This window comes from Lepisosteus oculatus, chromosome 17, assembly GCF_040954835.1.
Source record: "Lepisosteus oculatus isolate fLepOcu1 chromosome 17, fLepOcu1.hap2, whole genome shotgun sequence".
NCBI lineage: Eukaryota > Metazoa > Chordata > Actinopteri > Semionotiformes > Lepisosteidae > Lepisosteus > Lepisosteus oculatus.
In genome coordinates, this window is record NC_090712.1 from 7,000,574 (window position 1) to 7,144,752 (window position 144,179).

The 144,179-nt window shown below is 38.3% G+C and overlaps 4 protein-coding genes and 1 long non-coding RNA gene across 8 annotated transcripts; 2 read left to right on the forward strand and 3 right to left on the reverse strand.

Moving 5' to 3' along the window:
• Positions 1-977: 977 nt before the first annotated feature.
• Positions 978-8,273, forward strand: LOC102683139 (3-oxo-5-alpha-steroid 4-dehydrogenase 2). 2 transcript variants are annotated; one of them, XM_006638576.3, is made up of 5 exons: positions 978-1,542; positions 5,530-5,693; positions 6,072-6,173; positions 6,713-6,863; positions 7,907-8,273. In XM_006638576.3, exons 1-5 carry the CDS (start codon positions 1,268-1,270, stop codon positions 7,971-7,973), a joined length of 759 nt encoding a protein of 252 aa, XP_006638639.2. In that variant the 5' UTR covers positions 978-1,267; the 3' UTR covers positions 7,974-8,273. The 2 variants fall into 2 exon arrangements, with proteins under 2 accessions (XP_006638639.2, XP_015218674.1); XM_015363188.2 differs by lacking the exon at positions 978-1,542 and adding an exon at positions 3,926-4,434.
• Positions 8,274-11,884: 3,611 nt separating this feature from the next.
• Positions 11,885-15,414, reverse strand: mkks (MKKS centrosomal shuttling protein). Its single transcript, XM_006638719.3, has 4 exons — positions 14,207-15,414; positions 13,806-13,987; positions 13,082-13,192; positions 11,885-12,607 (listed from the first exon to the last, which is right to left on the reverse strand). The coding sequence occupies exons 1-4, from the start codon at positions 15,189-15,191 to the stop codon at positions 12,179-12,181; spliced, it is 1,707 nt and encodes a 568-aa protein (XP_006638782.1). The 5' UTR covers positions 15,192-15,414; the 3' UTR covers positions 11,885-12,178.
• Positions 15,415-16,096: 682 nt separating this feature from the next.
• LOC107079389 (uncharacterized) lies at positions 16,097-16,821 on the reverse strand. Its single transcript, XR_001480357.2, has 3 exons — positions 16,733-16,821; positions 16,448-16,519; positions 16,097-16,114 (listed from the first exon to the last, which is right to left on the reverse strand). It is a non-coding gene; the product is annotated as an uncharacterized lncRNA (long non-coding RNA).
• A 3-nt stretch (positions 16,822-16,824) lies between these two features.
• On the forward strand, positions 16,825-57,214 carry slx4ip (SLX4 interacting protein). 3 transcript variants are annotated; one of them, XM_015363187.2, is made up of 9 exons: positions 16,857-16,945; positions 18,395-18,446; positions 29,303-29,392; positions 29,957-30,083; positions 45,459-45,536; positions 46,997-47,085; positions 55,024-55,130; positions 55,216-55,687; positions 55,939-57,214. In XM_015363187.2, coding segments are annotated over exons 1-9 (1,170 nt in total). In that variant the 5' UTR covers positions 16,857-16,943; the 3' UTR covers positions 56,092-57,214. The 3 variants fall into 3 exon arrangements, with proteins under 3 accessions (XP_015218672.1, XP_015218673.2, XP_069036149.1); XM_015363186.2 differs by having other exon boundaries at positions 16,825-16,893; positions 55,216-56,108; XM_069180048.1 differs by having other exon boundaries at positions 16,860-16,945; positions 55,216-56,108.
• A 2,512-nt stretch (positions 57,215-59,726) lies between these two features.
• Positions 59,727-90,201, reverse strand: jag1b (jagged canonical Notch ligand 1b). The gene is made up of 26 exons (XM_015363176.2): positions 89,764-90,201; positions 89,051-89,356; positions 81,140-81,197; positions 78,440-78,697; positions 77,882-77,942; positions 74,820-74,950; positions 74,559-74,678; positions 73,241-73,354; positions 73,021-73,134; positions 72,131-72,244; positions 71,682-71,728; positions 71,145-71,318; positions 70,649-70,799; positions 69,730-69,894; positions 68,738-68,851; positions 68,369-68,482; positions 68,164-68,277; positions 67,715-67,831; positions 67,115-67,142; positions 66,575-66,660; positions 65,608-65,721; positions 65,311-65,420; positions 64,978-65,217; positions 64,260-64,391; positions 63,949-64,093; positions 59,727-63,331 (listed from the first exon to the last, which is right to left on the reverse strand). Exons 1-26 carry the CDS (start codon positions 89,833-89,835, stop codon positions 62,874-62,876), a joined length of 3,657 nt encoding a protein of 1,218 aa, XP_015218662.1. The 5' UTR covers positions 89,836-90,201; the 3' UTR covers positions 59,727-62,873.
• Between the last annotated feature and the right edge of the window lie 53,978 nt (positions 90,202-144,179).

Consider the following 144,179-nt stretch of genomic DNA (forward strand, 5'->3'; position numbering starts at 1 on the left):
CATGTTTAAAACTTGTACAAGTAATTCAGACAACAAACTGACAGAATCATTGTCACCAGACCATTCAATATTATGTGAACGTCTGTTTAGAGGGAGCTAAGTGTTCAACATTATGATGTTTTGTTATGCTTCATTACTATTTTAATAATTATTCTAATTATGCAATTCTGTTAAGTTGTCAGTTGGGTGTTTATTGATGCTTTCTCTGATCTCTTGGTTTTCATTTCCAGAGTGATCTTCTCTTTACTAATATCCGTGCGAAATTAGATTTTCAACACTCTTGCATGGAGTCTAATCATAACATATGAAGTTTGAGTTTTGCAGGTAGGAAGAATTGATTATCTGGCAATGGGTTTTCTGGTGGTCCTGCTGTGTTGATGAGTTTAAGCCTTGATGAGAGCAGTGTCCTGGGGTCTTCCTGTGCTGTGACCTGTCGGTTAAGTCTTCTGTAGTCTGTTGTCATGTACCCCACATTTCTGGCTTTTTTCCAGTATATATTTTTTAGATATTTTCTGAGTGCAGTATGGTGGTGCCAATGTTACAGCTTTGTGGATCAATGCTATGATTCTGACCTTGGGCATTTGAATTTCCAAAATCCATTAAGTACCACATCCAAATCACCGTCGTATCCAAATCACCAACCGTAAATTGTAATCCTTTATCTCTTCCGGCAATCCATTCTTCTTCAATCCGCACAAACAGTAACCTGATTCCTCTATCTTCTCCAAAACGCATTTACCTACCAGCCTCTGCGCTGGTTCACTGTTTCTGGGGCACATATATTTTGTTTCCTGATGAGACTCACCTGTGTCTCATTGTTTTTCAGAATAAGCCCTTTCCAGCTGGTTTCTCTTGGCCACCACTTTGCTCAGGTCTAAGTGGAGTATATTGAGCAGGTCGTTCCTGAAATACCTGTCCTGCATGACCCCTCCCCTCCTCATCTCAATACAATAACATTTGAACAATTACCAACAGATGGCTATGAAATGACACATCTGCATGTTCTCATCATTGCACGCATTTGAAAAACAAGCAAAGTCATCCTAAAAGTTCATCCTGCACAAGTGTATGAGGAAAAAAAACAGCTTAGGAAAGCCTCTGGCTCACTGAGTGACGTCGTCAGAGGAGCCTTCTCAAATTTCAGCCCTGAAAAGGATTTGAAAACCTGACGGCATTCTTTTTTCATAGCAGGGCAGTGGGGGTGTGAACCGCTGTAAATACTCTCTTCACTCCAATTGTATTCTCACTCAGCCATCCCAGTGGGAAGATGTTGTGCCAGGAGAAGTTAGCACAGGGCTACAGCTGGTTTTTGATTTTTTTCGGGATGGGATATATGGTCCGGCAGAGATCTGCACGGACTCCTTATGGGCGCTATGCTGTGCCCTCAAAGGACACCCGGAAAGTTCCTGCTAAAGTAGCCTGGTTCCTCCAAGAGCTGCCATCATTCCTGGTTCCCCTTCTTCTGTACTATGCAGCACATGGGCTATGCACAACAGCCAGGAACCTTCTCCTCTTGATGTTCTGTGGGCACTACTTTCAGAGGTATGGATTCACATTCTTGGCAAGCTGAGTACCTTGGGGCTGAGTGAGGTGTGCTTCATTCAGATGTCTCTCATCTTCAGTGGGGTCTGTTCTGTGAAGAGTTGGTGAATGGGCACTGCTATGGGCTCTAAAGCACATAAAAATACCATTGTAGATTAGGAGTTGTGCAGCCTCATTTTCATAGTTTCCCTAGTTTTAGTAAAGCTGAACCTGAAAGTCCAACAGATACCACTAATCAAGAAATGTGCAGAAAAATATGTTTTTTAAGAATGTTTTTCCAGTTACATTCGTCTAGTTCTACAGGGTAATATTACTGACTTGGAAAGTCAGGTCATTTGCCAAAACCACTTTATGCGATACAGTGACGCGGGGACTTGGAAAGTATGAATTACAAATTGAAAGAATAGCTGCATTTATTTAACATTGTTTGCCCTTCATACTGCACGTGTGAAAACATGATTTCATAAAATACATGGAGGCTGCAAATGGAAGGACGAAGCAGTTTGCTTTTCACATTTTTTTCATTGTAACTTCAAATTAAAATCTTGTACATAGTTCTTAAATAAAAACGTAAATCAGACATTTTGCATTCTGCATTATGTACATGTCCACATTTTATATGTGGTACATGGCAGACTGCAGCTGAATGAAAACTGGAGGAAGCAGTTAGCACTCAATCCTTTTAACCATGGTGCCACATTAAGGAGCTCACAAGAAGAGCACAGCTCTACTGAGAAATTGGCGACACTGTCCCTTACTCCCACCCAACCCCCATTTAGTCTTCTTGATAAAACCAGCGTCACTTTCAGCACAAATGGGTGACCTTTAAAAAAAGCCAAGGTTCTGTGTGAGATTGCTGTTTCTGAAAAGAAGACAAAAACAACACTGTGAGAGAACATAATGGTTGGACATGCTTGAGTGATCCAGCAACATGATTACATTCATGATAAACGCAGAGACCAAAGACTGTCTCACCTCCTTAAAAACAAACAAAGACCATTTCAAACATCCCAGCTGGTTTCCTCGGTGTTTTGTCTGTAAAATAAATGCATTCTGGGGCTTACAGCACTTTTATTACAGAATTGAGTCACTCTATACCCAATTCTTAGCACAAGCATCTTAAATTCTTACTGCAAGGGGATGATTATTATGTTTCACTGGTTCTGATTGTTCTGTTAAACATTTCTTCTTAATGCTAATGCATGCTTCTCAGTTTGTCTGAGTAAAGGTTCTTAACTTTAAAACTGTAAGCTGCACCTGTACCCAGGTTCCACCTGCACCCAGCTTACAGTTTACTTGTGCCAAGACCAGCCTGCCCTTTATCTATCGAAAGATATTTAATCATACTAGCTATTGCCTTTAAGTGTTAACCCTCTTCAAGAGATTTGTGTTTAAGTGTCAGTTTCAGAAAAGAGTTTCTGATACATGTCTGATACTCCCTCCTGTTTTCCCTGGTCCTTTTCAGTCTTACCTCTCTGTGTCTGTGCATTTAATACCATCTTCTCCAGAGGTGCTCTAAGAGGGATAACTTAAGGATTTCATACCAGTTGGTTTAGTCCGTGTTAAAGATTACTAAAACTGTTTGGCCACCTGGATTGTCTGTTGGCCATTGTGAATCCTCAAATGAGACAATTAGATAATAATTAACCCTTAAACTTTCATAGTGCTTTTCTGGAAAGTCCACTCAAGGCACTTTATAGGTAACGGGGACTTTCCTCCACCTGGATAAAGTGACAGCAGCCCAGGTGCACCAGTATGCTCACCACACATCAGCTGTTAGTGGGGAGGAGTGATGAAGCCAATTCATAGATGGGGATTATTAGGAGGCCATGATTGATAAAAGCCAGGGGAAGATTTGGAATAACACCCCAACTCTTTTCAAGAAAAGGCCTGGGATTTTAAATGACCACTGAAATTCAGGACCTTGGTTTTATGTTTCATTCAAAGGACAGCATCTTTTTACAGTATATGTCCCCATCACTATACTGGGGCATTAGGACCCACACAGACCACAGGGTGAGTGCCCCCCTACTGGCTCCTCTATTACCTCTTCCAGCAGCATCCTTAGCTTTCCCAGGAGGTCTCCCATCCAGGTATTGACCAGGCTCACACCTGCTGAGCTTCAGTGGGCTGCCAGTTGTGAGTTACAGGGAGATACAGCTGCTGGCTAAAAATGGTTGTCTTAAGTAAGAGAGTATTGTAATTTTGATGGGAAAACAAAGTCCTTATCTTCCCCCTCATGTAATAATATTTATGATTGATCCCAAACTTGTCTTTGAGTGACTGGCAACACAATACACTTTGTGAGGGTCGATCACTCCAGGATAAGAGCAGTTACTGTATGTGTAAGCAATTGTATTTATGTATTTTATAGAATTGGAAGCTGTACTAATGTACACATGTCACATGTCTCCTTCTGAGAACCTATTTAGCGACAGATAAAAAACCTGGTTTTGAAACAGGGTTCTTGAGAGGGTTACTCAAGATTGGACCCATATCTCTTACATAAAAGGTTGCTCAAGTTTCCTTTTCTGTTACTGGCCCTGTTCTTTAACCACTTCTCCGTAAATTCAGTATCTGAATTGCATGGTTCAGACTAGGAGTAAGAATGTTTTGTTGCCAAACCCTGTTTGTTTCTTATAGCTTAATCTTAATTTTTGGAGGCATTGGATTTAGCTACAAACAAACAGTTTCCCAAGCCCCTGGGCGGTATGGCAGGTATGTAAAGCAATCTGGGGCTCGTAAGTCAGTTTCAGCCAGGGTTGCCTGGCTTTTGCAGGAGTTTCCAGCTTTTTTTGTGCCTTTACTGCTATGGTACACTGCAGGATACGAGACTTCTGCAGTAGGGAAAGCACTGCTGCTCTCTCTCTTCTGCGGACACTATTTTCAAAGGTATGAGCTTCTGGATTTAACTTTTCATCCTGTGTATTAAGAGAAGAAATGACTGTAGCCTTCTGTGTGAGCATGTTTCATGCTCTCCCTATGCCTATGTGGGTTTTTACATCCTGTCAAGGTTCATTGGAATCTCTAAATTTCCCTGTGATGGACTGGCATCTCACCCAAGATGTAGTTCCAACTCAGTTTACAGTTACCACCTAAGTATAAAGTTCTTACTGCAAATGAATGGATAGATGTAAGGAGTAGAGATATTACTAATGTTTTTATTTTTTATTTTACACTACTGTATGAATAAAAATAGCATTTCCTTTTCTTGCTCTTTCCTAACAATGTGTATTCACTGTGCGTGCAGATGAGTGTACCAAACTTAATTTTTTTTCTTAGCTGAAACCATAGTGCATATTTGTGGTGCATAATTCATATTTACACCCTCTATAAATATAGAGTAGTTTACTTATGAGAGACTATTTTAAGCAGGCTTAATGTTTGCTAAGTTGTGTAATCATTCCAGACTGTATTGGTATAACTGAGTGCCGTTTAAGAGCCCCTTTGTTTGCATGTGGGATGTTAACACAGAAACAAAACGCGGAGTGTCACATCATAATGGGGGAAGACAGAATATTGTCCAGATATCCAAGGTAAACGATAAGCAAGCTCAACCATTCTGGAGAAGGCAATTAAAAATAAAGAAGATCCAGTGCCAGTTTCAGTTGGCTGTCCATCATCATGAAGTTCAAGGCTGATGGCATTATTGCTGCTCCTCCAGATGTCAGCAAGCTTTACCAAAATCTGTAGTTGGAGAACAAATTTGGCAATTAAAAGGCAATACTGGGAATCTTAGGAAAGACCTCATGAATCTGGTGTCTGTGGCCAAGGACCATTGCCAAACAGTTACTAGTTGACTTCTAAGACAAAAAGGAACCAAGTTCCAAACATTACCAGTATATTTTAACCAAAAATCTAGTGACTTCTGTCGGGAAGCTTAAGCTTTGGAACCTTTGGTCTTTACTGAGAGATAATACAAAGTTTTATATGGCTCAATGACCAAATGTCTGAGAATATCTTTGTTTCTGTTTTTACTCCTGCTAGGACTTTCATCTACGCTTTGCTCAACAAAGGTCAACCCTTCCCACTCCGCATCATGATATCAGCAGCGATATTCTGCACTGTGAATGGCTTCTTCCAGGGCCACTACATGCTGTACTGTGCACAGTATGATGATGCCTGGCTCACTGACATCAGACTTATCCTTGGTGAGCGTGCATGAAGATTAGACAGTGAAAGCGTTAAAATGAATCTGCCCTTTCAATCTGAGTGGTATAAATTCGAACCAATGTGTAAAATAAATGCTCAGGGTTTTTAAAAACAGGTTTAATTGTCCCAACTATAAATGTAGTAATTTTTGGAATTTCTCTGGGATTAAAAAAGTGCCAACCTACTTTGTTGAAAATATCTGAGAAACCCTTAAAAAAGTGTATTATAACTCTTAGTCATTGTTGTTGAAATGAAATCTTTAGAAATTTAATTGAGTTTTAATCTTCTTCTCCACCAAATCTATCATAATAATGATTAGTAATCAAAAATGTATTTTTAAGAATGTGTTGTTAATTATAGTCTTTTAAATTTTTTAGGTTTAATTTTGTTTGGCCTGGGCATGGCTATAAATATTCACAGTGACCATATTCTGCGCAATTTGAGGAAACCGGGAGAAGACCATTATAAGATTCCAAGAGGTAACAGCTTAGCAGTTTAATCCCTGGGCACCTGCTGCATGAGGACAGATGCGGACTCTGCTATATTTATATCGTTGAAGTTTTGCTGCTCTTGGGCTGCATTTCAGGAAACCTAAGTGTTTTTCTCTTTACCGTGTTTGCTAAAAAATACAAATGTGCAAACACTAGTATATCTGGAGCAGATAATAACTGTGGCAAAACTTTGTACACACACTTAGGACACATAAGATCTAGTGCTAATAAAATGCCAATTCTGATTTAAGCACTGAACATTGCAAAGCATCATTACAAGACAAACCCAGTATAGCCATTGCAGAATCTACATTCAGATGATGCACTGTATGCTCCAAAGTATTCTATTCATCTGAAGTGGAAGGCTGTTTTTTGTCTCTGTAGAGGGGATTTCGGTGATATGCTGTACATTTGCGTTTGCATTTCAACAGTATGGGTTTATTTTATCAGCCTCAGCATCGCAAGTTGTGCAATGTCTCTTCTTGTGCCAAAAACAGATAAGCTCTGTCCTCATTTTTTTTTTTAAGGTGGCTTGTTTGAGTATGTCTCAGGCGCCAACTTCTTTGGTGAGATTTTAGAGTGGTTTGGCTATGCCGTAGCGACCTGGTCTCTGCCAGCCTTTTCTTTTGCCTTCTTCACCACCTGCTCCATTGGGCCCCGTGCCTACCACCACCACAGGTACGTACCCGAGGACAAAGTCATCCATCCAACCTCCGACTAGTTGAGAGGCGAGACGACGCGCTTCGTGTACTGTGATTTAGATGTCATCTGCTGTCAGAATTCCAGTGGAGTAAAACAGTACTTAATACTGCGTGTCCTTTTGGTGGAATTCCTGGCTCGTGCTTCCTGCTCACTATCTGTTCATCCGGCGACATTCTGTGGAACACGCCGAGTTGAGGTTATGCAGCTGAGTTACATTACAAGGCTTTTAAACCTGTTCTTGCTTGTCAGGCAGACAAAAACATTAGGTGCCAACATTGCTTTGAAATAGATAGCTGAGAAAAAGGTTCATACTTGTTTGCTTCGTTTGGAATTCTGCTAGCCCTGTTTTTCTTTGCCTCCTGCACCTTGATTTGAGATATGAATGTATGAGTTCAAACAAGACAGGAGTGTTTGGCCCATCTTATTTGGTATCAAGCATATTGCTTTTATCTGGGAGCTGTAGTGCTGATGTGGAATACATTACCTTTGACGGTGCCTACACTGAAAAAGTCTTGTACTGGGGGCGGGGGGGTGGAATATATTGTAATATCTGTGACATAATAAAGCGTTACCTTAGCTTTTCTTAGAGGGTTGCTGTGTACAAATTCAGTGCAACAGAATAGTCATGCACGAGAACACAAACACATTTATTCTGGAGCTTTAGCTTTCAGCAGCCTGAGTAGAATATAGTATAATGGGCAAAGCAGGCTGGGAAAGCTATTGACCATTCAATGGACATGAATGGGGCAGGCCATAGAAGCGAATGGTGGGAGAATGCATCCAGTTTACAAACCTGCAAACTGGATTAAGAAATTCACTTTTTTTTCTAAACACTGAAATTCAAATTCTGCATGCTCACACTACTCCAGGCCCTGATTCTCATTTTTGTGACTCATGTTGTGTCAAAAACTACCTTTCAGTCATTTCCACCCTAGTATGTCGTGATCTTTCTTTAGTTGTGTGTCACCAGTGAGTCCCTAAGTTTAAGGCCTTCTGGTATTTTCTCCTCTCACCTCCAGGTTCTACTTACAGAAATTCAGAGATTATCCAAAGACAAGGAAAGCTCTGATACCCTTTATTTTCTAAGAAGTTAGATGCTCCTCTGGTCATTTGCAAAGAAGGAGAGTTCCAAGACGAAGCTTCACTGGCAGATGAAGAAGATATGGACACAAAGTTGAACACAATCTGTCTAAACAGTTTGTGTTCTGAGAATAACGAAGACATGAGACGGATCAATATGTTCTGTTACTGTAAAGAATCTTCATGTTTCCCGTTTTCATAAGGAAGGTAAACAGGAGGTTCCTGAGGCTTATATATACAGTGCCTTGCGAAAGTATTCGGCCCCCTTGAACTTTTCAACCTTTTGCCACATTTCAGGCTTCAAACATAAAGATATAAATTTTTTATTTTATGTGAAGAATCACCAACAAGTGGGACACAATTGTGAAGTGGAACGAAATCTATTGGATTTTTGAAACTTTTTTAACTAATAAAAAAATGAAAAGTGGGGCGTGCAAAATTATTCGGCCCCCTTGCTTTAATACTTTGTAGAGCCACCTTTTGCTGCGATTACAGCTGCAAGTCACTTGGGGTATGTCTCTATCAGTTTTGCACATCGAGAGACTGAAATTCTTGCCCATTCTTCCTTGCAAAACAGCTCGAGCTCAGTGAGGTTGGATGGAGAGCGTTTGTGAACAGCAGTTTTCAGCTCTTTCCACAGATTCTCGATTGGATTCAGGTCTGGACTTTGACTTGGCCATTCAAACACCTGGATACGTTTATTTGTGAACCATTCCTTTGTAGATTTTGCTGTATGTTTGGGATCATTGTCTTGTTGGAAGATAAATCTCTGTCCCAGTTTCAGGTCTTTTGCAGACTCCAACAGGTTTTCATCCAGAATGGTCCTGTATTTGGCTGCATCCATCTTCCCCTCAATTTTAACCATCTTCCCTGTCCCTGCTGAAGAAAAGCAGGCCCAAACCATGATGCTGCCACCACCATGTTTGACAGTGGGGATGGTGTGTTGAGGGTGATGAGCTGTGTTGCTTTTACGCCAAACATATCGTTTTGCATTGTGGCCAAAAAGTTCGATTTTGGTTTCATCTGACCAGAGCACCTTCTTCCACATGTTTGGGGTGTCTCCCAGGTGGCTTGTGGCAAACTTTAGACGAGACTTTTTATGGATATCTTTGAGAAATGGCTTTCTTCTTGCCACTCTTCCATAAAGGCCAGATTTGTGCAGTGTAAGACTGATTGTTGTCCTATGGACAGACTCTCCCACCTCAGCTGTAGTTCTCTGCAGTTCATCCAGAGTGATCATGGGCCTCTTGGCTGCATCTCTGATCAGTCTTCTCCTTGTCTGAGCTGAAAGTTTAGAGGGACGGCCAGGTCTTGGTAGATTTGCAGTGGTCTGATACTTCTTCCATTTCAAGATGATCGCTTGCACAGTGCTCCTTGGGATGTTTGAAGCTTGGGAAATCTTTTTGTATCCAAATCCGGCTTTAAACTTCTCCACAACAGTATTACGGACCTGCCTGGTGTGTTCCTTGGTCTTCATGATGCTCTCTGCGCTTTCAACAGAACCTTGAGACTATCACAGAGCAGGTGCATTTATACAGAGACTTGATTACACACAGGTGGATTCTATTTATCACCATCAGTCATTTAGGACAACATTGGATCATTCAGAGATCCTCGCTGAACTTCTAGAGTGAGTTTGCTGCACTGAAAGTAAAGGGGCCGAATAATTTTGCACGCCCCACTTTTCATTTTTTTATTAGTTAAAAAAGTTTCAAAAATCCAATAGATTTCGTTCCACTTCACAATTGTGTCCCACTTGTTGGTGATTCTTCACATAAAATAAAAAATTTATATCTTTATGTTTGAAGCCTGAAATGTGGCAAAAGGTTGAAAAGTTCAAGGGGGCCGAATACTTTCGCAAGGCACTGTATATAAATTTATAATAGATAAATAAGATTCCAATCAAAGAAATTTGTGTGTGGGTTATAGTATGAGCTGTTTACTCGTTTCCTTTGTAAGGGGTTAAAAGCCTAAGCCTCAATTCTCACCTCAAACCTCAAAGGTTTAACTTTACAGGAAATTTACAGGTTCCTGTCAAGGTGACTCCTTGGGTGTACAATACTTATCAGGCGCTTACTGATTCTTTGTTTTGTCAAACTTCAGGAATTCATTCAAAATATTAACAGATCAATTTTCATCTTGCTTAGAATATTTTAAATATTGTAGAACTTTGCTCCCCCTGCCCAATATTGTACTGCATTACTGCAGTCTCAGCCTTGACACCACCTGCCTCTGCTTCCTGTTGGTCACCCTAGAGAAGGGGTACCCCCTGGTGACTAGCACTCTGGCTGTACTAAAAAAACACAATAAAACCCCTTTTATTGGAGATGACTTTCTCTGTCTGCAGCCTCTTCTGTGCGGCTGTCCAGCTGCCAAACTGGAGTGTGTAGTCGTTTACAGCAGTATCTACTAGAACAAAATTTTAGTAGACAGAAATAGATTAAAACAAACACAAACCAGAAAAAAAACTGATTAAGATTACTCGGCACTTACGTTTTAATATAATATTTATTTTCACTGAATATTCTAGTTATTTTCTCTGTATCTTACCACCTGTTGAACTATTTATGAAACATCAGTAGTTCTATCAAACCCAAATTAATATGAAGAAGAGGGGTGATTCAAACAGCAGACTTCACTGGGGTAACCCATCCTGTTGAGAATGATAACCCATCTGAAAGATCTATTCCTGAAAATCTGTTTAAAACTCCATTTTTAATATTCAATAATTGAATTATGCCACATAATCTGTTATTTGTTTGGTGTTTTCACAGAAAACACTATTTTGTTACTAATTACCTTGGTTTTTAGTGGTTTTTCACCAGCCAGAAAAACGTTCTGAAGTAGTCACTTAATAATGCTACTCATTGTCCAATGGCTTGAGTACTTCTCTAACTGCTTTTGTCAAACTGTGACTGTGAAGAGCATCCATAATCAAAAAAAAACAGGAAATAATTAGCTTAAATCATGAAGTGTTAAAAGATTACACGATTTTTAAGGGTGAATTTTGGTTTTAACTAAATGGTATATATTAAAGGGCGATGTATTTTAATTTGCATTTGTCAATCTTCCCAATCTAAAAAATAAACATTACTGATTACTTTTGCATTTTTTATTAACAGATAGCAAAACTATAGTCTGTGGTGGCTGGGTGAATAAATATTACAAACAACACTGACACTGTATAATAAATATTATACACAAAACCAGACTGGATCGGGTAATGTTGACAAGTTAAATAAGTGCACATTTGCTAGCATTTTCACACGCAACTCTTGTGAAGATGTTGGAGGGTAAACCAGACAAAAGACCAAAATATTATTTTTAAAACCCACTCTTTAGTGGAACAATCTTTTTCATGTAATAATACATCATTGTGGTACAAGGGCTAGATGTTCATATTATTTTAATATGATATTTAGGTCTGAATCACTAAGTACATAACGCCAAACCTAGACATATTAGATAACATCAATAGGATTGTTTTCTTAAACCAGTTAGTGCCTTGCTTTCGTTGTCATTTCGTGCAAAGAAAGTTTATCATTAGTATCTGAAAAACACTGAAACCAAGATACCCACATGCGGGTACTAATTCGATGCACTTAACCTTTTAAATAATGTGAATAAATAAGGTTTCCATCTGCCTATTTATGGATCTTAGAACATTTATTCCATCCCAAGTGGGAAACTATACTAGTTGATTTAAAAGGGCAGGCATTAATTTGTGAAACTGGACAATTTATAATTTTTATGTTTTAAAATCTATTTTACATCTTTAAAATGCATTATGTTTGGTTGATATCGTGTTCATCGACACAACAATAAAAGCAAAGTAAACATGTGGGAATGTTTTACAAACAAAATACTTTCAACACTTAAACTCTTTGGTCTCATGAACACAATGAAGCGACGCACGGTAAGCCACAAAAATCTGTCTTTATTTACAAACTGCCACAGTTCACCCAGTCTGCTCCTTTGAAAACGCTCATAAATTCAATTGTACAGTACCATTCTTCCACAGCTTGGGATGATGTTGCCACCTGGTGGGGAAACCTAGTAATTACGAAAAGTAACTTTCCATCCATGCCATTAGAGAAACTTGGCAAGTTTTCACTTCTAGCGGGGGAAAAGTATGATCTATTTTTTAATTTTCCTGCTTTTACACACTTTAAGGATCAGCTTAAATGCTGTGACATACAACCATAAAAATGTTAATTGACGTCTTGTATGACATACTTGAGATCCAGGATGAGGTTGGCTGTCTCAACGGCTACCTGCAAAGCGTTGAGCTTTGCCGGAAAGGAATCCAGCACGAGGTGTTGAGCACAGCTCTCAGCTGGCAGGGTGGGAGAGAACGAGGGGCCCTTGCCACCGAGAATGACCCACTGCAGACCTTCATGTCGGTCCAGCCGTCCACAGCCACACAGGCTGACCACGTCCTTCCACGGAACATCGGGGGCAGCGCCGCCGGGCCCGGACCAGCGATGGCCACAGCGCAGGTCCACGAGGGATTCCCCTCCGTCGTGCTCCAGGGATCGGCCCACTGACTCCAGGGCTCGGCAGAAGCTGTCAGCCGCCATCTGGAACTGGGTGGGTGAGCAGCCAGGCCCCAGTAACGTACCATCGACACCACTGCTGCACTGTAAGAGACATTAGGGAACCTATTTCAAAATGAGCTCTTTTCTCCCTGCGAGTTCTTCACGATGCATGCATTTATCAGACATATCACATTTCCGTCCTGATGGCAAAAATGTAAAGCATCTAGTCCCGGCTTTTTTTAAAATAAGGTTCTCCATAAAAAGCCGAGACTGTGTTTATTTAACCAGTCTCCAAAACACAGCTGGTCTAAAGAGCATTAAAAAACAACCGAGTCCACTGCTTTAAACAAAAAGAAATGGGGGAATCGCATCCAACTCCCCAGCCACACTGCTCACATTTCAGGCTTATTTTGAAGCCTGCTAAATCTTTCCAACATCAACAGAGGTTTCTTGAGCTAGCTGAAATTGAACAAGGCACAACGCAACATCCCATGTGAGAGAACAATCAGACACTCAGATGGACGTACATTCTTAATTATTGAGCATTCCAACAATGTTTTTCCCCCAGATACATACCTTGTTTCTGATGTAGGCAGCCAAATGTGTTTCTGTACACCCTCCACCAAAAAGCGCAAAGGGACTCTTCAGTGATAGCCTCAAGACATGTTCTGCATTTTGGCACGTCAACTGGAATAAAAAGCCATTTAGATATAAGAGCCCAGAATTAAAAATATTAATGAGTTTACAGTAAGGGAACTGCTGTAAAATGCTAGATTTAAAGAAATCTAAAATGTGCTTTTGAGTTTAATATATGTATAATGCATATAATATATGCATTTGGAGAATGTAAGCAAAGCAACAGTTTCTGTTATCAGTAACATGTAACCTTTGCTGCTGTACATCCTGCTGTACTGACTGTACAAGTTACTGTACTCCAATATACAAAAACATGGAGATATCATGTCATGAATGGCAGAATTTATATTATCTTAACAAATATGGCTTTTGATAGTAATATGATGTATGTAGCATGATAAAAGGTAGAATGCCATTGCCATTCCTTTAACTCAAAGTCTTCTCAAAAGCATTACAAGCAGGTAGGGTAAACAACATGTTATACAGAAATGTATATTTTAAAACACCCGAGTTGTGATTTATTGCCATCTGTTGCTCATTCAAACCTACCGTGAATTCTTCATAGTCTTGACAGATACCAAAATGTCTTCTAGTAAAAAAAGAAGTGATTTGGAACAATTACTGTACACATCTTCTGTTCTTAAAATAATCTAATACAGCCTACCTTGAGCTCATTAAGGGTAGTCTCATTTCTGTTGCACAGCCCCAGACTGCAGACTGTTGAATCTCCAGCTGGGATTAAATTAAGCATCTGTCTAGACCCAAAGCTCTTCACAAGGATATTGCTCAGCTGTCCATAGCACTTGGATGGAACAGGAGACTGAAAACTAGCAATAGGTAGGGCACCTATTTCAAAAGAACAAGGATTTAAAATCATTAAGAGCCAGTCATATTCAAATTTTTAAAAGTTAAAAACAATGTCCATCATATTTGAGAAAACAATACTCTGCAAATCAACAAAAAATGCAACTATGATTCAATTCTACAAACTTTAAATTATACTCTACAGAAGTGACTGGGCTATTTCCATGTTCTCCTCTTTATAATCGGAAGTGAATTACACACCTGTCATTTGACTTAGTGGTTCCATGAGTGAAATCCCCAACCTCTCTATGACAATCACATGATGCTCCTTCAGGTACTGCTTCAAGACAGGATGTACCACCTTCTGACATGCAAGCAGCGCTACACCGTCACTGATGATCTGCTTCCCCATCCTCAGCAGCAGCTCCAGGACGGCTGCTTCTGGGCTGAGGCCACAACTAACTTCCAGCGTTCCGTCCCCCGTCTCAGAAAGGTCACCCGAGAGCGAAGTGTTGAACAGCGCCAGAGTGATGGCTCTGTGATCTAGCCACTTCAGGTCAGAAGCAGACAGCATCTCTGGCATTTCTACCAGCAGGCCAGGAAACAGAGCTGAATCCATCGCTCTGTGGCCTTCGACAGAAACGAAGACCACCTTCCCCAAACAAACACTTCCCTCAGCCTCACAGGGAACTGTCTGCAAGAACGCCTGCACCACCAGTGAGCTGACGTGTTGCACTTCTTTGTAAGTCAACATGCAGGCCGGTTTGCTAGCTATGACACTACGTGCCAGGGACAGCAGAGACTGACTGTTGCCAAAATCAATTCTTACTCTACAGCCACACTCCTCTTGATTCAGATAGTCTTTACACAGGCATAGGAGATGCCTGTACACTTTGAGGGTAATGCCCGTTTCAATATTTAATCTTTGTGCATTTTCGATAAGGGCACAGGAGAGGATAGCTGCAAACAAACCACAATCGCTAAAGCAAGAAATATGGTTCAGAACAGATGCAGTAAGTAGCTTGAGGACAGGGTGTGATGTGAAAACTCCTTTCAGAAGCACTGCTGACGTAGATGTGGTCTGGACATGCCCTCCCACATTGTTATGTATTTGCTTGAGTCTGCCGGTAGGACCAAAACATGATGTGAAGATCTGCCTGAACACTGCCAGTTTCTGACACACTTTATCATCTGATAAAGGTTCAGCAGTACAGAGCGAGGTCTTTTTATTTGACAGACGAGACATCTTTGCTTTAGCCTATCAGAGAAACTAAAGACTTTGAATTTCTTTTAAAGTCCAAGCCATTTTATTTCATGTGGATAATTTACAGAAAGGCCATGCAGATTTATTTATGTCTGACCTCATTTATAGACCCATTTCAAAGTACAACCTTTTTAATTTAAACTTAAATAGCAAGGATCAGCACATAATGGTCTAGTTTGGCTCTTCCGATTGTGGCATCATTACTTGACATCCTTCTGTTTCAATGCAAGATCCGAACGAGTCGAGCTTTTCACAGTCTTTTGCAATAGATATGTCCCAAGGTGAATACCAAGAAAAGAAAGTCCTGCCACAAGCAGCCAGTTCTTCTGCAACCAACTTCTATTGCTCATGTTAGCAGCCTTTAACGAGGGATCTTTTTGTCATTAATTGGAGATTAATTTCTGCCTGAAATGAAAGGGAAAATTACACATATTGTTAGACTAAGAAATACAATAGAGAACTTCCATATTTAATAGATTTTTTTTAAAAATAGCTTCTCCAGATAGGTCATTGCCTGAGTCAAAGCAATTCTATTTTGTGCCATTACATCTTCTATAATATTCACTATGAGATTGCAGATGAACATCAATTCTATTTACCTACAGCACGAGAAATGGCTGGCACAGGCCAAACTTTAGAATCTTCATTTGAGCCACAGAGCTAAAAAATGACAGCCCAATACCTGTGATCAGTATTCTACTGCTTTCCTTTTGGGTGACTTTGCTGTTGGGAGACATAGGACACCACGCCGGGCTCTGGCATGTAACTGTCCTCCTTCTTGTGGAAGATAGGATTTGACTTGATGCTGTACCAACCCCAGTGTACCAGTCCAAGACCCGTGCCCATAACTATAAGCACTTTGTAGTTCTTCCACGCACTTCTTAGTCCCATAGTAACGCTGGAACCTACAAATGAAAACACAGTTTAAAGAAACCAAACAAAAATAAAACAAAATATAAAAAACATCTCCATGCAAATGGTGAAGTCAAACCATGACTGTTTTAAAACAAAGAACCATTTAATTTGTGACGTTAGCTTCATGACTCTTTACCCTATGATCACTTGCATAATGACTGATTTCATAGAAAGACTACAGAGTGAACCATAGCTACGGTTGATAACTGGAAAAATCAAGACACAAAACGTCCGTAGTAAACAAGTATTATTAAACCAAAACCTAGTAAAATATTTTAAATATTCGTAAGGACTTACAAATACAAGTGACAAAAAAGACTCACCTTCAGCAGCTTACAGTTAGAAACACGGCGGCCATTTTGGGTCCTTTCATTTGCGAATTTCCACATATATGCCTGTCAAATATATAAGATGTTTCAGCGCCAAGCACTGCACTATAAGAGACGGTACTATAGTGTAACGAATAATAAGATACAAACTATGAACATGTATTAAGTACTCATTGTTTGTCATTGAAATACACATTCAATCAAAAAACTAGTCGCATCTAATGACACTTCACACTCTGTGTAAACGTCTTTTTCTTCCATTTTTGTTCTTTTAGTTACCATAACAAGCAAACGTCTTCAAGTGTTTTCAAATTCTGCAGTTTCAGCGATCGTTTCTATGGCATCAAGGACGCCTATGGGGGTCCTTCTGTCATCGCAACGTGACCCGTATTCAAACCTGATGGCGGAAAGAGAACGTGGAAACATTTGTGCTGCTTTCGGTACGTAGCGGCTTCGATAAAAAAACAACAACAACAACAACGCAGTTTCCATGTAAGGAAAACCAGAAGCTATGCATTATAAAACATTGTTAAAATAAAATTGCATGTCTATTTCTTAAAGAAAAGGTGCTTGTATTGTTACTATAGTGATAGTTCACAGCTGTTTCCACACATTTCTATGCACTGTAATCTTGTTGACATTTTACGATGGAATGGAATCGCTGTAACTATGTGTAGTATCGCAGCTGTACTTGCTCGTTTTACCTAATACAACTAGGTTGTCGGCCCCACACGTCCCGAAGAGCCTTAATATTCATTACTGTTTTAAAATTTAGTTTGGAAACAAATGCTTTTTAAAAATAAATTTCACTTGAACATGGAATATTGTCTGTATAATTACATTTTAACACATAAACGTATTTATCAGGAATACCGAGGATTTATTAGCGTTAGATGTTTTTTTAAAAAGCAAACCCTTCTCATAACATGTATTTATTGTTCGCAATAACTGTTTTCATACGTGCACTCTCAAGTTGCTTTTTGACGGTGCAGAATTTTAAGACACATTGGACAGAAGGATTTATATCGGTAATAGCATTTTTAAATTATTTTGAGACCAGAGTTGTGCACACATCACTATTGTCATTGCAAAAGTTGTGTTATCAAATATTAAACTATAAGACCATAAGCAAAATGCAAATAATCTGAAATGTATCTCTGGATTTACTTAATAGGAAGTGTGTGTGTGTATCCTTTAAGTTGCAGTGTTGACGGTGCAACACTTTTCCACAGTAAGTTTTTATTTGAAAGATAAAAACGTGATCTAAGGAAAGACACGTGTCAGTAGCGTGCGAGAACCCAAAGCTACGTGTGATATGCTCTGGGGTTTTTATTTCCGCTGGCTTTTTGTTTTTAAAGAAAGCTGCATCAGTCACCAAATGATAACTGTGAACTACCTTCATATTTTATTCTTTAGTTTTCTTTATAAGATTTGGGCAACAGTGTGGAGTTCTTGTACCATACATTTTTGTACAATCATCTCTGCCCCTGCTGATTTTGAACAGCTGTTGTGTTTGACAGCTGTGGGACGGATGCAGAATAACATTCTGCAATCTATCATATTTTCCCCATAACCATTAAATACCAGAACCGCAAGGTAATTAAGGTCTGTATTGTTGTGTATCACTTTGAGCGATGACTCAGTGACAGGTTTTGCAATTTAGGCATGTTTCTTTTATGATATCATCCATAAAATATTTTTCAAGAAAGTGCTGGGAGGAATTGCTTAGTGCATGAATATGTTTTATAATTCTGAGATAAATTTTGCTATCGGGCGTCATAGAAGGTGACGACATTACTGAGTGTGGGAAAATGACCTTTGGGCACAATCAGAAAGTCATTTGTCAAAATGTAATTTTTTGCATGCCCTGCTCATAGTAATGTAAAAGTAAAGGTGTTCAATTTATATTTCGATGTCTATGTTTTATTTGCTATTTTTCAGGTTGTCACTGAATGTCATGCAAAAAATGTCCCCAAACAAGTTTGTAGTGAAGGTATGTAAATGAAGGAATTTATAATATTTTTTATGTTTTTAACTTTTTATCTGTTTTTTTTATGCATATGTGATTTAGTCTGGATTTGTCTTGTTAAGAAAATGCCAAAATGAAAAAAAAATTGTTAAAGGTTGGGACATGGAACATTATTGTTATCTTTTTTGTTCTTTTTTGTAATTTATCAGTTTTAACAAATGGCTGCTGTCACAAAACAAATCTTGTCCATTTGTCCTAAGTGAGATAAGTCTTAATTTTCTATTTCTATTGCATCAGTAATGTATCTACCATTATCTTTGATTTTGGCTGAAGTGTAAAAGCAATATAGCAGTACAGCAAAATTGTACAAAAAAGGAAAAAAAGAGTTATGGGATACTTTTGTTTTCCCTAAGGTTCAAAACTTTTCTTCATGTGTGCCAATTTAGGCTCTGCCATTTCAGTTTGTGACGTGAATGCAGTCCAACATAAACAAGTCTGCGAATTGCTGAGGAAATATTATTCTGAGCGTTACCCTTTTCAGTGCTGAAGACTACATAATGGCTTTATGTGATCAAAGAGATTGTGCAGCCTGCTTTTGTTTCGTTGTTTCTGAAAATGTACTGGCTAAGAGACAAAGGTGTCTGTGATGAATGAACCTTTGGTTTTCATGGTTTGGGAAAGTTTTTTAAGTTTATCAATAAAAATAAAAAAAATATACAAGGAAGTCTCCTCTGAAAATGTTTTTTTTTTTACAATCCATAGTTGTTGCCTGTAGGAACTATTGCTGAGATGTTGCCGATATAAAAACAATCAGTTCTGAGGAAATTAGCAGTGGCTTATTAAATGGTAGCTGCTTGTTATTTCTGTTGTGGCTTTGTACTTCGGGTATTTAAAAACTGTATTGCAATATAAGGGAGCATTCTTAGGTGTATTTTATTTTCAATCTCTGTGCTAATATGAAAAAATGCCTATTAGGCATCACTCTACATTATAGTGTGCCAGCAGCTTTTACAGAAATTGTGAAGAAGTGGAGACCAAATGAAATCATGGAGGGTAAAGGCTGCATAGTGCAGTTTCCTCACCGGGCGCCTGGCAGGGGGATTCCCTGAGCAGCAGCGGCTGAGCTCGGGACCGGAAGCTGCTGTCTGTTCCTGAGGGGAGATGAGGGCAGTCAGGGGGAACGGGACTTCACTGGGTAGCCTCCAGCAGGGGGCAGAGGCGTATTCTCTGTGCACTTGACTCCCGTGCACTTGACTTTTACTTCAGTACGTTTGGGCTGGCCATCCCAGGTGAATAATCAGGGGCATAAGTCAGTCAGCTTATATCTTATATTTGTTGTTTTTATCAGTTGAAACTGGCCTATTGTAACTTTTATGTAATAAAACAAGCACACACTTGGTTCTAAGTTCTTCTTATGAATGCATGATGTGTAAACATCTTGTTCCATTATTGTAATAGCCATGTGACCAGCAGAATTTCAGCAACACCAGAGCCACAGTTAATGTGTGCATGTTAATGCACCACCTGTCCAGGTGTTTGAGCTGGCTTTTATTGAGCACTGAGCAATGATGGCCATACTGTAGTTACTGTGGTCTGTATGTTTTACCTTGACTTAGAAGGATACTTTTCTGTATTTCTACCATCTAACAGCAACCTCTTGCAAATTCTGTGTGGGATTAATTTCTGTCCTTTACTTTAAGCAAAATGCTCCATGTGGGTGTTCTCTGTCTCATAAAGTTTAACTGTACATTTCTGTGATATTTTAGGTTGAAGATTGTCTTACATGACCCATTAAATCAGAATCACTGAGAAAGGCCAGACTCCCATTTTGTTCAAAGCCTTCTCATCTTAATTGTTGATTAGAGTCAAGTAAAATTAAACATATCCCTTCAATTTTAAACTGGAATGCAAGCATGAGATTTCTTTGGAGGATGCAGTACAGAACAATTAACAGACTACTTGGCAGATTGCCTTGAATGTGCAAATTAAAAGTGGTTAGAAATGTTTTATATTCACAAAGAATCAGCTGTGGGCCATCTAGACATCTAGAATCTGAGCTCTTCCATCATAAGTTCTTTGCCTGTTTTTGATTAGCCCTGAAGCGCCCTACAGTACTCTTGTTGTTTCACCAGCAGGGGGAAGTGTTGATTGAATTTGATTAAACAGTTGTGTTCTGTAAGTGCAAAAGAAATGTTTTGTGCTTAAAATGCTTTCAATTTATATATAGAATTGCAACAACAGTGTTCCTAGTCTTTTTGAAATTTCTTTCCATTTTAATAAATATGATCACCTGGCCTCACGGGCCTTTCAGTATATGAATACAATTGTTGTAATCTATAATTATATCTGTTGAAACAACCTTTATTTTATATAGCACCTTTCATGGTACATCATCTCATGGCATTGTATAATAAAACCAAAGAGACAGGTATATGCAAATGAAAGCTGTAAATGACACAGATTTAAAAAGACAGCCTTTGAAAGTACAAGTCTCACAGGAGTAGAGAGATCATTCCACAGTCTTGGAGCAACAGACCATAAAGCAGGATCTGCAGTGTGTTCTGAGTCTCGTGTTAGGAACTGAAAGAAGGCTGGAATCCAAAGAGCAGAAACAACAAGCAGGTGTAGGGTGGGTTAGCAGTCCACTGATGCAGTCAGGATCTGAATCATGCTAGCCCTTGAAGGTCAGCAGCAGTATTTCGAGTCTTATCCTAAAGTCCACCGCTAGTCAGTACAAGAAAGCTAAAACAGGTGTTGCCGCTCACATTTTTACCAAAACTAAAATGTATGAACACACTGTATGTATTCTGAATGCACTGCATCTGGTTAAGAATTGTATTAGGATGCACCGGCAAGCGTGACATTACATATAATGAAGCTTGGAAAATGCAAAAGCAGATTGCTATTAATATTTCTCTATTGAAACAGATTTCTGTTGACCTTGTAACAGAGCAGGCGCAGATAAAATCCAAATCTGAATCTCAAACATCCTGCTATCAGGGATCTCCAAGCTCAGCATCTGGACGTGGAATTCCAGTGGGCAGGAGAGAGCCTCAATCCCCCTCCATCTAACGCTGGTCAGGGAGTGGAGGCTTTGATAATTAATGCTTTATCATCAGCACGTGGCGATATTTGTCTCATGTTACTTCAAATTAAATGCTAAAAAATTTACCAAGAAAAGGACTTTTGTCCCTCTGAGGATGAGGGATGTATGCTATTAATGAGGAGCTCGGAGAGATGAGCGGGCAGTAGTGCAATTTAGTTCATGAAATTTTAGAGGCATCCCCAAACTTGTATTATTGCTTCCGCTGAATTACTGCAGTACCTTTTCATTATAGTGTAATTAAAAGTTTGTTTGAGAGGTCATATTCTGGAGGAAGGGAAAGTGGAGTCACGTCTCATAAATCAAGAGCTTATTTGCCGCCAGTTACAGCTTAAGCTGAAAGACATGGCTTGGGATTTCTTCTCAAGCAGATTTTCTCAAGACTAGATGAAATACCACTTTTAAGAGAGAACCCTTGAAATAGAATGCAGAGAACAAGTTCCCATGCAGTATCTCACAATATTCACAAAACATCACTGTTAAGCATGAAATGATCTGTGATCTACATACCTGAGGAACAATGAAATCCAAGTTCAGTGCCCCTTAATACTTATACTTTCATCTATGGCAGTGTATTAAGCTGGATTTTATTTCATACAGTATGACTTATGAAGTTTAGTATTGAGTAGTCACTGTTGCGGTGTATTCTTAAGGAGATATGTTATTGAAATGAAATAGATGAAGTAGTCAATATAAGACCAATTAAACTAAAAATAAAAAATGAGAATACAATTCCTTGTGTTTTTGAAGTGCTTTTTCAATTTGCAGCTTAATACATACTGTGGGGTGGTCAGATGTACAGGGTCTGAAGATTGTTTTATGAGTTTGGATTTTCTTTAGGGGGCTCTAGTGGTTTATTACATTCTGTAATAAAAGCAGGTGTTAGTATCTTGTTGCTTGAGTCATCTGGTTATGCTGAGCAGTACATATTAGATGAACTTCAAACAAGCTGTGAGGATATTTACTCTAGATACTGATGGAAGTTCCGTTCTGTGTTTTCTTAAGTAAATTTGACAGTGACATTCATTTAACTGTCTGGTAAATGAATCTGTTGGTCAGAATCTTTCTGTTGAAGAATTTTAAGTACTAAAAAACGTTTGCATGCTGCTTCTCTTCATTTTCCTTCTTATAGAAACACAATTATGCCAGACCACACACTGGGAATGTTTTTAGGCTGCTTATCCATGTAAACAGCCTTCCTTTCATGTAAAGTGGACATTTTTAATGGGTCTGTTTTCATGCTCGGGATTTGATAACCTTTTTAATCAGCATACAGATGCTTAAGGATCATCATTTCTTGACTATACAGTATCTGTTATTCCAAATAGGCAAATATTTATTTGTCTGTCAAGGTTTTGTTTGTCAGAAGCTGTCACAACTGATTTGATCTTTTGCATTATATGTGTCCACCAAAGAAGCAAAAAACTTTACGAATAAAAACTGTCCGTTAGGATAATAAGTGTCAATCTTCAACTTCTTGTCTTTTTGCTCTTCCGTTGTCCTAGGGCTACATGAATAGTCTTTTCTGGACTTCCATTTGTTTGAGCAATTCAACTACATTGTTATGTCCACTATCCTTTGTAGTAATATTTGATTGCAAGATCAGTGAGCTATTTGTCTGTCAGTTTACAGAAACTGGAATAAAAAGGACTTTATGCTAAAACCTTAAAAAAGTATACATGCAGTTTTAAATGTTTTTATGAAAATGTTTTTGTAAAAATTAAGAGCTGTTAACATTTATCTGTATCAGTTTTTGCTTTTTCAGACAAAAAATACTGTGGGAAATCTTTTAAAACTGAGATCTAAGAACAGTACAGAAATGTAACTATCATCCATTACATTTAGAACAGTGACACCCACAGACATAAACAGATCATCCTGACAGACGTAAATCAAGCACCCAAACCTGGAACCCAGTGGAGAGAAGCAAGACCCTGGTTTTATGGAGTTAGACAGCATCTGCCACTTTTACTTTCCCACTGTAAACATCTGTGGCTGGTTAATGTTAGCCTTGTAGCTAAGTACTCTTGCACTGAACTGGGTCTGGTTCCTATACGACCTCGGCCAAAAACTTAAAACTTCTGATAGCAGTGGCAAAGGGCAGGGAGGTACTGAGCAGCACGCCTCATCTGCAGACTAGCTCTCCTGGCCGTAAAAACACAAGCTGACAGTGGGAAGCTGGGAGAGAGATAAGGGAAGGTAGAGAGTCACTGGGGAACTGAGAGTGATGCAGACCAGAGCCATTGTTGGGCAGAAAGGGAAAAGAGCCCCTGTCTCGAAATTGCTTCAGTATTTATTTACTTACTGATTAGCCAGTAAAAATAGAAAGTGCTGTCTTACACAAACCTGAAAACACTCAGTGGTAGAGAACAGTCGTGATTTTCAGTTTTGGCAGGTCATGCTAACCGGATACTCACTGAGGAAAAATGGAAAAGATCCCGCCAATGTACTTTGTAAACTGAGAGGCTCATTCACAAGGTACCAGGGAACAAAGGCATTACAATAAAAGGACAGGGATTCTGTAGCAGTTATTCTCTCTTATCTGCACACACACCCTTTATAAAGTATTTTCTCTCTAAGGGACTTGGAATAAAACCACATTGGCCCATTTACTGTATGTCTCTGTGAAACACGAACTTCCATTAATATTGCTTTCAAAGTTGGAGGTGTGAAATTGTAGATGGTCTCTCTCAATAACAGGTTTCTTACCTTCAAGCACATAATGAGTTGCGTGTCAGCAAGTTTTTTTTTTCTTTGGAAGGAAGCAACGCACACTGCATCAGAAATCGTACTCTTGTGATCTAGTTCTCTCTGCCAGACACTCCCACTGCTCCACTCCTTCTTACCTTCCAAAGAGTGAGACTGGATTCCAGACTCATGCAAGGAAATAAGTGTGTGGTTAGCTCAGTGGCTTAAATCGGATATTTCTGAAAAGCCAAGAGCTCAGAGAGTTCTGTGAGTCACAGTACTCTTAAGAGGAACATTGGTTTTGTGATCATCAACAGCCGAGTTCAGGGAAGAATCCATTTCCATACTGTGTGCCACAGAATACAAAGACACTGAATTTAGGCATCTGGAGCCTGTGCTAATTGTGATGAGTTGTCTACTAGTAGGCTACACAAACTATCTAGCGTTGGTTCAAAAAATCCTGATATTAAGCATGAAGATGTGTTAAAGTGTCAATCAAGGCAGTGACAATGAAAATGTAGACTAGAAGTAGTTATGTATATATTTTGTTTTTTTTAAGATGCGTTTGCTGTCTCATATTGAGTATTCTTTGGGTCTGAGGTTCTTGGTTTATAGTTGGAAACCAATGTTGTCTGAAAAAATGTTCTGAATGTTCTGAAAAAGCTCCTAACTAGAGACCATTAATCCATTAGTCAATATGTAGATCTTGGTTGATACAAGCATCTTATGGAACTGAATAAAGTCCTTTAGATTTTTTTTATTTTAAACTTTTGAGTCTGAGACTGACTGAATAATGTGATGTGGGCTAGTGTAAATAGTGTAAAATTGTTTTTTCTGTTGTTTTTATCTTGGCAGCGCTTTGTTAACATGGCAATAAAGTATTGAGTCCTTGAATCCCTGAGAATGGCCACCCAAAGTGATGTGGGTATAGCCAAAGGCAAAGCTCTTGAGTAGTGCAGAGAAGAGATCTGCCTGGTGGAGGTCAGTGGTTTGTAATATATGACCTCAGGGACTGAATGATAGACACCTTCTGGCTAGTTTGAAGGCAAACCATGTTTCAGAGCTGCTGAGGGTCAAGACAGAAAACTATATCATTCCTGCCTTATCTGCCAAATGTGTCTCCAAGCACTATATCGCACTAGTTGCCAAGTCAGGATGAAATTCTACAGAATAGATGGTATTATTTATGCAAAGGCAAAAAAGAGGTTCTGTTGACCCCCATATTTTGCATTGTGTATTTTGTTTTCATTGGCTGTTGGGATACTTTCTGAATAGGAAAAAAAATTAATGCCAATAGACACAGTCTATAATATAGTATATGCTTTTACATGCTGTGTTCATTTACATTATCACCAATTCCTAGAATCACACTGCACTGTGTAAACAAACAATTATATGTTTTGTAACATTCATATATAAACTATACTATATACTAAATATATATGTGTATATACAGTATACTAAACTATATCAACTATAAGCATTATAGTTAAAATAAGTTATTTCAAAAGTTATTCATTAGAAAGCCCAACAGTCAGTTTTCAGTAACAGTGAAAACTGTTATAAAAGATGCGAATATTGATTATTAATAATAATGTTAATAGTAAGACCGAATAACTAATGCTATTAATTACATGTAATCAATCACATTGTTAAAGAATGGGTACAAATACTACTTTTGCAGCTGTGTGCTTGGCATGGTGACTCATTCATTGGTCAGCTGCAATTCATTGAGTGTTTCCCTAGACTGACAATACTCATATTTAGTGATGTGTGAGTTCACATAAAATCATTTCCACTTTTTCGGTATTAGGACTGTATCTATCCATACCTTGCTTCAAAATAAAATGCTGATCTTATTGTTCTCATCTAGTCCTAAAAAAAAATAGTTCTGTAATTTCAAAGTTTATTTTGACAAACACATTAGAAAGAACCTCTCCTGAATAGTAAACCAAATCACAGACCGTGTGTGAACAGGCCATCATGTAGTGCTACAGCTTGTGTATAAATTTCAGTCTTCCCCGTCGCTGTGAGGATGTGAGAAAAAGAATCATTTCCAACAGTTGCTGTTTGGATCCTTCCCAAATAATAAATTGAATCAATAGACGTGTTCTAGAGATTTCATCAGCCTACAGGTTAGCTCCTGTAATGAGTTGGATCTGTTCAGTTCAAACAAAGCTAGTGCAATTTCGCTGACACTGTTTGCACCTTTTCAGTCTAGTAGCAACATGCATCATTGCTACTGAAAATCAGACAGTGAGCTATTGTATACCAGGATATTTAAATACCTTTGATCCTATTTTATTTCCACATCCTGACTTCAGAATCCACTAAACAGAACAGCACCAGGCATATCAACCCATTTCTTTAAAACCGCATTCAGTTTAATAGGGTTCCTTTGAGAAAATGGATGTTTGTTGTTACCTTTTGCAGGTTACAGAATCAGGGAACATTTTTACATCTTTAGATTATTAGAATAAAACCTTACTTTAAAAAAAATAACTTAATTATGCTGTAGGCACAAAGCCAGAAGCATCACGGAACCCGATTGTCAGCATTTCACAGATTGACTGACAGGCTCAGTCACTCTCCTTTCTCCTTTCCCACGACATTGTAATTTTCAGACCCACTCAACTGAAACAACTGGTCAGCAGCAGATAGCCATGAGACATCTGACATGACAAAGACAAGGGAGAACAAGCGAGCTGAAAAAATCTCTTCATGGAGAGATTTAACAATACATTGTACTAGTGAAACACACGCGTCTGGAAGGCCTATTTTTCGGATTTTTAGGAAGTTGAAAAATTATAAGAATGATCTAGTTATTGCTTTCAACCAGTCAGTCTTCCATGATTATCACTGAACTGGGGTTTCCTGAATAATGAGCGTTTGAAAAGGATGCAATTCTGCATGACCTGAAGTTGTGGGTCTCGACCACAAGGGGGAGCTGTGCATGTGTGGAATTGTCTGTGCTTTGGAAAGGGAATGGTGAATTCGGAATGGAAGCAAATACAGCCGTTTATAGAGATGTGTTTATAGCTAGAAAAACCAAACATTTTCACACATTTATCTTTCACCGTAATGATCTAATGGATTAATGCGTCCGTGAGCTTGTCCTCTAGAGCACAAAGTTGGCATACACCATCTTATGCTTTAGACCTGAAGACGTGAGAATTTTGGGAAGCTTTCTGCTTGGAGGAATTCCCCCCCTCCCACAGCTGCCTACATAGGATAAAGGTGTTGTTTTTCATGGTTTAGTCATCAGAAATTTAAAGGCCAGCTTCCCAGCCAGTAGAGTATGTTTAATGAGACAGGCTGCACACTACTTTTGCTGGACTTAAGCACCAGTTTTTTTTGGTGGGTTCTGGCAGTTCATGTGTTTTAATGATTGATTTTTTTCCTTTCTTTCATGTTCCATGAAAATATAATAATTCTGAGGGGGAGGGTGGTCATAGTATCGGCTATGTTTTAAACAAATTATTTGTGAACTGAAAGAGGTAATGTAAGGCACAACTGTGATGTATTACTATGGATTTTCTTCCCATTAAAGCCTTTGTAATTGATTGGATTGGATTTCTGCTTCATTGTAATGAAAGAAAAATAATTCTCTTTACTGCATCTTTTGCATGGTATTGAAAACCAGTGGAACTGCAAAAACTAAAGATATCAGAAGGACAAGAACGTAGGTTTTTGGTTGTCCTTCCTTGTTGTCCTGGTATGTTATAAAAGTGTACTGCTTTTTAACTAAAACAAAATGACTTTGTTGACACTCAGTGATCTCACCTGCTCCATGAATACACATTTCTTCATACTGTAAACCTACTGTATAATTCTTGTATTCATGCAAATCATAGATTTTTTCAACAATTGTAATGACAACACACTTGCGATTGAAGATGTAAGTATCACAACATATAAACTGAATGAATAACATTAATGGCTGTGACATTATTGGCATCTGTTCTTCGTGTCACTTAGTGTTGGTGACTCAGTGATCCAGGTCTTCAGAAAGTTTAACTTGTGATAATGTATTCTACCCTGAGGAAATATTTATTAAATAAAATACATACAGTGTTATTTATAAAGTGCTCCTCCATTACAATGCAGCATTTTGTACTGTGTAGCTGTACATACATACATACATATATATATTTGAGGTCATGTCTTTTCAAATACAATTCAAGTCTTGTGTGAGAAAGAGCACTTACTATAGCAGATTTCAGTTGCTATGGAGTGTGATTGTAGGTTTATAGTATGCCGCTGTGATACGTATTGTGTAGAATAGACTTGCTTATCACACACTACCTGAGTATTGTGTGTGAGTATACAATACCACCTGTTAGCTTTTATTTTATCTGGGATACACTCCATCTTATTTTCAAACAGCCTTTGGAAGGGAGGAAGATTAAAATAATCTGACTGTCTTTTTTGAAAGTTTTTTTTTGGAAGCAAGGAGCTGTCTGAATCTGTTATGAAAAGTGACATTTAATTATTTTACACAGTCTTCAGGTTAGACTAAGAAACACATTACTTACTGGTACAGGTTGAAGTGCAGTTCAGTTACTTTGACACCTTGGCAAGATATTTGATCTCATTATGTTACAGTAATGGTATAAAAGTATTCCTGCCTTCCCTCCTTTCCTCCTAACCTCCCCACAAAAAGAAGACAGAAACGTGGTTTTGACTGTGCACTAATCTGGAAAATTTTGCTTTGTGTAAGATTTGTGTGTAGGATTTTGTGTCTACACAAGCATATTCGGTGCTCAGTAACAGAAAGAAAAGGCTGATTTATTCACCACTTAACAGTGGAGTTTGGAGAAGTCTGACTCCAGAATGTTAGTTGTGGTTTATATCCTCCCTTTTGATGACATTTTATTCTGAGTCATGATGAATCTCTTGGTTCACCGTGACATGCCTGTCCTCAGTGCAGCCTGCAGAAAGAGGGGTGAGGAGGACAGGACTGCTGCTCTGGGTTAATGCGATGCTGTGAAGGCCGGGGCCTAGAGTGGCTCACTCATGGTGATTTCCTTTATTGTCTGCAGGCCGTGCGCTTCACAACAACCTGTGGCTGTCCTCTTTTGTTTTGCAGTGTGGGAATTTCGTTGTGCTGGTGGATCTTCATATTCTGCCCCTGGGCTCCAGCGAAGACACCAGCTGGTTTGCTGAGCAGCACAAGGAGGTACAACAAAAAAGTGCTGCCAACTTCAAAAGCGCTTAGCTGCAGGGAGGAATCAAGACTACAATGACGTACTTGGATCTCTGTTTTCATTGTTGCGAAGAGCCTAACTATAATCTCACCCCCTTCACCTCACCCCCAGCTCTTAACAATTCAAATGGGACTTTTATAGGACCCATGATTTGTTCCATTTTTCCCAGGTCACTTTATGTTTGCCTTTTGTATGAGCCTATTTTAAATATTACCAGGGCCTTATGTCACTCTGTGTGTCTTTACTGCCTAATTAGACACAGTTTAGTAAAAGGCTGATATTTGTCTGCTTTGAGATGGGAATTTGAGTTGTGGCATAATTTATACCAGAGGGCTGTGTCTCATCCATGCAAAAGCAGGTTCTAAAATATTTGAAAACTTTCATATCATACTGTGGATCGGTGGATAAAAATAAAATGTGGTTCAACAAGCAGGATAAGCATGATGATTATATCTACTTTAGTGAACTGTAATTTGGAGATCTGAGAGAACCTTTTGCAAATCGTGTGTTCGTTTATTTTTGTAATAATTCTTCAGGAGGTCAGTGTGCTTCTCAAAGACGCAGTTGATCAGAGAGTCAAGCAGTACTTGGAAGCCAGACGTCTGCAGGGGCAGCCCAAGCCAAGAAAGGAATTAACACAAGCCAGACCACTGTGCATTAAAGGTAAGGCAGTTCATTTGTTCTGCCCTTGGGGGCAGGCCTAGTGTAAGTCAGAGCTCCTCTCCAGCTTCAGCAAATAAACCTGTTTTGCGAAGGGTGTGCTAGCGGAGTGGCTGCAGTCATTCACAGCACTTTGTCACACAAATAGACTCCGCTCCACTTTTTCAATTTGCAATCACCCAGAAGTAATCCCTCGCACGCACTTTTACTTTTCTCCTAGAAAAAAAACCCTCATTAAAAACAGAAGCCATATTTCCTCAAAGACATTAAATATATGAAGAATATGAGAAACAGGGGAGATGGGTACACCCTAGTAACTTATTTCTTTTATCTTTTTTAAAACTACACTTTACACCCTCTTTGCATTTAGGCTTCATTGTGTCACTGTGTCAGGTGTTTTAAGCAAATAGAAATTTGATTTTATCAGTCTGTTAGGAAACAGCATAACCGATGACCTCAATTTTTATTGGTATGAAGTGAGAAATGAGATTCCTGTTTTTGCTACTTTTTATTGTGTCTTAAGTTTAAAAAAAAACGTTCTATTTTAAGGATTCATTCAGAGTTTTCCAGCTCTGTTTCTAGAAAGCTTGGTGTCGATCTGGATTATTTTTATATTGGTTTTGCATTATAGCCTTTTTTGGATTTGAGTCAATTTATGTGAATACCTGAGTAGGTGTAATAGCCTTTGCATTGGAATCACTCATCATCACTCATTTCCCACAGGAAACTGATTAACTGCAGTGTCTCATAAAAATTAAGATGTCAGTTTTTTGGTGATTTTGTTTTTTTGTGACAAACTGCTTTTTATGAAGTGTTGCAATAAATTAGTAGTAACCATGAATAATCCTCAGTTCTGATGGTAAAACCTTGGGCCTGACTGTGCAGATGAGTGTTAGTGTTGGTGTCTTGCAGTTGTGTGACTGCTGTTGCCCTGTTTGATCGGCTGTCAGTCATCATTACATGTGTAATTTTCTCCTCAAACTAAGTGGAGAGAAATGTCTGGGGATTGCATTTACTTACTGAATATTAACACCTGTGCTGGAAATTATTTTGTTGGAGATAGATATTAGTTTAGTGCCAAGGGTGGCTAATATTGTCAGTCACCTCCTAAAGGAACCATTACATTAAAGCAGGATTACCTTATTGCAGTCTTACAGAATAATCAGCTAGAGCACAGATAAGTTTAGAGAGAGGAAGCTCTTGACGCAGGTGCTACTTAGCTACAATTAAACATTACACACACTGACAGCTTAAGAACATTATTGCAAGTATAGGATTACAGGGCAAGTAATGATTCCCACCCTGTAGCTTTTTTTTGTACATGTCTAAATAACTGAGCACTCTGCTTTTTTTAAAAAGAATAAAAGCAGCTTGGAGCTTGGACTGTAGCATTCCTTCTTTAGCTCTAATACATTAAAATTAATGTCTTTGAAAGCTGTCATTTAAAACTTGTTTCCAGTTATCAGAAGCAAATCAGCTTAGTGTGATCCTTGTTTTATGGGAACTTTAGCATACACGTTCGGTGTCCTTAAGGTACAAACTGGTGTAATTTTCTCTTCTGCTGTCACCTAAACTCCTGGAAGGAATCCATTACCTTTCAGCAATAGTTACTGTAATCAAAATGCTCAGGGCTATGTAGCAGTCTCGTACAGCGTATTAAGGTTGCGTGCAGATGTGATTGTGCATTTAAGAAGATGTTTACTTTGTAACAGCCTCAGGAACCACAAATGGCTACAGGCAATTGAAAAGTCAGAGAACACTGAAACTGCTTACTCCACTATGCACTATGTACTTTTAACTTGAACTATGATGTATTTTTGTTCACTACGACATATTTATTCTTCTCTACCATGTATTTATTATTCTGGTTGTTTATTGACTGTAAATACTATCACTATTTATTATGTACTGTTTCGTGATGTACTGTCTACATTGTGTGGTGCTGTCTGTCGTACTGTGTCATCTGCTGTACTGTGCAAGTCCTGATAGATGGGTATAAATAAGAATTCCTATGTACATGTACACATGGCAATCAACTCCCACATATCCTCTCTCCTCTCCTGAATGGCAGCCGTTATGAAGCTTGCATTAGAAAAGCTTTCAAGATGTTTTATTTGCCCCCTTATCTGTCTGATGTCTTTCCATCTGTGAGATTAAGTCGGGAAAGACTCTCTTAGGTTACAAAAGCTTTACTGATATTTACTTTGACATCTGTTAAGGATCGACAAGTATGTAGATGGAAAATAAAGATAGTGGCACATTGAAAAGCAGTGAGCAAAACCAAAACCATGGATGGAATCTACTTTCCCAAAAGTGTAGATAGGATTTGTAGGCTAAACTCCTTCTTAATGAAATAAAGTAGTTACTTGGTAGGTTATTCCTATTGTAACAGGGTTTTGCTCTGGCTGTGACAACTCGTATCCAGACTGAGTAAAACTGATGCTTGTGGTCATAATTTTGCACTTGTGAGGCTATTTAAGTTAGTTGCCAAAGCTCCTCTCCCAGAATTAAAAAAATGAGCCCCCTGGTATTCCTGGTAAAATTGTTACTGATGGGAAATCCTGTTATACTCAACCACAGGGTGCTTTATGTTTTTAAGAACTTATCAGCAAATACTGCAGTATTCATACTCATTCATGTATAACAAGTATTTCAGTGCATATGTTGTCTTTGAAACAAATTATTTGTTTTTTGAAAGTTATGCATGTCCTAAAAAATGTGTTTTTGCATTGCATTCTTCACAATGGGGGTACCCGATCGAGAATATATATAAATATTTTAATGTATAGAGGCATATTATTGTGTAGATTAACCTTTCAAATTTCGATTTCTGAATTACATAGTGAACTGCTAGAAGTGAATAAGATCTGAGAGTGTAGAAAACATGTTTCACTCAGTGATATGGACTATCTAAGTATATACATGTACATACAGTATATACATTATATATACAAATCGAAATGGATCAATACAACTGCTGAAATACTTGTTTTATAAATCTGAGATACCAGATGTATTTTGATTCGACACGTCTGTATGAGAAAGTAATTCTCATTGCTATAATTCAATTAGTTGTGTCTTTTTAAATTAAGAAATGTGTTCGTTCCATGTTATTTCTAGTCTTTGTTGGTGAAAATGGTTAGTCCGAACCAAACTGCAAATGACCCAATAAGAAAAAAGTGACTTTCTCACAGATAATTGCAGGAATTGAAGTTAATTGCATCCAGAAGTTTGACCTGGATGTGTAATGTTTTGACCCTTTTTTTCTGGTTTCCTACGTTTGTTTAAACATTCAGCACAAACTGTGGTGGCACCACATTCCACACAAGGAGAAGGGCGAATGTACAGTACATTAACAACTAAATTGCTGACAAGAAAATGATAGCTTTCACCTCCTTCAGCTTAAACACTCTGTGTAGGTTTCTTCTCAGAGGTTACCATGGAAAGAGTTAATATAAGTAAAGCACCTTATCAGACATCTGCAACCAGCTGTATATTTTGAAACTGTTCGTTACAGGACGAAGTGTGTGCTGTCTAATAAATGTTCATGAGCACATGTCCTTTATTTTTGCATGTAATTTAAAGCGATGTGTTATGAGCCTTCATGGGGTTTTTCTTTCTCCTTCTTGGAACGAATATCTTGATTAGACAAACGGTAACTGATCTCTTAAGAATCAATTCTGTAGGCTTACCATTTGTAGCAACCAGAAGATGTGGAAACAATATTTAGGGAGAAGAAACACTCATTTGACAATCTGAAATGAAATCTTATTTTTTTACTAGGATTCCCAGTGGTAAATGAAGGTGCACATGCGCATATTATAAGCAGGTACTGTGTGTGTTTAGATGTGTAGAATTTACACTCACACAGGCAAGACCTATGGCTGGACATCTTCAGCAGAGTTCTGATATAGAGGTGATTTTTTTATTGTTTTTACTTACATGATTACATGTAATCATTCCATGATTTGTCTAAGTTATTTTTTAAATGAGTACAACTTTTGTCAATGAATATAAATTCGATTAAATGTATGCAAATATATGTTGATATAGAGTGTTTTAATAACATTGTATGAGGAGATATTCATTGAGCCAACCCTTTAAGCAGTGTATTCATTACCATTTTTGTCAGATTATAAGTACAGTAATTCTCCTTTTGCAATATCCAACTCAGAGGAAGAAAGTTAAAATGTACTGTCAGATACTTCATATTGAAGCATGTAGGACCCTTTTAAATATTCCAAGTTCTCTTCCTGCTGCCATAAAAAGTCAGTGGAGGCTTAGCTCTTGAGTATTTAGAGTGCAGCTCATGAATTCTGCATTCAGGTCAAAGTGTAGCCTGATCTCTAATCTGTGGACTATAACTGGGTATAGAAGGACTTTAAAATAAAGCTGGATCTCTGATGGATGAGAGAGAACCTGCAGACACTCTGAGACACTCATGTGAATGGGGTGGATAAGGAGACAGTAATTAGTTTGGCTGCTGTTGGTTCAAACGAATAGTCAGCAGCTTTTAACATTCTTTGGCATTTCAGTACATATGTGAATCTGTGCTAAAATTGCAGGTAATAATAAGTACAAAGAAGTTAAAGTAATCTTAAAACGAAACCAAAGTAAACTAGTCTGAGTTGCAGAGTCCTTTATTTCTCCTTTTAAATGCAGAACTATTTGAGAACTATGTGTTTTTGTTATTAGTCATCACTGTGTTTTTATTTATCCAAATGGAACAGAAAAGGCAAATCCTGTCTTCCTGTTAAATGTCATTGAGTAGCTGGAAGTCTATGGGTGTGTATATTCTGGAAAAAACTGGTGTCCCCTTGAAGAACAGATAATTTTAATTACTACAGCAGCGGCTATGCCCTGCATGCCCTGACTTACCATGTTCAGCATATTTATTCCTCCACTGAAAAATGGATCTCATGCTTAAGTGCCACGCTATGACAGTAAACAGAATGAGAGTACGGTGACTGGTGTGGCCTTATTCCAGATGGAATAGAAAGGTAGTGCATTCTACAGGGCAACGGTGAGTAAATAACAGATACAATTTCTGTGCATTCATTAGTAGGTTTACCTGCAGCTTCTGTAGGAAACATTTCAGCAAACAATTGTTTTATAGTCTGCCCGGCTCAGATTGCCTTGGAGGACTGCACTCTGACTTTAAAGCACATTTATCCCTGTAGTTACATACCAGGATGTCTAACTCACAGAAGAGTCAAAATAATGAGATCTTAGTTTTCTTGTCCTGGTCCAAGTAGGATCTAGGCTGGAAAAGAAACATACATGTAAAGTACTTTTTTCTCAAATTTTTTTCTTTCCTTGTAAAAGTACCATTGTGTTATATATATATTGTATTTTTACATCTTTTTTTAAATGTAGTATATAAAAATAAGAAGCGCATTTTGTCTGTTTGGAGAAGGCTTTTGATGTAGCTTGAAAACTTAGATATAAGACTCATGTTTGAACAACTTAATCACGATTGGAAACAGCAAAAAAAGTAGCTTTCGTATTCACACCTCCACAGGATTTAAAAAGAGACCGCACTGTTTGCAAGTTTCAGATTGATTTCTACCTGGTTCCCTGCAAACACTGCCTGCAGCCAGGTGCCCCACACCGCTGTCCTGGCGGGTGGGGTGATTTGACTTGTCCAAAAACGTCTCTGGTTGCGCAGTAGTGTGCAGGTGCCAGAGTTCAGTGGGAAGAGAACACCTGCCAGGCTGTTCCAGATAACTCTGCGACTCGAAGGCATTTTCCCAGGCTCCTAGATGAATGGTCACTAATAGCCGTGGGAGAAGGCTTTCCAGTATTGCACAGTGTACCACAGACTCCACTTGGCAGTCTTCTGAAGACTTAAGTCTGCTTGGCTGTGACTCTAGTGGAAAACAAGTGTTGCTGGATAGCTTTACTGTATAAAATGTGTTTATAAGATTTGTTTCCTTGAAGTATGCTGAGGATGTGCAGCACAAAAATGAGAAATTCTTTCCAACATCCTTAATTAAGTAATTAGTCTCACATCATTGCAGCCTAAACATTTTTAGAATCTTAGCATATTTCCTAATTTGCTAATTAACCATCGGTCCCCATTGGGTCCAATTTCAAAGTTTTTGGAGCCAGAGCAAAGCCTAAAATTATTAGAGAAATACCCTTGGTACTGCTGGTATGCTGCGTTTACATAAAAAAAGAACTGAATCATTTTTAAACACAGCCACAGAATCACTTTTAAGGGGGAAAATACTGTACAGTAGGTGTATGTTCATGTTGCCCCTTTCAATCTGTTTATGTAGTCCCAGCAGAAGGCCAGACTAATGTAAGGATAGAAGCGGCTGTTTGCTGTTCTATCATATTTAGAAACTGGTTCTGAGACAGATCTCCAGTTTTGCTTTTAATCCTGATGCTGCTTACTGCTGGGTTGTAAATGGAGAGCATGCAACGGAATTACCTGCCTCGTAGCTGTAGCAGGGGCACACAGATTAAGAGCAAAGAAATGCTTTTAATGGCAGTAACCCTTGGCAGTAACAAAATCAGAGTCCTGAGCTCCTGTTAAAAATACCCAGGCCCAGCCCCCCACTCTTCAGCCTCCCCATCTCCCAGTGCTGCCGATCCTGGAACCCCTTGCTTTGTTTTGCTGCTCTTTCTTTTGTAAATCCAGCCGTAAGACCCAGTTTCTGGCTCTGCAGCAGGACAGCAGAGCCCCCCCCCCGCTGCCTAACTTCTCCAGCTGCAAGTTCCCAGCTGACCCACAGCTGCTGAACTTGTGTTGATTTTGCAAGGAACACAGAGTCCTTCAGGCTCAACTCATGCTCACTATTTATGGGCACAACTCTGTTTTAAACAATTATTGTTATAATTGTTGTTAACTGCAACTTTATAATTACTCTGAATATTTTGAAACCTGAAAGGGTAACCTTGTTTGCAACTTGTTGATTTTAGCCTTCTGAAAGGACCTTAATAAGTGGCACTGTTCATCTGTTTTAGCAGTTTATTCTTTTTTACCGAGAGTATACTGAATTTAACTATTTCCAGCTCTGTGTTCTGCATAATTCAAACAAAATTACAGATATGGCTAAAATACCTTAGTTACTAGCTATTCTACTGTTTTTCCTCTAGTGCAATGAAGAAGTGAATCCTTCTTTTGCTCCGATTTCTATCAGTTGTCTGTGAAATAGAATAACAAATGTGTAATGCATTGAACTAGGCAATGTGTTTTTTCTCAACTATACATTGGATAGAAAACAAAAATGTTGTATGTGAAAACAGACAAGTAATCTCTTCTTGCTTGAGAACTGTTCCTTTAAAATACACACATTCTCCTGAGGGTCAGAAAACTGGTCCTTAGGACCAAACCATAACATGGACTGCCACTGTCACACCACACAGTTTATATATAATTAAGACAGCAAAAATGGTAACATAAGCACTAACGTATTCATACAACTGTTTCTCTCACCACATTTTGGTTAGGCAAACATCTTATGCTTACTTGAACCCGGGTTAACTATTTAACTTGACCATGCACTTACTGTAGAAGCTGGTAAATTATTTTTAAAGGCCTGAATTGTTTTTATTTCGCTTTTTGGGAAAGGAGCACCTCAAGAGCAAACTCTGCATACTTTTAAGAACTGTTACATTTCCACAACACATTTTATTTGCAGATCTACAGTAACTCTAAAATGAACATTTTTGCTTTATTTTTACAGGGGCATCAAAGAGATGCAGTGTTTGAGATACAAACTTCATAATATAATGGGAAATGTAAAACACTATAGCTTCTATCTATATGTAAACCACTCAGCCCACTTGAAGTCTCCTTAGAGCTGGACAGTCTTTTTGGTCAGGAACATCATTCATCTGTATTATTTTTTATTATTATTATTATTATTATTATTGCAAGTGGTTGTTTGCTTGCTTTAATTTGCATAGCCAGGTAAGGTGTCGGACGTAGAGGTGTGTTCCTTACGTTCTTGCTAAATAAAGCCAGATCTTGTCTTTGCCTATTCCGTGCAGGCTTATTAACATACATCCGAATGGCTTTAAAGGAAAACGTCTGGAGTCAATGAGACCTTGATCCCAGATTTTAAGGACCAATGCATCCAGGCAGCACATTAATCAGTTCCCAAAACTGGTCCTTAGTTCTAATCCTCACATCATTAATCTAACATTTTGAGGAGTGGTTTCCCTCAGAACTTTTTGTACATGGGAAAAATGTAGAATTTTTTTCTTTTTCTTAATGCAATTAGGGGTGAAGAATGCCATACTGGTCCCGATTTTGGACAAAACAACAGAACCAAAATAGTAAAGGGGTGTCACAACAGAATTTCCCAATGCAAATATGTGTTGTAGCTGATGATGAAAATGTATATAATGATCTCTAATATGTAAGTACATATTAGGAAAAATTATATTGATGATTCATTCCCAGGACATTTGGGTGGACTGAGAATTGTATACTATGCACAGAACCTGGAAAAAATAGCATCCTTATTCCCCAAACTAAATAGTGCAGCATTTTTTTTGTAATCAGCAATTTTTTAGAAATAAGTTCTGTAAAGGGGACAGATTGTTTGGTTAGTGCCTTTCAGAAAAGATGATCTCAATTTATCCTAATGAATAGTAGTGGGCCATTTAACAGACAATGACTGATTTGGTGTGTTTTTACGCACCACAGTGCCAAGAATAAGTTTATTTTTATGTTCACTGTATATAGCCAAGCTGACACTTGGCCCGTGACAATAAAATTGTCATTATAACATTACATCACAACAGATGCCTCAGGGTACCAATTTGTCTCTACAGATGTCTCTACAGATGTTATCTTGCTTTTGGTTGCAGGGTTTTGTTAAAATGTAAAAGTCTGATGACTACATGGCTCTTTGGAACAAGTAATAGGTTTATTCCGTGCTGAAAAAAAGAAGAAAGAGAACACAACGTTTCGGCCGTGGAGCCTTCTTCAGGCCTGTTGTGTTCTCTTTCTTCTTTTTTTCAGCATGGAATAAACCTCTTACTTGTTCCTTTGCAGCCTACACATGCTGACGCAGCTACCCACCTGAACTACATGGCTCTTTGTCCAGTCCAGATTACTTCCACTTTTTCTGTCTAGCTATATGTATTCTCCATTAATTTCTTCCTTTTCTTAATCGAGTAGTACGTAAAAAGCACCTTTATCCTAAAGCTAGAAAGTGTATACAGTATATGTCCATTTTTCAAATGGCTACAGGGCTAAAGAACCTGGATTGGTGTTCCTCTTAAAATAATCACTTTTCTGATTTCTAAGAATGTTTATATAAACAATCCAATTGAATACAGATTTCAAACCTTTGTTTGAACCGTGTAAATGAGGTAAGATTACTTTACTAAGACCATTAACGGTTTAGACAGTCGACAGTAGACTTCCGCGTAGACTTTAAAATCCTCATGCTCACCTACAGTATAAGGCTTTACATGGCTTGGCACCTCAATACCTGTCTGAACTTTTATCGCCCTACTCCCCACCTCGCAACCTCCGCTCTTCAAATTCTGCCCTCCTTACTGTCCCCCAAGCCCGTCTACATTGTATGGGCGACAGGGCCTTCTCCTGTTATGCCCCCAAGCTCTGGAACTCTCTGCCCAAGGATATCAGAGAGTCACCTTCTCTAAACTCCTTCAAATCCAGACTCAAAACCTTCGTCTTCAGAAAAGCCTTTACTTAACTGGTTCCATTCTTCACCCCTCTGCTCTTCTTAATACCACCTTCCACGGTCTTCTCTATTGTTATTGTTGTATTGTTGTAATTATAATTGTGTCCTATCTTGTGAAATCTTCTTATTTATTGTTGTAGTCTTCTTATTTATTGTTATTGTCATCCTGTAAAGCGCTTTGAGAAGCCACCTTTAAAGGCGCTATATAAAATAAAGTTTATTATTATTATTATTATTATTATTACAGTCCTTTACTAAAATATAATTCACTTATTTTTTTTAGCACTGTATTGAAGTCCTGGTTTGTGGTAGTGTATGAGGTATTTCTTCCTTTGTTCCCTGACTCATTCTGAGCAAACACCTCACCTGGTGTCAAGTCCAGGTGTGCTGTCTGTGCTAGCTTACTAACTCACTGATTTGCTTGTGTGTGCAGGCTGAGCAGCTTGTTCATCTGTGTCGTAAGCACTTTCTCACCAAAAGCAGATTATGCTGTCACCTTTTTTATTTTCATTGCTGTCCTATTCTCTGATGCCACACTGCTGTAGTTCTTAACAATGTGGCAAGTGACAAGTGGTCATTCAAATAAGAAATCAAATGCACAGGAGCACATATTACTTCAGGTGGACACAGCACAATGATAGTACCCTTAATGATAATTACAGTGTGAAGTAAAAAAAGTGCTATTGTACACCTTAAAGTGCTTCACGCCAGCATGACTCCCAGTCAGTGATGAAGCTAGTCTGCATGTGATTCATCTCTTGCTCATAGGGCCAATAAAGACAGCTGAATACCTAACAATAGGTCGCAGTGTTATCATCTGACAACTCACCTGAGCTCTGATTCATAACAAGTGGGAATAGTTAATTAATATATGGAAGACAAATACGTAATGTTTGTGTAAGTTCCCAAAGATAGCCTTTTTTGTACTATAGGAAAATCAACTTAGATAAGTTACCTACCCTTTTCTCAGTTTATGGACTCTCACATATAAAGGGTTGTTAAAGAATGTAATGGAAAACAAATAGAAATATTAATGTCCCAATTAATGTGAAGTGAAGAATTACAACAATTTATTTTAGAAATGTGCTGTTTTGAGTCTGTGTACCCCTGAGCAAGGTACTGTGCCTAGTAAATGCCTTCTTGTACAAAGAGGTCTACAGGTCATCATTGTGAGGGAGAATTTGTTCTCAGTTGATTCACTGGTAAAATCAAGTAATAAAAATGAGGTGGCACCCAGGATAATCGTACTGATCTACTTCTTTCCTTTTTTAATAAGAGGATGTCTTTCGGCAAAATTATGATCTGATGATACACAATTAGTTTTTATAGTTAAAGACACTCATCATTCCCAGAAAGATCCCCTTCCCAGTGTGGTCCTGTTTATAGAGCTAAATTTGTTCTTGCAAAGTAGTGCTTCATTTACTACCTGCCTGGCCTGTTGTCTAGATTAAATAGAACAGGAATGCTTTGAACATGGAATTGTTCAGAAAGACCACTGTAAGTGTTTGAATGGCTTTTAATCTTTTTTATAATGATGTGACACACAGACATATAACAAAAGGCCCGTTGGCTGCCAAATTGGGGCTAACAAAGTTTGTGGAATAGAAATGTACCGCTTAGTAATGGCCCTAGGATCTGTGCCAAAAGCAACTCTGAACTGCACAGTACTTTTAAGGTTTGAAGAACAGCTGATGTCTTAACTTGTGCTTCAGTAGTTCCCAACTTCATGTCCAGACATCTCATGAAGCCTTATCCTGGGAATTGGCAAGATCAAGTCACTAGGGAAGAAAACACAAATACTTCTACACTTTATGCAGGGCGTTCTTTGGGTCCAATGGGCTAAATTGAAGCTTTAAAAACACACAAACTTGTCTGCAATGAAAGATGCTCATACCACATTCTACTCTGTCGCCAGAAATGGGTAGAAAAAAGAACAGATAGATACAAATCTGGATTCTTTAACGTGAAAGTATTTACTGACGTAAATCAGCAAACAAGTAATTCCATGACTCCTGTCAGTCATTGTATTTATAAAACAGCCTAATATTTTTCTTGCCGAGTTTTTTTTCTTCTTTTTTCCAGCTCTGAATGTTTTAGTTCCCACTGTAACCTTAAACGGTTATGGTTTTAAAGTTTATTGCAGTCTTATAATTAACTGTTTCTTCCTTGAAAAATCAGGCATTCATTGGTGATAAGAACTGATTTTAAAAGCTTCAATAAATTGAATTTGATCCCCCTTAAGTCTGGAGTTGTATTGGAAAATTCACAAGGCATTCACCCCCAAAAACACAAAACAACCACTGTAAATCTTGCTGAGGACTGGCAGCAGTCAGTAATCCCTGTAGTAGTTTTGCAATCCATGCTTTCTTAGGAAAGATTCCATTTTATTATTTGTGGGCTTTTTTTATTACAAAACCTTGCACAATCAGATTTTATTGTATCTTTATGTTAAAAATACAGATATAAATAATTCTGTGGTATTGATACAGAAACCACACTTTGTACTTTGCAGTGGGGAAGTGCCATTTTCTGCAGTATCTTAACTTTTAGCAAATGCACTTTTATTTTTATTTTTTTCCTTCCTTGGTTACCTTAAAGATTTTTCCTTGGGTAGAAAAAATTGCATATGAAAGTAGTGACTTTTTTATCCAGAAATCTATGCATTTTGATCTGTGGCATTCAGGTCTGAAAAATCACTGATATAACTGGCTCGAGAAAGGGCAGTCAGTGTGAAAAACACAAATGTTGCCTACAGTATAGCAAAGATCTGCAATCTGCAAAATGTCCGTTTTTCTATTTGATGATAAGTAGAACATTAAATAATTTGTCAGATTTCCAATTAGAATAAAGGAATCAACCACGATCTCTCATGTAGTTCCAAGTGATTCAAAGCTCCTTGATTCTTTGTGATAATTAGATTGGTTTCTGCAGTAATGAGAAAGAAGGAAAGAGGAATGGGAAGATGGGAGAAGAGCTATCAATCATTTGCCAAAGGCTTAACCCTCTACCTGCAATGAATTTGTGGTTAGCAGAAACCATAATAACATGTCATTAGTTAAGGAATTGTGACATGTTTCTTTTTGAAATAAATTATAATAAGGTGTAATTGGCATTATGCTAAAATAACCCTAGCAAGCATGGGAAATCAACAAAGCCTTCGAATTTGTACATAACATTGGATCAGATGTTGAAATTGTGTGCACATATCCAGACAACCATGACGAAAACACAAATGTATTTGATTTCTAGTTATCTATCTGTCTGCATTATCAAAGCAGTTATACACTAATTATCAGCCTATAGTAAATACTGATGTAGTGGTCCATGTGTTCAGTATATGTTTGTGCTCCATTATGTCCCTCTAAACTTACTGTTGGTCAAGTGTTTTGCTTCAAGTTTATATGTGAAGAAACAGGTAAAGGTTTATTCTATGCTGAAAAGAAGAGACACAACGTTTTGGCTTTAGAGCCTTCTTCGTGTGACACAGCCAAAACGTTGTGTCTGTTTTATTTTTATTCAGCATGGAATAAACCTTTACCTGTTCCTTTGCAGCATATGCATGCTGATGCAGCCACCTGCTTAAGTTTATATGTGAAGCTAATCACTAATATCAGAACCCAATTAACTTACATTTCAGGCCTTCAGTTTACTTACTGCTACATGTTTATATGGTTGTGTATTGAACTAGATATCTCAACAAAATTGTTCTCAACAGATTGGAGATATACTGTATGTACTGTAGTCTACAATAACCACAACTACATTTTTTAAAAATAAGTATGATTAATAGTTCTCAATTGGAAATGAGAGAAGATACAGTGAATTCTAGTTGTCTTTTTGAAGGTAGGTACTTCATTGTAAAATGAACAAAGGGAAAGTAGATCACTATAAATCCGCAATAAATCATTAGCATAATTTCATTGCTACCAGGTATTGGCTCTGTTAAATACAATTTTTATATACTCCAACCCTTAATCTAAAGTGTTAGGAAAATGAGTATATGCAGTATATTAATTGTGAGACTCAGACCCTTTTTGGTTCAAGAGAAAATGGTAGAAAAAATGAAAAACAAATGGAATGAAAATGAAAAAGTAGGATGAAAACTGAGTTTTTTCATCCTAGAAAGAAGATATGAATTGTATGTTTAAACTTGTTTCTTTTAGAAGTATTAACCAGTATTCCTAATACTTATTGCCCAAGAGCTATTTATACTGTATGTTAAAGGTTCTGAGTGAAAATTACAGCTGTGTCAAATGAGCTCAGGGTGGGTTCTGATGAAATGAACAAACAGAGTTTACAATACGATTACGGTTTCAATATCAGCTTGAGGGGAGCTGTCAAACAGATGGAAATTCCAAAAGCCTAAGAAACACAATTAGAGCTGGAGGCTTTTCATGATTTTGTGTAGATATTTAGAAAGTATTACTAAGTATGAACGATAGCATGTTAGAAGGCCCCATCCTATCTCATGTACAAATTCCTAACAGATTGGGAAGTGGTGGTCTGCTCTCACCAAACTGAGTGTGCATTCTTTGGACAATGACAACCAGGCCTTATTGTTTTTTTTCCTCTTGGTTGCTAAATAAAAACAGACAAAACACATACAAATAAAGAACAATCATGGAACAAGAGCAGCCCTAAAAGAAGACAAAATGAGATGCAGGTTCAGATTTTAGCATGGTTATATCATTCATTCTTTCACTGAAAGCTATGTACTTACTACAGTTTATTGCAAACAATGCATTTGCTGTAAAATGTGAAAAAATCAATTATTTCTGCTTTTAGATCACGGAGTTCCGTTTTGCAATTGCCACTTCTGTCAGAAATGTCAGTCTTAACCAAATCCAAGAACTGTCCTAATCATTCTCTAAACAAGTAGTTTTATAGTCTTTTCCCATAGGAATTATGAACATAAATGGTTCATATTTAATAACAGAGATTTGAAAATGCTTCTTAAAAAATTAAAGAAGGGAAGGGCAGAGTATTTAATCTTTTAATAACCCAAACTTCTCACTGGAAAATACTGAAATGATACCACGAATTACCTGGAATTGCAGGTTTTCATCAGGGATGATGATGACTAAAGTATAATAATAATAATGTGCACAGAAGTAATTGTAGACAGTTCTGTTAAATATAGTAAGCAATTAAATACTAGATTCTTCAAACATTTGATATCAATTAGGCTTTTGGGTTTTGAGATGTGCCATGGACAATTGTTTTATTCTGAGACTGTCAGAGTCTGTTCCCCCAGGATCATGACTCTGTGTTTGATTTGTGCTGCTGGGATGTCACAAAATGTGTTAAAACAAAAGTATTCTTGTTAGGCTAATTGGCATGCTTGTTGAATTATATTACTTATTGTGTCTCCCTCTCCTTTTTTTATTCTGCAACAGTGAGGCATGTTTGAAATTTTAAGCATCGTTCGAATGCTATGGGATGTTTTTGTATTAATCTGATATTCTTTGTTTTATTACTGTTTTTGCTGTTAGTACTATCAGTCATCTCTTTGTCATGTCTATGGGAAGATGCTAATATTGGGTGGTTCATTAACCAGTAGCAAGCTCTTAGTAACCTATATTGTAGTATCTTACATCTTTATAATTATGCAGTAATAAGCAGTAATGTTCCTCTTCTTCCAGCTTAGAAAGCTGTCACTCTTTATGTCCCGCAGTCAGTTCTTATCTTATGTTGTTTTGTTTGGCAGGGGAACATTTTTGCCTTGCAGCTTACATTATGAAAAGGCATGTCAATCTGAGGTGCATCGTGAAGCGCCAGTACCGAGGTATGTAATTAAATGGCACTGTATGCACATGCATTGCAAAAAAAGAAGACTTTTATTGCTATGAGCGACATCAGTGAACAAAGATGTCTGCTATTCATAGTAATTATTTTCCTTTTTTTTCTCCATTGTCTTCATAAATCATTATAAGCTCTATGACTGGCATATAGCTGTTTAGTTTTTTTGTAATAAGACTTTATGAATTTGTAGTGATGCGTCTTTTATTTGTTTAAGGGGAGCTTAGTTGAACAAAGTTGTCAGTCAATTGACATGAAGTGTTATTTAAAAATGTGGTTTTCGTCTTTAAATGGATTTGTAATTTATTTTTTGTACCACTTGTTCACACCTTCGCTTCCCTTGTGTCATCACTGGAGTATGTAAGATGATGGATGGTCACTCGTAGGATTTGGTCTGCTTTCCTACCCTTTTCATTTTCTGTACTTCATCAACATGGGGAATACATAAGTAGATGAGCTATAAAGAGCTATATAAATAGAGCTTTTGACATAACTAGATGAGCTATAAATTGTACGTTTTAACTGACATAATGCTTGTAAAACTTTCCCTGATTCTGTGTCTGTTTATGCATGTACTAGTATTACCTAACTTCTGTTATCTTCATTTCAGTAGTTGTATTTGATTTATCTACATTTGTATGCACATTTAAAACTTCTGCACCCAACATCTTTACCTAACAAAGTGGTCATTGAAACGTGTGCATGTTTGGTATTGTGGCAAATCTGCTATGGAGAGAGACACTCCAGCTTCAGTAAAAAGATCTTGACTGAAGAAGTATTCATATACTGTACACATAAGGCTATATACTATTAGATATATACTGTACAATTAGATACACAAATGACATATATGTATCTATGTGTTGAATTTCTTGTCCTTCTTTATCCTCCCAAAACTTATTTTTAAGACCATGACTTCTGTAACTAATGGGCAATGGAAGGTTTTAATTAGCTTTTTGCCACAAGTTCTTTGATTACTCAAGTTTTTTTTTTACAAAAAATGCTGTGTGCCACTCATTTAAATTGGGCTGTTTTAAAATAAAAAATCTTGTTCCAAGAACTGGCCAATTAAGGATGAAGAAAAGCTGACTAACTGTTTGGTTTACATTCACAACATTCAATAATATACTAGAACCCTGTTGTGATAAACATTAGTCTTACATAAAAGTGTGGTTTATTTTGCTCCTATCTGAAGTCATTATGGTGTCGTGTTTAAATGTAATTAAATTTAAATGAGAAACTTCTAATTTGGAAAGCATCTAGAATAAAACAGTATATTTTGGCAACTGAACAGGAATTCTGTTATTGTCCTTAATTATTTTTACCATGCCTAAGAAATTCTATGATTCAATTGGGGGGAAAAAAGAAAGTTTTCAAATGATAAAGAACTAATAATGTACGAGTACTGATTTTGTTATTTTTATTGATCTTATATTTTAAATGAAGAGCTACGTGTCTTTCCTGAGCGCTTTGTCGTGTGTGTGAGTCCTCCGGAAGAGGTACCAGAGCACAGAGGAAATCAGAGCCCTGTGGTGGTAAGAACTGTTTACATTCTGTGTTTCCTTTTCCAGTCTCTTGGCAAAATGTAGTAAGGACTGTGTATTATTACAGCGCAGTACAGCCAAATTGTATTTTGTTTTGTTACTTGGTGGTATTTAGACAAGGTGGCCCTGGAGCCTGGATGGTCATTTCCGGACCCTTCCGCCTGTTTGGGATGGGAAAGGGAAATTTCTATGTGGACAAACGACCAAGGCGCCAGGGGTCATTCCACCCCAATTGGATCTCTGGAACGGGCTTTGGGATTTTTCTAAATTCAGAAATGCACATGGGAGCCTTAAGTTTTGGTCTCTTTTTTATTTGCTTTTTTGCTGTCCTAGCATCTCAAACATCCTCTCTTGCTCTTCTGTGAATGCTGCGTTGGTCTCACCAGACAAGCTTAGAAAAAGTGAAGGCTGGAAAACTCAGGCAGCACGGATCATTATGGTTTATTGCAGACAACATTTGATGATAGAATCGCAGAGTGGCATTTGCTTTTAAGCCAATGTGTGAATGTCATTTTCTGCAATGAACTTACAGCATTTAAATATGTAAGAATATTCTCTTAAATGGATGGGGTTGTTATTTTCAATTATTAGCAGCTGTTTGGACTGTTCACTTACTAATAACACTTTGGAAAATGTTATGACAGCTTTTAATAGTTTTATCTGCTGCAGGTTTTTTTAACAAAACACACAGCGTTTCACTTACTCTTACAAAGGCAGTGTGACTCTTAGTCAGTCTTGGGCTAAACCACTTCTGAATGTTAGAGAAAGTATTAGGTTATTGTAATTGCTTAACAGTGATTTGAGAATCACAAAATTGATCAAACAGTGATTGAGTGTCTTGTAATGAGCTAATACATGGAGCCAAGCTTCCTTGAACAAACCCTTTCTCCTTTGGAGTCCTTGTGCTGAATCTGCTCCTGGTGTGTATGCTCTGTTACATCATAAGAACCACCCTTCGCATGATGACATGATAAGTCACTTCCTGTTTAGGGTATGGTTGGTGAGCTTGGTTGGGTAATCAAATGTTGCTTCCTTTGGTATTGTATTGGGTACAATCCACTGCTCAGAACTAGGGCACGGAGGAGCACGTGTGGAGGAGACCTTTGCATCTTATACCACTTTTGTAAAATGTTACCATGAAGGCAAACAATACAATATTTCTCTGGCAGGCTGCCTTTTCTATAACACCCTTTTTCTCTTGCAAGTCATGAGATACTACTTGTTTTGAAACCAGGCACCTCGACATGCAAAATCCACAGAGCGTGATCTGACTCTGTTTTTTCTAGTTTTATTTGTGTCCTGGTTTTGCCCTTCCAAGTATCCTACTTCATTACATTGGTTTCATCGGCTGTTCAGCTGAACTTACCAGCCCTCCTAAGGGATTGGTGGGAAACACTAAGAAGCCTTTTACCTTGGCATAGACATAAAGTAAGAGACCTCTGAGTATCCCATGATCGTTGCTGGTACTTTTAATGGAAGCTTTTACTATTGTTTTCTTTGAATGATGTTTTTTTTCTACTTTGGCTTTCAATGAAAGCAACAATTGTAATATTTTTAGAGCAATGCAATCGTCAGTGAAAAGTTCAGATTGTGTAACCAATTTTCCAGTTGAGGGAACCATAGCTTTCGTTAACTTTCCCATTTTCAGGATGTGGTTTTCTTGTCTTGTGTGAGCAGGGGGTGGTGGGGCTTGTGGTGTAGTTCTTACTAGCTTATCCTCTCTGGTGATTTGTTGAGGAAAGACACCAGACAAGCAAGCTGTTTTTTTCACATGACAAAACAGTTGTTTATCTCCCTCATTTATTTCATATTTGTCTCATGGTTTTATATTTCTTATTAAATGATATGTAAGTAATATAATATTTTTCTTACACAAAATATTTTTAAAACATCTACTGTTGAATAGACTTTTACCGTTATTGTTTGCAAATTTCATAAGCTTAGCTTGTCACTTCATGCAAATTAAATCCAAAAGCCGTTGAAAATGGCTATCATTTCAGTGTGGGTTTAAAACTGGCCAGTTTCAATGAATAACGCAGTTCTTTACATACTTTTTCATTGCCATATATTAACAGCAGTTCTGTTTCACTTTTCACAGCTGAAGAGGAATAGTGCTGGTTTACAGTACGTATGAATTAAGCCACTCCTTCTTAGAAAGGAGAGCCAACCTGTAGATGGACAAAGTACAACTGATCCTCAAATACGACTGTGCTAATTAAATAAGGTGTACTACTGATTAAAATATTATTTTCTTCACTGTGTAAGTCTGTAATCAGGTAAACAGGGAAGGCCAAAGAACATGAAGTGATGTATTTCTAAAATAACAACTGTAAAACTGAAAATCTGAACATCACTTTCCCATACTTATTTGTTTCTGGTCTCCAATGTAGTGGCCAGAAGCATTACTCATATCCTGAACTGTGGTTTGCAAAAGAGGGACTTTTGAGCAATTTCATTTATGTAGTAATCAAAACGGCGTAAAGTGTCTTTAGGGAGGTAAATTAATTATGAAAATAACAACAACAAAAACAAATACATTAATAAATGAAGGCAAATTAGTTTCCAATGCCAAACCACACACTTTACTTTGTCAAAATCGTGCTAAAACCAACCACATCCAAAAATAAATAAAAATTTCCCACAGAGAACCGGCTTTTTCATGTAGGATCATGTCCTAAGCTTCGGTGAGTCCAGGCCTCAGTGACTGGATTTGTTTGAAATGGCTTTAACTTTGTGCAGCTCAGCATTTCTGTACACACAGTGGTGTGTTAAAGTGTTGACCTCTCATTCCAGAGGGTCACAAGTTGAGCTCACTCCCTTTTGGTCAAGCAGAGGGGAGTAGTTGAGACAGAGGGCATTTTCAGGCCTGACAGTGGGTCCTGGGAGCAAAGTTCACTGAATATTGTTAATCTGCAGTCCCACAGGGGAAAAAAGTCAGGGAAACCAATTTCTTTATAAGTGGGATTGTATTATAGAAAAAAAATCCCACTTTGTTTTTTAGACGAATATTGTTTCCATCTTTTCTAATCAAATAACTCTGCAGAACTTATAACTAAGTCAAAAGAGACAGATCACTGTTTAATCAAAGAGGTTCACTAACAAACTTTGTTCAATGAACCTCCACTCCACCCTTTTATTCTTCTAGTAAAATCTTCCACTAAGCATCAGATAAAATATTACCTTCAAGCACAGATTTCAAGATGGATATGAGCCAGTTAGGAGTCTCTTGTGTATCCCTCCCTAAATAAAAAAAAAGTTCAGATCTTAAGGTCTAAACTTTTAAGTTTTAAGGTTAAGGTCTTAAGGTCTAAACTGATTTTGGAAGGCAATTACATTTATTATGGATTATAAAAGCAAAACAGAATGGCTAAAGGCTGACAAGTTCACTTTTTGATGGGGAAATCTAGTATTACAACTTTTTAAAAGCAAATAAGAAAGTCAAATAGATCTTTCCTTTCTTACTTCTAAAACAAATAAGACAACACAAACATTTACTGTATACAGAGCTGTGTTTAAATACAGGATCTTGTCTTTAATGTCTTCCTTACCTGGTGAAGTCAATTCCACATTGCTTGTGTGAGTCATGCACTGAGGAGTAGATCCTGCTTATGAGATTCTCCCGATCTGGGAATGTTCAGCTGTCTCAGTACGAATTAAGAAACCTCACAAAGTGTGGAAGCTTGATTGCACCCTACATCTGTTTATGAGACATAAAAACAAGTGAAAAATGTAGTGCAAGAGCTGCAGTACATTATCTGGGTTTTTCTAGACTTAGACTAAGACATAGTCAAGAGATGAAGATAAGAATTGGGTAAGAGAGTTAGATTCCACATCTTAAGCATTCAAGTTAAAGACCCGAAACTTGACATACCGACTCTGATACCTGCCTTCAAGCAGGCGTCCAGAGCTAACTTCTGATTGTATGCACCAGTCACCTTTCTACCGGTACAGTTCTTTCTATTGCTATCAATGGCAACAGGACAGGCAGTGATGTCATTCTTTCTTCAGGATTGTTTCCTTTGCCCAGCAGGGGAAAGGCTGCGTGCTGATTGAGCAAAGGCATTGGCAGACTGAGCCGAGGACGCTGGCATCTGCAGCCTCCTCTCTTCTCCCAGTCAGGGCTTGTTTTGCGTTGGAGGCAAATGCTTCAGTTCTAGGCTGGGTGTCTGACATGAAATGATTAAGCGAAATGATAGTGATAATAAAAATGCGCCATGGGGATTGAGCGGTCTCGGTCCCCAAGACTGGCACAAAGAGAACCTGAGGCACAGTAGTTAATATTTAAAGACCTGAGTTTATATGAATCATTTAAAATTGTGGTGTGCCTGCACTTACAAACACAATGGTTGTTCTGGCGGCTTAATGTGTTTGTTATATATCTGTACGCAGAGAAGAAATCAGTGCACTAGAAGGTATAGACTTTGTACATAATGACATCTGAAGGGAAATCAGTTTTCTTCACTTGGTCTTCACAGTGATGTGTATACCTTTACTGAACATAGTGATGTCAGTGAGCATTAAAGCAGGTACCCCGTGGTCTATGGTGGATTGCCCACCATACACCATTCAGTATACATTTTATACTGGAGGCATATGAAACCTTCATCTTTCAGAAATAGCATCTAATAAAGAGATGCTTAAGTTGGAAGTAAGGTTAAGGTTAATTTCAGGTTTATTTTGTATTGCTCTTCCATAAGCTGTTCTACAGTTGTGAAAAATGTGTAAATATCTACAAATTTACAGATAAAATTCCAACAATAATTGATATAAAACTCATGTCTGCATTAAAAGCAAATAAAAGGTGGTCCTGAAATACTTCATGTGAGTGTATTTTCAAGACAAAGTGGGTCTTGTCAGAGAATTGGCGTGGATTTGCGTCGAAAAAAACAAAAATAAATCCAGAAAGATCCTAAAGTATGTGTGGTTCTGGAGCATGTGGTGCTTCATTAATTGTTCCCTTTAGTAACTATCAGAAAAGAACTGACAGGAGCTTAATGTAAGCCTGGGCTATTTGTCTTGGTCTTCCCTTCAGTGATCAGAGCTTTTCTCAGAGGAGGGACACACCCGTGGTGAAGAGTAACTGACTTGATGACTTGCACATCCAGCCTGCACTTCTTCAAATCATAAACTTAACTGGGAGTAAACATAGGATGAAATTGATTGGTTAACCAAGGAAAGAAAGGAAGAAATTGATAAGTTTATAAAAGCACTTTAACAGTGAGAGAGTCATATAATTAGAGGTCATTGAAGTACAGAGAAAGTGTGGCATTTCTGGATGGATTTTGTTCTCAGACTTTGTTCAATAACCTGCGTGATAAACATTTTGGATCACAAGCAGCTACTGAGTGATATTACTTCTAATTTCTAGCCCCTATCTCTCAGAAATAAAAAAGCAAGTTAACGTTTTCAGTTCAAATCTTGCAGTGTCTTTGATGTTCCACCAGATTCCTTGATTTGAAACCGAAGATTCATTTTGTCTGGCATAGACGGAAGGAAGTTTATTGGGCATGACGAGCACAAATTAAAAACAAAATTATATTTTCTCTTTCATTCTTTATTGTAATGCCTTCTAGTCAGACAGCATGACTTTACGTTGTTTTATGGCCTCTGTGTTTTTTGATGTGCGATCAGCTTTCAATAGAAACAATGTGTGTGTATAGAGATGTTTAAAAGGAGTTACACAAGACTTAAATTGTTCACAAAAATGACTAGACAACAAGACAAAGTTGCCTTTAATTTTTAACAACACTTTTGCACAGACTTAGTGGCATTTGCAATGGTTATTGTTTTTTTTTTTATTTATGACCCTTTCAGGCCTCCCATTGTGGACTTTTTCCAGCCTTAGGGAGTTTACATCATTCCTCACAGCTAAGGCTTCTTGGTTCCCACAGAGTTTTCAAAGTCTGAGTCATACTCTTTATGTTAATTGTTCAGTTTTCAAAATACAGTTCTTTTTGCAGGGTGTGGCTCCAAGGAAAGAAACTACTGTACTTTTTAGGATATGTCTCAGAGATTTTCACATTTATTTTTTATCAGGCTTGGTTTTAAAAACTTTAAAGATGTTAGCAATGCAACACTTTTGGTCTTTCTTTTCCTTTATTAAAGAAAACAGTGCCTTAGAAAATGCGCTGCCTTTCTTGGAAAGTTGTGAGACAGGCCCCAACCACCCTCAGACATGAGTAACCCACTTGGGCATGAACACATTAAAAACAAAAGAAAACTTGTAAAAGACTTCCCTTCTGCTGGGTTTTCTAAGAGACGCATACAGTGAATTCCAGTGTTTGTGGGCATGCTTTAGTGTGCTCTGAGGTCAGAAGATGTGTCTCTGTGGAATCTTTTTTTTTTTCATTCATCCCTCCAAACCACAAGGCTGTCGTAAGGTTACAAAAGCCTGTGCTATGTTTTACGGTTACCGCTTAACCAACGGAACTAAAATGTAGCCAGCTCATCCTTTACAATTTTGAAAACGATATATGTCATATTTATATAATTTGTAATAAGATTGTGCATTTCTTATTTTTGCCTTAAAATCCAAAAAGCAATAAAATAGACATTATATTGTATTTTCTAATTTATTTGAATGAAGAACTTGTAACCTTTCTTATGTAAAACCACAGTCTTGTGAAAGCATTTGGTGTTTTTTTATGATGCTAACCACCTGCTATATTGAATGATGCACTGTCGGGAAGAAAAACAGTGAATTAACAGCTAAAAAAAACTATAACAGTGGACAGTGAAAGATTTGCTGTAACACTGTCACAATCAGTACACTCATTTCAATGTGAATAGCAAGAAGCCACCTGACTTCTTGGGAGTATTTCTGCATTAAAGAATAACAAAAGATTGGTGTTATTATGAGTTTTGTTTTCTACAAAACAGAACACAATAAAAGACTATATTTGTAAATTGCACACAGTGTGAGGGTTCAATTTTCCCTTTAAATTTTATGGCTTTGCACCGGAATTATAAGTTTTTCAAGTTTAACTACTTTTCAATTAATCTCCTCACAAATGCACGCTCTGTTATTGCTCAGTGAAAGACTTCACTGTCAACTGAGCTTCACTGTCAGTTGTTGAAGGTTTAGATTATGAGTTCAACAACCTTACCCATTTGTTATGTCTGAAATGTTCTCCACCTGGGTTCATAAATGGAACTTTGGACTTCGTCAGACAGAATTGTTAAGTGGAGCCTTCCGTAATATGTTCATTTACTTGTAGAAGGCCCAGGTAGTTCATTTACTGTTAATGAATGTGCACTAGGGGTTGCGTTCATTTAGCTAGAGGCTACTTATGCTACTTATCCTGGGATCAAGGAATTAAGTAAAAAGTATTACAGTAGTCAAGATGTAAAGTATGACAGCCATGAATCAAAGCTTTTGCAGTCAGCACAGGCCTGTGACCCCAGGTGTTAAAATGGGCTTTATGTACGATAAGTAATAGATTTTGACACTGCAGGGCAGAAACCTATCAGACAGCATCAGTAATTAGATTCGGGCTGATGTTTAACTCTTTTAGAAAGGAAAAAAGCCTTTTCTTTTAGAAAAGGAAAAATAGCTTATCAGAGGTTTTATTATTGCATTTAGTTCCTACATTGTAGATATGTACTGTACCAAAAGAAAATGGACTGAAAATATGGTCCTGGGAAACCCCATTCTGATAATTAAATTCAGCTTCAGAACAAAGAATCTGAGAAGGATAAGCATGATAACATGATATATAAGCCACAATTGTGCCTAAATTGGACCTGTAATACTGATATCTTGACCAATATCAATTTCCATGTATTAGATTAATGAATCTTCTGTTGTTTTTTATTTAGTTGTAGAACTACTTACGCGCATTTCTCATTTCAAGGCTGTTGTGCCTACTGTTTCTCTAAGAAACCAAAGATACCTGCCACTTACACTTAAGTGTTATATGTCTTCTCAAGATGGGCTACGATGATGCAAAAACTTCAGCCTATTTTCCCATCACCTGTGAAACTGAAGATCCATTAAACAGCCCCAAGATATTAAAGAGGGACACCCTGAAGAAAATGTGAGTAATGCTCCTACATGAAACAGCAAGTATAAAAAATGTATATTATTCTTTGCTTCACTGTTTATTGTTTAACGTTTCTCAGGGCAAAACTAGCAAACACCAACGCAGATCCCTCAGCCAAGATGGAGAGAAATGAGGAGCTGGGAGAGGAGCCACCCATGGTCGTCATGGAAACAGGGAAAGGGCTGGGGAAGGATGTGTTCCACAGCTCTTGGAATGCCAGACCCAGAGTTCAGGACATCGGCACAGGAGGACTGGAGAAGTGCAGGAGAACAAACAGAGTTCAAAGCAGCTCCCAGCTTCCTTCTTCTGTGCTGGGAAGCAGCTCTGGTGAAAGGCAGCCAGATGAAGCCGACAGCCAGAAACAACCTCGTCTCATGGAGCAGCTGAGCGCAGGGCCACAGTGCGGGGTCCCAGCTCCGAGCAGTGAGTCAGCATCGCCACAACCTAAACAGAGTCGGGAAAGGAGCAAGAGGCGAAGGCACTGCTCTCGGGAAGAGGGAGAGGGTGCCAAGAAAGTATGCTTTGGAGAGGCTCCAGTATCCCCCAGTGAGGTAATAATGAAAACAGATTCTGCTGAGTCTTTAATACAAACATCTATGAAGAAGTCTCCATTGGTATCCAAGTCATGCTCCGCTCAAGAATCAGCTAAAACCACACTGGATGAGGAGTTGCTTACTTTGGGAAAATCTGCCCTGAAACCTCTCTTCACAAAAAATAACACAGAGCAGACAAACCAAAACAGGCTGACCACAAGCATAAAAGACTTATCTGTCAAGCCTGTATCCTCTCATTCATATATTAGCTCCAGATCCTCAGACAGAAAGGAGGAGGTAGAAAATGTGCCCAGAAAATCAAGATTACGACGGCTGAAGAAGTCCTGAGGGAAGAGACAGTAGGGATAACGCCTCTTGCTGTAATGTTTTGCATGACAAAAAAACCTTTAACATCGTTTTAAATTCAGATCCATCATGTTTTAATAATTATGACCTTGGCCACAGTTCTCCTAAAACCATGAAAAATATTTTCTATGAAGTGTTTTTAAGTAAAATTCCACAGTACAATTTCTATAGTGAGACAGACATTATTTTAAATGGTCTTTTTCCAGTGACAAAAGGGATAGGCCTTTACAACAGCTCACCCGTTCTGATGAATTCTTGTGCAAATATACATGTGTGTCAGAACAGGAAATAATGCCAAAGGTGGGGACTGATGGCTGGGGACGAAGGCTTCATCAGTTTGCTGTAACAACCCTAAAAAAGCTCATTTTATTAAATGCATTCACTCCTAAAAGGGCTGTTTCCAACTGGCGTACCACTTGACTGAAAAGAACACAAGTTCACGTGTGCTTGCTCCACTGTCTCGCTTGTGATAAATGTCTTTTGAGGCAGGAACAATTCTTGAGGTTTTGCTTTGGCGAAGGATGGAGGAAGTGAGGTCGTTCCCATCACTGACAATCTGAGGATTCCTGTGTGAATAATGCATAGTTGATGTCGAACTGAGGTAATCAGGCAGCTTCCAGAGTGCAGTGTGGACCACCCAGAAAGGTCTCGGAAATACAAGATGCCAAAGGCGGGGTTGTTCCTTAAACTCCCAAAGCTGATCCAAATGGAAATGGACTCTGAGGTCTGTGAGATTGTTTGAAAGAGCTGTTTTAAAAAGCTCCATGTGCACACACCCCTTCTGTAGGGTGTATTATGAAAATATCCCATGCTTTTAATAATCACATTTTAGCAAAAGCAACCACTTAAATGTTATGGATGATTACTAATATGATTCTCACACTTTATTAAATAAAATATTGAGACTATTAGAAACTGAAATATTAAATTGAATTTTTAAAATTATTTTATTGCATTGTATTGTATACTAATTAATTTTAATTAAAAATGATTGGTATCATCGAATGGGATCTTTGTATAATGAAAAGAGTAAAAGCCACTTAGGTTAGAATCTCTCATTGCTGCTTGATGTGAAAATAGAAGTGTCTATAGTTAATCCACCAGAGAATTATAGGCCAGGTTAATTAAATGGAACAACAATGTTATGACAAAATGTTGAGAACAAACTTCAATAATCTTTAAATTAATAAGGAATTTCAAAAAGGTTAAATCATATGTAACAAACCTAAGTAATGGCAATATATCTATTTATTTCAGAATTTTTAATTATCAATTTTAAAACTGTGAATCCAAGGTAATGTGCAGATTATTTACTAGTTAATAAACAGAAAATGGTGAGTTATAAGAAGTGGAAAAGTGTATTGGGCTGAGGTAATTTGTGAAGTGCCACAGGAATCTGTTCTAGGTCCTCTGTTCTTTGATTTCTATATATGATCTAGATTCTGCTTTAGTCAGCAAATGTGAGCTGGAAGAAATGTCTGTTTGAAAAGATCTTATGTGTTTTGTGGACTCCTTATAGTCTTTATCCAGACAATATGGTGTCTGGACATTGTCCAGAATGCCAACAAAAATCTAGAATATATTGTGAAAATTATAGAATTCATGTAAAGGGAAATTGTTAAATTTGTAGAATGCTTTGGTAAGACTACTTTAAAATATTGTGAACAATTGTTTTTCTCTCCCCCATAAAACAGGAGTAAGAAAACAGGTTAATTTCTTAAATGGATTTTCATCATACTCTGTCCTTTTTGTCCAATATTTATCTTTTCTTATTGAAACTTTACACTCTTCTCATTACTGGATTGTTCGCATTTTGTGCAAATGAGCTAAATGCTCAGAATTTTAATGACATTGATTTTAAAATTGCAACATGAAAACCAATTGTTATTTTGCCCTGCAATGCATATCAGTTTTTGGAAGAGCTTCATTTTATCACAAAACTTGTCAGATTCTGGTGGTTTGAATCTGTTGCAGACCTTCATAGGTTCTTTTTCTTGAGCTCATCTTCGTTTATTGTTGTGCTTAGAAATATTACGGCAGAAGGGAGAATTAAAGACAACTTAAGAAAGCAAATAACCCAACCCAGTCTTAATCTGTGTATAGTCCCACGCTGACGAAGGTAAGGTTGTGTGTATATTGCAGTTTTATTTACACCTCACATTTAATTAAAGGTGATGTGATCATTTTAAGTATAGCTTAATTGCTGGTAGATTAACCGATCCTGATGACAGAAATGTGGATGGAAAGATCGGAAAATACTGAAAGAGTAAAGGAAATGACAACATCCAAAATTCCAGCAGTTAAGCTTTTAAACAACAGGTACCATATCACTAAAGGTGAGATGATTTCAAACTGGGTGGCACGGAGGTGTGGCAGCTAGCATTGGCGGTTCGTAGCTCCTGGATCCTGGGTTCAAATCTGGCCTTGTGAACCTTCTGTGTGTATAATCGGTGCATTATCCTTAAAGGTTTTCTCCCTCTCCTCCAGTTCCCTTCCACAGAACAAACGTCTAGTCTAAGTTTGAGATTAATTGTGGTCTCTAACTGTGTACCTCATAGTCATGTGTTTGTGTCCTTTCATGGACTGATATCTTGACCAGGGTATTTTGCCTTAAGCTTCCAGGTGATCCTAAACTTAAACAAACTTGCTCAAGGTAACAACAGCGGTGACAGAGTGGAATCTGAACCCACAACCTTCCAGTTAAAAGTCCAGAGTCCTGACTTCCACTCCACCCTGTTGCTACCTGACAGTGAGTAGTTAAGATCCAGTACTGTGGCAGCACTAGACAGACTTGACAATCTCAGTCATCTGTATAGTTAATTCTGTCCTTTGGAATATTTATAATACTTTAGCATAAAGAGCTTTGATGAGACCTGTGCTGTTGTGATATTCAGAAGCCCAACACAATAAAATTAATAGAGGTCATGACAATCTTGTATTCTAAAGAATAATAGAATTCTGTAATACAGGAAAGTTATTTTTGAAGGACATTGATCAAGTGTACAAACAGTAATATCCTAAACAGAACTGAACCCACAAACCTTGAGTCATTAGTCCAGACTACTCCTCCACACTGCTGTGGATTTCAGTAATGGGTGTCTCAGTCCCACCCACTACATCATTTACTGATTCACTTGTGCACTGTATGTAAGGCATCACATGCATGGATATTTAGTGTTGGCTAATGGCACAGTGAAAAAGTCAACCTCTGAACCTCTGGACTAGATCTGAACATGTGTCTCAAGTTGGTGAACCATTCAGGAACCCTTTACTTTCATATTTTTAAGATTCTTCTAAGCAATGGAAAGTTTCTATGATTAACTCATTAATTCACAGCTCATAGATCAGAAAATGTTGCACTAGAGCACTTAAATATAGTTTTGAGCCACTGAGTTAATACCATTGTAAATAGTAGAGGTAATGTCACTAAATATTACAAGATTGTGTACAAGTTTTGAAACACTGACACTGTTTGTCTATAAAGGCAACATAATGTTCCCATGCCAGTTGTGCTATGTGTAGCTCTTTTAAATGTTCTTGCACGTTTGCATAGATTCGAGCTCCAAAAAAGACCACAGATTGAACAAAGTTTCCACTGTTATGCAATTCACGTGGCCTGTCAGCTGTTTGTCTACTGCATATATTAATCGTGACCTTCCCCATAAATAAATCCACTGAAAACAAAGCTTAATTCTCTTTTCGTACAAAATATTTAATAAATATTACTTTCAAAAAAATTCACTGCCAGGAACAACACCTCAAAAAAATCATTCTCAAGTTCTTAACACTAATGTCAATGTACACAAAATATCTCCAGGATCTGAAGGGTTAACGAATGAGATTAACATGACTGAAGAGCCTCTTAAGAAAAGGAAAGAAATGCACAGCAAAAGCACCGATTCCTCAGTTAGGCAAGGCCATTTGTGTGGTTGCAGTTCTAAAATGTTCCCATTGGATGTTCTACTGTTCAAGTATTCACTGTCTAGCTTATTACATTTTGCTAATAAAAGCAGAAAGTAATTACAAAAAATAGATGTACATATGGTTCATTATATAATGAGGAAAAACAGGATTTTACAAGGATGTACTTTTTTCCTTTCCAAACACCTTGCACTTTTGTGTTTTTAACATGCAACAGATCAGCTACACTATTTTGTTCCCTTAAAATGTTTTCTTTATGGCAAATTGTGTCTGTCACTACCTTTTTCTAAAACCCAAAGCAGCAAAACTATATTCATTCTCCTTTTTTTCTCACATGCCTTAGGTACTTTACAAAAAGATGTCCTGGCAAAATTGATACTATATAAATCGTTTCAAACATCTGACGTACAAAACCCTTTTTTTTTCCGGGCAAAAAAATGCCCATCCTATTGTTAAAAAATAAACTATTCTTTCTAGAACACTTCAAATTTTGGCATTTAGGCAACATGAAACAAATTTTCATCAAAAATAAAGAAGCTGTAAGCTTACAAAGCTATCAAAACCTTCAAATCTAAACAATACATATAAATAAAAAGGAATGATATTTTAAGGCTCTTGATTATTAAGTTAATAAATCAAATATACACAGTGATTAATTAAAAAAATATTTACATCTATACAACGTTCTAAATTGACACTTTAAATTCTTCATATTTGCAGCAACTGCTGACATTTCGAACCCCCTCCCACCCCCACCCCCCAACAAAAAATATAATAAAAAATAAATAAACTTTTTTGATGGTTGCTGTGGTATGGAGCTGCAAAGGCACTTTCAAATACAGAACTAGTTGTACACCAACCATAAAAAGCCCATGTTAATATGGAAAATGCTAAATGCTATTTATTTTCTGGTAAAAGCAACAGGACTACGTGTGGACTGTGTTGAATACAGTACCGGAGAAGGACGTTTCTACTGTCGATCAGGGTTTAGACCGTTTCAGTTCTGCATCCGTCCCCATTTCACTTAAGCCACTGCCTTTGCTGGGAATTGTCTCTAGTTGCTTACAGGAGGCATAGTTCCCCAAGTTGATTACCGAGTTTTCCAGTATGCTCCACGGGAGCAATCCAGTCCAAACCAGCAAGAGTTTTACACAAAGCCGACAGGCAGTCTGAAGCTGCGACAGCTTTACTCAAATGACCGTAACTCAGTAAGAAACCAAATGTTTTGTGCTTTTGTTTTCACCTTTTCCTTTTTTTCCTCGCTCAGGTTTAGCTTTCCTAGGAGTTAAGAAGCAGATACGTGTCCTCATGTCTTCTAGGCGTAGTGTGTGCGTGCCTCTGTGCAGAGGAGACAGGAGACTCCGGGCCAGAGAGGGGGAGTTACGCAGGGCAGCTGAGGAGTGTTTAAAACTAGGGAACTAGGCGGGGAGGGGGAACAGGAAACTCACAATAGGCCAATTCTGGTGGGAGCAGGAAAGCCCAGGGCAGCAATAAGAACAAACGTAAAACAAAGAACATCCATTTTTATACCTCCATAGCACAAGCGTAAGAAATGGAATGCAAGGTCTTGAGGCCTATGCATTAAACCATATGTATGGCTGGGGAGGGGGGGTTGATGGGGATTAACACAATATTTCTCCATATTTTTTAAAACAGAAGGCAGAACAGAAGGGCTGGGAGGGGTGAGACTGTACGTCAGAATTATCCTGCGAGGTAGAGAATTGAAGCAAGAGTGTACATGCACTTTAGAATCAATATGTGGGTTAAACAGGAAATGCACATTTTAAGGGTTTATCAACAGGCATGTGCTATAAACCACACAATGCCGACATTTTTAAGCAGCTGTAATGTGACAGAGCCAACAGGAAACTGACCATATTTACTAAATATCATAGTAAATATTGATAATTAAAGCCAGAGCCTTTAATGCCAGTACAGAGCTAGAAGAAGCTAAGCATGAAGGGGGTTGCATGTTTATGTAGATTCTTCTAGTATAATCCTCATCAAAACACAGTAGAGAATCAATATAGAGAACTAACCATGGTCTGGGAAGAGATGCAAGTCCATGGAATTTAAGCTCAAGAATTAGAGAGCACTAGTAAGACCTCATTTGGAGCAGTGTGTTCCTTTTTGGTCACTTTACCACAAAACTGATATTATAACCTCAGACAGAATTCAGAGAACATGAACAATTGCTGGACTCAGAAGACAATCTCCTGTGTGTTTAAAGAAATGGAGCTCTTTTAACTTGCCAGTATATTAAGAGATTTGACCTAAAAGTATAAAATCCTATGGGGCATGGACTGTCCAAAAGTCCACCAAAAGGACTATTTCACTCTCACCAGCAAAACCAGTACATGGGGCTGCCAGTGGAAACCAAAAAGGGAATCCATTTAAGACTGAGAATATTTCTTTCCACAAAGAGTTGTTGGGATCTAAGGGCTTCCCAGTCAGGTGGCTGAGGCCTAGTCTCCGGGCTCTTCTAAGAAAACAGGTAGGTTTTAAACCTAAAACAAATTTAGGTTTACGTAGCTGCAAAACTACCGTATGGAACGTCCTGTCATCTGCGACCCTTCTAATGTTCAATCGCTTTGCAAAACGTTTTTAAGCCAAGGGATGGGCCGATCAGCTCCCGAATGCTCTTGACTGTACCCCCACTCACACACACACCTGCAGCTCGATTTTCGAAAAGGGCACTAGGAACTAGTTTTGCATAGATGTGAAATGCAGCACTTGGGATTCCAGCCAACCACAGCAACTATCATTGCCAGTGTAAGCCAGCTTGTCAAAACTTAAATTAACACAGGGATTCTATGTAAATAATAACCTTAGACTCAAATATGACACAACAGTTTAAGAACTACAAACTGAGCATCACCTACAGTGAGTGTTGATGCATCGGCAGCAGTGCCATCTGCTATACAATGTACTCCATTCGGTTTAAGCTCTGAGCAGTTTCTAAGTCTCTGTTGTCCTGTTTGTTTGTCCAGTTAGGGTTTTTTGTGGGAGTGGTGTGAGGAGATCTGTCTTCTCTGTCGACCAGTGTGTACGCTGGCTGCTTGGCAAACCTGGCCTTCTGCAGGTGTTTGTCAGTATCGTCTTCCTCCATCTCCGAGTTGTGCGTCCTAATTTTGGCAATTATCGAATTCTTGCTTTCGTAATCTTTGATGGGGATGGTGCCGGCGGCGTGCTTCTCTATGGGGTTTTTGATCTGGTTGAGCTGCTCGCGCACGTTGTTGGTGGTGTTGTCCTCCTGGGCAGTGTGAGTGTGGCTGCTCTGCTTCCTCCGGCGTCGCACGCACCACAGGAAGGCCGTGACCAGAGCCAGGATCCACAGGACGATGAAGATGGAGCTCAGCAAGGGCACCAGGTAATCTGGAGCAAGGGAGTGGGGGGAAGCAAACCGCAAACTAAATAAAAATGGCTCCTATCTAACTCATATGGGGATATGTTCACACACATCGTCTGTCTTCGTCTATCTGCTGGATGAAAACCTCATCAAGATTCCTCCAACCTGCCTCGGGATATGTACAGCACAGTAAAAACAGAAATTCAGAGCGCCACAGGCATGAGTGTGTCATCCATGCATGACCCTAATTAATCTCCAACTGCTCTAAGGAGATTTGTGCTTGAATAAAAGAGAAAGCTTACATACATTTACAGCTGTTGCAGACTGCAGCAGAAATAGCGTAATGTACAGATTTTGTTTGCATACCTAACATCAAAAAAGGCCAAGTTTCCGCAGTCAAGGTTTAGCATAATCACTTATTTCCCATACACAACCTGCTACCTTTCAACCAAGTAAATGCTTTTCCATAATGTAGTGTCTGAGTCAACTGCAAGCTCCATCCTGGTGCACAAGGGAGTATTAAATACTAGGGCATCTTTTGAAAGACTTTTAAAAAATTTTATTACATCCAAGCACAATGCTCATTATCTTATATCTTCAAAATCCATTTCAATTAAGCTCTATAAAAAAACACCTTTCTTACCTTGTTTGTTGTCCTTATCTTGTATGCGCACCTCTCCTATCGCATTTATTATGGTGTTGTTCCCCTCACGCTTGCTGTCCAGGTCAGTTATTCTATTAGTTATCTCTTTAATTGGACTCTTGTCTTTTCGTAGGTCATCTGTGGACTGTAAGAAAAAATACATTTGAGCTCATTTGCACGTCTTAAACCTTTGACAGTTTTTTCCAGGTTTTGCAAAGGCAAAGAACTGCAGACATCTGCAATGTAAAGGGTTTACTTTTGTATGAATTCCAAGCAGGTAATCACTATAGTAAAAATAAATGTACACTTACTACGCTGACATGTATCTCATTATTGGCAGAAAGTGAAGGTTCGCAGGTCATGTAGACGGAGAACTCAGATGAAAGATTCTTCATAACGTACAATTTCCTCAGCTCAACACAGATGCGTTCTGTAGTCAGTCCCTAAAACAGGAAGAATGTGAGATTAACCAGAACAATCCCAATGATAAAAGATGTTCCCGTCTAGTTAAGCAGGTTTTGCTCAAATGTATTTTAACCATCTTTGATCCACGTCACAAACTCAGTTAAACTTTTACATTTACCTTACAGAATCACAGTTCTGCAGTTTTAAAATTACAGCTTCAGTTAAAAGTTTTTTCAGGTATCATTGAGCATCAGATATTTACATTATTTACCTAGAAAACAACCTTTATTCCTATTACACAAACATTTTTAATATTTGTTGAGTAAAGCTAGAGTCCTTATAATCATCTGCCTTTTCTATGTGAACAAAATTCATCAAAGATGCTCCGCAGTGAGAGTAAGCAAACCATATTTAATGATCGAATAAATTACATCTCCTAACCGCACACAACTATTTTGATTGAGCTCCTCAGTGTCAAAAAATTAACCGGGAAAAATAATTTGAAAACAATCATTTGACATATTCTGACATCCAGTCATGTGTTAGCAGTCCTGGCTCTGAAATCCCTATAAACCCTACTGGGTCAGGAGCCCACAAAATCCCATCTTTGCCCACATGACTTACTGGTTCCATTTTCTCCTTGTTAAAGGTGAAAATTATGTTGATGCAGCTGTTATCCAGGAACTGTGAGCTGGAATGACATTTGGGTTTAGCTGGTTCTTGTCCAGAAGGCCAGCATTGCCCCTGTTCAGCACAAGGTGGCACAAAGCAGTGATCAGCTTTTACGGGGACACAGGTCTGACCAGCGGAGCACTCAGTGCGGCCTTTAGCATGAACTCTGCAGGGCTTGGGGCCACACCACATCTGCAAAAATAGATCAGCGAGCATTAAACACCCGCCGGATTATCTCATCATTTCAGAAGAGTTTTATGTTCATCCAGGAAAACAAAATGGTACCTTTGTGCAGGAGACTCTTCCATTTTGACACCGGCAAGTGTTGCAGTCTTCAACCCACTTGGTCCCATCATACATAACCCGACCACTGGCAATACAGGGCCTTCTGATTACTGTAAGGTAAAAAGGTTGTTTCTGAATCCTTGGTGTGTAGCAAGCAAAGTGTCTTTTTAGGGTGGAATAACTATTTGCTAGCAAATCTGTTTCTATTTAAGCAAATCTCCAAGTTTACCTAGTCGAGAACTCTAATAAACACTATGACTTTTAAGAAGTAAGATGGATGATACAATGACAGCTTACCTTCTTGACATCTGGGTCCAGAGCGATCAGGCGGACAGAGGCACTGATAACCATTGATCTCATCCACACATGTGGCTCCAAAAGCACATGGGGAAGATTGGCATTCATTGATATCTGTCGACACACAATGTACAGAAACAGATTGATTTCCAGTGACAAGGCTTCTTGTACACAGAAAGGCAGAAGCTCTTCCTTGCAATGTTGTTCTGAGCTATTAGCCCAAAACAAGTCCAACTTGTATTGTTTCCCACTGAAATAAGATACAGGATACAGTGGACCCTCCAGTAACAATCTGATTAAAAATGCTGACGGCACTTAGCGTTTCACATTACTTCTTACCAGGGGCGAATTCTAACCAAATATTCAACACCATGCAAAATATTTTCTTTTACAAAAATGTAATTGAAAGGCAAAGCTGTACAGATAATCTTCCCCCATCTAGGGCTGTCATAGCTCAGGGTGAATTGGAAACTTTTACCACTCAAACAGCGTATTTTTATCTAGAATGTTTAAGAGGTTGAAATTTGACCTATTTTAGAGCGTGTTGGAAAATGCAGGGCAATTAACAGCTATGCGGAAAGAAAAAAATAAATTTGATGTTTTCCAATCTCGTGGGAATTTCAGAATAGTTTGTCAGATTCCACGAGCAATGTTACAACAGTTCAAGGAGCATACTGTCCATACAACTTCATGGAAATAATGTAATATACTACTGGGGATCAGGGGTGTAGATCAGGGGCATTTATAAGAGCTTACATGAGATTGCTGTTATGTAAGTGCTTTGTTCTCAGGATCACTCATCAGGTAAAAAAAACAAATTTCAATTTATAAGTACATTTATAATGTAAATTAAACTTTCAAGACACCTGCACCCTACAGTGATGCTAGTTTAGGTCACTGCAAACGCGCTGGTATTTTAAATGGGCAATAAAAAGGATGGGACTGTGGTCTAAACTTTGATACTTACTGATCCTACAGTCTGGACCTGCAAAACCCGGGGCACATTCACATCGGTACCAATTGTCACCGTCCACACATGTTCCGCTGTTGTAACTGAAAGAGACATCGGAAGAGAGAGGTGAATCTCGAAAGGTCAGGCACAGTTCAGGCTCAGGCAGTTTATATGCAAGACAACTATTTGCACTGTATTCAAAGTCCAAGCTCTCTTACAGCAGTGTCTTGAACAGACAAGCTTAGATGATGATGGAGTCCTCATACAAGGTGAGCTATCTTTTAAGAATTCAAAGCTATGACAACAACTTGCACATCATAATACAAATGCTGAATTTGAATGACTTGTGGTTCTCTCACCACAAGCACTTTTTTTTTACAAATATGAGTCTACCATGCAATACTTTCATATAACCAATGTGTGTGTGCGTGTTTAGTAGCCCTTTAATATTGCTGAAAAACAGATTTTGTGTACTTAATGTTAGCTAAGAACTATTAGCTGAGAGACTTGTTTACCAGAGTTAATTTCTTAAAAGTATGTTTTGGAATTACTTACCAGGGGTGTGGACTGCAGTCATTGGTGTCTGCAAAAGAGAAAGTTATTATTTAACACATGTAAAGCAATCAGAAACAAAGACAAGTTGCGACTTGCATGCACAGGGTGACTCCAATGGGGTGAACCACTGGCACTTTTAATGATGCCAAAGTTGTAGTTCCTGATTATTCCACATTATTAACTGTTTGCAAAATGCGGTGTTTGCCCTCTTAAAAAAATTGGTTCCAGGTTCTCCTTCATAAAATTTTCAGAATACATTTTTAAACACATGTACACAGGAAGAAATCCTTGTAAAGCAAGTAACAGGAAGACATGAGTGGAAGCAGACATGTCGCCGTTAGGCCAAGAATGCGCAGAAAGCAAGATAACATCTGTCTCCACTTATCTAATTTGCAACTTTCTCATGGCCAGGTCCAGACTGTATCACACAGAGTGCCTCGAAGACATGGGCTCACTTGATGGCTAAATCCTCAGGAAAACCAGTTCAAGCTTCTGATTCTAATTTGCTAACTCAGAGGGTGACAGGATGAGCTAGCCTTTCTCTCTCTCTCTAGAAGGAAGGCCAACCAGCTATGAGGCAGCCCCGAAGAACACACTTACTCTGTGTGCATGTACTCCCTTCCCAGCCTTCTTTGCAGACACAGGTGAACGAATCCCCGCTCACCACACAGGTGCCCCCATTCTCGCAGGGGTTGGGCAGGCAGCTACTGTTTTTGGCTGCAATGCGGGAAAAGTCTCATTAGGGGTCAGGATACTAGATTAATACCAGCAGAAGAAGAAAAAAAAAAACACCGCACATTCCTATTTGGCTGAATGACACCAACACTACTTATCTGAACAGACTAGATAAAAGATTAATGATTTTTTCTGCGGAAGCAGCAGCTGGTCATTGCAAGGAGAATCCAATTCATATACTTTTAATAACAGGGTTAGGGTTATATAATGCGATACAACCAATACAAGTTTTAGCCATCAACCCAGCACCTAAAAAACAGTTTTTCCCACCTGCAGGCAGTATGTATATATATGTATGTTGTTATATAGTGTACCTATATTGCAGGTAGCTCCTTCCCATCCCAGTGAGCACATGCATTTGAAGGTGTCTCCTTCGTCGTAACACGTTCCTCCGTTGTTGCACGTCGCCTCGTCGCACTGGCTCTCACCTGGAAGAAATGACCTACAGTCAGCCCCGTCTCCTCGCGCCCGCGCCGGCGGACAAGACGACAGAGGCCACGGAGGAGGACGGGCGCTTACGGGAGTGGCAGGTTTTTCCTTTCCACCCATTCTTGCACTCGCAGTAGAAATCGTTCACCAAGTCCCGACAGGTCCCTCCATTGTGGCAAGGGTTTGTCCTGCAGTCGTTAATGTCTACAAGCGAAACGTGGGGGGGGGGGAACAAATATGTGAAGGTGCTTTGAATTATTTCCAGGAAAACACAAAAAAAAAGGTGGAGGTTTGTGGCATGTTGCTAAGGTCATTGCCGACTGCCGTGGAGCGTTTCAATCGAAACGGCGTCCTTTTCAGAAGCAAAGGACACACAGTATCCTCCTAAGGACTTTAAAACCCACGGTGAAAGATTTATGTACATCTGGATTACATATTTCAAATGGGATAAAAACTCACTGGTCTCACAGTGGACGCCTTCCCAGCCATCGCTGCAGATGCACTGATAGATGCTCACTTTATCGATGCATGTCCCTCCATTTCTGCAGGGGTTGCTCTCACAGTCGTTGATATCTGCAAGAGATGGGGATGTGTTTAGATGCCTGCCTTAGATTGACAAGAGAGCCACTGCAGTAGATGAGTGCACTTCTTTGGCCCCAATAGGTATCCGAGTTTAAATTTGTGGCTTGTACGTGATCTAAAAGAAGTAAAGGAAGAAAAAAACACCTCCTCAACTCCGTAAAAGCAGAAGTAAAGCTCACTAGAAAATCTACATCCCATTAATTCATTACACAATCTCAACAATACACTGTAGTATGTGTCATTTTCTGTACAAAACTCTTGTATGGGTTTCATGGATAAGCAAAACTGTAATTCCTGTGTTCAACCTGTCATTTTCAGTACTGCCTTTAACGGTGACTGATAATCAACTCTCACCACCACCTCCTCCTCCTTCAACCCCACAAAAGTCAAATGCACTTCAGATCGTCACCAAAACCACAGAAAAAACTGCAAGTGGAAAGGCAGACTTCTTGGCGCAGTCAGAACCCATTAGCCAACTTTCACACTGACAGGCTTGGGAAGTTATTAATCTCAAGGCTGACACAAGCTCCCCTGCGTGAAAAACAAGCTGCACCGGCTCATCCCAGATTTACCAGCTGCTCACCAGGTCTCTTCAGCGAAGAAATCAAACCCTGCGTGTTGTGTACTAAACTGGGTGGTGTTCCAGTCAGGGACTGAGAGATTAGAAAAAGATTAAATCGAGGCCAAGGCAATACCAAAGTGCCCTACTCAAGGTAAGATATCCATAACCCACAGCACACTTGAAGGTTCTGAAGCTGAAGGGCGCAAGATATCACATTGTGTGAAGCCCAACCTGAACATCCATGCCACTGCCTTGTGGGGTGTGGAAAAAACAGAATCAAGGCAGACAAATGAAGGGCATTTCTTACTCTCATGGCAGTAGGTTCCTGTGAAGCCTTCCTTGCACTCGCAGGTAAATTTGCCTCCAGCTTGACTCTTGCATCTCCCATGGGGCCCACAAACATTGGAGGAGATGTAGCGCACACCTTCAGGGGTGCTGTTTGAGGCGACCGCAACCGTGCAGCTATCAATCACTACCAATCACAATCCGGAAAAGAAAAACACAGCGTTAGGTGGCAAGTCCATGAAGTTTAAAACATACACATCCATATCCGTACTGAGAAAGGTCTTCTCTAGGTTCAGTAAAATATAAAAAAATCAATTTGCTTGGCAAATCTAGATAGAACAAGGGTCCATAAGAAATTATTTAATTTTAGAAATTGCTGTTTAATGCCAAAATGAACTGCAGTTCTCTTTTCATAAATAATAATAATAAATAAGATTTTATTTACGATCGTTTTTCAAGCACTGAAAACTTTTGTAAGTATTAACCATCAACCTCAGCCAAGTTCTGAGCAGTGCAGTCGTTATCTAGCTCTGTGGTTGGTCTGACCTCTAGTCTGTCGCTCACACAACACAGAAAAGGAAGCCCACCATGCCATTATAAGGAAGAACACACACAGAGCTGTTAAGCATTCGCAAGATTTTGAGGATTTTGACGAAACAAAAAAAAAAATCTTTTGGTACTGAAGGTATTGCTCAAGAGGGGGCTGACAGAGACTGGCACTGCAGCTTAAAAAGTGAAATCGTAGATGAACCCTTTCTCTAGTAACAAGCCCCGTGAGGGATGTTATAAATTAGCGTAACAGCGAGACAGTCCATTACTCAGATTCACACAATGGCACGCATTGGAATGGGCAGGACCTCCTGTTCAGATATTATCTTACAGTAAATTTTAAAAAAAGTTAAAGTTTGGGACTTTGCAGAACCACAGAGAAGTATAGATACCTTCACAGGGTGTCGTACGACAGTGGTCTTTTAAATGCGAACAGTTCTTTCCCTCATAGTCTTCAGGGCATTTACAGAAGTAGTCAGTGGCGAGGTTGTAGCACTGCGCTCCATTCTGACACGGGTTTGGTTCACAGTAATCAATATCCAGCTAGGAAAAACAAAAAAGGGTGTTAAAGTTTGCAAACATTATACAGTGCTATTACAAACACAGAACTGGAGCATTATGCTTTTTAGCCAGGAACAATTAGAGAGGAGTAAACAGCCATTCCCCCCAAAAAATACTGTTGTTTTGCAGTCATCATGCAAGGAACAGAGCATAAATTCATTTTTTTTTTCCTGGGCAGCATTTCAGCATAATAACAGAAATGCAAACCTCTCTAGTTTGGAAAATTTGTGGAACAACAGGGGTTTATGATGTGCGATTTTTACGAAAAGGAAAAAAAACAGGGAAGCGTTCAGCGATATCTAGGGCACGAATGCCCCCACTGCCTACCTGACAGAGGTTGCCTGAGTAACCGGCAAGACACAGGCACTGGAATCCATTCACTTCATCCTGGCAGCGGCCGCCATTCAGGCAGGGACTGCTTGCGCATTCATTGATGTCCCTCTCACAGTGCTCGCCTGCATAGCCGGCTGGACAGACACAACGATAACCATTAACCAAATCCTGAAAGAGAAAACAAAAATGGGGTGGGGGGGGGGGGGAGGGGGAGGTTAAGGATTATAAAGAACAAAAATAACAGTTCCAAAATAATTAAGAAAGATTTTCCTGGCAAGGCCGCGGGACACGAATGTTTATGGTAATTTAATCTACCGCAGCAAAGCTACGTTCGCCCCCCACTCACGCGTGCGGGCACCCACATACATATCCCGGCTCTCCTTTCCATACTTTCAGGGAACGCCACTACGACTTCATTATGTTCAGAGTGTTTCCAAAGGTAACAAGAGATGCTGTTTCCATGCCTTAACGGTTTCTATTTTTAGACAGGCAGCAAATGGACCAGGCCAAGAAAACAAAAACAGCACCTACCTTGCAGGTGCCTCCGTTCTGACACTGCCCCTTGCAGTCGTTCACGTCTGCAACCAGAAACAATTCATTTCAGCGGGAAGCAGGCAATACATTTTTCAGCGATGTACACAAGGATTTGAAGGGACTCCCGAGGTCCAGCGAGATAAACTTTTAGACAGATTTCCTGCTTGCTTTCTTTTCAGATAAGCTTATTATAAAGGGTGGGAAACTTGAGCAATTCTTGCGACGCTGGTTACAGAAACTTCACATGATTGTTTCGGCCACGTTATCAGAGCCTAGCTGCACAGCGGACTAATGATTCTGATAAAATTGTATATTTTCATTCTAGACTGACCACTCCCTTTCGGAAAACATCAACTCCTTGGCTCAGCGCTTTAGTTAGACATTAACCTGTGCCACAGCAATAGCAGCGACGGCACCGTGTGTCCCCAAGAGCTGGGAAGACTTACTGATGTCACAGTTTTGTCCAGTCCACCCTGGGATACACTCGCAGAAGTATCCACCAATCAGGTTGCGACAGCTGTTGGCATTTACACAAGGCTGGCCGTCACATTCATTGGCATCTTAAAAAAAAAACAGGAAAATGGGGATGCTTCAGATCGAGAGAAAATGAGAAAAAATGTTTCAATTAAAGCTAAAACTTTAGCCTTATTCTTTTCTACCCAAGGTTCTTTGACGATAACAAGCTGGAAATGCTGAGGGGGAGGAAGAATTAAGCAATAAAAGCCGTGGTTCTGGGATTGAGTGGAAGGTGGGCGGGGGTGCACATCTTAAATTTGAACTCAGCTGGTTTCTCGAGTGAGAAGCAGTTTATGTTAATATTAAAACAAACAAAAACATTTTAGTCCAGAGGGAAAGGGAAGGGAGGGGGGTGGATGGGGATTACCGGATTAAAGTGTGAAAGGAATCAGTCAAGCTTCTCCAACAAGCTCTGTGACTCGGGTGCCCTATCCGCGGTCATTCAGATTAAAAAGGCAACTGCAAGAATGCGGACAACTCATTCCTCATGAGATCGGAGATTTGGGAGTCCAGCTGTACACTCCTTGTTCTGGAGGAGTGAATGCGAAGGGGTCCTATCTTTCCCACAGGATCCCCAAGTGGAATATGTTCCTTAAATTCCACAGCAACACGTGTTTGTTTGTACGGCCTGAGCCGACTGGCTGTGCGTGATGTTTCCGAACAGTTCCGCTGTGGCACTCCATTTGTTAGTAATTACGCTACATCGTAGTAAAAGGTTTAAACAAATGAAATCGTATAGGTATTTATGTCATGGGCAAAACCACAAAGGGTAAACAGAGACCATTTTAAAAATAAACCGGAAAAAAAACGAAGAGCTTACCAATCAAGCATGTTTTTCCTGTCCACTGTGGTGGGCAACTGCACTTAAATCCATTAACCAGGTCTTGGCAGGTACCACCATGATTGCACGGATTAGTGGCACAGTCATCGACATCTGAAGGGGGGAGGGGGAAAGGTTTAAAACTCTGCCAAAGCTTAAAAAAAATACAAGCAGTTGAACATGAAGGCTGCATGTTTTTATTATCAAACAAAAGCCTTACTAGTCATGCAGGATGGTCCACTCCATCCAGGAGCACACTGGCACTCGAACCCGGAGCTCGTCTCAACACAACTTCCTCCGTTGAAGCAGGGATCGGACAGGCAAGCACGCTCCGCTAAAAGAGAGGAAAAAGAAAAGGCTCGCTTTGAGGCCCTGGCCTGTCTTTTTCTCCCCCACTTCCAACGCCACGCTCAGCTCAGAGCACAAGGCTACAGCCGCGGCCTGTTCAGATCAGCCTCCGGCCCCACCTCCCGTTACCAGGGAAGAGCCAAGCGCTTATCCCATCGCCTTCTCATCAGCCGTCCGCAAGTTCACACAGGCAGGAAATTGTCTTTCATGCTAAGATGACCTTGCCAATGCGCCATGACTTACTTTACACTTGCCTGAGGGTTGGGAGGATTCGTCTTTGGGAAGGGGTAAAAAAAAAATCTCATTACTCTCCTCGGCTACAATGGGAGCTCTTAACAAAAAGCAATTCATTTATTAATAATTTAGGTAACTGGAAGTTTTTGTATGAGGGACAGGGATTGCGGGGCAGGTGTCCCTGCTAGTGTGAAAGATATGACCCCTGGAGAAACTTTAAACCCACAAGCAACCCTGCGCAGTGGTTCACTGACAAAGGGCCTTAATACTCCTGAGAGTATTACTCCTCAAAGCTCCCAGTGCAGTAAGGGCAGCTCCACTCTGATTTCAGGCTTGAGTGTCTCTCCAGCAATAAAACCGTCAGCGCCACAGGATTTTTGTTTTCATAAGAATACAATCATTGCAGTCCAAAAAATTGTATGCCTCAATATGGGCAAATTCTAAGTCTTAAGAGCACATTCATTACATGAAATTGGCATGTTGATATAAATGAACAACAATAACAAGAAATGTATCCTAAGAGCAAACAAAATGAATCTGAAACGGAACAGGTGCAAGTCACCATTGGTCTTGGTGTCCATGACTTAGATCTAGTTACAATTCCTGTTCAGATTTTTTTTATGATCATAATGAGGTAACTCTCCTTCCTCAACAAATTCAAATGGATCCCTCCACTCCCTCAGTGCCTGCGACAAATGGGACCTTGGTTGCTGGTCTTAAATGTCCATGGATTCGTTCATGGGGCTCAAAAGAAACTCTGGCCAGACCACTGCTTTTATCCAGCACTGTCTGCTTATGCAACAGGTACTGTATGTCAAGAGCTGCAATCAAGACCCTAGCAAATACTCAGATCAGTGAGATTATAAATATGTGGCCATGTTTAGTTAGACGTTACAAAACATTCCCTCAAAAGTGCTTCTATCTTTAACAGTTTTTGGTGATCTGAAGAGACGTACCCCTTTCACAGTTGACTCCCGAGTACCCCTCAGGACAGGAACACTGGTATTTGTCTGGCCCAGTATTGCTGCACGTTCCTCCGTTCAAACAAGGCTGGTGCGTCCCACAGTAGTTCAGATCTGAGAAATAAATGAAAACAGGTCATTTTTAAAACTTACTTTCACTCTATGTATATGGTAAAAAAAAAAAGATTGCCTACTTTCAAATACGTTTAATAAAAATCCAAATCTGGGCAAAAGAGAATCAACGAGGATTAATACCTTTGTCACAGAGCTGACCACCCCAGTTGGTTTCACAAAGGCACTGCCAAGGTTCGATGCAAGTGCCATGAACGCATCCTGGGTGCGGAATGCACTTATCGCATATATCTCCCTGCCAGCCGTACAGACATCTGCAATGAAAAAAAGTTTGGCATGGCTTTGACACTTGGACATGCACCACACATTTCATGCATCTTCCTGCCTTCCGATCTTTTTTTCAAAATGAAGCTTCATACAGCTCGATTTTCTAAAAGAACATTAAAACACCTTTGTCAAAGGTCCCAGATCGATCTTTTGACAAAAGACTGCCTGTGTTCACAAAAGGGATGGAAGTGCACCAAAAATATACATATTCTTCTGAACTTCAATGAGTACCGGCTCTCCGGTTAGTCACGATAGCTCCCCCCAGAAGACAAAAAAAAGACTGGTCAACCTGATGAAAAGTTTGCAAGGTGGCTCTTGATGAAGCAAAAAAAAAACGATAAATCAATACTGTTGTGAATAAGCAGCGGCAAATACATTCCACAGCTTCTTTTGGAACAAAAGGCCTATTCGCATAAACTGCAGAAGAACTAAGCCTGACAAATAAAAGTTCCATAGAAGTTAACTATTTTGGAGATTTGTCAAATCTAAACAAACTTTTGTATTCTTCATGTACTGTACACAAAATGCTTCAGTTTAAAGTTAAGGCTGAAAAAACAACATTTAGAATTCTTCCAGAAATGGTCTCATCTGTATTTGCATGTGGTCTCGCCGTTTTTAATGTGTCACCATGCAGGCTTAAGAGCAACCTCAATGTGTCCCATAAGACATCCAAAATATGCACAATTTGCAAACATTAAGAAACTATTCAGAACTGCATTTTTATCACGCAAGTTATGGTCAGCCTAATATTATAATATTTATTAATGCTTCTCATATTTCATTAGCTTTAAGTACTCCAAGATATGTGATTTTTTTGTACACATCATCTCCCCCACCACCCTTTATAGTCCAACCACTGATGATATTGATCCCCCAAAAATACCTCATAAGCAAGAACATCTTGATCACTGATCACTCTTTTTTACTGGCCTATAATTCTCATTTCCACACTGAGGTGAAGCGGAAATGAGAAAACCTAACTTAGCCAGGGATTTACTTCTATTACAGAAACCATTTTAAAAGTATAGTAACCCTTGTTAGGAGAATTTTGACTTCAATACTTTCCGGTCAGTACTTAATATAAACCTTCTGCTGAAAACACTGGGCAATAAATGCTCCAATAAAGCCAGGGAGGAATATGAACAGGCTCTTTCAAATCAGCCTCTACTTGTTTTCTATAACATCATAAAACAATCCTCAATGCATGAAACTAGAAGTGTTCTCAGTATTCTAAAATTCCCTGCATTAAAGGTTTTGCTAAAATATTTCCGACAGCTATAAATATTAAATCCTTTGGTATATTTGGATAAGAGCCAAATATAAAAATACAAAAGGTCCAGCACTATCCACGGACCTTAATTATGGTCATTCGTACAATAAAGTCACAACACATCTTCCATAAAAGCTTCCTTCAACCTTATTTTTCTTTTCCTGAATGTCCGACCAAGTTCCCAGTTAAACAAACTGCAAGAAATTACGCACGGTTTCAGAAAGAAAACAACCTTAAAATAAGACATCAATCCAGAACAGCAATCCCGTACAAGCCAGTCCAGTTATTCAATAACATCACAAGTGTGTTTTCTCATGAGAAATTTAACTGCTGCACTTTGGTGATGAATCATATGCAATTCTGGTCTTGTCGGCAGAAACTGGCTTTGAAAGGGGCCAACAAGCTTTTTGGCACTTTGGCCAATGATGAAATGCTGCGTCATGTGAGCCTTGAAAGCATGTTGCTTCTCTCTGCGATAAACACTGTGCAGTTAAGCTCAATACAAAGACGCTCGTGCATGACACAACTGTATAGTTTACTTCATATATGCTCCAAACATTGATGATGGTCACTAAATATGTAGTGGCTATGTGTTGTGGTTCCTGTTACTGTTACTCCTTCTTCAGGAAGCCATGTACGTGCAGTGTGGGAAAGCTGCATCTTAAGTAAATAAACGCACTAGAGCTTGTCTGAACAGCAAGTATTAGGTGTGCACCTAAAAAACTGCTAACAAAGCCAGTTGTTCTGAGCATGAGGTAGCTACACCTACAAGGATTGTTTATACTAACTGCAGAGGTAAAAATTAGTGTTACAGGACTCCAGTGATAATCTCAGCATTGTGCTAATTAACTACTTAAGGAAGCACTTAAGAACACTCTGGTACATTAACACTTAATAAAGTAAAATTTTAAAGTGACTGGTTTAGGGGAAAATATACTCAAATTTCAAACTTCTGACTCTGTTTTGCTCCCCTTTCTGTGGAGCCAGCTCTCGAGAGAAACATACCAGAAACCATTTTCTGAGCAGTAATCCCGAGCTCCACGATGCTAATTGTTAAATTGCTTGGGGTATATGACAGAGCTCTGGTTTCCATTGTTTCATGGCCAGAATGGAAACAACATCAAAGCACGACAGAAAAACTCTGAATTCATCAGTGTCTACTGACAAGATTCCATCCCCACTATTAACCTCTCAGCACTCAAAGCCTGGCTAACAAAAGCAAAGGAACCGAGAGATCTCACTAATCCCGTTTTGAAAAATGTTTGAGTCCTGCCCCTGGACTGAATGTGAAGGGAAAGGTGGTGTGTGATGGGGGCGGGACAGGACGGGGGGGGGTTATAATAATATGGACTTTACATTCAGAGCTCTACATGTCTGGGCATCACAACTGGGTAAGAGAATTACTCCTAGATCAAGGGCAAAGACAGGCTTGGAAAATGACTTGCAATGTTTAATGATTAAAGAAAAGTGCTTGGAGAACGGTCAATTATAACAGACCATTACTCACTTGCTTACTAGGAAATAGCCAGCAGCAGGAAAAAAAACCCCTCTCAATGTTGAAATGAATGAACATGCGTCTATCTCCTGTTAATCCCTGGACACCCCCATTAAAATCTGTTCATTATCCGTCGGGTTAGGAGCTGTTTACCTGCACTGTCCGGGTAACTTACAGGAGCCATGCTCACTGCTGCAGCCCTGACGGCAGATCGCTGGAAACGAAGAGAGACAAACACAGCGAGAGTCAGCATGCTGTCATTTCCCCACATCTCCTAACTCGTGGGAATGTTTTAATCTCTAACCAGCACAGTAATCCTACAAAATCCAAGATTGATCTGAGCTCTGCTATCATTCTGGTGGAAACTAACTGGGGTAGGTGGTGCCTTGCGACAGCAAATCCACCAATTCATCTTCTAACAATAGACCTCCGCACTATAAATAGGCAACGGGCATGAAATATGCTGGTCTAAGACCCAGTGTCAAAAGGGAAGTAGTTAAAATACCCTGGGTGCTTTAAAAACTTTGACATCATTCCTTTTTGTGCCAGGCCTGTTCATTTAATACTGTGCTTTTAATTTATATTTCAAAATCACTGCACCACTTCAGTGCTTCACTTTTTTTCTACCATGCAGAGCGAAACCAAAAAAAACGCTGGTCGCAGCTCCAGGAAACCGGGGCGATGCTTTCAGCAGGCATGACATCGCTGTACCTTTGCTGCAATCGGGTCCTGACCATCCTTCCAGGCAGGTCTTGTTGCCGTTGTGATCGCAAGTGTAGTGCCCAAAGAATTCATCCCTCGGCCGGCAAAACTTATTGCAGCCGAAGCCGTAGTAGTGCTCGTCGCAGGTGACGCGGATCTGGTACTCGAACTGGGCCGCGGCCCCGTTGTGTTTCAGCGTTTGCCACTGACGGTTGGGGTTGATCATGCCAGAGTGCACAGCCTTTTCGATCAGCTCTCCCCCAGGGTCTGGAACAAAAAAAAGAATGAGCCACTGGATGTTCGAAAGAGGAATCTTTCCCGTGTGCACAGCTTGTGTACGAAGACATAAACATTTTGAAAACTGGAATCAGAGTAAGGAAATAGAAGAAAAAAAAACAGATTCTTACTAAAGGCTGTAAGAAGGCTTCAGCTCATTAAACATTCAGGTTGCATCAAAGAATGCTGTTTACAGTTGCTAGTATTACCATTTTCAAAGGCTAAGCTTTTCAACTGCTAAATTCAAGACTGGACCACAATGACCAAAAATTACAGAGCAGCAACACCAGGCCACTCTTTTCACTGCCAGATTACTGCAGGATTCTAGCAGTTTGCAAGTTTTTTTTTACACACCAGTGAGCACCAAGATGTCAATTGCCTGCAGCTTCTGAGGAAAAAATGTCAAAACACTGTTGCTTACTCTTCACCAATAAATACATGTCTGCTGTTCCACACCAAAGAATAACAGATCCACATATAAAAACTCCAAAAACCAGGAGGTGAGCTAAGTGGGGTGAACAGCTCCAAAACAGGTCCTTCTAAAGGCTAATCAATGACTGGGATCTAAGCAAATCTATCAAATGCCATTAGATCCTCACTGTATCTTCCTTAGTTGTTCTTTAAATGGGTTTTTGACAGTTTTCTGCCTGGTCCGCTTTGTATGCAGGACAAAATACAGCAGAAGAGAAGCTATTTATAACTTCCTTAAAAGGAGAAAGTTTAAATTATGAACCAAATTGATATTTCACTTTAGTCTAGAATCCTGTACACATCTGTGGTATTTCACTGAAGGGCTGCAACCTGCGACTGAAGCGAACTAGCGCTTTCTTCTTACCCTCTGCCAGAAGCACTTGACTGTAGGGTGAAGATGTATCATAAAACATCCAAAATATCCCAGCCCCTCTAGTAAAAGAATGAATCTGTGAGCAAACTGTTATACTTTATATTAAACTGCCCTGAAACATTGAGAAATGTTGGACCTTCATTTGATATCTGGCTAGCACTCGGGAGGAATCTTTCAAATAAACTTGTCTATATAATAATATCTAAAACTTTGGTATTTATATGAGGACTTTAATTGAATTTTAATTTTCCCAGAATGTGCCATAACAGACAAAGTTCCTGCTAATCATTTGGTGTTTTTAACATCACCATCTATGCGAACATCCCGCAAGTCAAATCCTAAGACTGCGATTAGAAAGGTTTTCATTAAATTCCAACATTTCAACACACTACCTCATTAAAATAAGAGTCAATATTGTATTGGCTAGTCATTATACAGTATCTGTCAAATATTGACTAGCGAAGTCAATATTTGACAGAGCTACATAAAAGGCATTTATCTGTGCTAATCTTTCAAGACACCTTGTATATTTAAAAAAACACTCTTGCAAGAACTTCAGCCTTATTAAATCTGTTCCTATTCTCGGGCTTTATCTTTGCCTGCATCTAAAGTATAGTGTGATCATAAAGCACTAAACCTCTAAGCCCAAGCTGCAACACTCCTGAACTGTGCTCCTCCCCAGCAACTCAGCTCCTAGCTTTTCACATGTAGGGCTTAATGGCTCTTCAAGAGAGGTAAAATACAAAAAAACACTCTACGCAAACACACACATCAGTTTCACACTAATTCGATAATTTTCCCTTTAAACAATTACCGTTTTTTTTAACCATCGGCTTTTAGAATGGATCAAATCATTATATTACACCATAAAAGGCCCAGGGAACCTGAGAAGGAGATCTTAAACAGGCCACAAACAGCCGCAGAAGGAAAAAAAAAAGCTGCATTTCCCTTTAGCGCCTCTGTTTAAAAAACGGCCTCAGCTTTTGAAACACTTGGTGGAGTCAATAATTTGGGAGCGCATGTAACGCAGCACGCTGGACGTTAAACCGAAAGGCAACAGGGCTCAAGGCCGGACACAGTATACAGCTGTGCCCAGGGGTTGTTGCAGAGGCTGTATAATTGCATGGCCCTGGCCAGCACCTGCCATTATTCATCAACCGTATAAAAACATTTTTTAGAATCATGCGAGACGCACACCCCTCCTCCCCTCTCTCGTGCTCTCTCTCTCTCTCTCCCCCCTTTCGGGCCCATCTGTCAACACGCTCTCTTTAACATAGCCAAGAGGCAGAACTAGGGCAAGACAGGAAAAGGAGGACTTCCATCCTGGCCCGGACCAGAAACTGCTTGGGGGTTAATGTGCGTTCCCAGGCCGCGGCCCATTTCTGCTGGGCTGCAGAAAAATGCAACTGATCCTGGAAAGATTCACTTCAGAGAACCTGTAGGGAGCGTGGTATCGGTGCCCCCCCTCCATCACAACACACTTTCTTTCAGGAAAGAGCTCTTCCCAGGAACCCATTCACCGGTGAAACAAAAAAAATAGAATTCCAAATAACCCAGAAGTTAATTTTCGGCATAAAAAAGGGACTTACTGTTATTAGTAGTGTCATTATTGAAGTCCAAGGCTTCCACTATCAGTGTGTAGGATCTCTGAAGAAAGAGAAAAAGGGGCAGGTCAACAGCTGAGTGACTGGAAGAGATAAAGTCCACCACACTGTATGTACAGTCATTTTCTATGGAAGAACAAGGCAGACATCAGGGTCCAAAATAAATCTCTTCAGATTCCAGCAGAAAGCGGTCTGCTTTTATAACATTTTATTGCGTCAATACTGCACTATTGGAGTCAATCTCCATATAGATTAAACCACAAGGTGCGATACATGTAACACTTCCACCTCTCGGGAAGATAAGGGAGTGAAGGTTCCCACATTCGAAAACGTGAATACTAAGGCATGCCTTGGATTTTAATTTGAAGCTTATTTTGAGGCAACTTAATGTCTTTTTCCCCTGTTGTAAAGACAAATCTGAAAATGGGGTAAGAAAAAAAAATCTTTATTACCTGGACTTTATAAGCAAATAAAGACCTTGGAAACTATTTCCTGTGGAAAAAAAGGCACTGCAGATGTATTCTGAGGGCACAGATTATAGTTTAGCTGCTTGTGATCCTCTTGTCTCTCAAGTCCCCTTATCCAGGCAGACTAAACAGACATCTCACTTATTTCAACTCCCTTAAATGCCTGCTTATACTTCTCAGGTACCTAATCCGGAAATAACACACACCAAAATATAAACACATATCCGTACAGATGCCGAGCTCTATTCTGAGAAGAAGTGGAACTGCGGCTATTTCACTTCACCTAGCGTTCGCTATTTTCTTTTATTGCTGTTCCATTTCAAAACAAAGTACCGCTGCTTGGCTTGGAAACTAATAAAACAGGAGTTTAGTTTCCCCCTCTCACACACATGAATGCAAAGAAATGCCTGAAGAAGGCTGCACAGAAGTGGTCTGTGAGGACACCTTGGAAGGGCCATCTCAGGAGGGTCTCTTTATTTCAGCACCTCTTTGAAACGCTGGGTCTATCTTAAGGCTGTCATTGCTCTCACAAGTATCAGGTAACAGACAAAAGAACTCTGTCAAATCTGCCCTAGAGAAGAGGAGGTCTCTGTAAGACTGGGACTCTTCAGCATGGAGGACCCACTTGCACACCTACTTGTCACATTCACACAACATGCTGGTCTCACAAAGGGCTCAAAGGAATTCCAAAAATAATAAGGAAGACTCCACTGCTCTCTGCTCCCCATTCCAACTTGGAAGGCTGCCAGCTGTTCCTGCAGCCCGTATTTTCCCTCCTTACTAAATCTAAACAAACAGAAGCTACCTATAGCAAGTTTCATCATCTTGCCTCCACATCGGTGTCCCTCTTCATGCGGCATGTAGGCACAGAGGATCTTTTTTTTCCTCCTTCACCGAGCTCGTAGTTCTGCTAAATCAAGACCACGCAGTTACCTAGTCTTGCTGCTGTTTCAGTGAGGGTCACAAACGAGGGTACTAGTGTTCCCATCAAGGGGTGCAGTGCTAAATGTTTGGTTTAAATCCCTTGTCTGTTTTGCACATTTTCGGCAGGAAAGCTTAACTTTTATTTATCGGTAATGCTGCTGAGCTTATTACATACTAAATACCACAAAATATGGTATAAGGTTGACAACATCTACCCTCTTTTGAAACGAAGCCTAAGTACAAGTTTCACATTCTGTTGATTGGATCTATGGTTTCACTTACTGATAGCTGTGGGAAAATACTTCAAAAGATAAAGTAAGCGTGGACAAGCCTGGACACGTTTCTAGTGTCTACTGTCAAGGGGACACCAGTAAGTTAGCTGGAAGATAGATCAGGAACAAGACTATTGGAAAAAGGCCTTTCCCCTGAGTATTGATCTTGAATAAAATAATTAATTATACCTTTAACACACTAGCAAGGAATCTGCTTTCTAAATCGATCACACAGTTCAAATCTAAAACTGCGGTCAGTGGAAAAAAAAAGTAGTTAACACTGCCTGACACGCTACTCTGTTAGTAGAGGAGAGAAACAGACAAGTGTTCAAGTTTCCCCCCCCCAATCAATCTCACTTCATAATTCACTATCTGGTTATCAGCTCTGAATACCTGTGGCCTCCAGGTTCATTTTTTCCCATGCCCAGCACTGACCCTTCTTTCTCCTTTGATTTAAAGGAAAAAAAAATCAATGGTTTTCAGGATTTCAGAAGAACTGAACATCTAACCCCTAAAGAAGGTAAGAAATGGACATTTATATCTGTATTGGAAAGAAAATCTCCAGAATAACCAAAAGGCCCAGGTTAAATGCTACAACTCTTCCAGATTCTCTTGCAAAGAAGCCAAGTAACGTTAACTTTCTATTGCAATAAGTATTTCACTTGCCCAGAAAATGAAAACCCCTACCTCCTATCAAGGTAATCCCTGCACATTCTACTTATAGTAACTCCTGCTTCGACTTCAATGTATATAGCAGACTTAATGGTACTAAGCTGCTCTGACTATACTTTGCACTTTTGACATGACCATACTCTCGGGTATGGGAAGCAACAACTACACGCTTGCAGTAGCTGCTGGCCAGAATACCCAGCCTTTGACAGACTAGCTCTTTCAGCTAATTCAGATGGTGTAATTTCAGATGTTGGTAATGGGAATGAAGGCTTTCCTGGTAGTGATGCCTCTCCTGTATGAAGGCAATTTATTTATATGACCATTTAAGCCAATAAATGTGCAGGTTACTCTGGTGATGGAACTGCCAAGTCTATCTCTCTTTTCTAATTAATATGGCAAGGAGCTGCAGTATCGACTGCAAACTTTTCAGATTTATTTAGGCACACATTTTACCAATGTGTAAATACACATTATGATTACTAGGGCTCAAGGGTAAAACAGGTTCAATTCAAATGCCTTTTTACGTACGGTTGAAAGTTTATCATCTTTAGTCCCTGCAAATGCTATAACAGGCTGATATGATCATTTTGGAAAACTGGCTCAAATTATAGAGTGCTCATGTACCTAGTTATTTAAAAAGGAAAAGCTACCTCATTCATCATGTCTTTAAAATGCTCTTCAGAATAAGAAATATTTTAAATTAAATTAAATCAATTAATTTACCCTGTGGCTTAATAAAAGTATGGAGACTACTACTGCACCTCTGCATATTTTTTTTAATTAAAAGAAAATACCACATTTTTACACTGAGTGCAACAGATTACACTTTATTGCCACATTAAGGATGGCTTGTGAAACCAAAGCTATCATTGCTGCCACAGCTGCCAAAATCCTTTTCTTCAAGGCTTTGTCCCCGACACAGAACCAAGTCTGGTCAGCCCTAAATTTCAGAGGTCTTGCTCTTGTAGAATGGCAAAAACCACAAAAAAATACCACTGCACAAACTCTGAGTGTGTAGCATTCAACACACGGGGCTGAAGTCTGACCAGGCAGGCCTTTTGGAATAATGAGTATTCTGTGAATATGTAATATGCTGAATTTGCCATTATGTGAAGTAAGGTCATGGTTTGTCTGAGAGCCGATCTCTGCTGAGTCTACTGCTGCTTCCTGTTGCTTGTCCTGTAGTAGCATTATTTCTGGATGGGGCCCATTATGTTCTGTAATCCTCACTGCAGTCAGTTTGGGTATGCTATTGTTCTTGGTTAATATCAGCTGTGACTGCTTCTGTCTGGGTGGCCAGACCGTAATGTGCTCCAAACTCCAAATGTACGGGCAATAAATGCACAAAAATCAAAACCTATCAAGCTCTGATTTGATCTGCAACAAAGATGCTGATGTTTATTCTTTGTGTTCAGATGCTATTTTATGGGGTGCCAAAGAATATGTTAACCTGAACAAGAATAATCCTCTGTTGCCAACGGACCTATTTTCTAGGTATCAGGGGTTGCCTGGTTGCTCTATTACTTTTACCTATTCAGAGAACCCATTGATAGCTTCATTTAATACACCAGTTACAATGGGCACTAAGGTTAAAAGATGGCATACCTGGTGTTCAGTCAAGCACAACACCCACAAAGAGCAAGTGTGAACAAGAGGCCATTCTACTGACTAATTCAGGCTGAGCTGGAAAGGATTGTAAAACCTTTGAAACCAACGTGAACCGTTTCTTATTCTTCTTGAATAACATTTTTTCTTAAAGTGTTAAGCATTTATACAGTTCGCTGTTGAAATCAGTTGTGTACAAGACATAGGAAAACATCTTCAAGATATGTGCAAAAAGCTGTCAGCAGGCAAAGCTAACTGTAACTGAGTAATTCATTGAAAATGCAAGTGAGGTGCACAGAGCTAATACAAATGACTGGAATATCAGCAAATATTTTGAACTAGAAAAACTCAGACACAAACTCCTCTGTCATTTTAAATTATCTTCAAGACAGGCTACAAGTAAAAGCTTCTGTACAACAACATTATTTGACATAGTGCCTTTACATAATGATCAATATCTACAAAGTCAGATAGTGACTACTATCTACACTTTATTCAAATTTCATTACCTAATGGCAGTACTGAGACCAAAAGTTTCATACCTAAAAAAATTCAGATAGTTTCCAATACACAAATGAAGAAACTATTAACCAATGATAGCTTACTGATAGAGAAAACTGAGAAACAAGAGCAGCTGTTACCAAATTAGTCCTGAAAGAAGATATGTCTTTTAGTTGTTTTAACCAATGAGAAACCTCACAGTGTGCTGTCTGAACATGGCTGCATTTAAAGGTTAAGCAGTTACAGCTAAATCTTATCATCACTGTTCAACAGACTGTACTGTATTAAACCCTAAAACAAAATGGGTAAGGAGAGGACAGATTGACTGAGTTACCAGCTTTCCCAGGGAAATTTAGACCCACCCACCCAAAGCCACAAAACAGACCTACAATTTTGCTAATTTGCTCGATTGCTCTATAAAAGAAAACATCCTTTAACTCTTTAAACATTGAGATAAAAAAAATCTCGTGTTTTCGTGCAATTAGATTTCCCCAGCATCAACATTATAAGACAAGTCCTATTTTGTAAACAGGTAATCCCACCTGAACCTCATCCGCCACTAATTACATGCAATTTGCAAGGCGCACAATTTCTCGTTCCAGCGGCGCTTTCTACAATTCTGATTAAAATAAACGCGAAATGAATCCAGAGGTGCTCGCGTCTGCAGCTGCACAGAACGCACAAAATTTCACCGACTTGTGAGTTTTGCTCCCCTCATTACAACCCTTTATTTCCAATATCAATTCATAGACTTTTTTTTAAAAAAAAACCCTCCCCCTTCCCCTTTTATTCTCTCTTTCTTTCTTCTTTGAGGAAACAAGCAGCGGAGTTTTGGTTCCTTTTAGAACTCGGTTCCTTGAAATCAATCCAGTCATTGCAGGTGCACTCAGTTGCTTTTCCATGCTCGTCTGTTACCTAGCAACGTATTCAAGCCTTCAATCATTTTAGCCCATTTACTGCCCACCGCCGCCCCATACATCATTCACGACTAGGGCACTCACAATCCCATACGGCAGAATAGGTACCGCAACTTTAAAAAGGCACATGCCAAAACAAGCATTTACAAAATAGCTGTTTTTTTTTACGCCATTCTCAAAAGCGCGATATTTTTTGCTCGGCTCCCCAAATCCACTCTAGTTTCCAATTAGACAATTAAACGGCAATCCCAGTGTTGCCTATTATGACCCAAATTGCTAGGTAAAAGTCCTGTGGAAAAGGAAGTATGCAAGATGACAATGTCTAATTAGTCTCCTCAATAAAGGAATATTGGAGCAGGTCTGAAAAAAATTGGGGTATTAAAAAAAAGGTTGCCAGGGAAACAGGCCTTTTTATAACAATATGATCTCATTGCCAGGAATGCATCTTTTCAACAGCTAATCCTCCTCCAGCCGCAATAGTAAATTAATGTTGGGAATAATTTCCTCATTAAAAAGTTACCCCCTGATAGATTTGATGATAAATACTCTCCCTCCCCCCCCCAAAAAAAAAACGCAGTTTCATCTCCCAGCAGCATTATTGTACCAGCATAAACCTTACAACGGCACACAGCACTTATAATTCTTTTGCAATATGGAAAACCATTCCCTTACTACAGACGCGCTCCTTTTAATGGTGGGCTTTTTTTATTGCTCGTGCTTCTATTACATACCAGCTGAGCGGGGTAGCACGTTGGTGCGACTGACTTGTACAATATAACATTACAAACGCGTTTGGACACAGCGAGGAAGTTATGATCTATGGAAAATTCGATACTCTGTTTAAGTCATGCTTGGGGTGGCAATGAAAAGTATCTTTTCCGCGTTTTTGATTCAGGTGAACGGCACGACTCAGTGAAGAATTCAACGCGCTCCGCGATAATACTCCGATCTGACCAAAGCAATTTGTGTGCGCACTAATTCATGAACTCACACGAAGTCTACAACTGCAATAAGCCGCCCGCAGGTCGGCGAGAAGCTCTCGTTTAGACTCTCAGGGGGACAACACTCTTTCTCTCTATGAAAATCTCAGGTCTTGGAGGTAAATTCTATTTAAACCCAGTTTCCAGCTTCTAATGCTTAAGTGTTGCTTCCTCCTTCTGTATTGTTAGCTCAACTTCAGGCAGATAACCCAGGTGTTTTTATAACCCAGTGCTAAAGGCGTTTCAAAACACCTTACGCCATTGTTTGAGCAGTTAACTTCTTCTGCACGAAAGGCAAACATCCCTGAACACCACTTCCTCAGCGAGTCCACCAGTCCGGGGCCTGAACTGAAAGAAACAACCGCTTCGCAGCACCAGACCCCACATTTCATTAACACTGCAAAACACAGGGGGCGGGTGAAACGTGCGAAAATAAATCCGGCAAACCCTGCTTGTTAAACATTTGCAACAACGTAAAATTATAGGAAAATTTTAGTAACAACAAACGGTCACGCCAAAGTCTAGAATTCCCTTTTATTTATTTTTTTACGATAAGTAAGTAACACGCTGTGTATTTTTCAGACAGAATGATAATGCAGAGCTATTTTCGCGAAATCTAGTCTTGACGTTTCCTTTAGGTTTCCCCCTCCTTCTGTGCGTTCAGCAAAAGCTGAAAGTCACTAACAGGACCGACAAATCGCATTCTAAATAAACCCGGTTCCTTTCAAAAAGTTTTTAAATAATGAATGCCAAGCTAAATGGCACAAATACGTTAACTTTGTAACTGCTTCTAACCGTACTTCATCAGCTCTGTTCTGCTATGTCATTAGTTAGTCAATGACTTGACCCTCCGCAGTTCAGAGCTGACTAATTCACATGTTCTGACCACTCACTGTAAAGAAATTCCTCATTAACCAGCCGGCAGAGGAACCCCGACATGGTTAAAAATACAAATCTAAAATATAAAAGTATGACTAGGTGAGAACCGCAGTACCTTGTTCTGTCTTCTCGCGGCTTTGACTTCAAAATGCTTTGACTTTTCTTTTTCTGTGATATCGTAAAAATATCGCGAACACTTAGTCCTTGAGGCCAGGGTTTGCGGGGGGGGGTGTATAAATAAGCTGCCTAGGTGAGAAAAGTACAAGATCTCACCGTAGTGCACGACCTTACAGCATATGTATTGGATTGCCAACTGGTGATGTTGGGGTCTCCGGCTCACCAGCTACCTGGCGATCGCAAGCAGTCCGACCTCCCTCAACACACACATCAGCCCCACAAAACGTCCTGACAGCGTCACGAATTCACAACTTTGGTTTCACACAGGAAAAGCGTTGACTTTTCAACCAGTCGATTGGTCATAGGTTTAAAAAAAAAAGATCATCCCCGCAACTCGAACGCGGGCTATGTACCAGCTGGAGAGAGAAAAAAAATACGAACCGCAGCGTTTACACCCCCCGATCCCCAATGAACTGGGGAGTTGGTAAAGCGCTTGACACCCATAACCCATTAGCTAAGGCATTATCAGAAATAAGAAATATGGGTATACCAATCCACTCACCGGCCAAGCAAAAGTGAAAGGCAATACTATCCTGGATTTCTCATTCCGCTTGATGTTCTTCAAAGAAAATGTATTTCCCCCGATGACAGACGTAGATCCAGATCCGAAGCTGCATGCCCCCTCAGCAGAAACCCTGGACTGGTATTCCTTCAAGCAGACTTTGAAATAAGTATCACATTCATCTCTCATGCATTTTCGGTCTGCTGCATTCCTAGTGCCATCGCAACACATCCCGTTTTGTAACTCGCCATTCACATTCTGCATCGATAAGATCTGCAGCTCGAACGACCCTGATGCTAGCGACACCTGTTAAAAAAAGAAAAAGATTAAAAAAAGCAGGTTAGACATAAGTTCTTGGTGAGAGAATTGCGTTACGTCTAAATAGGCAACACAGATATAAGCGAAACGTCTTTTTTTTAACAACTGAGCACTGCTTCTTGCCGCAAGATTTAGAAGTTATCCGAATCGGAGCCCCTTAAAAGTCTTCCCTAAAGAAAAATATCCCCAAAAAGAGCCATCCGAGTTCAAATGTCCGCCGACACAAGTTGTTTAGAATAAAATCAGGTGACAGCGCAAAGTGAAATCACGGTCTTCAGTCAAAAAAAAGGACTTTCCGAACCAGACATGAGAAAAAAAATATAAAAGAAAAATGCTAAGCGTGAATCCCGTACACAGAAATGCAACCAGCTTTCACAAGGAAACTTTCCACGTACCTTGGCTCGCAAGCAAAATAAAACGACGTGCAAAGAAAGAGCAGCAAGGAATGAACTCCGTTTTAAAATCATGCCTCTTCTTTCTGGTGTTGCTGCTTGCTTTGAAACTAAAACTCCGGCCGACTCACGGCTCTAATATACTCCTCCGATTTGAACATGCACGAGTGGAGAACAACACTTTTTTTTCAGTAAAGCACAGATTTCAAATGCAAAACAGCCTGCCTCCTTTTATCACTTTATCCTTCTGCAGCCTTTATTATTATTGTTCTTATTCTTTTTTTGCTAATCAGCTGCAACACAATACACACGAGCTAAGAAAACGCCGTCTGCGAGTGACTGTTCCATCTATACAGCACGTTTGGGGAGTGAGGGGGGGTGAGGACGCATGCGTCTCGTGAATATTCAAGAGACGGGGAGGTCGGACGATGCAAACCCCACCCTTTCTTTAAGTCCCCTTGTCTTGCACTGGAGTATAGCTCATAAATTAGATAAGCCGCATCCGAGATAAGGAAAACCCGGAATACTTCCAAGACTGAGTGTCATTGTGCTGCAGCGCGGTGGATATTTCGGCCCCGGGTTCTGCCCCCGTTTCAGGGGAAAAAAAATGATTGCACAATACCAAGAAATACAGTCGAATCTGAGAGGAAAGACCACAATCTCTACTTTCAATTAAACGAGTGAAGGAAATCGTTAAAGACTCCGCGGTACCGTGCACGTCGTATATTAAAATCAAATCGCCTGCTGCAAATAAAGCGCACTTTAACTTAAGCAACACAGGTTTCAGGAGAGCTGAGGGAAAAAAATGGGATAAAAGAATAATCTTATCAAATCATTTCTAACCCTTCCAGAATGCTCTCGCTTTTGAGTTCTCTATAGTCAATTCTCAAACCTGACGTTTTGGTAGTTATATAAAATATGTCTGCGATAAGTGACCATGTTTTATAGCGTGTTCCTCTCGAGGCGGTTTTAGGATCAATTTGGAATAGACGGTAATGCTTTCTCTGTTTATTGGCTTAAATTGCTCAAAATCAGAACCAACCGAGAACAGGACAGTAGAACTCAAGAGCCTCCACACCAGTTCCTATAGTCATCGCCACAGCCTCCTCCACCTTTCCCCTTAAAAGATCGCCAATACCGTGTGATACAGGCACGATTGCAGCATGTATACGGCCGTTTCAGCTGCCGTGGTCCACGCCTAAACCCCAACACCTCCTCCTCCTCCCTGGACCTGAGAAGTTCACAGCTCCTTATAAATAAAATCAAGATAGGACAGCGTCCAGCAATGTCAGGAGACAGAACGCGGGGGTTCCCAAACCAGCGCCGAAGGTTTATTTCCTTTTTTTTTTAGACCGGCCGACTAAACTCGTTTCTGCTCGCTATTTAGAAAGAAACGTCTTCGTGGAGAGAAAGCAATATCTTTGTTTTGAAAAGCGAACACAGAAGAAGAAATCTGTTCGCCAAAGCATAACCACATCAGGATATGACTAACACAGGTGTGAAATGGTGCCCACAGGATGGCAGGATGTACACCAACGGGCTCGGAACAAGCCTCATGAGAGCTTCTATAAGGGGTCAAGTATGGTCGGTGGAAAAAACTCAGATGAATCATTCAATCTTTAGGATCTTTGGATGTTACATTTATTTCACCAAAATGTTGTGCCTGCACCTCACTTCAACTTTATCATGCAAATCCCAGCTCCAATTAACTGCTGATGAAAGTGTCGGTGGACCAGTAGGTGGTGCTTTTCCTTCTGGAGGTGCCATCCTTCACATGAGGTGTTAAAAAGATCCTAACTACTGGGTTATTAGAGATCGCGTGGCACTATTCAGGAAAGTAGAGTTTCCTTACTCCATTCCCCCTGCTTCGCAAAAGTTCCCCTTATCAACTGGTGAAGCAATGTCTCAATTCTGTAGCTGATCTGCAATGTACTGGGGCTCCTGGAGAACCACAATTGTGGATTAAGCAGGTCTCCTCCTACACATAAAGCACTTTGGGATCTTTTGGGATTAAAAGCACTATGTAAATACGGCTAATTGTCCTTATTGCTCCAAATACTGACAGTTACAGTCTACAATGTCTGAGGGGAACAGAAGTTAGCTCTCATCTTAAAAACATAGAGTGAATGATGAGACTACATCCTGGGATAGGACACCTATCCTTCACATGACACACATACACCCAAAGTTCAGAGACTCCAATTAACCCAGCCAGCTTGCCTTTAGAATGCAAAAGGAAAGCAGTGAAAGCAGTAAACCCAAACTAAAAATGCAGAGAACATGCAAACTTCACATAGAAGTTGCCCCATGCTGTACTTAAACCAGGAACCTGAAGATCTGTGAGGTGGCCCTTGATAATTATGAACTTTTTAAATTTCTCATGTTTATGACACTATTATTGGCGTTTAGTTTGCTTCAAGCCTTTTTAAATGTGAATGTCGAAAACATATTCCAGAAATTCAGGAAACACCAGTTTTGAAGTCTTAGATTATGATTTTGTAACAGAGAAAAAAAGGTTATGGCTCTCATCTTCATTTCATGAACTCAAAGTGTCTGAAACAGGACCCAGTAGCTTTATTATTATTTATTTTTCAATTATCAGAATTCTGTATGTCTTATACACCAGATTTTGGGTCAGTGTATGACTTAATATCTTAGGATGTGGTGTAGTTGACTGGAAAATTAGAGAGCTTCTTTTCTATATTCTAGTGTTCTTTACAAAAACTCATTTTGTGTAGAAAAAAAGGCTTTCAAAAAACTTGGTATTTTCACTCCCTAAATGCACAAAACCAATACATTAACATGACATCTTTGGTTGTTAAGCATTCATTGATGAAAGAACTAAAAGGAGCTAAATACATAGACCAGGTGTGTTCAGTTCTAGCATGATTTGAATTGGAGAACATATTGTGAAATATTTATAGTTAACTATAAAAGTATAGAAATAGTTGTACCACAAAGTGACAGTATTTTCATAAGGTTACATAAAAATCTTCCCCTGATCTGATCTGAACTGAACTTCCCCTGAACTGATCTGAAGTAAATGTATCAAAGTAGGCTACTGCTTTTTGCCAACCTCACAAAATCTACAGTACAGTATATATTGCATTTCAGTCATTCAATTTTTGCATCATCCTTCTTCTGTGTGTATTATTGTAATGTCTGGCCGACTCAACTGAGACTACTGTACATTTTTTTATATCAAATCACATACTTGTATGTACTTTCTCTTATTAATTTGGATATTTGCAATAGTCATGCTTGTAAATTCAGCTAATTATAGCAGACTGTTAAAGGCACATTATGGTGACTGTTACATAAAGTACAATATTTCTATATAAATTCTAAACAGTTGTATTTCAAACCACAAAAATTTGCTTTTGCAACACTCGTAAAAGTATACAGCAGTATCCAGTCTTGCAAAGGCATTAATATGTTTACCAACAGCAGTATATTTCGGTCACTACTGATGCAGAAAGTAAATCTTAAGTACTAAGTAATATTTGTAGTTTTGGGTAACAGTGAAACGGCAGTCAAAACTATATAGTATTTCATGTAACCATTTAAGTCAACTAAATCTTCAAACCAATTTAAAAATTCCTGTTTAGGTAGAGTGTTACAGTCAAAAGCACCATTAAACCATACAAAGATACTTGCAAACTGTAGTAGCACGTATTCATCTTAACTTAGGTTGGATGAAAGTTCAATGAATATTTGTTAATGTCTTTGTTATCTAATTCAAATGCAGTATTTGCTTATCTAGATGCCCTATAGCGTTTTCCGAACCCCATTGCTATGTGCAGTGTAATTTGTAGTGATGTGAGGGTGTGAGATTTGCTGGTGTGTTCCTGTAGGAGTCCCATCGAGCTCTATTTTTTTCAGTAAGCCTCATACATGACACCACAAACACTAAATATCCTGTCTCGCTTTGATAACGCTTTGAGGTCACTGGGACAGAGTTTCCATCTACTAAATCAATGAATCACACGCCGATATACCTAATACGGTACGGTGGTGTAGTTATTATATACATCTTCATTAAAATAAAACATACAGCTAAAACTGATTGATATTGGAATGTCTGAAAAAAATGTTGTCTCTTGTAGGTTTTGCTTTAAGGTTATACGATATTTGCTTGTGATAACTGAGTCCACATACATTCATATAGATTTTAGTGATGTTAACCCCGATAACCTCTTGGTTTGTAGGTAAGGAATAGGAAGATTACTAGATGGAGCACTCATCGGCTGTCTCTACAGCTATTTTTATACTTACTCAAAAAAGGATTTCCACAAGAACGAGAAAACAATTTATTAGGTAATATCTAGAACATTTGAAAATTAAAACAATTATTAACTTTTGAGAGGACTTATTGCTAACTTCCAAAACAGAGAAACGCAGAGATCTTTGTAAGGATAGGGCACAGATCCCTTTTAGACCCTTTCCAACGCACCCGTAATCCGATTTAAAATGCCTGGGTTCCTCTTATTGGGAACATGCGTTCAAAACCATTGTTCTCGGTATTATAATAATCACTAAGACCAGGTATTGAGGGCGAGAGGCAGGGCTCCGACAATGCACACGTTTCGCTCAGGTCTTAGACCCAGCTGTTGTACGACCAGCATTTAAATCAATGAAACAAATTGCAATTGAAAAGCGGCAGAAGGGTTCGGAGCTTAAGATCCATCTATCTTGGTGCAACTCTTTCAAGGGTCGATCTTCGTCTCTAATGTGAGTTTCAAAAGAATCGAAAAAAGGGGGGGGTAGTTCTTTATGGAAGGGAGACCCGTAGGAACAAAGACGATGGTCTTTATTCTCAAATTAGAGCAGCTGCTGTCTACCAATCGTGCTCCATTGAAATCCATCAACTTTTGAAAGAAACATGGGCATTTGAAACTGTTGCTACAATAATTGTTCGACATTCAGTTTTAGCCACAGAAGGAGGTTTAATGAGGGAAAAGTAGGGCTCAAGTTCAAACAGATTAAGTCAATAATTTTGAGAGAACAGATTGTCCGGGCTGCTAACTTGAAAGTACTTAGGACTGTTACTCATGCAGTCAGGGCATTTCAATTTAATAGCGGGTGTTTTAAAGAAACTATTTCAAAAGACAATTTTGACCGACTTCATTTCCAAATAGGAAGCTGAATAACACAGTAATATAGATCCAGGCTTTCTTTGCAAATAATGTAGCAAAGCAACAGACAGCTCACAGCATATATATTTTGATTAACTGAGAGCGTTTTTTAGATTGCCATACGCTATACAGTACAAAAAGGTGGTTTCCTAAAATATGTTTTGTTCATATAGATATATCCACATTTTGTACTTCACAGGAATGCAAATTATTTCAAGTGACCAAAGAACAAAGTTAATAGTTAATATTATTATTATTCAAAATATGAAAGGACAATGTTACAGAAATACACGTAAAGCCTGGCATATCATATTTTTGAGTTTTGATCAATTCTGCTCATAATTTATTCACATAACTCACAAGACAAATGAGTGCAGCTACCTTTTCTTCATGTATGGCCAAACTATGAGCTTGCTAAGTTCACACTTCTGTGAACTCTGTAAGGTAGACATTTCCTTTGTCCATGTGAAGACCACCATTCATATGCAAGATGGAAAAAATATTTTGTAAAATCTCTAAATGGAATTTTCAGAAGTTCTGCACAGATGGAATACGACTGTGACATTATTTTGGAAAATATATGTTGCTTTTCCAAACATTACCCTGTTAAAGTGTATGGCTTTACATACTGCTATTCCTAATTAAATTGTAGGAGGCCATCTCTTTTCAGGCTGTCTGCAGACATTCTGGTAAATATTCCCTGCTGTCTTCATTATAAAATTATGCTATACAGTAATTCTCTTTATCAAATATTTTTTATTCTGAACAAAGTAATAATTAATTGAACAACTTGGTCTGTGGAATGACAAAGTAGAATACATTTTACTACTCGGTGAGTGTAATTGATTCAGCCAAGAGGGAGTTTATAAGAGTTTTCCCCTGTCTAACCCTAATGGAAGACAAACAGATTATCTCGTCACCTCCATATGGTTCTCTCACAGTGTATCTGACTGTTGAGGTTTGTTACCACAGTTACTTTAATTAGCTAATTGCAAGGAGGAAGGGTCTCACAATCTCATAAGCAGACAATAGAATTTTAGCAGGGCCCCTGGTGGAAAGGGATTTGATGAACTGTGTTAAATAGCCCCTGCCCTCCATACCTACATTGCCCTCTGGTGGTTGTGGTGCAACAACTTGTTGATCCAGGGATTCTCAAGTCCTGGCATAAAGGTAATTAGCAACCCTTATAATATTTCGCTATCATTTAATGATTCATTTAAATTATACTGCTGCTTGGTCATACAGTGAAATGGTATTAGTGTATTAGTCAGTTACAAAAACAGGGCAAAATTTATCTCAGACTGTTGTGACGTTATTTTCTGTTGTCAGTTGTCGTGAAGTGACGTTATTTCCTTGTTATCACCTTTAAGTTACTGTATAATAGTTCTGCAAATTTCCATTTTGTTAAGTAGCCATTTTTCTATGTTAATCCTGTTTCTGATCTGAGGGGTTGATTTCTGCTGGAGAAGAGGTATAAAAATGACCTTATGCTATGGAACCTGTTGGCTTTTTATCTGAATGGAAAAAAAAAAAACAGGAGACCCTAGTAAATGCTTCTCTTTTACTATAGTAGCTATGGTACTGAGCTAGGTGTGTATTTGTTAGACAATGAGAAGCAAATTTCTTCAGAGAAAATGGATGGCAATTTTGTATACTTTACAAGAATATTGACACTAAATTGGCACTAGTGTTTACTTTTAAGTGCCAAGAGCTTTGGTTATGGACATCTAAACAAACACATTGTGCCATAGTTATTTTGGTTTATTCACTAGATTTTATGAAAGCACTTATAACAGTGTTGTTACAGTATGACCCTATTAGAGTGATGTAGCCCTCTGCCTTTTGGGAGGTGTCTGTCAATGAACCACACACCTCTCATTAAAATGTGTGCATCGTTTAAAGATTTTATTTCTCTTATTGTGCATTTGAACTTATTATGCAAAAAAAAAAAACAAGACAAACTGGATGAACAGTGCAATATCTCTTCAGATACAGACCCTAATGTTGAATGGATAACATCTCATTATATCGGGTGGGTTTAATGGACTGTAAACAGTTACAATTAAAAATTGTAAAAAATTGGGGGAAAAAAATGCATTTTTGGTAGAAAATGCAAGTCTCATCTCACTTTGAATGAAGGATTTAAAAAAAATGGACAAAATGTAATCTAAATGTTGTGTGTATATACAGTATATAAAATTATATAACACATACTGAGTAAACAAGAATACTCAACTAAAAGGTGAAGACATTTGTGAATTAAAATACTTCAGAGCCATGTTTTAACTGTGTACCCTCCTACTACATTATAGATACCATTCAAATAGCACAGAAGAACCCGATCTTTCATGTCTTAGGAGGTTAAAATTAAAAGGCTCACCCCCTATTGTTTTTCTTTTTCTTCCTCCACATGCTTCAAACCATTTTGAACTCAAAGGCATCTCATATTACTTTGTGCGTTCAAATGTCCATTCTCTACAAAATTAGGGTCAATTAGGGTTAAATTTTAAACCTCTTGAGACCCCTTGCGATTGTTCATCGGGTAACTCTTAAATTATATGCTCATTTACATTTCTCAGTAAAAACAGAATTCTTTAGTCCATCAAATCTAATAGAAGACACTTGTACCACAGTCTGCTGCTGCATCTGTTCCTCTAATCATATCTAACAGCCAAACCAGTGCTGTTTGCCAGGCCACCTTCTTCTGAGCAATGCATGAACACACTCATCTACAATTTGTAAGTCTATGGTTGTGATAGCCTCCCATTGACTAATTTTTGTAATTTGCTATTTTCTACTCCGTCAACCTGAAAATCAGGTTTCATGTTGAAAATCGCTGGTTTAAATAAAGAAGACTTTATCTGGTTTATAAAAAAAAACACCACTTCTTTGGTCCTTACAAATATACTAATACCTGAGCTGTATGCTTACAGAAGCAAAGAGCTTTATGTTTTCTAGGCTGGGGGAAATCTCACTGTTTTATTTTTTATTGTGGTCAAAGGAGTTACTGGACAGGTGAATGTAGAGGTTGAATTTGAAGAAGTGGTTATTTACTGTAGTTGTGCTTTGTGCCGGGAATTTAGCAGGGATACAGTGGTTTACATTATGGATGACATTTTTGAAAGGCTGCTTGGGCGTTTATAAGTAGGCAGATCATCTGGGTACAGAAAGAAAATGTTATAGGAATGTTAAGTGATAGCTGGGAATAACCTACATTGATGTGCGATGTATTCTGCCAAATGACGAATATTTGTCTTTATTCCATTGAGGGAATTTTGCTTGGATGCAGGTAGAAAAGTCAAATTGCCAGTTGAGTTAAGCTTGCTACACTTACTACTCAGTTAGCCTAAGGGCTCCCATATATGTATTACTCTCTCTCAAAAATGTTTGAAAATCTCTTGGAATTAAGGATAAATACACCTCTCCTACCCTGAGAAAGGTGGTGTCCTCTTGTCCTCAGCACCTATCTGATTTACTGCTGTCCTACTCCTGGCCTTGCAAGCTTCGTTCGTCTGATTCTGGTCTCCTGTTCATCTCTCAAGCTCATTTACATTCTGTGGGAGACAGGGCCTTCTCTCGCTATGCCTCGGAGCTCTGGAATTCGATCTCCAAAAGATATCAGAGAGTCACCTTCCCTGACAGCATTTCAATCTAGACTCAAAACCTTCTCTTCTTCAGAAAGGTTTTTACATACAGTAATCATTTTGTTTTTGTCCGCTCCTTGCGTCTTCTTCTATATTCTGCACTCCTGCTTTTATTTTTTGGCAATTTTGTTACTTTCTTCTTGTTAACTTTTTTTTCTTACTGTTAAAAACTTTGAGAAGTTATTTTTAAAGGTTTATTATTGAAAGTGATTGAAAACTCCCCAGAGTATTTTATAAGTATTTTATACTTTAACTGTTTACTGTCAAATAGTGCCTATTTCTTTTATTAATAGGCCTCTTTATACAATGTCAAATTTGTTAAAGACTGTGATCAGCTGGTTCGCATTATTCTCTTTGCTGTCTGTGTTGTTTCCCTATTGCTGTTATGTCAATAAAAGTGCATATTTTGGTAGCCCACAAAGCTAAGTGTTTAGGCTTATTTACCTGAAAGGTATTGTTTCTAAAGCTGTGAATTAGCAGCTGGTGAACCATGTTAAACTGTGAAATCTGATATCCTGTTTAGCAAGAGAAACAATCTGGGTTGTTTATCGCTGTGAAATAGTTGTGCTTTATTGACACATTATAAACCTATGAGAACTATTCAAATATGGTTTCTCTGTATTTGCGTAGGGCAGGCAGTAAAAAGTGTTTCCTGTTTTATACACTATGGAGAAAATATAAAAAATAATGACAACATCAAGAACATTATATGTGTTTAATTTATTTCTTCAAAGCTAAGGGAGATTGGCTTGCTCCAATACAAATCTACTCTATGAACAAACCATATTTCCAAATGTTTTAATTGAATGGAAGTTTAATTTAATGAAAATTAAATCTCACTTTTACAGATGGAAAGAATTTTGATCAGACAACTCTGAGATCAGTCTTCTTCTCTATATAGGTGAGACAGCTAGTCCTGTATATGCAACATGTCATACCTTCACTGCATTTAGAACTGTAAGCATAGCTATACTGGACCAGTATATATTATCCTCTTTGTCATTCAAGTGTATAGACAAATTCAGTCATTTCTAATCTATTCCCCATGATGAAGTGATGTGGCATAGCTAGCTTCATCAAACACTGAATAACATTTCTCTGCATTTGATGATCGTTCACGTTTATATCCACTAGTAATGCAACTGGCTTTCTTGTTTCATGTTTCAGTGTGTATTATCCAGGAAACTGGTGCACCTGTGACATGCAATGGGTTTCACCTTTGCATGAAAATATGGATAACTCCTTAGGACTCTGTTGCCCAAACCAGATGATTGTGGGTTCAAATCACAGGTGGACACACTGCTACTATACTCTTTAGCAAGCTACGTGACCCAGATGTCTCAAATATGTCATTAAATTCTTTATAAATTAAAACTTAATTTTGTGTATAAATATAGACCAATTTAACCACTGTAAGTGTCCTTAGATAGGTGTGTCAGAGCCAAATAAAATCATAATATTTAAGAATAATTGTGCCATACAAAGTCGATCTCTAAAGTCCTGTAAGGAGCCATATAAAGCTGACTGGATATTCACCGAATCAATGTGACAGCACTGTTTTGGGATTCGCCTGGTGTAGATGCAGCTCTTCCAGCATTGTCCCTGACTGATGGTCTTGCTGTGAATGGCTGATTTGAAATAACTTGAGCCTGGACAGAAGGGAACAAAAACGCCTAACGTGGACAAAGAACAGTCAGCTTCTGCACTGAGGCCTCACTGCTGCAAAACAGCAGGGCACACAAAAGAGAAAGTAAAAAAAAACAGTATTTACTGCTTCTTACAGGAAAGCTTTATAATAGCCTCATTAAAAAAAAAACTATAATCAATTTTATTACTTATAATATAACTTATATGATAGTGTGATAAGATTGTAATACAGTATATTTAAATCACAATCTATGTCCTGCAATACAATGTATCAAATCTACATGCATCTTGATAAATAACTAATAAGCATAAAGGTCTCAACATTTATAGTATTTTTCTGAAAGATATTCTGGTTTGATGTAATCAAGGAGTAAAACTATTGAACCAAAAGGAGCAAAATAGTTACTCAGTTTTGTATTCAGTGGTAGATTAGTTATTGTTAAAATGCTTTTCTCTTACGTGCAGTTTCTATTGGGATGTTCTAATTATTTAAACTTGTGTGACTCAAGCAATTTTCTTTCTGTCTTGTCTTCACGTTTGATCAACAAACAAATAATATGATGTCTGTGCGTTTGCTCAATTTCTTTTCCAAGACAAACACGATGTTGTGCTTTGAGACAAGGATGCTAGAGGGTTGCTAATTGGAATCTTTCAAGGTCAGGTATAGTCAGAGAGAGAAACTGTTCCTTTTGTTGTGGTTCCAAAACAGATCCTCCTCAGAGGGTTGCTCTGCCTTTTTTTGCATTCTTGTCCAGTCTGAATACATTAAGGAGAGATCTGTCAGATCACTGTTTTTGCATTGGCTTTGTGATGAGATTTGAAATGAAGGCATTGAGCAGAGGGGGCATATGCATAGAAACCCCTATACTGTTTATTCTGACAGCCATATAAAACCATATAAACTGAAAAGCAACTGTCTATTTTTACAGTCTAAAATGAAGCAAATATTGACTCAGCCGCCTCTGTTGATTTTTTTTAATCAACATTTTGTATTACATACTGCATTGCAAGAATAGGATTATGACACCTGCAGAGTTCTGAAGGGTGAAACAGAATCCCTCTTTTAACCTTTTGTTTGATGATTAGCTTTCAATTAATTGAAGACAATTATTTCTGATATCCTGCCTGGTTCTCTATTGTGAAGCTTCTGCAGCCCAGACAACTGCAAGATCTCGGCAACACAGCTAAACCAATAGCGAAGAAAGCTCTGCAACACAACTTCAAGGCAACTCCTAAGGCTTTTAGGCTCTGCTGGTTAAACGTGCTAAATGGCATCCCATTGCATGCCCTCTGAAATTAACTTATTGACAGAACAACATTAAATGTTGTGCAATTGGGAGAGTGCTGTTGTCGTGTATGGAAGGAAGTGTGTGTGTGCATTTCTGCACAAGCAGGGTCTGGAGAGCAGCAGAGTGTCTCATCTTGTGGGAACAGGAGAACAGTGCTGTAATGTGATTATGGTAATGATCAACAAGTCATAGTCGGCTGCTTTTGTTCACTGTAATTAACTTCTTTGAATGGCACAGTCGCTTTCTCTGTGCTCATCAGATGGCCCTGCTTCTGTGTCCCCAGTCTGTCATTCCTCCAGCAGGGACCACAAGCCTTCATGTGCATGACTAAATAAATTCATGCCAGGAACAAAGATTCAATGGCGGAATAGAGATTGATATCTTTTGTTGTCAGACATTCAATACCATATACCAATCCTATTACTTAAGCTGTTTCTATCAGTTTCATTAGCGTTCACTATTGAGGCATGCTCAAATGCTGGATCATTCTCTTTCACAAGAATGTAGTGGAACAGATTAGGTCTTTAATGAGATGGTTCCCCTCAAGGTTGAATCTTTATTCTGTTTTATTTTTTTTAAAAAAAAAAGCTAAATCAGAATCATACCTAGGCAAGCGGCTTGAGCCATTGTTGCAAAGCGTGATCAAAGATACAAAAAGCTCGGATTGTGCACAATCACATGAGGACACTTTTGTGGTTTATAATAAGTGTTTTTTGGCAGGGGCACTATCTAATGTTTCCAATCTGATGAGAAGCCTATGGATGCCTTAGAAGAATTGAGACAGGAAATGGTTTATTGGCATTCACAGTGTGTGGTATGTGCCTGATTTTACTTTTGAACATTTAGTCCAGTCCAAGGCAGGTCACCCTGTGTTATAGCAGTTTGGTTAATAGAGAGCTGAAAAAAACATCAACAAACCAAAGAAACATCTTACACGGATAAACAATTAAATATGTATTATTTATTTTTACATGCTGCCAATCAATTTACTAATGACCTAAAACATTAGACTGTCGGGTTACTTAATGGCAATTCAATATATATCAAGCATGTGATAGAGATTATCTGACAGACTCTCGTCTTAAATATTATTTTTTAAAAACATTTTATGAAGTCACTGAAAAAAGTCACTGAAAAAACAACAGAGAAAGTTTAGTCTGCAAAATTTTTTGTAAGTGCAACAAGCCTGGTTTCTGTTTTTTAATATTATTGGCTTGCCTGTATTCTTCCAGTATCAGCGTAAAAGGATGTTAAACAGGAAACAAATTCACACCTTTAACATCCATAAATTGTAACTGACCATTTTTTCCAGCACTGAACATAATAAGTGGACACTGTTCATTGTCTTATGGGAAATTTGGAGTACTGCACCGTGATAATAAGGTATAGTCATTTCAAGAGAATAAAACGGCATGTTTTTCTGGCATGTTTCACAGCTTACAGTATGTCACATTTCTTTTAAAAGCTTCTTTTTTTAACGTAAATTATAGGGGACTGATAGGCTTTACAAGTTTTGTCATTATTCCTGGCAGAAGCGTCTGCTGACTGGCTTAGTGGCCAACAACAATAAACACTGGGAAATATAAGTTGCTACATCACTTACTTCAAAAACAGTGGCATTAGAAGGAGACAAGAGAAGGATGTAGGATAAGACAGGAATAAGAACTTGTTAGCAGCAGAATGATAAGGGCAAGGCCTGTTAAAAGTGTGGAAAATCTTAAGGAAACTGTACCAAAGCAAACATGGTAAACAGTAGTCCAGATGTGTTACTATGTAGTGTAGCCTAAATTTACAATGTGTTACATTACAAATAGTTCTCCGTGAAGGTCCTAATTAATTCAACAAAAATAAATCTCCCCGAGGGAGGGAACAATAGAGAAGGTCTCGGGGAAGATGAATGAAAATCAATGTCTGGCTCACTCTTGGCCCCATGAGTGATTGGAGAAAGAAAAGAACCTCCCTTAAATATGCCCGCATTTTAAATGGAGAAGGGGGCAAATGTTAATGATGATGGGTTGCACATATATGGGACTAAGCCTAATGTGCCTTATCTACGGTGACTTGGAAGTTTCATTGAGAAAGGTTTTTCTTTTAAACAGTGCTTGACCAGGATGGTATATTATTGTGAGGACACCTTAAACTGAAGGTGGAATTCCCATAAAATAATACAATGGTCTCTTTGAAATTAAAGCAGAAGTGAATGCCACCACTCCCGCTGTCAAGAAGACTTCAGTGTTGTTGTTAGGTTCCCTTTTCTTTTAAAAATGCCTATTTGTTCAAGTGTCCTTGGGAACTTTCCTTTCGGGAATTCGATATACAATTCTCTCTGTTATATGTAGTTATATATTTGTTTATTTTCCCCTTTATACCGGAAACTCTTTGCGGAGAAATCAAGGCAGTTTAAGAGTGTAAAAATAAAAATGGCTAAAACTTGTCAGTCTGGCTGTTGCAGGTTGTGGCTTTTTAAAGATGACAGATTAGAAATGTGATACAGGAAGGGGATTAATATTGAACATTTTTTCCTTTATGTGGAGCTCTTTAATGTACCAAATTGGAATCTGTCATTACTGTTGCTGATTTACTAACATGGGTATGGTTTAGTGCTAGTAATAAACCACAAATATGTGAAAATGGAGCCCAAAGTTTCAAAACAAAAAACAAAAGAATCTTCTTCAGGTGAAGCTGACTGAGCAGCCAAAACATTGAATTTTTGTCTTCCTGTTTGTTACCATGTAATTAATTCTTATTTGTTCTTTATCAGCCTGCATGCCGACACAACTACACAGCTGTGTAAGAATGCATATTGCACTGAAGGAAATGCTCACCATATTGGACACAAATCTAATAAAGACAGTTTAGTTAGCCATCATTCAAATTAAAATACTGTGTGCAGAATGGGCTATAAAAATCATTGTATATCATATTTAATTATAGTCTAAGACCTGTCCTCTGTGACAAGGCAGAAAACACCAAAGTACTTCCAACCGCACATTTTAAAGCTGCGTTTTGGGCAGTTTAACTTCTGTGCCTTTTGGCAAAAGTTTATCTTCTTATGGGAAAGAACAAAGACATTTATGAGGTCATTTGGGGTTAAATGAACATGTCTGCTACAGTCTTTGAGGAGAAAGGACACAGTAGCTTTGTTTGTATCCCAGTCTTCTGCTGTGAGGTCAGGAGATAATGTTATATAAATGGTCTTAAATTTAGACCTAATTTGATGCCTTTTACATTCTGTTAGTCTGGGAGAACAGAGTTACATACCAGGGTGGGTTGCTTTAGTTGTGTGCTTGACTTCATGTTACTGCAGCTCAAATGCTGAGGGTTTCCTTTCCAAAATCTTTGATATCCCAATTCTGTAAACAAGTCCTTGGTGGGAACAGGGTCAGATAGTGTGAAGTGAAGGATATCCTTGGGGTGCCTAAATTTAGAATGTGAGACAAGACTGCAGCTTTAAGGTATTCAAAAAGCAAGGTAAATTGTCACGTTTTGTTGATGCAAATTCCAGCTGAGAACTGTGTTCTGTGAAAGGATGAATACCCAAGCATTATATGGCAAAAACAATATTGCAGGTTATATGTGATGTGCCATTCTCATTAATAGTTTTTTTGTTGTTTAAAAGGAAATGGATATTATACTGATGTACTATCATCTCAATGCAACAAATCTAAGCAATATATACAAACATTTCATATGCAGTATTAAGTACCTTAAAAAAACAAAAACAAAATGGAGAGTATACAGAATAAACATTTCCAAAGTAATCATCATGTCATCAACACTTTTGAGTAGGCCTGGCTTAGTGTCATGTTGTCTCTTTTGATCCTTTTTTGGTGTTAGTTCAGTTTCATACATTGGTTTTCTGACCAATTATCTACAACTGACTGTAAATGCAGTCATGTTCAAAGTTCTTTTCTTTAATGATTCTTTAGGTAGAATATTTCTAAGGAATCTACAGATTGTAGGGATGTGTGATACTGGGAGCTAGCTGAATATATTTGTTATGGAAAATGGGGTGTGCAAGGTTACATTTCTTCCCTAGTAAACTTCAATGACATAAAAAATATTGATAACTTTCTGGTTTTGAAACATTGCTCGAATTCTGTACATTTGTGTCAAGAACAACCCTGTATATATTTTTTGTCATAACTGTGGTATCAGTGCTTGTTTCCTTGCTCATCTTAGAAAGGTTATATTTCTCAGATACTAATTCCAGAGTTGCAGTGTTATTTCTTTTCCCAGGGTTAGTCAGCAAAAGCATCTCCCAGCCGGGGCCAAAGAAATGTTAACTTAATAGAGAAAAAAATCAAATGACACACTGTTTCCCTTGGGATGAGCAGCTATTTCAATGCATATATTCACTTCATCAAGATAAGTGCTATCTTTGTGTGCTCTGGTAAACCGTGAATAATTATATTAATAAAACTGTGTGGGAAACCAGCTTTGCTGTTAATTCATGTTCCTTGCTCTTGCTCATGCTTCAAAAGGCAAAACATCTCAGAAAGACAATTTACGTAAAAAACAACACGATGGCAGAAGTAGTAGAGTTAATAGTTTTTTTAAAATGCGTCTGAGACTGTTCTTATAGCACACAGCCATATAGCTTTGAGCTTTAAGATCTGTAGGACGCAGAAAAACCATTACTGCACTTTATCATAAAACAACAAAGACCTCATTGGCCCTGCTGATGGGAAAGGCAGTAACTCTTTTCTGAATCTCTCTGCTTTGTTTGCAATGTGTGACAGATGCCAGTGAAGTGTAAAAGTGTCCTTCTCTCAGCTGGAAGTAGGCTGCCGCTTAGAAAGCGGTTTGGAGGTTCTTCATTGGCTATAGAACTTTTGGCTTCATTTCCTTTGACTTTTCACTCTAGACCATATTTAATAATGCTTAAAAGCCCTGCAGGGTGGAGTCCTCCAGCCTACGAGGGAGGCCTAGCTGTGTCAATAAAGGAGACATAAAGGGAAGCCACCACACCATCACAGAACTTTGATTTATTATCCATCCAATTCACTGTCATGAGTGTATAAGGGTTCAGAAAGGCAACATGACATGTGATAGGGACCCACATTTCTACTACACTGCTAAAAGACTTTATGGAGTTGTCGATACCCAACATTTGCTTATAAAACTGATCTCACTGGTGTGAAAAGCAAAGATTCATTTTCAAAGGAGGAACAGTGGATTAGCTTTCCGTTGAGCACTGTTGAAATGAAACGTTGAAAATCTTCACGATTGACTAGGAGGTCCATTAAGGACTGTTCATTGGTGGGCTGTCTGTTGCCATGTCCAGTCAACGATTGCCAGGGGAAATGTTCGGTGCTTTTCACCCTCAGGGAAGTGGTTTGTGCCGTCAGGACAGCCTACGTACAGCAGCTGGGGGAAACGTGAGAAACTGGCTGTGAAATGTCAAACAAACGAGTCCCCTCCCCCCTTTTCCTTGCAGCTAAATAGCCCTCGGCGATGGAAGAGTACTTGAAGTCTAAAATTATCCTTTCTGTAAGAAGAGTCTTTGATTTTTCTATTTCATTTTTAGCATTCCTACATTATTTAACTAAGACATACAGGCATGTTATAAAGAAAACATTCAGCATATAGGCTAGATTACATATATGAAGTTCTTTACAGCATGGGTTTAATTCACAGTTACGTTTGTTTCCTGAAGGTTTCAAAAAAGCACATCCAAATATCAACAGAACTGCTGTCTTGTACTAAACGTGTTGTTCTCTTGGCAGTGCTTAAGGTTTTTTTTCATAAAAAGGATAATGCAAAAGTGTGTGTGAATCACCTTTCTTTGTGCTGTGCTAAGGGATGTATCACCGAAAAAATGTCTATAGCCTGCAAGAGAGCTTAAATATGTTGTCAAGTGAAACACATTATGAGCTTTGCATGAAAATATTGATACTGGCAACATATGAATCTCTTGCAGTTCATGACGTAGCGGTTTTTCCATGACACTTCGATGATTGTTTCCAAATGCTCCTGTCAGTTTTAATAATATCATTTGCAGCCCTCCACTTTGTTGTAAAGTAAACAGAATTCTCTTGCTTGATTCAACCTACACTGCATATGTGGATAACATATTTCAAGGAGACTCTTTATCCTGTGGCATTTTGTCTAAATGGCAATAAAAGTGATTACAATCCATGTCCTTTGAAGCAGGAATCAGATTCTGTTTTTTGTTTGTGTTTCTTCAAGGATGTTCATCAAGGGTTCTGCCATAAGGATTTCTCTTTTTTCCTTAACTTTGAAATTTGTTCAAAGTGATTCACAAACACACTAAATATCTAAAAACTACACTTATTTAAAAAGGTGAAATGTCTCCTGGGGAAAAGGTCACAAGGTCACTTGAGTACATCTTTCACTGTTTTGCAGTTTGACTCTTGATTGTTACAACTAACACAAAAAAACCTTAAAGTGTCAGACTTATGACTTATTGCTTTTCTGTATACAGGTATATATTCAATATTTTGACACACACTGACTTTATCCCAAATACTATTTTTCTATGTGATGATCCTCGTACTTGCTTGCTTCCACACTAAAAGCAAATATTAAGTTATTAGAAGTAAAATGTTTGCTTAATTTACCTTGCCTCTCTGTTGAAGCTTAACCATTCGATTCTGGTACACCTTCTCAGTTATGTTCATGCTGAAATTATATTATTCTATTTCTCTGCAAGTAAATCATTAGCGATAGTAAGAGCTTTCTTCTTTCAGATTGAATTGTGTAATTAGAAACATTGCTTCTTTTGTATTTGCAAAAGGATATTTGCTGAATAGTATGTTCAGGAGATTTGCTGTCAAGGGTCACAGGCTTGTGACCACCCTTATGTTATTATTATTGCAAACGTCAGGTTCACAGGGCAAGCTAATCAAGTGCAAACATACCATCTTTGTAGTAGTACATTAAAGTTAAACATTTCCCCAGAACTGAATCCACTCAGATGTGACAAATAAACTGGTTTTTAATGATCAACAAATGAGCCAGTTTTTCTGCTTCAAGTAACACTAATCTTATAAAAACTGTGGGGTTTATAAAACTGCACTACACTTCAGTCTCCATAAATCTCTCTTTATTACATTGAGTTATGCAACAGTTTGATATTACTTCAAAAACAACATAAGAAGATAAGATTACGTTGAGACGTATTCCAATACCTAATGTTAAAGTTTCTATTATCATTGAGGGATAAATAACAAAACTGTAGGTCGCTCTTTGTTTTGGGAGGCTATATTTGGTTAAGTAATAAGGAATGATTTTTGTATTTCATTGTGGAAAAAAGTATCCTTTTATGTATTGTAATTACTGATACTTTAATAATTGTGCATTTATCAAATATATGATGAGGTGCCAAGTAAAAAAACAATAATTTATGCAGGGATGACATTCACTATACTTTCAACAGTGGATTTCTCTTTAAAAACAGCAATGAAAGCAGTGTAATTTGACAGGATAAAAAATGTATGTCCCTAATTACATATAAAACATTTCAGTCAATAGCACGTTGACATAATCGCACATGGACAAACTACAGACTGCCCCTGTCCTATTTTTTGAACCATCTTAAAATAAGTCACCAGTTTAATTAAAAATGAGCAGGGAGGTATGGCCGATTCTCCTGCTTTGTTCCTTTTTTAATCTGGTGTGTAACAGAATTGTCTAAGAACCATGTTTCATTAGACTTACATAAACCTCATTGAAATCTCCAGTAAAACCATGAATCTAAGAAGCAGCTGAATATTTCTGCCCTCAATCTAGTTTTTCTTATGTTTTTCCATGATGATGATGATGACGATGACAATGATGGAGATAAGGATGTTTAATAAATAGTAGACAAAGAGTGACGTTGCAAGCTTAGCTGTTCATAGGTGTCTAGATTTTAATACCGAAGTTAATACCGAAAGTATGGGAAAGTATGGGAAGAAAGGAACAACCTCACAACCACACACAATGACATGTTACCACATAACTATAAATACAACTCAGGCTTACCTACAGTACCCACTGTGATCACTGCTCAGCAGACCTGTACCTTCTTCCCTTTCAGAACCATTACCATGTTTGTTTAGCCAGGTATTACCCCTTTGGCCAAGCAGGTTAAAGTAAAAGACCTTCTATCATCAATTATTCAATCCAGGCTTGTCTAAAGCTACTGCAATGTTGATTTTAAATCTTCTGCTCTTAATGGATAGGACCATCCAGCTGTGAGAATGGTATTTGCTGCTGTTAAAAAAACAACAACTATCACCCCCGATGAAGAAGAATTTTGTATTTTCGAGCCTTCTTCAAAAATATCCATGAAATATTTTTTTTATGACAGAATGTTAAAAAGAGCGGAAAATGTGGAGGTCACACATGATTAGTGCACAGAATTCCATAACAGGGTAGCATTGCAGCTGCTTGCCAGAAACATCTGAACGCTAAGACTGTAACATTACCTGCGTTCTATGGTGTTAGCAGAATAATGAGATCTCATTCTGTTGCTTCTAATCTGTCTCTTTAATGTGCATGTGCTGTATAGAATATCGAAGAATTATGGTTTACCACTGGTAGTGTGTTGTGTTTCTGCCTTGTCCTCCCACTTGAGTTTTGATTGCAGTTAGATTGTGTAGACAAGTAATTACAGACCCAGCAGGATGTAAAAACAGGACTTTCTCAGGGCAACTTAAAAGCACAGCCGTAATGTCAGGCTGTAATTGAGTGTTTAAAACATTTTCGTGGTGCTCCTTTAAAACAAAACAGCACCTCCATAAAAAGTAGGCGTTGTGGTTTCATCAAGCTTTTACCTGCCTCCTGATCCAGACTGTTATTTCACCCCCAGAAACGTCTATGTTGAATCGGGAGTGTTACATGTTATTGTATTTATATGTGTTTTTTTTAATGATAATGTTTTAATTAAACCGATAATTTTAATTTGAGAAAAGTAAAATGGTTACCATTTCATATTAAAATTATGCATGATTTCAAAATAAAAGTATTACTTGGTGTAAAAATACTGTTAATCTTAATGTCACACACCCAGTTTGAAGTTCACTCACAGTTTGAAGTTTAATTAGATAACTATTCAGTGAAAAGTCTACTGGCATCTTGGAACTCTCTCTATCATGGGAAATAACATAATCACCTCTAGTTCTGTGTCGAAACCATGATCTAAAAATACTTTTGTATAAAATTACACACAAACTCTTATTTTATATCTTATACAGTACACACAAAAGCTCTGAAAATAATAATCAGTGCCAATGGCCTTGTTTTCTATAGAGGAAGGAGGAACGCATGTTACATTCACATCACTGTTCTGTCCTGCTGTGTGATTTGACCCATCCTGTTTCATAGTCTTGTTCCTTTGGCAACAGCATGCTCAAATAATCATCCCAGGCAAAGAGCACTACAGGTTGTTTGTGAGAGTCCTAGTAAGCACAGTCATTATCTGAAAAAACTGAAAAATTCTTAATCTCTGGTTATACAGTAGCCTCCCTGAACCTGGGTCGCTAAAAACGGCTGGAATATTCATATACCTGTTTGAATTTTTCTTACGCTAAGAAAAAAAAAACAGTGGAAGATTAGAAAACTTCTAGTTTCAGTCAAGACAGATAAAAAATGTGCGTCACTAAAATTGTATTATAAATAGGCATTAGTATGTTATTATGAACACCATTCACTCTAGGGCCATTAAATCTGAAGTTTTCAGTACCTTTTAAAATAATCATTATGGCTATAAAGCTGGATTATTTATAGATTATTTACACATAAATTATTTAATATTTTAATTGTAACTGTGACTTTTATACAGCAGTACTTTATCCCAAGATAGTTAGAAATACTGTGCCTTGTGTCTGTCATTTGAAGTTAAATGATAGCAAAAAAAAAGTTAGAAACTTAAGACAAATTGTTGCTTGATCTTGCAGTAAGACAGAAAAATGAAGTATGGGATCTAGGAAAGAATTGGGATCAAATCCATGTCAGTGTTATGTTTTGATTGCCTTTCACAAAGTTGGCTATAACTTTTATCAAACTAGCAGTACAAGCTTTGGACTGGTTCACATGTAGTCTTTGGCATGCATTGTGTGTTTTATTTTACAGAAAATATTTTAAAATCCAAACCTTACTTAGTACTGTTGTAAAGACCTTAGGGAAACAGGAATTAGGGTGGTGCTAAGAGTAAGATTTTCCTAAATGGGAATGCATTTAGTCCTGCTGCTTTTATTAAATCTGCTGTATGTTTGTCCTAGTATGGAGATGGATGACCTCATGAGTCACAGGTGGGTTTTGTGGTCTTTTTTCCTGAAACATAACCATACCAGCACTGTTATGAAATGCAAAACACATAGACAGTCCATCTCAGAAGATGATCCCTTTTTCTCATGAGTAATTGTCGTGTGATGTTTTTGCCTTGTAGAACTGTGAAGAGGCAGTCCCAAACACATCCATCAGGATTTCACTGTCTCAGGTTTAGCTAACATTTGAAGGTTCCGATAAGTATAAAGAATTGTTTTGGGCTTTGTCATTTCTAAGAGGAAATGATGTGGAAAAAAACACTTTGGTCTGTGGACTTTGTGTTTTGCCATGAGAAATGAAAAGTAGGAACTAAAATCATCACAATATTCCAGGCTTGATAAGAAGCCAAGAAATTAGTGAGATGAAATATGAAACTAGACTCAGTTTAGCCAAACTTTATTTCTGGGAAAGGAATATTCATTTATGAGATCCTGTGGCATTTTCAAAGTGTTTCTCAAAGACATTAAAGCAAGCCAGTGAGATAAAACAGCTTAAGAGTTTCCTGAAAGACTGTAACAAACAAATGCAGGGTAGCTTCCAACCTCAGTACTAGCTGCAGTGATTTTCCTGGGTGGGACATAAAAAAGAAATACAGAGGATTTGCAAAATGAGATGATTAGCAACTAATTGAGATAAAATAACACATGGGGTTGAAGGGATATGTAGTGTGAAAATCTGAACATGAGCAGCCAAAATTTTCTCTTTAGTTTAAAGAAGGTTAGGTTTACAGCACAACCAGTTTATTTTTTGTCATCTTTTATTCTGGAAAAAAGAAATGATTCACAGTGGGACAGAAAGAAGGTCCCAAATCTTATGCATTTCTAAGGAGGAGGTGAGTATAAAAATGTGAGAGCCTTTTCTAAACTGCCAAAATAACAATGGTATCATACAATCACAACATAAAAAAATCTGGATGCTTTTTGGCTGTTATTCACTTGTATGTTTAATTACAAATCATAGAAAGGCTTTATCTTCATTGTTGTGAGAAGCCTGTCGCCAGATTTCGTTTCCCTTTAGATAAAACTGATTTTCCATTTCAGTTTGTGGGACTTGTTTGTGAATAGTTTAGGAGAGGTCTTGAGGTTGCACAAATGTCTGGGAAGAAACTGTTTTATGTTGCAAAGTTTGAAGGGATACAGTATGCTTCTTAATTTGCTGTTCTCCACCTTAAAAATGTGTCTCAGAACATGCTAGTTCTCCAAACTGAGTCTGAAGCCATGCATTTTGAGAAACGTGTTAGAATTGTACGTTTCAGGTTACATTTCATCACCAGCTGGCTTTAGGCTGTGAGGTACCCTTCCAAATTTTTTAAGTCAGTTGTTAGAATATTTTTATTAAGATTGCTCAACTTTGTTAGCATGGCAAGTCATGATCAAAGTTGAAAGAACAACAATATATTTCAGAAATAACTTAGATATCGCTTGAAACCAAAATAAGTGCAGTTTGTCTAAATTATATACCGGTATATGTATGCCATTTATTGTGTGGTGGGATAGTGTTAATGAGTTTATTATTCTCTTATTGCAGTACAGTACACTGAAAAACAAAACAGAACTCACCTTTCTTTTTTCATTATCGTGCTCATTAGAAGGAACTGTTTCAATTAATTCTAAGTCTGTTTGCATTCAAAACTAATCATTCTGGTCTAACGATCTGAAGTTGATCGTCACAGCTACTTGAAGGATTCTTTTGTGTAACAGGAGAATTGTAAATGACCTTCAGACACAGGGTATATGGCTATGGAGAAGGGTGTGATTCTTTAACCACACAGAGGCTCCAGTAATGATGGATTGTGTTTCAAGTTAAATGTTGGAAGCCGTGCAGAGTGATATGCAGAACCATAAACTCAATAGCTTTGATGATTGAAAGGAGACCCAGAGAATTTAACAAACAATGGCAGTGGTGGTGAAAATAAGTAGGGAATAATCCAAAAGCAATGGCATATTGGATGAGTACTTTGTACTTTAAATGGCCAACTGCGCATGTTTTCAGTATAAGCAAGTGTATTCAATGCTTATCCAGTTTTCTTCTGATACTGTGCAATTGTATCATCAGATACTTGATGAATGTACTGATGATATACAGTATGTACTGATATGATTAGATTGACACATTAGGAACTTACTCTTATAATTGAAAATGTCCACATCCAGCACTTTCCTGTAGTTAAAAGAAATAAAAACGTAAACTATGATAGCTTGCAAACTAAAGTCTTATCCTTTGATGTTTTTTTCAAATATATTTGATGTAAAAGAAGTTCAGTTTACATATGATTTCCATGAGATAAGTTGTTTTCTTTCTTTTAGTATGTTAACATCATACTTATCACTATTTATGTTGGCATGTTTTGATTTAAATAAAACATATAGATACAGGATTAATTAAATGTTTCTGGCATTTATTTGAATGGTTTATAATTAACATGTTACATTTACTGTACTGTACAATTGTGTACATCAACTCATTAGCGAGAGAATTAATTGGGCATAGATGATGAGATGATTTGACCTGCAAATATGAAGCTGGATGAAAATCAAGAAACAAAATGCCCACTTAATAAGAGAAGAAGTTTAGTGCCATCAGTATGTGGGAAGCTGGAACAAGTCAACTCAGGTGGACTCATCAGCAGTGGTGCCAAGTTCCCTATGAATCAAGATTTTGTGTAAATCACTTTGAAAGACAGAGAGTGTGTAGTGTAGTCCAGGCATGATAAATGAAAATTGTTGTGTGCAACATACCCATCTATGGGGAGTTCTAAGTGTAATGTTCTGAACAGGAGTATGTAGTCGGTAGAGAGCTCCACTTGTAGGGACTGATGTCCTGGGACCTTACAAGTTGTCCTTCCTGCTAGCACACCTTGATGTGACAACTTCCCAGTGAGGCAATCCATGTCCTCTTGCTCTTTATGTTACAACAATTTGCCATGCGAAACAAGAATGCATCGGTTATTTTGTGGATCCACTAATTGTCAGATTTGAGACCCATTGATCTTTCCCAGGATGAGCTGGGATGATGTGTGACATACTGTATGTAGGGCTCAGAGACCTTTGGACACGCAGATGTTCATCAGGCTCCTTTTAGAGGGATCAATTCCTGCAGGAGAGCATCTATAACCGGATGCGAAAAATGCATTGCACCTTTACAGCTTGTATTGCTTCCAGGAGTGATAATCCATGCTACCAGCCTGTAAAATTCACAGCACACACCCTGTTGACCAACCTGGTCATGACAAAAGTTAATTAGAATACTGAATACTGAATCTATGTCATGTCAGCTCAATTAAGCAGGGGTCTCCAACCCTGGTCTTGGAAAGGAACATTCCAGTTAGTCCTATAGGGGACCTGTGTGTAAAGATTAGAAATACCTGTGAGATAATGATCGATTACACAAGTCTTTAAAATTAAGAGAAGGTAAAGGTGCTCTGATTTTGATCACAGATGATCTTACAAATATTTAATACAACAAATGACCTGATGGTTTGATCACAATCAAATTGCTCCAATTCTTTAAAGACTGGTAATTTAGGTGTGACCTATAAGACCTGCTACTGTATGCTGGGTCTCTTTAGACCAGTGTTAGAGAACCCTGCAATAAAATGTGCACCTGCTGCAAAAAAATATTTAATAATTTTCCTTTAATATCTTTGTGATTTGGTTGCAGTTACAGTATAAGTGATAAGTTGATGTTTGGTATAATTCATAGAATTCCAAATCTAATTTATTTAGAGAATAAATGGTGACATCCCATAGGTCCCTGCTGTCCAGACTTTTGCATGGTCTGTGCTTTTTTGGACTATCCCACTTGCACTTAGGATGAAAAAGAATCTGCTCTTCATTGTGTTTCTCAGATGTCTGATGCTCACCCTCAGCAAGAATTGCTGTTCAAAGATTTTCTGGTCAGTGTGCTGTGTCAAGTCTTTCAGTCTTGTCCCAGAGGTCTAACAGTGAGGGGCCCATGTGGTCAACCTCATGGCATCCACAGGCATGTGCAGATGGGCCGCTTGTGTAGCCTCAGAGAATGATAATCAGTGGAGGGCAGCTGGCCGTCTGGGTTGAATTCTTTTAGGCTCTTTGTATGAACAACATTTTGTGTTGTGTATCAGAGCCAAGAGACCAATCAGTATGTGTGACACAAATGCCAGGGAAAAGCAGGACACATTGGCATGCATTCTGGGAGACTAGAAAGCATGGAAGTGTGTGCTATGCATGCTTTTTAGGGGAAATCAGATTGACAACTGGTTGGTGTAGGTCTTTGTGACTAGGATAAATTGGGTGGGATTTTTTATATACTTGGATCTCAAGGAACACAATAAAATGACTAGTTCCATTCGTGGACAGTAGGACAAAAATATACTTGGGATGACTTTGGAGCTTCCTAGTTTGAAGAAGGACAGAGTGCAGTGACATCTTTGTTATTACCCCATATAAGATAGATATAGATACTTTGTATAGATGTTAGGATATATATTTTATACAGGAAGATATTGTGGCTGTTTGTGATGGGTAGTAGTCTTGTACATTGCTGAATACATCTTACATCTTTGGTAAACAATACATTTCAACATTAGCAATCTGTCTGGGCTTGTTATACTTAAGATTAAATTATCATCACGTTATGTTTTAGGCTGATAGGAATGTTATTAAAGTTTATTTTTTTTAACTACTACTGTATTTAACATTGCTTTATTGTTATATCTACATACGTGATTTGGAATGTTTGTTAAACTTCTAGTATAAATCTAATGTTTCTTCAATTACTTCCGTCACTTCTATTTTATGATAATTCATGATGATTATAAAAATGTAGGACAATCATTAATGCACTAGAAAATATTAAAGCTTTGAGCATTTTGATAATCAACATGATTGTTATCTGTTACAATCTAATTAATGGCTCACATAACACTGCTGAGAAAGACTGTTAGCTTGAATGCATGCCTTTGCATGTTTAACATAAAGCTTGTCTTGTATATTTCTCATTTCACACATCATCTAAGACAGTAACACACCAAACCAGGCCAGCAATGCTTTTAACTTCCATCCTGTGGTTAATAAGAGGTTCACCATATCTATAAACAATGTCAGATGGTGGCTCACACATTGCACTTAAGAAACTTTACTCCTGATAGCACCTTGACCTTAGTGGCCCTGCAAACTGGTCAGTTTACTATGACACAGAGCAGAGAAACCACCAAGGAAAAAAGCCAGCTCAGATCTGGACTGCTGACAGTGGAAAAGATAGCCCAGGCCGAGTTCTGGTATGGCTAAAGGGATCATTTAAAACCTTTTGATGGGGCATCAAAAAGATATAGGGACGAGAGGAAATGTGGAATGTATGAGTTTGTTTGCAGGGCTTTACTGCTTATTTTTCTATTAAAGTGTCTTCTGAGGTAGAGCTATTTGCACAGCTGATTCCTGTTTTCTGAACAGTAATACTACTATTGTTTGTTTTTAGAGATAGCGCTATTGTTTTGGTTGAGTTTCAGATTTATTTTATTAAGGGAAAAATGTAAGTGCTGAGCCAGGACAATCTTTTTTTTTGGGGGGGGGGGGGGTAGACTTTTAATGCGTCATCCAAGAATACAAAAATCCAAGAAACTAGAAAACTGGATTGGCTGTGACCCGCTCAATCTTTAATGAGAAAACCATTTTTCACAATTGTTAACAATATCCTGTGCTTGGAGAAAAATCCAGTATGTTGTGGGGAAACACTGAAGTGGAGTGAAATTTGTCATTTGATTATCTGAACATTTGCATACAGGCTGACTTTGTGGTGACATGAGAAGGCATGTCTCCTATTAGTTTCATAGCTTTTTGTTCTTATGAAAAGCAGAAAAATGTCTAGATCAACAGAATTCTGAAAATCAGATATCAATTTGGAAGGACACTATTGAGTAATTTCTTCAATTACTGACAGACAAAGAAAATACAGTTTGCTCTGGCCTCACAAAAGAGAGCCTGGAATCATAAAGGAATGTGTAAAACAGCAACATCAAGCAAAACATTTCAGTTCCCATGTGGGTTTTTTTCTTGACCAGTGTTTTGAAGAAGCATGCCTCAAAATGAGCAAAACACCAGACAGTTCTTTTTAAACAACATATCTTTACAATATTTGCAATCCAAACAAAAATGTAAAGATTATTCAGGCATCCCATTGATGTTAACATTATAATTTGAAAGTAAAATCTATATATAAACAGCCCATTGGAGCCTAACAGTGTACTTTCTCAGCCTAGCTTTACAATATATAAATGCAGAGATAGGGATGGAATTCTGGCATACAATTGTGATTAATCATTCTTAGATTAAATGTAAGTAATCTTGTTTAAAACAAATTAAATATATATCTTTTTTTAAAATTCTTATTTTAGGCAAGCAATTTACAGTTGTAGGCCTGCAATTTTTGTTCTATTGATTTTTAGAATTTATTAAATGTTAAAGAAATAAAAGAACAGTTTTAGCCTTATCCAGCATGGACATAAACAATGAAGTAATGTAACTTGGGAATTAGGTGGATTACCAGACTTATACTGTAATTCTGGCTTTCAGGTCTGTGCTGAACACCTTCAGTGAAACTTGGAAGGACTAGACTGGCTGCTGGAATTTAAGTAGATGCTTTAGCACACTGATGTCAAAAGAAATGAAAGACACCTATACCATAAAATAACCTTAAAATAAAGGTCACAGACATTTTCTACAGTGTTTGCAGATTCCAAGACTTCTGTCAGAGCTGTACCAGCTAATAAAACCCCCATACATTGTGAAATGGCATAAATAACCAACTAAACACTAACCTGACACTAATAAAGTTAAATTATTTTAGTCAGGGATAATATTAAAAGCTGCACAGTGCTCAGATTTTCATTTTCAAAAGTATATCCATTTTGGCTAAAAAGGCTGCCTGAGATGAAAAAGAAATGTCAGAAATCAAGCTCTGCTAGTGATTAATTCAGTTGATTTCACTCACTGTCTTATTTCTCAAGCCTGGTGTCAATCACAAACCCGCAGGATCTCAAACGGGCTTGCAAAAGAAAATTTGCAGACAATCTTGTCGCCATCTGTCAGCACTGATCTTCGCTTTCTTTCACATGATGAGTGAATTTAATGAAATGTCACCAAAAAACTAATGAATGCACTTATTATAGTGCATTCGCATTTCCTGATTTTTTTAAAATGAAATAACATTCTGGCTTCACATAATGGATCAATTTGAGAATCAAATGCATGGCAAAAATTGTGAGCACTTCATAGCTGCAGTCGTGAGACTATAAACATATTAACACTTTTCACCAGTCGTGTGAGCTGCTTGTGGAAGTGGTGTTAAAATCTTTGGCAAACACCTCTGATTGACATGCAGAGGCTACAGCACTGAGCTGCTTTAGATTTACAGTGATTGGGACTGTTAGCAAAGAGTTTCTTTTTGAAGAGTGTTTTTTTAGAGGTGGAGAAAATTGTGAAGTTACAGCAGTCATCGTCTGGGAGTTATTATTTGGAGCGTGCAACAAAAGAGGACAACTCAGACGATTTTATAAAAATAACTGCGCCAATACAAACAATACAGTTGTAGGTGATTTTCATTGTAGGGTGTGCATGCACAGTACAGTCTGCACAATTCCTTTACGTTTAGTTTGTGAAATAAACATATGGTGTTGCTGTCTTTGTGCATTTAAGGCTTTTCATTCACCAGACAGTAATATGTTCAAAAACAAACATTGCGTGTTTATTTTCCAAACCTGTAGTCTGGGCATCCATCTCATCGGTTCTTCTGGCATCTCGACTGTGTGTGAAAGAATGGCTTGTGCTGCTTGCATAATAATTTAAGGCACTGAAAGGGTCATCTGGTGTCTTTCTTTCCTCTCCTCTTTCACTGGGCAAAGTGGGGAAAAAGGGGGAAGATGTACTGTGTGCGAAGGGATTGTTTCCGTTAAATGAAGAAGAAAATGTCCAGAGGGACCCAAGATCAGCACAGGCTTGGCCACATGTCACGAGATTCCCTTGCTGTCCCGATGTGCTGTCTGTGTGCTTATGGTGGGGGTGGAAAATCATATCCCGGAGCCAGGTTTTCCTTACTCCCACTGTGTATACACGTATGAAGGGCGCACACTACTACGCCTCTTTTGAAACTCTAAAAAAGGGCCACACGTATCAATGAGCCCCCTTGCCGTTGTCAGCGTGCTCATTATAATTTCATTAGGCTCTGGAACCCCAACGGGCCACCGAGTGTAGATAGACTTTATGCTTGCTTTTCTAATTGAATTACAGGGGTGCAGGCCATGCGACTGAAGCCCCCTCCCTTGTTTCCCAGGCAGTTGTCTGAATAGAAACTGAGAGACAGACTGTTTGCTGGAGCGACACGGCCAACACAGGCCTGTCACAGGACAGCTCAAATGATTTATGCACGTTGCAGACAAAACGAGAAGAAGAAAGAAAAAAGTGTGCCACTCGCTAACTCCTAACAGCTGTTTTCCTTGTCCCTTTCTGTGAGATTTTGCTTGAGGAGAGAGAAAGGGCTCAGCTGAATAGCTTCAGGAGTTGCTCATATGTACAGCATTCACTGTGGAATGGAAGAGTGAAAGCAGTAATTGTCTGGCAAATATTTAGCACATGCACGAAAATTATTTTTCTAGTGTTCGTTCTTTTAAACAAAATAGAAATTGTTAAGATGAGCACTTATGAAACTTCACTGCCATATTAATCTGTTAGTACATCTTTTGTAACACCTCAGTTTTAAGGTTTTGGCTTAGTGTAAAATTGTAATCACAAATTGTAATCGCACATAACGTTACATACTTTGCTGCACAGAATTTTAACCCGCTTTTGCCATTTGCTTGCTAATGAATATTTGTGTCACAGTACTACTGCTATTTGAAAAATCCAGCATAATCTCAGTTATACTGTACAATGGCGTTGTCTGTCACCTTGTTCCAAGTGAAATGTTCTTATGTACACGTGCTTGCATACAGGATATTTTTTGATGTGACAGCTTTAGTAGGTGTCACCAGAACAACATGCTGTATAATGTTTTTGTCAGATAAATTACTGATGGTGCAGAAGAACTTTGTGAAACAGAATTTTTAAAATATGCTACCAAGTGCCTGTGTATTTAATACGTTTTAGTTATGGTGATATCTTAGACTACTCTATTAATCAGGTCTAGAGGCTACAGTAGAAGTTCTTACCTGCTGTAACCATGGCTATAAATCTACCTGCTTTAAGCATACTATCATAGACAAAAGTACTGTAGGTACTTTTCTGTATCACAAATATTTTTTTTCTGCCCCTGGGATGAAACACTAAGTATTTAATTTGGAATTAGTATTAAGCACTAGGATGTTTGAAATTGGTCCTAATCTGTTTACAAACACAACATAAGGGATTTCAGGGACACCAGCAAATATCATGTGACAGATGGGCTTGTTCTCAGGTTTACTCAATCCAAAAGGTTAAACGTGAAACTCAGGCCACCCGACGTGGAGACTCATTTAGTTTTGTCAAGGTTTGTTTGGTAAATTTTCGGCAGGATTGATGTGAAATAGAAGTGATAGCCACACTCGAAGCTAATGACCCTTCTAAAGCTCATGTCTTTCAGTGATTCTTAGCTTAACACCATTAAAGTGTTTGTGTCATTTCCCCTTTTGATCTTCTCATTGATTGATTTGACAACTGAAATGGAAACTTTGGATTTGTCGAAACCTCATCATCAGGTCTTCTATAACCCTCACACATGAAACCATTCACATGACACCTTATGTGAATGTTTTTCCCCATCTTTTTTCCCTTATTTCTTTTTCAACCAAAATGTATGAAAGTCTGCTTCTGGACAGACAACAATTCCACTGCCATTGGGAATGTGAAACTCCATTTTAATAACCTGCTATTAACAGAACCCATAAAATGTTGATAACATAAATTGATTATCTTTGGAACAGAATATTTTGATAACCTGTTATCAAGAGAACCACCTGAAGGACAAAGAAACCAATTTTCACAAATTTTGACAAATTATATACAGAACTCAGCTGTTGTTTTTTTCTTGTGCCCCTCAATACAACAGAATAAAAATGTACACTTCTGTATTGCATGTAGCAAGAAAAGAGCGCAATTAAATAAATTATATTGAGCTGTTTGTTTAAACTTGGTTATTTTGCCTGAGCATCCAAAATATCTAGACCCCTGAGCATGTTATATATAGTTTGATGAGTCATTATGGTTTCTGGTCCACAAAAAATCATTTTTATATCTGGATCATATCCAGACATTGAAAGAAATATCACAATTCTCTTGACATACATTTAAATTAGAACAATGGAAATCTTAGTTCTTTTGGGTTGTATCTGCTTCCTTCGTAACAAAATGTTGGCCTGTTAACAATTGTGCTATTGAAGCAGAAGAGAATAGATGTCAACCTTATGGCTGGCTATAGGGTCACTGCTGAGTGGAAGCTTCCCAAACCACCTACACTACCTCTCATTGCTTGCTGTATTAAAACTCATTTGATTAAATCCTATCACACCAGTTCATCTTAATGTTGAGTGTGTAGGATACACTTGGTGAATGGACAATAGCATTAAATGGCAAAATGGTATTACTACAGTATTTTTCATACATTGTAAACTGCTTTAAGACTTCTACTTATTTCATGAGGCAATTTAGCAAACATCCATGCTATAGCTGTCAATTACAGCCAAAATCTGTGCCTGAATATATAGTCAATACAAAAATGAGCATCCTGAAAAAGATTGTGAAAGGCCAGGAGCAGTTCTGTTCCAAAAATGGGAACATTGCTCCAGGGTTAAGTTTGTGGTCCACAAGATTCCTTAAGTCTGAATACGTGGTCAGCCAGTTGGTAATTTAGGTTGGTCTTGATTTATGGACAGTTTGATTTGTTTAGAAATGTTTAGTAACCCATTTCTTTAAAAAATGAAGATAAAACTTCTGTCAAACAGACTGTATAAGGATGCAAATATGCATAACCTCCAGTGTTCAATGTTTATACATGAAGTTTTGAATGTCTGCATTAGAAACAGGATCTTGGGTGATTTTGGATAGTTTGCCAGAAAACTTTATTTCTACTTTCAAGGCCAAAAACCTGGAGCACGGCTTGTGTGTCTGGAAACCTCATATACTGTATTTATCTGAACTTTAAGCTAGAAAAAGAAAGAGAAAAAAAGGTTAAAAAGTCAATGAATGCTAAACATTTTGATTTTGTTTGTTGATCACGATTCCTGACACTTGCCTACAGTACTTATCAGCTTCCTCATGTTTTGCTCCATATAAAGTCCATCTAACCCTGATGATGCGCTGTGTTTATTCCTTGCTTTCTAGTATGCTTAAGACTGACAGGAAAAAACAATATCTTACTCCAGTCTAGACACAACATTAAAACTATGCAAATTGCTTTTGGTAACAGTGAGCTCTATGGAAAATGGAAACTCATATCATACTGCACATGCACATACTCAACTTAAACTATGCATTTAATTGATCAGACTTAGAAAAGAAGTCATGTACAGTATATTGCACTATGTACAGTATAGAACGTCAGTATTTATGTTTATTTTTCCTGAAGATTTACTGGAAATGCTGCCCATTTTTGCTAAAGCACCACTACACCTTCTCAAAATGCTTTTTAAATAGTTTAGAATAGTACTTAAAAGTATATTTTCAGACAGTCTTACTTGACCATTTACAGCTTATTATTTCCCAAACAGCAGAGCTCTTTTGCAATTGGCGTTTTTGCATCGAAAGACAGAGAGGAGTGTTTCAGCAGACAATGGAGAATTGAATGTGGTGCGGGCAATCGGACCTTCTAGGGTGGACCTTGGATCACAGGATAGAAATGGATACTCCTCTATTTCCCAAACCTATTTAATAGGCTTTCTTTTCCAAAAAAACTATTTGTCCTTCTTCCATTTAATATAGATTATTTACCTCACCCATAGAAACTGATGTTTCCTAAGGATTAACTGTACAGCAGAGCCAAAAATGTTTGTCATTTTTAAAAGGCCCCATGCCTGCTACATTCTGAATTTGCTTAGGTTAGACTTTTCATCTAGGAAAGTGTAATGTTTAAACTGTTTGACATAATCTCCGTGATGGTACTGAAATTGTAGTATGCTGAACAATTTTCTAGCCATTACAATAATAAATTGTTTTCCCCTCCTCAGAAGAAAGCCCAATAATATTTATTTCCTGTTGGTTACGTGGCCAAGAGAGGCAATTTTAAAAAGTGTGTTTGGTATTATTATGTCAACACGTTTCTAAAACAATTAAGGTTGACTTGTATTTCTTGGATTTAATAAAAAATTCAGCCAATGGAAATTCACATCGGGTGTTGCTATTTTTTCTGAAAGTGATCGCTGGATCGTGATCAGGTAATAACTGGCATGTTGTCATACTATGATCTTTGCACTTTATTTTGGGCTTCCCTCTATTTAGTTATGTTTGGTTAAATAGTACATGGGATGTGATTTTATTATAAAATTATTAAGAAAAATGCCATCAGATGAAGAATAAAAGCTTTATTGTAGTTTATTTATTTTAATTTTAAGTGTCTAGTTGTTTTTGACATTCATCTGGTAGGAAAATCTCCCTAAACACTTTGCATGCAGATGTAGTGTGTTACCTTGGTTTGTCTTTTTTTAAGCTTATTATAGGATTAAAGAAAAATTCACAAGGCATCTTAGCTACAGTATATCTGCCATTCAGAAGAGCATGTAGTGACATTCCTGAATTAATCATTTTAGGATTATGGCTGAATTGACCATTTTATCTTTCAAGTTCATTAAAAACGAAGCTCCTTGAGGACCACCACATTTCTATACTGCTCCTAAGTCTGGCTTGCTCATCTAATAGTACAGCATTTGTTGGGGAATGTGCAATTATGGAGCTCAATCCTTTGATCCAGGTTTTCCATCAGAACTAAATTGTCCTCACATTTAGAGCTGCTGTGTATCCTTGGGCACTTTTTACAAGCAGGAGCTCTTTCATGTGTACCCCTTTGGAACTCAAAGCATCTCGACTTGAAAACTGAGCTCACCCGGCCTCTGTAGTTGGAAATAAAAAGGGGATGTCTGGCTCAGGGATTTGTCTGTGTGTGTCTGATTTTTGCCACATGCTCCCCAACTTTAGACTGCATAATAAGCTACTCCATAGGATTACCTAGAGGTTTATGGACTCCTTTTTTTCATGTGGTAAATTTTAAGTGGCAAACATGTTTGTCCATTTGTCCCCACAGCTGCTGCAAGCTTTGCCCGTGAGCTTATCATCTGCTTAAAAGTTGCTCTGTTCTTGTGTTCGTCTGCCTGTGTTGATAACTGGTCACCTACAGTATGAGGATCTGGTCCTTACTCTGCTCTTCCTATGTAAGAGGGCCCCATCACAGCTTCCTCCACAGCATCGCATAATCGTACTGGGATTCATGACACGCAATCTTTCACACAGCTTAGAGTGTGTTCTTTAGTAATATCTGGAAATGAACAGCAGATGTAGCAAGGCTTGATTTGCAAGCAAACAAATAACGCATCTCGATGGGCACAGGCCTGCTAATTCCATTCAGGAAACTTCGTCTTTTCGGGTTCAGCAACTGAAAAAGAAGTGAGGCAGTTTATGATAGACAGCACACACTTTTTCCACTCTAGGTTGGAACCGTAACATTTTCCTGTAGTTAGCTGAAGATATTCGTGAGCAGTGCGTAGTTCAAGTTTCAGATACCTCTTAAATCTCTTTTTGTATGTTGAAATGAAGCCTCCCCACACACACAGTCAAAAAACCTAAGTCTTTATGTAAATAGAATAAATCCACAGAGGAGTTTGTCATTGATTTGAATTAAAAAATAACAGTACAATCAAGCATAGAAATATGTGATACACCTTTGAGTAGTTTCTGTTTAACAAAATTATGGAGTTAAAATGGTCCAATAGCTGGAATAGCATAAGACAATCAGACCACTTCCCTTATTTAACTAAAAATGTGCACAGACTTGGGCTTAACCAGATCATTTCCTTGGGCAACTTTCTTCAAACAAAAATCAAAGAAATGCAGTCTTATCTCAGCCAAGACACATAAACCAATCATGGAAAAGCAAGGTATGATATATTTACAGGACGTTCTGAACAATTTTGGCAAGGTGGTGATGGAAAGCATTATCTGTGAGGCAAAAAGTAGAATAAAAAAAGTTTTTTGTTCGTAAATGGCTTAAAATTAATATTTGCCATATCTGAATAAAACATGTTACAGAGGTTCTCAGAGCATAATTTTAGTTAATTTCTCTTTGATGTTTTAGATGTTTTATCCCTGTATAATTGAAAAGTTGAACATATACTGTATTATTAGAGCTGTACTGTATATGTAGAAAAACAATGTTAGGCTAGTATGTGTATTACTATTAGACATAATATGACACAAGTGTCAGTTTACAGTATATCTTATAAAAGCTTTCAAACCCAAGGTAGCTGTACTTGCCATAATAAACCTCTCCATGTATAATCACATACTCATCTCCTGGACTTTGTAATCTATACAGCTATAGCATAAAAAATCATCCATGATATGGAAATTCAGATACATGCTTCAAAAAGAATTCATTGCATTCTCTTCCTGGTCAGGAAAAGCTTGTGTTCAAGATTTGCAACACCGTTTCTAGCAGACTTGCTGGAGTTGTGCTTGGTTTGGTTATTGGGGATGGTTTTGTGCTAAAAACGTGGCCACAGGACTGCACGTGAAGGGCTTGAAGGGGCTCGTTCTGTTTATGCACTCGTTGTAATAGACAGTAGGAAAACCTAGGTGTCCTGGACTCCCACAGGCACGTACTGTACTAATGCCAAAACAGCTGACCTGCTTTGTGAGGCTGTAGCTTCCAATACAGCCTGCATCACTTCTAAAGCATCGTGCACAGCTGAAGGAGGCCACAACAGCAAAATGAAACAGCTGAGACAACCACATAACAGGGGGATGGGGGAGTGGATTTTACTAGTACCACAATCTAGCCATATCTTAAAAGAACGAGAAAATCAACTGCAGTGACAGCACACTCCTCTCCTACCCAGAGCAGCCTGGATAGATTTTGTTTTTAACTGCAGGCGGCAGTTTGAAAATCAGTGTAACAAACCCAAGCTCAGTGTCTTAGCCACTCATAAGACAACAGAGTAGCTGTGTGGTCCTACTGTTTAAATTTGACTGGGGTTACAGGTTCAGAACATCTACAATAAATCAGAGCTCCATGAGGGACTAAATAAAGGCATATCATCTGGAAAATTATATAATGTAACCCACTATGTGATTTTGATTATTCAAGGGTAAACCTGCTTATTTATTGGTTTACAAATTGCCTGTATGATCTCATGTGGACTGGATTATAATGTCTGGGGATTATTAGTTGTTTTTTTCACAAAGATACTGAATCATACTTTTACAATAAATATAACTTAAACTGAAACCTCATATTTGTAAAAAATAGAATAGTTATTGGCCCACTTTCAAAAGGAAATTTTCCCAGCCTTTCAATCAAGCCAACAGTACAGAAACTGAATTGGCTCCAAAGTCTTCTGTTGGAAAGTTTCCAAAAATATATATATACATTGCACACTTTACAAAATGTTGACATTATGAGAACATATAGATTTTCACCCTGCTCTCCTTGAGTGTTTAGTTTTTTAGTTAAGTACGCACTATGCTACACTATGGTGCTCTTAAGAAACTGCTGCAAATTCCAATTTTGCACAAAAACCTCTGTAAAGCTGCTCTCCTCCCACACATGTATGCTCAGTAGATTGTAGAGACAACTAATCTAAAATGTAAAATGTATGCCACCATCAATATTCCCTCAGATATGTGCACAGCTCATGGAAACACTTGCAATTTCAATCTGCAATGAAACGGCTGTCCTACAGCCCCCAGAAGCTGAATTTATGTGGGCTGTGTGTTGCTGCTGACACATCTCATGTACAATGAACAGCATAAGTAATCAGGTTACACTGACCTGGTGGAGTTGTAGTGGCTCTGCAGACAATAATGTTGAGGAAGATTCTGGATCACTGGTTTTGTATAATTCTTGACTTTGTATAGAAATATATCAAAGAGTATTTTTTGAATTAATGAGTGACGCCAGGGGAGAAACAGTATCTATCTGCTTATTTCTGTCCCTCCAAATTTATTTTGGCCTCTTTACTAGTCTTTCCATATAGCTTTTTTTATTACATTTCACAAAGCCCTGTTAAACTCACTGTAACGATTGAATTAAAGTATGGTTATGTGTGTTGCTTTATTTGTAGTAAAGCACAGCCGCATTTTCTAAGCTTGGTGACTCAGTGGAAGGAACTGAAGAGGCCAGTACAGCCTGAGTTGGGAGGGTTTATAAAGATAATAAATAATTCTGATGACAGAACTTGACTGCCATCTCTGCATTGCTGGCCTCAGCAGTTCTTGGTGTGATGCCCATTAGACCCCAGTGGAATTATCAGTGGATGAGATGTAACACAGACTACCACTGAACCTCTTGCTCTATGGCTTTAGCCAGGCTGCTGTGGGGTTGAGGGATCTGGAGTGGTTGCTTACTACCAAGAGGATGTCACACTAGGCAAATTCAGGATGTTTACAAGTCTGCAGAACTTTAGTGAATTGGCCTCTTTGTGTAGCTCCTATGGGGCAGGCAGGAACCAAAAACTGCTGCTACAGAAATTCAGAGTGCAGGACTGATGACTGCTGAAAAACAGAGGCCTTAACAAAACACCAGAAGTCGTAATTGTCCAGTATTCGTTAAAAAGAAGGAGAGTGGAAGAGGAAATAAGGATGGGCTGTGGTTTTTGTGAAACCAGAATACTGGAAGACATAAAAAAGAGGAAAGTATCTTTCTCAGCTTGAAATATCTGGTTTATATAGACAGAAAACACTTCATCCTATTTTTTTTTCAGCTAAACATTGTTAGGAGTATTGTTAGGACATCCAAGTCATTCCTTCACTTCACACCCACACAAACAGGCTTCGAACATGCTCACTCAAAAAAAAGTGCATGCTGATATTTATCATGGACATTATCACACAGGATACTTCTTCACAGGATTTTGGCTCACTTTCATGACACTTTTATGAATGCTCCTGCTGGATTATGAGATTTAGCCCTTATTATGTCAGACATACACAGATTTTAACCTTTTCATTATCAACGATTTTTTACTATATACATTTACAGCAGTACCTGTAAACTCAAGGTATTGAGACCTACTGGTAACTTCCAAAATCTACATGGAAGTCAAAAAAGGGTTTGTGCTACTAGGCTTATATACTTATATAGTGTTGATCTTATTCAACAATTCGATTTTTTTGCACTTCAAATACATTTTTTATTTTGCAGTTAATTGTTACCATCAGTCATGGCTACCTTCACATCAATGCCTACTACTGTGATAAATTATGTTTAGGTTTTGGTGCAGATATAGTCTTTTATTCTGACTAAAAGGCAAGGTACTGTAACTTGGTATCAAACAGTTTCCCTAGAATCACTGCATATAGCAGTAATGACGAAAAGGTAAAGCAAGAGATAATAATTTTCTAAGATTTGAAAATAAATGGACAAAAGCATGCAGAAACAAAAAAAATATGAATACAGTTAAGTCTTCACATATTCACATGTACTGCAAGTTAGTAACAGACCTCCTTCAGTGTGTTTTCCTTCATCAGTACTGTTTACAACTTTAAAAAAACAAACACTTTATAGAAATTACACTGTAAGCTCTGAGCCATTGTCTCTGCCCTCTAAAATTTCAGACCTTGCCGTTTCAGCGGGCAGAGAAATCAGCGTGGCACTCTTGTGCTTCCTCCGGTCCAAAGTCGGAAATCAATAATAGAACAAAGTGTTGTGGTAAATGTGCAGTATGCACAGGATAATATGCATAAAACTTCCTGTCGCCAACTGTTGAGATTTTCTTTTGATTTGCGTGCCAGTGCTATAAATTAAAATAAAAAAAAGAATCTGGCCTTTTCTTCAACTGCTACATCCAAGACAGAAACAGTCCATGCATTGCCAAGTCATACAACTCAAGATCTTCTCAAATGTAACGCATTTTGCACAAAATACCACACCAGCACAGACATTAAAGAAAGATGGGCTTTGTGTGAGCATAAATCAGTTTTCGTGTCGATTGCATTCTTCTCCAAAAATGTTAATCTGTTATGAACAGAGGAAATTAAAAGATAAGCAGAAGGTAAGGGGGGAGTGTCTCTTATCTGCCAGTTTGCAGATATATCAATTTTCCAGTAGAAAAGGGAAACTGGGTGAAACTTAAGAGTAATTAGAGAGGGAATCCCCTGCCAAAAGTGCCCTTAGCAAAAGGCGTGTGTTTGTTTGTTTTCTTCTTTAAATGAGAATTATGGCTTTAGCAGAATTGCAGATACCGGAGCATAACCTTGCGAACGGAATTGTACTTCTGATATAGGGCATTGAGTGGTTGGACGTCCAGGATCTGATAAACGGACACTGAGTATATGGGCGTGGAGTGTTCCTCAGGGCTTATGGTGTGCATAAGACATTCATGGATTGTCACGTGACCTTCGGAATTCTTAAACCTTGTATAGTTTTTTTATTACTCAACCCAGAGTCCAGGAGTGCTTCCACAGTAAGAAGTTTGTAGTAACAAGATATAGGAATTTCTTTTGCTTCGACCACTTAATACAATACCAGTACTGGAATGCTTGCACCCATTAAGAGTCAAACAAGGCTGTGGCTTAAAACAACACTCTGCTCTCTTTTTCTTGGATTGTATTTCAGGTCTTTATCTCTGTGGCATGTGAGGCATTTTTATATGATGTTTGATTAATTGTTTTTGTCATCAGCGAAACTGAACAATAAAGAATTTTTCTTTTCTTTTTTTTTTAGTTCTGGACCCACATCCTGATTGCCTATTTAATAAAGCTTTCGAGGCTATCATCTTCCCAGTTTTATAAAACTTGTGGAGACAGTGAAGGCACTAAAGATTGCAAGGCATGCACTAAGTCTTATGTTTAATGTTCATAAATGTTTAAATTAAACATTTAACCTTAATTCTACCATGTGTGTTCATACAAACGTAGTCTGTTAGACTTCTTGGATGTTTTTATTTACTTTCAGAAGTCCAAGCCCTACAGTAAATCTTAGGATTTGTTTCTGATGTAACATTATATAACATTAAATATAACATTATATAACATATAACAATATAACATATCCTGTTTTGTACTCAAAGCATTGCTTTAAATTATGAACCTTTAAACACACATTAAGAGGATCAGGCTTTTGGAATACTATGTATCTCCTAAAGGATACTGAAATTGAGAGTGTTCTTATGATGTGGACACTTCTTATTAAAACAATATTTTATTATATTTCACAGCCTGCTATTAGGGTTTTGCAGGCTAGTGAGGTGCATGCAGTTAAAACCAGTACACTGAAAACAGCAAAGAAATTGCAAAGTGTAAACAGCAGAATCATGACAAGATGAATCACAGGGGAAAATGGCCTTTTTTAGACCAAGGAGGTCTACTCAGAATTGTGTTTTTAAATACTGTAGATGAATTGGGTGTACTTATGTTCTGTAAAGGGCTGGAAATATCAAATGGAATGTTTTTCAAGTGGTCCCTGCTCTACTGGAGTTCACATGACGAAACCACCCTGTGCTGGCCTGTATCCAGTACAGTTGGCAGCATCTTCTTAGTGGGGGCCTCAGATAAAATGTGAATTAAACATTAATTATCGACACCCAGCGAAGTGTGTGGGGAGGTCTAGAATGATGTTTCCCAGCAGACTGACATGCAGTCTGCTGTTCATTTTCCTCCCTCCATACTCTTAACCTAATCTCTTTATAGGAAAAGAATTGCTATGAGAAGCCTATGCATAAATATATGGTACAAGGCGGTAGTACAAAGAGTAGTATATGCGTTCAGTCTTCATCTATATTTTTGCATAAGCCATGCTTGGAAAAGAGCATTTTTTTCATATCCCTATCATGGTTGTTAAAGCGCACTGTAGTACTCTTGATTTTGTTTCCTTATTCAAGGCAAAAATCTACCTTATCCAGATGTAAATTATTAAACTATTAAACTAGCCACGTTTTCAGGGACAGGAAAAAGATGAATAAATAAGATGAAGAATAAGAACGCCAAGTTAGGCTGAGGCCAAAATTTGGTATTCATGAAAACTTTAGAGGGTATAATGTATCAATTAAATGAGTCAGGAATCATGGTGCTACATTTCAACATTTATTTTTAGCATCTGGAATGATTAATAGACTAATAGATGACTGTGTGACACTCGCATCAGGATTACATTTGGGAATGTGCTTGCTTAGAGACAGTGCTATCCTGAACATCTTTGCTGTTTAAGAAGACTTTGGAAAACCTTAATAGAAAGAGATTTTTTAATGCTTTGTGCTGCATTCCTTCTTGATAAAATGTCTTACCAAAAGACAAAAAAGGCGCTCTAAAAATTAAATAAGCCTGGGATTGGTGCCTAAAAATATTTGGCTGTGTTCCTTCAAAAGCCACACATGAACGTATTTAATTGCCAGAGAGACCAGAATAATCGTCTTTCATACTACAAATTTATATAGACATGTTGTTGGAGGATAGTATACTGACAGTGTATCTTGAAAATCCAAATGAAATGCGTTTGAAAACTAATGTATGAATTATCACATTAAAGCGGATAATACAGGCATTGTCTCCAGAGGGTCTGCCTTTTCATGGCAAGTTATCAATAATTTATAAGGCTAACTGGCTTCTTTTGAAACCCTGAGCATCATTCCAACACTGGATGAGGAACTTGGTTGTATGCACCCTTGTTAAACCTGTTTTTTTAACACTGTTGTCTTGTTCAACGTAGATATACAAGAATTCATTTAATCGCTCCAGTTAATCAGAGAGATGTCTTGTTTGTCTTCTTCAAGGGATTCTGTGCCTGCTTCATTAATTATTTTGGGATATTGGATTGATGCCAGGATTCCTCTTGAATGATTCATATTTACAAAGGTCACACCTCCCAGAGGGAAGCCAGGGTATACTCCTTGACCTCAGTCAGCGTGTCCTAACACATCTGCCACTTTCAACAGGACAAGCCAGGGGGACTGAACTCCTCAAAGATAAGGGACAGCTGGGGTCCTGGCAAGGTACCAGTTGTGTCTGACTGTGAAGGCTGCATCCCTTCACAACCCATAGCACCTTTGAAATCCCTTACTCCAATTGATAAACCTGCGGCCATCAATGCTTCACATCAGTCTGTGTTCTTTAAGAGGCGTGAGTTGAAATTTAGCCCAAGTTCTTTAAATTTGAAACTGGCCAACTTTGAAATGTCTTTGGATAACTCTTTGTATGTTACCATTTCATTATGCTGGAACTTTGAACAATGACTCTACTACATATGTCATGTCATGTCATGTCATGTACCAAACCGGTTTATATATACTGTACGGTGTCGCAGGAAGCCAGAGCCTACCTGGCAGGCAATGAGCGCAAGGCAGGAAACACCCTGGATGAGGTTCCAGCCCTTCGTTGGGCAAGTGCAAGCCAATCATACATGGGGACAATTTGGAGGCCACGGTAAAGGCCGAGGGGGGAAATTTGGCCCGGACACTGGAATACTCCCTAGTCTTATCGAGAAATTCCCGGGGATCTTTAATGACCACTGAGTCTGCTACATACATTTAGTTTAATTCACGAACGGCACTTAAATGTTGTCAGAGGCATTTGAATGACTCGGAATTAATTTTTTTCTGTTAAATCTCAGTTGTCTACTTTCAAGCACCATTGGTTTACGATCTATATACATATGGTAAATTAATGAATTTATGTTTTATAAATGGTAAACTCATAGATACACAAACATAATGTACCTTTGAGTGGTTCAGTTCCCCCCTTGATCTTTTATATGTGGAATTTATATTTTTTCTTTTTTTAGAAACTTTGTTGAATACAGCACATTGGTTTTTTATACACATCTTATTCATCACAGTAGGATTTATCATTAATTTATTTATTTATTAATCTTTGAACAGCAAATTCAATTTCCTGAAATAAAAAGGAAACAGTATTGTTACTTAGAATGAAGTTACAATATTCAATTTGTATTTCAGATTAAGGAGTCCTTTCTAGTTTTTCTTGTTTCAGGTTTTAGTTTTTTACATGTTCTTAAATAATATGGGTGTACACATTACAAATTAGCAGGAATATGGGCATATTGATAGATTAAGGCTATGTTTTGTGTGTGATTTTTCTTTTTCTTTTAATGTATTCAAGTCAATGACAGCTGTACATCTATTGCAGTCGAAAGCTATAAGCTAATGGTCATCAGATTTTCTAAATTTCACCTGAAACTCAAGTGCAATTTATAGGTTCAGAATAAAGCGCATATAACAAGAGCTGTGTGCTTTGAGAAACAGATTGACATTTACGAGCAAGGAGCTACAATTACCAAATAATGAGGGATGCTAGACAAATGTTTAGGCTTGGAGATCACGTCGATCTCAGACAACTATGTATATGAATGCAGCGTTGCACATACTGTAAGGTTGTGATATTGCTCCTTAACATCCAGTGTAGGGGTTTCTTTATTCAGAGCCACACAGATTCAGAGGCATCTACTGGTCAGCACACTTAAGACATAAATCACATCAATAAGACTGGTAACCTGGCCATCTGCCCCCAAAGGAGCATCTGAATCTGAGCAGAGGTTTCTGCATCACAGATTTAATCTAGGTTCTTCCAGCTGCTCCAGCACTTTGCAGGGTCCAGATGCTCCAGTAGCAGGAAATTATCATTTGTCATGTGTCAATAAAGTTATTTTTAAAACAGCACGAATTTTGTCAGTGTCACTTTAACACAATGAGCAGGAAACAATTGAGGAGTGAGTGAAGAGCTGGAAAAGGCTAAAAAAATTATTTTAATAAAAGGCATGGATATCATTCGCTGAGTTCTGCTTTGGACATTGGCTGACCTTGTTTTTGATATTCTTTGGTATTCTTTTCTTTCATTTCCGAGAAACATAAAGACAAAAGATTTTCAAAAATCCTTCTCTTTCTCCTAAAATAAAACAGTTAGAGGACAGTAGTATTTTCATGCAGGTTTCAAATGATAATGATAATAATGGGAAAGTTCAAAAGCCATTCTAAACTACTTGAATTTGAATTGTCTTAAGATGCACCACTACAGGAATCATTGTGAAATTCAAGAACATTTTTCTGTTAGTGTTTCATACTGCTGCTGTGCCTTCTCTTTGGATTAGGAACTGAAGGGTGTTGTAAATTATTATGATCTGTTGAACCGAATTTGATGGATAGGTTGCTTTAGGGACACCCCCTGCTATGTTGCTGCACAGAGTGAATAGAGAAATGAAAAATTCTAAATCATCTTTTTGTGGTTTGACAGAAAGAAAAGACCTCCCTACCACCTCCCCTCCAAAATCCTAATTGCCCTGTTGTTTTCTAAATAAATAAAAATTCTTTCCAAACTTACTAATCCGTTTGGGGATCTAACTTTATGAAACTCAGATGTGATTGTCTTCCTCAACAGATTAACATCTGAGGGAAAGAGGAATGCCCTCAGCCACTTAAGCCAAGTGGAAGACACATCTGTGTGTGTGAGATGGTGAGACCCTGCGTTTTCTTTTGCCTTGGGTTAAAAGAAATGACTGGGTTATTACAGAGTCCAGTCAGACACTGCCATTTTAAAATAACCCATTAAAGGCAGGCAACTGTAGTTTACAGCCTCAGTATGATGCCCTTAGAAGAAGCAATTGGGAGCATAATGTAGGCCTAACTTCAAAGAGAGGTTGCTGTACGTTCTGTGTAATTACAAAGCACTATTGCTTTTAAAAACTGTTTGATCACTGCGAAGATACCTCATGAAGAATGAAATAAAAGTACTGAATTATAATCTGCTAAAGCTAATTAGTCGTGTGTTATTGGTTTCTTTATATCTTTCACATACATACATTCTAGTTAAGGTTTATACATCAGCGGATAACATATATAATGCATACAATTGTTTATTATTTTTTATGAATATCTATACCTTTCCCCCTAAATGAATAAATGAAAAACAAAACATATTACCAGAAATTCAAAACTTCACTCTTATATGATTTTGAGCTGCAGTGGTGGTGATTTGAAAGCAATGATATCTCCTAATTAAAATGTGATTTCAAAGTATTTTTTTAAATAGTTTTGTGATTCATTTACTTGATGTTGAAAATTGGCCTATGTATTTATTTATAGAAAGCTATGCTAATCTTTTTCATAAATGAATGTGTTCTGCATACTTACTTGTCCAAAGAAATGTAAGTAATTTAATCTGAAATATTTTAATCATAATTTTAATGCTAATGTGTTCATTTATAGCTTGTAGAAGTGAACATGAATCTGTTACATTTATTTAAAGAACGAGTTATAATAAAATTGATCTAAGAAGAATATACTATATAGATTAGAGACCTAATCTTCCATATTAGCTTTTGGGCTTTTTAGGGTGATAAATATTCATGGCAAAACCAAGTAATTCATTGCAGAAAGTGGCAGTGCTGGAAAAGAGTTTTTAAGTTTTAAAATGTAATTTGCTCACTGCCAGAAGTTTGTTCTCAAATATTCAGGAAACAATTAACTGTGTTGTTTTTCTGCAAATGTTTACAATAATGACTCTGCAAAAAAAAGTATGATTAAAATGGTTTTATTTAATGTTTTGCATTTGATTTTATTATATATATATATCATTCCATTCTTTGGATGTCATTTCTAAAATTGTACTTCCTCGGGGCTGAATGGTGCCTCTGAAAGCGCATGGAGTTCGGAGACAATTGTTTGAACCCACACCCACCACAAATCACAGTTGGGACTGTTTATGGGAAATACAGGAAACATGCAAATGTGATATTACAAAATCAAATATGGTTCTTGCCAGGTGTTCATTATCATGGACCTGAATTTTGCCCACAAATTGGTAGTTCAGGCAATATCTGCATAAACGCTTAAAACAATCAAAGTCCATAGTTAGAAAGATGCAAGTAAATAGCATGGTACTGTATGACTTTTGGTTTAGATATTTTTGCTTTATGTCTGTGGCTCTTCAAACAAACCTTCAGATGAGGAAAGAAAGCTAGTGTACTGAAACAGATTTAAAAAAAACGAAATGATTTCCAGAAATATAGATGTAGGTGACTGAATTATGAGATATTAACTCTTTTATCATCAAGGGACACTAAGAATCTTAGCTAAATTGAGCAGTGATGGTGGACTCAATGTTTTTTATAAATGTAAGCTATTTGTTTTTTGGATCTTGTCATTGGAGTTATGATTAATTTGGTCAAAAGCAAAGAGTACTGCAGTGTGCTGGAATTCATAAAACAAAACAGATGCTATCATTTGATGTTGAGAATTTGATATTTAATCAGAATTCTGGAGTATCAGTTGGTGAATTCTCTGATTTCATCCTTATGGGCTAGAATCTTCTTGCCAAAGGATCTTCAAATGCCTTTAACTTATGCCTTAATATCTGACAGATATATTGACTGTTTTAGCTCCCCTGAGTGATATCAATTAATTTAAATTAAATATGTCCCATTATAAATGAATCACGATTGCCCATAAGCACAGAGGTTGACATTTTCAGTGGTTTCCAAACATGACTTTGGCTGCACAATCAGGAAGAGCAGCCAATGTGAGATGAATTATTAATGAAATGTGTTCATTACAATATCCTATTACCTCTGTAGTTAATTTAGAGAGCTACAGGACAATTTGTTTCCTGTTATAAGAAGAAAGGTTAATTTTTCAACTAAAATTTTCTGCATGATATTCTGTATGACGTCCAGTGAGAGAGCACAAAATTGATAATGAGGTACCCTTTTCCAAAATTAAAATAATGTGATTAATTCCTGACAAAAGTATAGCACATACATCTATATATGGTTGTAGTTCAGGTGGGTAGCTGCGTCAGCATGCGTAGGCTGCAAAGGAACAAGTAATAGGTTTATTCCATGCTGAAAAAAAGAAGAAAGAGAACACAACGTTTCGGCCGTGGAGCCTTCTTCAGGTGTGAGCTCACAAATTGAGCTTACAAATTACTTGTTCTTTTACATCTATATATGCCATATATCTATTACCATCGATACATACGCCACATATATATTGCACGTGGTATAGGTATTGATGGTAATGATGAAAAATTTGAAAGAATAGCACACCAATGGCAGTGTGATGCGTGAAAATAAATATAATGTTATATTTATTAATAGAACAAAGGTAACTGCTACTTTCGTTGATCTGAGGCACTGTTACCTACTTGTTACAAAGGAATAACAGATTAGACGGCTACGTAGCACTGATGTCATCTTGTTTTCCTGCGGAATTTAATGTACCTTCTACCTTTCTAATGCATAGGTACTGCAGATACCTCTTCGCTTTCATTTGTGTTTAAAAAGCATGAAAACTAAAAATCTGAAGAGCAGATGAGAAACACAGCCAGTGCTGTGGAAACACTGGTGGTTTGGCTGAAGGTTGCACCTTTTTTTTTTTTGCCGCTTGGCAGGAAGTCATCCTTGGAGAGGCACTGCAGTGTAGGGCCTGCCAGGGAATGAAGGTAGAGGCAGGATGGGGTGTGACCAGCGAAGAGAATCTGCTGCAAACCTGGGAGGAAAAATGGCAGTGGGTTGCACGAACGAGACCAACGAGGTAAGGTGGACATCATTACCTTGTGATCATTCAAGTGCGCTTTCTGATTAATACTGTTGAAGTGCTGTAGGTGACAATCCATTGCCTCTGCTTGTGGAAAAAAAATCCAATGTGTTTTTAGTTGTGGAACTGGTATCAAATTCTAAATGAGTCCCTTCATGTGTTTTTCACAACCTCTTAACTTTATTCACATTAACCATTCAGGCCTCTGATGTATTGCTAAATCAAAGCATTGCTAAATTCCCAAATTACACTTCAACAGCAACTTTTATTCCCTACAAAACTAAGGAAAGCTGAATCCATTAAGCAGATGAAGCAGAGGCTGATAGTTGTTTCTGGCAGGAGGTGTGTAATCCAATCTTTGGATAGCAGTAAATAGTGGAGTGGAAATTAAGCAGCTACATGGATGCGGTCAAAGTAAGCAGACAAGCCACAACCTTGCTGAGTAGGCAATGTGCATGGCAGTCAAACAGGCCAGGAAGACAGGCACAAGGACAAGAAAAACATTTTCTAAGCAAAAAAACATTCACCGTTTGTTGGAAGAGGTGGGCTGGAAGGGGGTGTGCACACTTAAGAAGAAACTACTTTTTGGCACATTTCAAATTGTTTGACAGGGCTCAGACGTCGGTGATTCATTCCATTTCTTTTTTAAAAATGACATTGTCCCATGTCTTGTTCAGTAAATATCCAGAACAATAGATCATTTTTTTGTTTGTGTCCATGTACGGTATGGTCGTGCAGCTTGCTCTGACCAGATTGACTTGATGGATTGTGCCCCAAGACAAATCTTATAGATCTTGTTAGGATCCTTTTGCTGGTTCACTTTGAGCTGAGCATCTGTTGAGAAAATTAGGCTAAATTACAGTCATGGCCTTAAATCCCATTCTGGGCCTAAGTCATAATGGCTAAAATAGAGAAGGGCAAATTGAGTCTTAAATTAAACTGTATCTTAAATTAGGGGTTGTCATATGTAAGCTATGTTTTGCTGTACACAAGTGTTTATTTCCTGTACATTACAAATGCTGTGAAGAATGACAGGAGTCACACAAACTATTATGCAAGGCAGCAGGTGCAATAAAGCATCTCACTTTACTTACATTTCTAAAAGTCAGGCATTCATTTTCATGTATATTTTACCTTATAATTGGATATCTGTTCTAAGACAGAAGCCGGAGGCCAATAAGGAGATTGTTACTGTAATTCAAAGTTATGGCTATTACTGGATTAACCCACCATCACAATCTGGTACATTGATGTTCTTTTGGGATATAATGTAACCTAGTTCATTTATCAGTAGAAAGATTATCTCATGGTAAATTTTGCAGTTGCACAGAGTAAATTCTGTGAGCAAGTCTCCAAAATCTCTTCTGCCTTTTGCCAAGAATCTCACTCAGAGTCAGAACGCACACAGTCGTTTTCTTGTGGCATGAAGGGGTACAGACTGCTGTTAGTGTGGCCATAAGTTCATACTTCTTTGGTGGCTTTGTTTTTTGTTTAACAGGCACGTGGGTGACAGATGAGAATTAGTTATCTGATAAGAAAATTACCAGCATTTTATGAAGTATTTCAGGACCCCCCCTAAACAAAAGGCACTGCAAATTAAAAGCATAAGGGAAATAATATGCGTATTTTTATGAATTCATCCAAAACTGGGTTGCTTAAAAAGTTGGCCTGTTCTGAAAAAAAGACTACATGCACAAGAGAGTGTGAAGCTGAAAATAATTTGACAGACATAGCTTTGATCAGCAGAAAGCATAACCTCTTTCTTCTAGAAAAGCATGCTACAATGTAATTTAGACTTTGTTATGTTAAAGGACAGAAATGTCAAACAGCAATTTCAAAATAAGGTAAAGGTCCTGAGAATTTTTTCGTGATAAAAACTATTGGAGTTTTAATATAAATATCTAAAGTGTTTCACCGCAATCAAAAAAGCATTTCCTCCAATTAGTTCAGAACATAATCAATGACATGTGCATCACTTTGTCTGCTAATTAGGGGAATTCTGTGTGTATTAGAGGAAAAGGCAAATAAGTTTGGGCAATTAAGCCACTTGTCTCTGATTCCATTTGGTCTGTTTATATTGTTTCATGTAAAGGTGAGGTTATAGGACAAGCAGCCATGTCGTCTAAACATGACTGGATTTTTGCTAATGGCTGGGTTATGTTTTGCTGTCATCCTCTATATTATTAATAGCCTATCCTAAAAAGAATCTTTAACTGCTTAAAAAAATACATTTCAGACAAGGAACACACTCATAGATGAAACGTTTTATCTGCATATTGGTTTCTCACAGTTTGGGCAGCTAAAGTATATTCAAGGAGACACGCTTTCTCTTAATTAAGCAGAAATACTGAAACTCTGTGTGAAATCACTAAATTACATGAAGTGACATAATCCGTTGCAAAAAAGTCATTTTGTACAGAACAGGGTACAATAAGAAACAAGAACTATCAAAAACCCTTAGTGACTAAATATTGTTTACAGTTTAAAATCTTTAAAACCTGTTCACTGAGAGCTGGAGTTGCAGCACCTTTCAGTCCATATCATTGTACTACTTTTCCTCAGTCGCTGTAAGGCAGGGCGAACCTTTCCTAAAATTACAGACCTCTCTTGCGCACTCCTCCACACTGCCACTCCCTAATAAAAAATCCAATGGATCATTTGGCTTTTTCACAGGTAGGCTTACAACTCATTCTGCCTTTCAGAGGTAGGCTTACAGTTTAATACAGACATGATTTGTGTGTCTCTCTCAAGAATCCCGGAGAGCTTTGCAAAAGCTGAGAGGCCTTTGTGAAAGGTACAACCACAAAGGCTTTTCAGTTTTTAACTAAATAATCCCTTTCAAACTGTTGCAATGTCGTACATGAATAATTGGAAGAAGAACTCTGGCTAGGGTATCACATCCAACATGTCCAGGAGCTGCTAATAACGTTTTATTTAATCTTTGTATTTGATATCGAACATTGGGTCTGTCTCCAGCTCTTTGCTTTAGAAAGTTATAGTTCATGCAGAACTACTGTGAAAGCTTAGTCTTAGAGCAGATGATCAACACAACACAAACCTGTTTGACGTTTGGACAAACCCATTAATTAGTTGACTTTCCAGCTCTATATTACATTTCATGGAGCATATGGGAATTAGTTTGTTTTTACTGTTATGTACTGTATGTTTATTGGCATTTTACACTACAACACTGTATGTACAGTAAATCCTTCTGTTTATTTTCTAACCGCTTTATGCAAATCAGGGTTGCAGGGGAGCTGGAGCCTGTCCCAGCATAGAGCATGAGCCAGGCAGGATACACTCTGGATGGGATACCAGTCGATCGCAGGGCACACACAGACACAGACACGGACATGCACCACTCACAACACGATTCGTTTTCCCTGAAGCCAATTGACCTACCAGTACTGTATATGTTTGGACTATGAGTGGATACTGGAGCACCTAGCAAGAACACACCAGGAGAATATACAAACACCACACACTCTAGGTCTGGAATTGAACCCAGGGCCCCATTGCTGTAAGGCAGCAATGCTAACCAAGGTGTCACCATGCAACTCCATATGTAATTATGTATGTTTTTCCCCTAATTCGTACCAAAGGCATTAATGCATCCTGTTAGTTTGTTGTCGTTGACTTAAAAAAGCAAGGAATGTACAGTATGTGCATCAGAACTAAGCTGGAAACCTTTACTTTTTTATAAAGCTCCAGCTCATACCACTCTCCATACCAAAACCATTACAGATAATTCAATAACTGCTGTGTTCTTCTTTTGAACAAAAGCAGAAAATGAATCATGCGCTTTGTAATTTTTTTCATTCACATATGAGCGATAATGATGCAAACTGAATGTGAACTATGTAATATATGAAAATGGGTTGAGCAGCTCTGCTCCTCAGCTGATTCTGGAAAACCTCTGTGTTGTCAATGCAAATTTACACCTAAGGGGCTAAATGTTTCTTGTGCAAGTCATAACAGAGCTGGGTGAGGACTTCCTGGCTTATTTTTCCTAACACAAGAGGCAGCTGTTAATCCTCTGTCTCTGACACTCCCCCTTCCCCCACATCAAATATAGGTGCATATCTCTGTACTGCTCTGTGTGTCAGCTATTCTCTTCACAGTTGGTCATTGTTTAGAATTCCTGGGCTGTGATCTCATCTAAACGATTCAAAAGGTTCCTTTATACAGTGTAAATGTTCTCAAAATTGATCTTCTTACCTGTTCGTTCCCTTGTTCTGAATCTTTATTGTTTCCAGACTGTGCTCTGGCAGTTACTCGCCAGCAGTGAGCTTTTAAAATCAGATGACTCAAGCTAAAACTAATTTATGGGTGCTGCAGGAGCACAGCTTGCTGCTCTAAAGAATTACATTGCAATTTTGAGAAGAGAAATTAAACCTGCACATTTCATAAACATTCGTTAAACCATTCTATTGGATTCAGCTTTCAGAAAATCGGGTCTGCAACCCATTAGGATTCATTGTCAGTTATTTTTATTTGTCTGTTCCCCTTTTCTCTATTCACACAGTACAGTACAGTTGATTTCTAGATTTGTTTTGCAAGCCTGATTTGAAAGAGCAATCTTAAAAACACAACACTATGGATTAACTCTATTATTACCTTATGCTCAACAAGGCTTTGTCTAAATGGAGCCTTTCACTGTGTTCTGTAAATGCTTTCCCTTGACTCTACGTCCTGTCAATATAAAAGGGCTTGATTAAGAATACCTTGAGCATCACAGAGGTGTGAATGGATTAAAGTGAATCCGTCATAGTTGATTGATACAGAAGTTCTGAGGGACCAATGCAATTTTTTTTGCAGGAAGAAGTAAGCTCCAAGGAAACAAGGCAGAGCGAGTGCTAACTGAGCGTGTAATTAATGTCATGATTTGCTCTGTCTGTTGGGCCCTTACACATTTCCTGTGTAAGCAGGAGAAAACAAGGTGAGGGGAAAAGTCACTGGAATGAGTGAAACACCTAATTGAAGTCAACATCTGCTCATGGGAATTCAGGCCTTTCTTCTTTCTAACAGGGAAATTGTTCACACAGCCCTTTCCCAGACACTGGAAATGGGATACATACTCAGCCCCAGTTGAAGATTTACAGTCTGCAAGAGCATAGCTTCTTAATAAGTTAACACTGGTGACATTAGGGCCTGGCAGTGCTGGCAGCAATTTTTTCTCTTCTGAAAACAAACCTCCTAAAGCTTCAGGCAATAACTACAGAGCTCTAGACACTGAAAAATGTACACACCTAATGCTGCATTGATCATATTGAAAACATCTGGGGCACTCAAAAAAGTAACATGAAGCAGTTAACTAGACAGATAATGATACAAGGGCCGTAAGAAGGGTCACTGTTTATGTGGTAGTCAAAAAAACTCTAGGGCAAACTTGACATAAAACAAAGCTGGACAAATCTGACAGGTATAAAGTTTGCAGCATTTGTGACAGGAATATTGCTCAATGTAGTTCTTGATGAAAGTTCAGGGTGAAGACAAACCAACTCCCATCAATCACCTGCTTTCTTCCCAGCATTCCTTGTACAAACACCTTCATCACTGCCCTTATTGAAATCTCATTGGCTCGTCTCGTAGAGCCGTTCAGGCTGTCTCATCTGCATGGCTGGGGTGATGCCTCTCCAAGCCAAGTGGGATAAGGCCAAAGTATATAGTTAATTCTAGCAGTGTAATTATTCATACTCTTATAAGCATTTATTTAAACTTTAAAAACATCACATATGTTGGC

Bases quoted from the DNA above. Each gene is read 5' to 3' on its own strand.
- jag1b (XM_015363176.2), bottom strand. From the start codon at position 89,835: ATGATTTTAAAACGGAGTTCATTCCTTGCTGCTCTTTCTTTGCACGTC. The intron at 67,143-67,714 runs GTAAGTGTGTTC...TCTCTTTTGCAG, and splicing joins AGGGAGTACATGCACACAGA to ACACCAATGACTGCAGTCCA. The intron at 65,218-65,310 runs GTACCATTTTGT...CTATTTTTGCAG, and splicing joins GAAGAGTCTCCTGCACAAAG to ATGTGGTGTGGCCCCAAGCC.
- slx4ip (XM_069180048.1), top strand. The intron at 18,447-29,302 runs GTATGTAAATGA...TTTGTTTTGCAG, and splicing joins CAAACAAGTTTGTAGTGAAG to TGTGGGAATTTCGTTGTGCT. The intron at 45,537-46,996 runs GTATGTAATTAA...TTTTAAATGAAG, and splicing joins CGTGAAGCGCCAGTACCGAG to AGCTACGTGTCTTTCCTGAG.
- mkks (XM_006638719.3), bottom strand. From the start codon at position 15,191: ATGTCTCGTCTGTCAAATAAAAAGACCTCGCTCTGTACTGCTGAACCT. The intron at 13,988-14,206 runs GTGTGTAATTCA...CTTTTGAAATAG, and splicing joins ACCACTAAGTCAAATGACAG to GTGCCCTACCTATTGCTAGT. The intron at 13,193-13,805 runs GTAGGCTGTATT...TTTTTATTCCAG, and splicing joins CTACCCTTAATGAGCTCAAG to TTGACGTGCCAAAATGCAGA.
- LOC102683139 (XM_015363188.2), top strand. From the start codon at position 4,151: ATGTTTTGTTGCCAAACCCTGTTTGTTTCTTATAGCTTAATCTTAATT. The intron at 5,694-6,071 runs GTGAGCGTGCAT...TAAATTTTTTAG, and splicing joins TGACATCAGACTTATCCTTG to GTTTAATTTTGTTTGGCCTG. The intron at 6,174-6,712 runs GTAACAGCTTAG...TTTTTTTTTAAG, and splicing joins CCATTATAAGATTCCAAGAG to GTGGCTTGTTTGAGTATGTC.